This window comes from Uloborus diversus, chromosome 2 (assembly GCF_026930045.1).
Source record: "Uloborus diversus isolate 005 chromosome 2, Udiv.v.3.1, whole genome shotgun sequence".
NCBI classification, from domain to species: Eukaryota; Metazoa; Arthropoda; class Arachnida; order Araneae; family Uloboridae; genus Uloborus; species Uloborus diversus.
The window spans coordinates 89534071-89678249 of NC_072732.1; the positions used below are offsets into that span (position 1 = coordinate 89534071).

Below are 144179 nucleotides of genomic sequence, written 5' to 3' on the forward strand. Positions count from 1 at the left end.
CTTAATGGCAGAGTAGCGATTCCCAACATACTTGTCGCAGAGTGTTTCCATTATTTTGATAACTACCTGTATAACTCTGAAATTACTATTAGTAAGGAGATTACTTCCAAAACAGTTTCGAAAAGAAAATTAAAAGAAAAACGTAGAGGGAAAACTTTTCCTAGCTTCAATTTTGTATTATTGTCTGAGAAAAGGAACTAATTATCTCGAAGATATTAAATTTAGATTACCAAACAAGTGGTCCAAAAACAATTCATTTCTACAGACACTGTTGCTTACCTGCCTGCGGAAATATTTGCGTGCATATATTCTGTTGTTTTATTAATGTTATACAGTCGGACCCTGATTTAATGAACCTCTATTTAATGAATTTCGTGATTTTGCGAATTTTTCTTTTTGTGCCGGCAAAACCCCCTATTTACCGAATAATAAACCCCGAATTAACGAATTATTTTAACAGCCCCCCCCCCCCATTTTTTTTGGTAATTTGAGTGAGGAAATATTGGATTGTAGGGATCGACCGATGGCATTTTTTGGCCGATGGGCCGATGCCGATTGTTGGCCGATTGTTCAAAGAGGGCCGATGGCCGATGGCCGATTGTTTTTCTCCAAATGGCCGATTGCCGATGGCCGATGGCAAAAAAAAAAAAATCAAACAAATATATTGATAAGATGATCAGGGATTTAAAGGATCATTGATTCATTTCACTTTACTTAATTTCTACAAATAAGGAATCGTAATCACAAAAAAAAAAATCAGATTTCTACCTAAATTTCTATTTTACGCTCACCCAATCTAAACTTCACAAGTTTTTTCGGCACATCTTTACATGCATATGTACCTAAGAACATATAGATGACCGAAATATCCATTTTGAACGCCTCCTCAGTTAATTATCGCAAATTCTCTTGTAATGTCTTCATGCGCGTAAACTTGCGTCATTAAAAAAGGTTATGAAGTAGTAAGTTGAAAACTCATGTGTACGTAGTATGATTTGAAAGTTCGAGGTCAAGCAGTATAAAACCTTACCCTGAATAGTTCACATTACCGAAGCATATCTATCTACAAAATGGTCACCTCGGACGACTATGCACTTCTGTCAACGTTCGTATGGCTTTTAGATGCCCTCCTGGAAGACATTTTTCGCAACCTTCCATAAGGCCTCTTGCGCTGCTGCTTCAACTTCATCGTGGGGAAGAAGGCGACTTTCATGTTGAGGATGCACGGTTCGATTGGTCAATACTCTGATGCGTCAAACAAATAACATAATGTTTCGTCGGACTTACAGGGCCGATCCTAGCAGGTGTGCAGAGTGTGCACCGTACAAGGGCGGCCAAAGCAAGGGGCGGCCGCAGGCCGCATCATATAGTTCTTTTAATCAAGCGAAATTCCTCAAGAATTTCTCACAAGATAACATAATAAGTCGAATAAATATGCAGAATTTTAAATGTTCAGTTATCAAAGTAAGTGCAAATTTTCCAACAGCATAGCATATTAAGAAAAATGAAATGTTAGAGCACACTGTGTTGCTCCATTATCCATTAATATCAACTCTTTACTCACATGCTTCATTTGGTTGCTAAATTTGTGACAGAACTGGTAATCAAGCATGGATACAGGGGAAGGGCAATGACGGAAATACCCCCCTCCCCCCGAAGCATGAAAGAGTGCCTTCCAAAGGTCACTAATGCTCATCCCCAGCCTCCCAAGCTTTTATTGACCCTTAATAATGAAGACATATTTTATGTAAAAAAAAAAACTATGCTGATAGGATACTCTCACAAAGAGTATTTCAAACAACAAACTATGTTCAACAGTCGTAGATGCGTGGAGACTGGAGAGACAATGGAAAATTGCGACTCCCCTGAGAGTCAAACATATAATAATCAACGAACTAAAATTTTTAATTTTCCCCCTTTACAGCAATTTTTTTAAATTAAAATCACGAATGAACTGCCCGGTTTCAGATCAGGTAGGAGGGGGCCTTTGCACTGTTTTACAAATTTTAAGTGTAGCTCCAAAGCGAAGATCCAAAAGGATGCCTTGACGAGACTGAACAAAGCTTCAAACTGCGGTTTTAGGACTTTAATTCCGGAAAATTTCGCTGGTTGAACCATCGATTTTGAGGATCCAATTAAGTCTCTTATTCACCCTTTCTACCTTAATGTAATCAAACATAGCCTAAAAATGATGGATCCAAAATCCAAAATGTTTTTTCCGGGAACAGCCCTTCCTAACGTCATTAAAAATTGCTTAATGGTATTTTTCGAATTTCTTTTTTGAAATTTTTGCGGTAGAGGTCCCTGAAATTCATTCCCTAAGATTACTACCAAAGATGGTCTGAATTAGGGTCTCTAGAGAGGCCGCCTATCCTACCCCCTCTCACTTAACATATTAAAAAACAAACTAAAATTGCGTTTTTCAATCATCAGTTTCGAAGAACTTTGGGGGAAATACCGCGGATCCCACTTTTGTCCAACATAATCACTATAGCTCAAAATTTTGTTTTTAGATGGTTCCGTGAAGCTACCAAAACCTTCCTGCCTAAACTAGCCTGAAATTGACTTCAGTTTCAAAAAAACAGTTCTTGAGGACACACTGATAATATCGACTGATAATATCGAAAAATATTCAGAAAGATCCGCTGAAGCTTCTTGGTTTCCTTAACGTCACCAAAGATAGTACAAAATTGTTCATTTTATAGCCCTAAAACCCTTTCTTCACAAAAATAGCCTGAAATTGATTTTAATTCCGAAAAATATTTCCCATTTCCCCTATCTTACCCAAATCTAGCGATAAAAAATGTGTTTTTTGAAACAATGGTGCCGATAAATTACCAGAGGAAAGATGCCAGACCCTCTACCGTCACCAAAGACAGCCTAAATTTGAGTTTTAAACTTCAATTTTGAAAACTTTCGATAGGAGATGACCGAATCTCCCTCCCTCCATCAGCAACGTCAACAAAAATAACCCAAAATTGCTTGTTTAAAACTTCCGTTTCAGAAACTTTTCTGGAAGAGCGCCGATCCTTTCTAAACTGAGGTCACAAAAAATAGCTGCAATTAAACATCAATTTTTAAAGAACTTTAGGAAAGAACTCCAACATTACTTCCCCTCAAGTCTCGAAAAATTTCCTAAAATTGCAATTTTTGACGTCAATATTGAAAATTTCTCTATGGACCTTGAATGCTCAATACTCTTTTGTCCTTGCAACCAAACACAACCAAAGATTAATTACAGCTATTTTTCATACGCCAATTTCGAATATTTGCTGGGGGCGATCCCCCCCCCTTTTTTTCTTCCTCCGTCTTTTCTCTTATGTCACCAAAGACAGACTATAAAATGCATTTTTACGATTAGTAAATTTTTTGTACCTATTACTTTCTTCAAAGATATAAACTTTACCTAAGGAGTTTTTTCTAACTTTTTACATAATTTCATGATTCTTCTGTTTTTTTTTTTTTAAATTAGAACTTGATACAGAAATTTGAAGGAAGATTTATATGGGTGTTATAGTCAAAACATGCAAATTGCTCTTCAGGGGCGGCACATTAGTTCTTTGCACACGGGCGGCCGACACCCTAGGATCGGCCCTGCGGACTTAGCCCTGCGTGACTTTTACCTGCTCCCAACAAAAAAACGTTTGCATGGATGCTGCTTTTTTCCGCCAGGAAAAGATAAAGCTGCATCATATAAGGTAGCGAAAAATGGTTTCCAGGAATGATTCCAAAAGTTAACTGAACATTGTCAGAAGTACATAGTTCCCAAGGTGACCTTTTGAAGGTGGATGTGCTTCCGTAATGTGAACTATTCCGGGTAAGGTTTTATACAGCTTGTCTCCGAGATTTTGGATCGTACTACGTACAATCTGTATAGGGTGTAGTTATGTTTCTTTTTTGACTGTTGTATGAAGAAAGAGAAAGAAGAACAGCTCCCCTCCCCCGCCCAAAAAAAAGAAAGAAAAAAAAAAGAAAGAAAAACAAAGATACACATAACTAAGAAGATATAACTAAGATTTCAGTAATATTGTAATAATGTATGGATTTAGGTACACTAAACATAGTTTAAAAACATTAAATTATGTTGTTTAATCATTAAAAAAAAAGAATGAAACTATGAAACCGTCAACAAATTACACAATTAAATTGGAAAGATTGCACGTAGACATTTTTTGGTCATCAAATTAAACAAAAAAGGTAACAGATAAATTACAATATTAAATCATAATAGGAATATTTTTGTACTTATTTAAAATTTATAAATAGAAAAGTTTGGATTTTTCATAAAAGTTATAACATTAACATAAATTTTGCTGAAAAAAGAAATAGCCATTAAAAGAGCGAGGTTCTTAAAACGCAGCTACAATAAACAAACTCAATATTTACACCAAGTTAATAACTGAATATATATACTACTTGATCTGATGTTTGCACACATAATATTGAACAATTTGATTGTTTAATCTTTTATGAAGCTTTACAAACAAATTCAAATTAATTTTTTCAATGTAACAATAATTTTCTGAAATTTAAAAAAAATGCATTATAGAAAATCCTTGAAACATTTCTATAAAAAACGAAAATAACTTATTCATTAATTTTATACAAATACATAAAAATAATTACAACAGAAAAAAAAATTGATGCAAAATCGATCGATCTATTAATGATGCAAAAAAGATGGCGCATTACGAAATATAAGTGAAATAAGTATGAGAAATACGCAAAATGACATTTTTTGACCAAATATAAATATACGCTAAATATTTAAGAAATGCTTCAAACGACGAGGGAGGCTTGGGGGGGGGGGGATCGCCCTCTGATTTTGGAGTAACTCACACTTTGGCCCCAACTTTGGCCTCATTTTTTTAATACAAAACCGCTACCACCAACGCCTCGGAAGAGTTTCCAAATCTATTTCAGCACTTCCGAAGAAAAAATTCAAAAGTCCCTTTGATTTCCAAATTATGTCACCCATTCAAAACGTTTTTAATCAATGTCTTACATTAATTCTCTACATTCTTTCTTAACAATAGATAAAGCTTGAAAAAAAAATCTCTAATTTTATGAGTGGTGTTAGTTTTAAACAACTCAGATACGACTAAAGTTTAATTTCAGAAATTGAGAGAGTGAGAGGAGGGGCACGCAAGTGTTCTCGGAAATTCAAAAAATAGTCGTAAAAAATAGAGTTCAAAATAATCATAAACATGGAGTAGAAAAAACCTTTTAAAACTTGCACCCGAGTTTGTTTTGACGTGCAGTGGCGGATTTAAAATATAGCAAATGTTGCAATTGCGCGAGAGGCCCCATAACCATAGGGGAACCGTAAGAGATACAAAAATGCTTATGATAAATGTTTCACAACTTCTGTGATAGAGAAATAGGGCCAAAAAAAGGGATTTCGACGGGTCCCAAACTTGTAGCTCCGCCGAAGCGATACAGAAAAGACTGCATTACTGTGATTCATATTACAAATGTCGAAAAATTAAAAATTACCGTCGGTTCAACGGGAATATAAGAAAATGACACAAAAACCGGTTTCGCCATCTCATATTTGTTTCCATAGTCTCCAATTCAGCAATATATCATCAAATGATCGCCAGTCTGAGACGCTATATTAGTTTTGCATAGAAATAAGTAATTAATAGCCACACAAAAATGAGTAAACATGCTTTTCAGAACACCCGATCGAAAACAAAAAGGGAAGTGCACAACTGGAACATTCGAACACACCACATGCGAAAATTTAAACCTTCTACAGTTTACCATTTTTGAGTTATGACTTATGAGAGATAGATACGTGCATCCAGCTGCAAGAAACAGCGCACTAATTAACTTGTTTGGTACTTGAATGCCGTATTAAAAACTCTTTCAGGGGTGACTAAAATAGAAATTCATACTGAAATTTAAGTAAACAATTTTATATGAAAACAATAACTCCCTTTACTTTGTATTAAAAAGTAAAACAGCGAAGGTCTTTTTTTTTTTTTTTTTCAAAAACATCGGCCAATTCCATCGGCTTTTCGATGTATTTTAAGGCCGATGGGCCGATGTTTCCTGCAATTTAGCATCGGCCGCCGATGCCGATGCCGATGGCTAAATTGCTGAACCATCGGCGCCGATGCATCGGCCAGGCCGATGCATCGGTCGAGTCCTATTGGATTGTTTTCCAAATGATTTATCCATCTTGTCCAAAGCACAAAAAGACTTTTTTTGGAATCAGAAATTTTTGACTGGCGAGGGGTTAACCAACGAACATCGATTGTGATGCAGAAAGCGATAATGACACTCCCATTAAAAATGTTACTTTTTCAAATACTTTACATAGCATGGAAACTAAAAACATCTCATGCAGCAGACTGTAAATGAGACTGTTTTTTCTTCCCTCTATAGAGTCGAAAGAGAATTATTTCCAGTCAAGTATCACGGAAATTGTCAAACATCTATTACTCAGTACTTTAAAATTTCAAATTAACTAGTATGTAATGAGTCACGGAATGATGAATAAAAAGTGCGCACTTTCTAAATATGGATATTTCTGCGCAATTGCTTATTAGGAATTTCATATAAGGTAAGTGCAATTTTTTAAACACCTGGATATTTCGAATAACTCCGATTTAACGTATAACAGTTTCGGTCCCAATGAATTCCAATGGGCTATGTAGCGCGTAAAAAAGTAAGTGTAATTCGATGCCAAAGAATTAAATAAATGCCAGAACTCTAAAACATTGCAATGACGATAATTTATAGTGCTCTGAAATACAGAAGGAGTTAAAAAGTGTTAAAAAGACCAGACGGTCATTTTGGGCTGAATTTATAAAAGTGAATAAATGTAATTACTATCCCCAGGCGTTCCGGCGAACGATGTCAATATGTAGGATATGGCTACCTTAAAGAGCGATACAAGCTTCCCCACGTCATGTGATGCTTTACACAACATGATCCAGCAACTGTTGGGGCACTTTACCCCATTCTTCTGTCAGTCATGTATAAGGGTGTCCTTGCTTATTGGAGGGCGTTGTCGACCATCAACACTGCTCCCCAAAGCATCCCAAACATTTTCAATGTGATTCTGATCTATAGAACGTGCTGGCCATCTGATGGGTTGAATATTTTGAGTGAGCTAGACACTCCTGCACAGCGATTGTTAATGACATGCTACCTTGCCATCCATGAAAACGAATTTATAGCCCACAGAACACGTGAACATGAGGCAGTAGAACAACGTTAATGTATCATTAGCCGTTATAGTCTTGTTTGAAAGCACACGAGTGACGTACGGCTATTGATCATAATTCTACTCATACCATGACACAACTTGTAAGATACTAGTCCTTTTCTTTTATGTTTGCCGGCTTGTATGCTGTACCACTCTCATGCCAGGTTAGTTGTCGTCTACAATCAAACGGCAGAGTGAACCTGCCTTCATCTGAGAATAGTACACAAGCCCAGTCAACTTCTTTCCAAATGCGAGGCTGAAGACATCATTACAATCGAGCAAAACACTGACTTGTAGACAATGGGATGTACAAATCAAGCTGACGGGCGTATTGTCTTTCTGCATTAAAAAGTCTGGCTACAGCTTTCCGGGGTATTTGCTTGCTAGTAGCAGAAGGAAACTGCTTTGCTACCACAGTAGCTGTGTTGCACTGGTTCCTTTTTGTCGCTAGCACTAAAGTACCAATCTTCTGCTGACGTCGTATTGCGTACAGGACCTCCCTCGTGACATTTGCTACACATTCCATTTGATTTAAATGATTTCCAAACTCTAAAAACAACCTTGTGGCTTACGTTGAACTCTCTGGTAACATAGGAATGTTGGAAAGACATTCCGAAAAATGCAAGTTCATCAGTTGATTCTTTCCTGTAAAACTTTGCTTTTGAACAGCAATGGTCATCACGCTCCTAATCCTTTATATCGTTTATGAGCGCTATCACGTGACTAGCAATGTCATGAGTCTAAAAATTGCATACTCACAACACGTCTTACTGTGTCCCGAATTTATGCTGATTTCCATATTTTCTTTCCTTCCATCTTGTGGTTGCTAACGCTGCTATTGCTATCCGTCCTTAGCAATTGTCCACCAGTGTACTAGGTAAGCACTACGAATACTTCCATACTGTGTTCTGTCCTAGAAAAAAGTGAATGACTCGCCTGTTCTGATCTATTACAAAAGTTCTAGTCGACAGTTACTTTTCTGATGTGCCTTTGCAACTTTTATCCTTTCGGTGATGAGTAGATCTTTCAAAATGGAATCGAATTTTCAAAATATTTCCTTTCACACAAGCATTTCCCGTCACTTTGTTTTAATATTTGTGTTAATTTTTATTGCAGCATTAGCGTTCTTAGTATTTAAACCCTGAAGTAATTCTTTCCCAACAATTTTTACGGAATTGTCTAAACCGATGACTAAAATTGTTCTTCTTTAAAAAAAAAGTCATTTTTGAACCTCTGCGTCTATTTTTTGCTGGGCATATTCTGTGCTTAGAACCACGTCTTTTCACCCTATAGAATCTAAAAGAGTTGTATGCACCTCGTCCACTCAGGACTCAATTATACAATGTGAATTCCACTAACGACTCAATGTACAGCGTGAATGTTCTCCAAGGATTAGAGCTATACTGCCGTGCTAAACACAAAAGTCTTACCTGCATTTTTTTAAAATCAAAATTGAGTTACGGTCATCAGGTGATTCTTTGTCACATATTTCACCTAAATACAATGTTTTGTGGTCATATGCCAATGAGAAATATTTTTTGAAATTCTAAAAAAAAATCCATCTGAATCGAATACGCGGAGGCGCAAACTTTAAACGGCAATTTCTCATTTTGAACTCAGCTGCAGATACGACATTTGCTTTGTGTAAATGTATTAAGATAATAGTTCTGGTAATAAGGCTAAACATCATAAGGCTAAACATCTAATCACATGTTCTGAGAAAGGATCAACCACATCTCCCCCAGTTTCGCCTTAGGACTCAGCTATTTCTTATAGGCGCAGTCGGTTACTTTGCGAGTGCATCCCCAAACAAACATACATGCATATACGCTAACTCTTTTATGTGTATCGATATGAGGGGTCAATTTGTAAATTTTCTTGCACCGAAGAGTCAAAGAAACAGCCGAGTACTGGTTTACGTTTTTAACCATATTACCAATCTCAATACGTACGTTAATATAAACACAGACTGCCATGTGGAAGAACTTCTATGGACTCTTCTCTCAATCCAGGAGAAAAGTCTGATTTTGGCACTGAGTCCCGAGTGAAAGAACTTTTCGGTTTCAGATTAAGAAGCTTAGGCTAATACACGATACTTTTTTACCGTATTAGGAAGACACGGTTCTGATCTTAGGATATGTATCACGAAAAGCGTTCTTACAGATTGAAAACATTGTTTTCCCAAATGAAGAATGATCTTAGTGTCCAGTTTTTACCAGGCAATCCGATGAAAATTGTTGGACAAGTAGTACATGGAGAAATAAGAGTACTAACAATTCTTTGAAGGAAATTAATGCAAAAATTACCCTAGAACATACTTCATGTGAAAGAAAAATATTTTTCCAGAAAAATCAGTACCGGAGCTGCGTTTTGCCGTTTTCCGGTACAAATAAAATCAATAGATAAGTATATGAATTGTTAAACAGTAATAATATATCATACTTTCTTCAATGTTTCGTTTTCTTTTTGGACCTGCAAATAGCTTTTTTGCACTTGCAAAATTTTCTTTGTTTCTATTCTTGTGATTAAGTCTGTTTGGCTATAATTTAAAACCGTTTTTAGTTATAATAACGAAAAACACAGCAAATGTCATTCTAATTTAAGATTTCTTTCTTTTTTTTTTTTTTTTTTTTTTTTGAATTTCTTTTAAGTATTCGTTTTATCTACTCGGCATTGCAAAAAATCATATGCAACGATATTCTAATTATTTACATTACATAAGTTGCATAAAAATCTCCCTTTCCTTTCTTATGTATCAACTTAACTGAACGAAGCATTACGCATAAATTCATAAAGTGGCGTGCTATTGATCCTACAACGGCTATAAAAGTGTTTGTGGAAACAAAATTCAAAATTGCGAGAAATAACACCAACACGATTTAATTTATTGAGACTTTACATTCACAGTTGTAGGATAAAGAGAGAAGCATATAAAAATCTCATGATTAAAAATGAATTTGAGAATTGGACTGTTGAATTGAGAATAGCATCTGACTTGATCGCTGTCAGTCAAATATATAGTCAACATCTTTTCTATTATTTTCACCAAAATATTTAAAACTAGGTTCTTTGGGTTTGACTAACTGCATCAAAATGGGTGTTGATTTTGTGACAGTTTAAGGAAAATTAAAAATGAATTTGCTTAAGGAAAATTTACCCAATAGGACGGAAAGTCAAAGACCGAGGAAAAGACAGTTTGGTTGGAGAAATAAGATTGTCACGTTTATAGCAGCAAAACGGAGAACAATGGCAGACAACAGGTAATCGAAAGACTGCAATCACCAGAGAAATGATAACAGCAAATAATTTTTTCAAGACACTACAAAGAGGATGCATCCTAACTTTTTGTTCAGTAACTAAGCAACACTGTAGTATCCCAATTATTTTAATTTTGAGTATTTAATCTACTGAGGTACAGTACTCGAGTATCTAATTAAGGGAATATCATATACCTTTCAAATTACACCTTAGTTCGTTGTAAGCCCCGTTTTCTATCACATTTTTTAAAAGCTCCTTTGAAACAACTTAAGGTATTAAACTATCAACACATGTATGTTATCAAGCATGTAAGGAATTCATTACCAATATATCATAATAATTTCATTTTAAATAAAATTATTTAGTTTCTAAACGTTCAAGTTCGAAAATAATTGATTCATCTGACTGGGATCCAAGGAGCCGCCGCATTTCCAAAAGTTCCCCCAGAGAGAGCAGCATCGGAAATAAGACAATATCTCTTTCGTTTTCGGTTAGAGGCCGAATGACTGGTCTCTCTACCTGGGCCGAGCCACCGCTAGGGGGCGGCCTACTTTCGGACCACCGACTAATGAAAGCCAGGTAGTGAGATAGACTGCATGCACAAGTACAGGTGTGTCCGTTTCGAACGAACGGACATCAGTGCGAAACAACGCGTGCTGTGGACACTGGTCCATCCAGCCATTGTGCGTGGGTGGTTTTCCCTCAACGCAAGCCATGAGCGCTGACCCACGTGAACGTGCTAGCCCTTGGTGACTGAATCCCAAGAAGGAACGTTAAGGATATTAATCTTTCCTGCAATACCAAAACATACAGAACCGTTATCCATGGGGAGGGTTATAGTTTTTTGAGGTACAGTTTTGTTGGTACCACAATTTTTTTTCGGTGGAAGTGATGTCATCTAGTGGAACGGATTGTACAAGTTTGACACCTCTGGTAATGAACACTGGAGTATCGCTGAAACAACTCATGATGACAACGGATATGGCTGAATTCCAGGATGTAAGTACTTGTTGTTGTTTGATACATTGTCATCATTGCAATATTTCATTGATTTGATGGATTTATTAATTCACATCATTAGTTAATTCCCTTCCATTTAAATTTTCATACTAAGATAAACTTCGTTTTTTAACGAAAATTGAAACATCACATACAATAAATCTTGATATAGCTCGTTTAAAATCATAAGTTAACCATATGAGATAGTGAGAAGCAAAGGGATGCAAGTGGAAAAATTAAAAAAATTTCAGATAACCAGTACAAATTGTAGGTGAACACCTCCTCTGTCTTGGGATAAGAGATAGTACTAGTAGCCCTGGTAGGTGCTGCTGTACAGCATAATTTAGAAGAAAAAAATCAATGAAAGCCTACCTAGAACGCAATTTTTATACGCGCTTTGCTCAAAACTTGAATAGGTCCATTTATATCCCTTTGCTTCTCACTGCCTCATATGTTCATTTAATGCGCAATTATCAATATAAATCCTAACTACTTTGATTCAGTAACATGGAACATTCAAACTAATAAGTAGTTAAAATAACCTTTTTTCTTGTTCATTTGTAGATTTTCTTTCAATTATTCAATAATTACTTATTTATTGTTTATAACAATTTGATTCCGTATCTCTACAAGCAATCATTAAAAAAAATCATAATACTAATAATAAATAAATAAAAATAAACGCTATTCCAATCACGTTGAGTAAATTTCGAACATTTAAATTAGACAACTCATCAGCCCTTATTGATTTAATAATTCTTCGAAAATGCAAAAAATTACAAATCTTACTTTTCCAGATAGAACGAAAAAATATGTTAATATCTAAGTAATTTATTAATCAAGCGTAAATATTACTTTAAGTGATGATTTTAAACTTAAGCGAACTCAAGTGAGAAAGTGCATTATTTCGGTTGTTTGCTCATACTTTCCATTTTTTCTTCTCTCTACGTTTTACTTTCTTTCATAGTTTAAATCCTTAACTCCAAGGTTCATACATAACCCAACAAAAAAAGTATAAGACATCAAAAGTGAATTTAAAAAATGCCACATTAAATACAATATTAAAAAGGGAGTTTCTGTTTTTATCTTTTAAAATGTAACTGTTCTCGCCGTTAAAGTTTCCTTTTTTTTGAGTAAAAATAGTTCCCTTAAATTGCCATTTTTGTCAAAAGACATCATACTTGTTTTCACATCAGCAACTTATGGTTTTGTTTAAAAAATGTATCATATACTATTGATGTTGAAATTTTGTAATTTAATGCAAAACCGGTCAGCTCAATTTTCTAAAGCTGTATTCTCAATGAAAGAAAAAATAATAATTTGTTGCAAAAGAAAGATCAAAAACGGTTGCACGTTCTTTTTTTTTATTTGAGCATAGTTTTTACGAATAAAATGAAAATAATTTCTTTTACTATGTGTATGCAGTGTTCATATGCTTTTCATAATTTTCGGTTGGCTTAATTTATAAATCTTTAGTTCGATTTTGATATTATACAATACATTTTTTGATGAAAGATCCTTGCAACAATATAAATTTTGCCTGCAAAATAGTTTCAGTTTTCTGTAAAATAAAACAGATAAGTCCACTACCAAATTTTATTTTTAATAAGAAATAAAGTTAGTTACAAGTAATAGATTAATAAATTTTTTCAACATAACCATCATTGGTAAAAACAGCAGTTAGCCGCTATTGGTTTCGCATGTTTTGGGAGAAAATCGAATGAATGTGTGATAATTTAATAATTTGTAACATTAAATGAAGAAGAGAGAAGCCGTTTCCGACTGTGCTTCTTGTTCAGTAACATAGGTTGAAAGAAGTAGAAACATTGCTGGATACCTTTACAATAATTCATGGTATCAAGTTTTACCAGAAAGTTTAAGCTTTAAACACCAATAGTTCAATCATCTAACCGGGTGTTAAAGAATATCACTTCATTTGAAGCGTCTTGTTTGTTTTTTTTTTTAAATATTGGTTCGTTTTATTTTTACGAATTATGTAGAACAAATAAAAAACCTCATTAACGTAATAATTGTATCAATTAATTAGTTTCAAAGAAACTTGAGGCATGTCATTAATGAGGCAAAACAGGGCTTAATTTTGGCTCATGAGTGATCTAGCTTTGTTTCAGGTTTGTGTTAATCTTTACACATTCAGGTACCTTAAGCATGAAAGTAATATCTGAAGGTTGTAGGGTTCCTGCACTTCTTTAGTTAGAAATTAATATTTAAAAGCAGTTGTATTTGTAAATATAGTTTCAAAATGTAATCATAACCTCAAGGTTATATTTACTGAACTACTAAATACTTTCGAAAATAATTTTTTGTATTTTTCAGCTAACACATGTTAGTTAAACCATGTAAGTTAGTTAGAAACTACAGAAGCAGTTGAAAAAGAAAAACCTTTCTTGCTTGATTTCAACTTAAACATCAACGCATTAAATTTCCTACGTTACCCCATTTCCATTAATTTAGTCAATCAAATATTTTTTTTATTTTTCTCACGTGATATATAGACAAATTGTGGTGTGTGCAAATTATGCACCATAAGGAAAGCAAATGACCGAAATTAATTTCGATTATAGAAATTTTTGAATGTTGCAGGAAAAAAATCTTCCTTCGCTTTAAAAACATAATATACTTGAATTGAATTATTAAATATACATTTATATGCGTAGATTTCCTCATTTACTAGGCTTTCTATTAAATAACTATAGTCTAATACATTCCCTGTTATAGATTTGCTCTCAGAAGATTAAACACACACATTTTTCACCTACGTTTTAGTGATGGAACTTTGGTAGAAAACATTTGCTATTGCTATCTGTAGATTTTTGACTTAGTTATAATGCTTCCAACTCTTCGCATAAAGTCAAATAGTTTATTCGTAAAACTTGCTATGCCTTTTGGGGCAAAATCAAGAATAGGAACATAACAATTTCTTTAGCTTGATGTTACTTAAAAAAAAAAAAAGATAATTCGAACATGTAGCGCACGACTGCTCATTCTCACCCACACAATCAATTAACTGAGCCAGCAAAATTAGTTGAAGTTGTCAGTTGCATTGCTAAAAAATGTTTTTTTTTTTTTTTTAAAGCAAACTACTCCTGGTTATGAAAACATTTTATCTAAAATCTAAACTAAAAGTAAATATAGTAAAAAACTCTTATACAGGCAACTAAAAGTGATGAGAAAATAATGTTTTTTTGATAGGATGCGAATGACAAATGACAATTATGCTTTTGAATTACTCCAAGAAAAGAGTTTTTACTCTTGCGATATTGTATTAATAAATTAAAAGTAAAAAAAAAAAAAAATACATAGTGAAAGTAATTCCTTTTTTATAAACGTGACATTTATGTGATTTTAACGGCAATAAAATTTGTATGGAAAGAACATATTTATGTTGGTACGAAGAAAATAGGGAAAATATATACAAATTAATTCCAATGATCCACCGTGGGCAGTATCTGCAACTTTTTAATTTTTGATTTTTTACGTTTTTGTTATCTATTGCTCTTTGGCTTTATTAGTGCAAAATTGCTCATTTGGTTTCTTTTGAAATAAAGCACGAAATAAAAGTTCCAACATTTCACATTTATTAGTATGGATTTCAAAGCGCGTTTCTTCAAATTTTTCAAGAACTCATTTTTGCAGATACTGCGCCTAATCTTCCCATGGCTGTATTGTACAAGCTTATTTGGTTTCTGCGCGAAATCAAGCACGAAAAACATCTTATTCCAATATTTTACAACTGTTAGCAGGGAAATCCATAACGCGTTTCTTCAAATATCAATAGAATTCATTTCTGCAGATACTGCTTTTTATCTTTTTACGACAGTGTTTATGTGTGCGATTAACATAAAACAATTTTTTCTTAGTTTTTTGTTTTTTAAAAGGATTGTTACAGTTTAGGATTTTTTTCACGCGCTGTTGCAGTTATGTTTCGAGTTGTACAAGTGTAGACCAAACTACAGTAAAGGAAAACAGCAAAATGTCTGTGAATGCTATAATACCGACATCGCTGCGACTACTATATTTTATTTCAAGAAGAGATTGCTTATTTTCTACTGCCAAACTAATTAAAATTAAACTAAGTACCTACTAAATTTTTGATACGATAATTACAAAGCGTTTTAAACTTGCATTCCTTAAAAAAAATAACTTCTTTCTATTTTATCACTTCAGGATGTTCTCAACGCATAAATAAATAGTTATTTGAATTTTAAACTTTTGAATTATTCTCATTTAAGAGCGTGAAGAATTATATGATTGAGATAGTTCGTATAAAATTACATGCTTAAATTTATTTCTTCGTGTTCTTAAACTTGTCTTAAAATTGGTGTGTATTTTTTAAAATTATGTATTGTATCATGTTTGTAAAACTTTTATGATTATTCAATTCTTAAAACAATATTACTAGTTTAAGAATAAGTTGTAGTTCAAAAAACCCAAAAGCTTAAAAAGATTTTACTTGAAACTTTTATTTCTTTTATGATTGGTTTTTGAAAATGTACTTGTTGAAATGTCATAATTGTATATGTTTATGTCCATTTTTACAAGAATTCTTTCCTCTTTAATTCACCTAAAATAAATAATAAACATTGCTTTTGTTCGAACTTCAAAGCATCTACACAATTTCAACAGAATGAAATAAATCTGAATTTTTATCATCTCCCAAATAACATCACAAAGCAAAAGATTATTAAATGAAGAATAAAATTAATGAAAAAAAAAGTTTCACTGAATTTTTATCTCTGTAAAGAGTAGGTGAGAATAGTAAGGAAATATTTTAATTGGAAGACATCAGCATTGTAAATACATTCACACATTTGAGTTTTGCTTTCAATCAGTTTCTAATATTTATTTAAAACGGAATTAGTCGAGCTTTCTATTCATAAGCAGAAATAAAAATGCAATTATCAATAAGTATAGTGAATCACGCAAGCGCAGTCAGAACTTACCTACACGAGGAAGGGATGGGGAGAGAAAAGGTTTGGTCATAAAACTGTACTTTCATGTATAAAAATTATATAACATGCTAATAATATATTAACAGTGTAAATACATGTTAAAGTTAGGGGATTCTGGGAGATTAGAGCTCTGAAAATAAGTCGCTGTCGCTGTGCCTTGTTATATCGTTATTTTTTTTACATGCTGCTATTAATTACTATTAATGACACTGCGCGGCAAAAACAACCTTCAAAATGTTTCTGACATAAGTCTTAATGATTCTTCTGTAAAATGACACCCGGAATCCCAATATGACCACGGTTTTCCGTCTTCACGTGCCACTTTTTGGAATCAGCGCCCCCTTATTTTTTAATTTTTTTTTTCAGTTTACGGCAGTTTCAAAGCCTTTATTTTTATTTAGAGGGGGAGGGAGTTCTATGTTCGCCAGTAAAAATTTCTGGGCGGAGGGGGGGGGGGGGCTAGAGGGATGCTAAGTGCAAAAGTATGAACATATAGAGATTCATGGGGGCATTCTAACCTAAAATATTAAAAAAATTATCAAAATCGAACGTTTTTTTCCTTAGGGATTTGTTTTACAATTTCTTCACAAAACCAGAGTATAGGACTCACTCCTACGAGCCCCATGTCCAAAAAAATTTAAAGTTGTAAAATTTAAAAAAAATTAATTAAAATACATTGAAATCATCGCATTTTGCATAGTCAAAGTCCGATCGCAGATCTTCAGTAACGAACCTTCCCGTATTATTCAGCTTGCATTCCCAGACATAAATATCACTAAAAATGAAATTAGGTAAAATAAGGGAAAACATCGTAAAACAAACCACTAGGAAAAAAAGAACTATTTCGATGATTTTTGCAAAATTTTAGGAGGGAATACTCGTGAGTTTCCCGACTTGCTCTAAATATTCATGCTTTTGAACTAAGCACTCCTCTAGCACCTCAAAAGATTGCTATAATAATGGCTATAAAACTGTCAAAAACTGAAAAAGGGGGGGGGGCATTCCGAAAAGCGGGAAGTTATTGAGGGGGTATATTTTTGCCCCACACAGTGTTATTTAACTCTTCTTGAGTATATTATTCTCTCTCTCTCTCTCTCTCTCTCTCTCTCTCTCTCTCTCTATATATATATATATATATATATATATATATATATATATATATATATATATATATATATATATATATATATATATATATATATATTTATATATATATATATATATATATATATATATATATATATATATATATATATATATATATATATATATATATATATATATATTATATAAAGAGAGAAAGAGAGAGAGTCGCATGTGCAATGTGAATGCCAGTCTTTTATTTTGAATTCTCAAACAAACTTATACAAGTACTTACCTAAAACCTTTCAAAGAAATTCTTAACAGAATTTAGTGTTTGGAAATTCACGATTAAAAATGTGAATATTATTCAGAATCACGATTCATTAATCAACCATAAATGGGCAACCTTAGAAAGAAGATCATATAATTACTACTAGCATAACATGTGTTTTACGCATGAAGAATTTCAATTATGTAATTATTAGTAGTGGTTAATTTATCGCCTTGTCGAAGTTTTGAAAGTCATATTTTACACCTTCAACAAGAATATAATTCTTGATAGGATGTTTACACTATCAAATGTTCAAAAAAAAAAAAAAAAAAAAAACTGAGGAGAACAATTCACTTCTTTATATGACAATTAGTTGACCTTTTTAATGACTAAAAAACTGATTTTATTTTTTGTTGTGTTTTTATGTGAGCGCATCGGAAGTTAGAAGTAATACTTCTTAAATTAACCTTTTTAATGAAATTTTAGTTTCTTTATGATTTTTAGGCTCTTTTTTATACTTATTACGAAGTATAGTAAGTGCAGCGACTTTCTAATTTAATTAATGTTGCTGTTTTCTCCGTCGTCTAAGATGTGAAAGAGCAAAAAGAAAAACTATATGAATCGTGCAATCGGGAAAAATAATAATAGAAATAATTGTTAGAGTTTGCAGAAACAAATTACATATGAGGCAGTGAGAAGCAAAGAAATGTAAGCGAGTGCCAAGATTAAAATTTTCGAAATAACTTGTTCAATTAGTAGCAAAACCTCTCCTCTGTTCCGGTGCCAGAGACAGAACTTGTAACCCTGGTAGGTGATGCTTTATAACAGGATTTAGAAAAAAAGTGCAATGAAAGCCTACCTAGAATCTGAACTTCGAATGCGATCAAAGCTTTAAAAAGTCCAATTACATCCCTTTGCTTCTCACTGCCTCATGTATCCTAATTTTATTGCGAACCAACCTCGAAAATAATGCTTTTGTTTATTTCCATGTGAACAAAAATGACAATTGAGGCGTTTAGTATCAAAACCATCTCAATCCATGAACTTTCAAAAGTATTTTTTCTTCCATAATTTGAAATTTCTTTGTCGATATTGTCACGTCACTTGGATGAATCCCTCTCAATCGGGTCGAAAAACCACAGCGAAAACCGCTTTTCACTTCAAAACCAGCTCAATCCAAGCTTTTACCATATCGCCACTGTAAAAATGTACACCGCAAGAACATTATTACAATAAATTGCTTAATAACGCACATTTTTGACTAATGTAATTGGAATTTTAATGGTAAATTTAAAAAAAAGTGATAAAGAAAAAAAGAAGACCGATTCACTTCAAAACCAGCTCAATATAAGTTTTTTCTGTAAATAAGTGGACAACACTTACTAATACTGCTATTTTATAAAATGAAAAAAAAAAAAAATAGGTCTTTCACCGAAAAATGATTTTGCCGAAAACTTAAATGGGCAAAGCGTGAAATATTTTCTGTCTCTTCCGTAAAATTAAAAAAAAAAAATGTATTCGTTTGGATACTTATCTACAATTCAACATTGGTTCCATGGTAAATTCGAATTTCACTAGGCATCGACAATATCACTGAAGTGACGTTGTATACGGCTCATTTTTTAACTAACTTTGTGATGAAATCCACGACAAAAATATTAATAATATAGTAAGAAGTAGTCGCAGTTTTTGACGTTTTCAGCTTGCATTGAAATTAACATCGGTTTTTCACAAGCAAAAAGTTCTTTCGGAACAAGCAACTACCACCAAAAACACCAGTCTAGCATTTAGACCTTTTACATACTCGACACATGAAATTTCAGCGTTTTTGAGTTGTGTGAGGTATAAGATGTACTCATATTTACATGACAAACGAGAATATATGTTCTAATTAACCCAAGGTAAAGTCTAAATAGATATTTCGATTGCCCGTACGTTTGTAAGAAAAACGCATGCGCGAGAGACCCCAAAAAATACTCAACATTCATTCAGGAGTGTAAAATGAACATTTTGGCTTAAAATACATCGTTTGCATGATACAATGAATTATAAGTCATTTTAAATTTCTGTTGCTGTACGTGTGAATTTTATAGAAAAGCCCAAGTGGAGCATAGACCCGCACACAGGAAATTATCCAGTCCATAATCGTTTTCAAGTTATGCTAGATATAAGAAAAATGAGTCAGGGAAAAAAATTGGGAAGAAGAAAGACTTCCGAAATTTCTGGAAAACCTATGCACATTGTAAGTACTCAAAATTGAATAGTCCCCAAAACCTGCCGTCGGAATTTTCAAAAACAAACATTCGAATTATAAATTGTCAAATCTACCTCAAAACTAGTCCACCTCACTAGCTTTTGAATAATACCGCAGCAATTCACGCTGGGGTTCCACGTTCGATAGAAACTAAGCGTTTTGCTTGAAACATTGAAATTGGTGATTGTCAGAAAATGAGCCAAGTGAAGGTGTCACAGTCTTTTTATCCCAAAACCCCATTGCCATCTTGGATTTTACATGCGTTTTTTCAGTTTTCATTTAAAATCTGAAGTACTTTCTAACTTTCATTGTAATAAATTAAAGAGCATAAGATTACCTTTAAAAAGATGTTTTTATTTCTAGTGTAGCTATTGTAGGTGGGGAGATATTTAATCAAAAAGTTCGTGAATGATGGTTCAAAGTTCAAAATAAAGACAAAAATGAGTTGTAGGCCTTTCGTCGGGACCCAAAACGAAAACAAACACGAGAAATAGTCAATTTTTGAAAAAAAAAAATCACGAAATTTGAAATCAAATACATCTGCGCCTCTTACGGCTATAATTAAAAAAAAAATTTAAGGTTTTGAACTCTTTAATTTGTCAATGAAAAACTTAACTCCCAAGTAAATAGTTTTTCAAATGACACGGAAACTGAAAAAACACTATCCAAGATGGCGACTCGAGTTTTGCCTACTTCCGGGCATATTTTGATAGACAACAATTAAAAATGTATTTTTCTAATCATAACTTTGTATGAATATTGTGTTTTGTTCAAAAGATCAAAACACAGGGAGGCGGAAATTTGCAGTGGGATTTTGTACTAAAAGGACGGTGACGTTTTTACTAGTCTCCCTTTCTGACAAAAGTCAATTTCAATGTTTTAAGCAAAAAGTCTAGTCATTGCCGTACTTTAATCCCAGTCTGATTTTCAATGGTATCATTCGAAAGCTAGTGTGGTTTACTAGTTTCAGGTAGATTTTACCTGTTGCAGCTTAAACAGTTGCTGACTGTTGATTTTGGTGTCAATTTAAAGTTGAATGCTTCCAAAAATTCAAGCTTGCGAGCTTGTCGCTCGCTGTAAAATTCAGTTATTTTGATTGATAAAAATATGTCTCATTTTTTAGATTTTGTTTGTTCTTTTCAAATATGTACTTATTATGACTCGAACTTCAGAAATCGGTCTTTTTCTTAGTTTTTTTTTTTTTTTTTTTTTTTTCATTTTCCTTAATCCTACCATAACTCGAAAACGGTAAGAGATTGACGAGATCTTGGATGATTCTCTGATGTCTTTAGGTTTTTTTTTTTATCATCCCCTCTTTCATTTGGTATATTAGTTCTAATTCACCCTGTATATCGTCGCTTTAGATCATTAGTAAGATATCTAAGCCACAGAATAATAGTAAGAGTTAGTGTTGCTTTGTGATTCATTATGCATAAACTTTTCTCATTTTAAATTTATTTAACGGAAATTTTCTCACTGACAAAAAAAGAAAAATAATAATAACAATTGAGTACCTAACATAAAAACCATGACTTTTCAGATGAAAATTTTTTTCTCCAAGAATCAAATCTAAAATGCAATGAAATAATTATACTGCTAGCTGTGTTATTGCAAGCAATCATTCGTAGATTTTCTTTCTATAAATACGTGACGTCCGCTTTAAAGCAGAAATTAGTTGCCAGGAATAGTTCTAATAATCCCTCAATATCCATGAAAAGTCAAACAAAAGAAGTTCACGATGAAGAAAATAAAATATCCGTAATAAAAGCATGACAAAAAGGATCGACTTGGATGCATTTCCTGTACTGCAAACAAAAGGACAAAACTTGGTCGTGTGCGCGCCATCACTTAAGCGGCAGTGTGCCGATATGATTATCAAGAGTTGGCGTGCCATAAAAATAGCCCAAGCTTATATAATCACCACTGCTTTTCGTTTCCCCATTGTTATCTTCTTCCAATCTGAATTTCGGACCTACATTTTCATTTACATCTATCCAATCCAGTATGGATTCTCGGAAAGTTTTTTTTTTCGTATCTGATCAAGTCGTCGATTTTCCTCTTTTTCTGAGTGACCTCTGAGACATTTGCACTCTAGGTTACCATGAAAAAATCCCTGTTATTACAAAGTTAAGTGTTATCCTGGAGTTTTGGTCTGAAACAGGAAACTGAGTGGGCAGGAACGGAAAAAGTGTTATAAGCTTTCTTATTATTTTTCTCGAGTTTTACTCCGTATGTAGTGTTTGCTAGTATAATAAAACATCAGAAAAATAATGATTTACAATTCTTAACTTGCACAAACACTTACTCTTTCAGTCATTTTTCATTTTCCACTTTTACTTGGTGTACTTTTTTAAACTAGTAACCTTTTGAGCTTTCAACTTAACTGAGATTTTGCGTTTTCATAAATAACTTAACAAGGTTGACAGCTTTTACTACAAATATTCTTGCATTGTTTACTACTCAATTCATTATTTTTATGAATTCATTATTTTCACTGAAAATAATTTTTTTGCTTAGCTGTGCAGATCATTATACATTATTTATTTCATTTGATGTTGATTTAAAATTGATATTGTTCAGTTTGGCACAAATAACCTTTCATCCAGTTTTGTCACAAAAGCCGTATAAAGACATCTATCTACATAGTGTTGTAACTATGTACCAATGTTTCTCATCTCTACATAGTATAAAATGAAGTCTCCAAAAAAGCGTCTGTGTGTTTGACCCAGCCGATTTCGCTGAAATTTTCAGTTTGTTCCTTCAAGTCCTGAAAAGGTTTGCACACCAGTTTGAAAAAATTCGATGAATAGTTCCTTTTTTAATCTAATTTAGGCCCAATTTTCACATAAATTCCCGAATATGGGTGTGAAAAATTGCTTGCATATATTAATATTATATATCGTTGGAATGAGCAGAATTTTCTGCGTTCTACGCATTTTGTTAACCTTTTTATGGCGGGAGTTATTTGCTTTTTTATCTTGATTTTTTTAGGCTTAGCTGAAATTTAGGTACTACTTTCTTCATGAAATCTATCAATAAAAAGTGAAGGAATGGGCCCACTGTTTTATTTTTGACACCATTGGAAAAAAAGGCATTTTTTTACTCCAGATCTATCTCGACCAATGGTCGAAAAACTAAGCTTCTATCTCGAAAGGAATAAAAGTTACAAGTTTTTTTTTAATGAATTTCGAAAAATTTTATCTCCATTCAAGATGTTAACCCATTTACTTTCGTGTTTCCACGGTTTTCATTTCTTAATCTTATTTCATTTTGTGTTTCTGAGGTTATGCTTTTTAAATCCGTCTTTCTCAATTTAATTTGGGAAATTTTGCATGATGTTCTTTTTTTCTTTTATCGAAGCCTCATTGGTGAATATGCGTCAATTGACGCAATTTTTATTTTCAAGGTATACCGGGAAAAGCCGGGCAACGCAGCTAGTTTCATTATAACACATATTTATGATAGTTATTGAAGTAAAGCTGACTACTAGAGTCACCATTTATTGTAAAACTAGCTGCGTTGCTCGCCTTTGCACGGTCTACCTCGAAAATAAAATTTATGTTAAGTAACGCGTGTTCAACAATCGCAGGTTTGAAAAAAAAAATCTAAACATTAAAAAATCAGTAAAATTTTGTGGCAGATTGCGGAAAAGTAAATATTTTAAATCCTCAGGTTACAGGAAAAGCCTTTAAAACAAAATCCAGAGTTTCACTTGTTCATATTCGAGAAAAAATGGCAACAGATCTTTCGTCTCAGTGATTTTCTTCACGCTATAAATTTTAATAAAAGCAATGTTGCGGAAAGTTAAGATGAAGTACTGAATAATAATTCAAATGGAGGAAAACCTTCGAAAAATGGGGATTTTATGTCGAAATCTAAGGGTCATAATTAATGTAGTTTTAATTGATATCTCCGCTAATTATTATCGGAGGGTTATGTTAAATAGCCAAACATAAAGACAGAAAAAATACGAATCTATCGATGCCAAGTTCGATGGTCAGTTCACTGTCGTTTGGGAGAAGAAACTCGGGCATAGATACATAGGTACATACGCTCAGTTTTTAATTATATAAGATGTGCTATGGATGAAAAGACACCCGACAAAAGCTATCGGATGTCTTTTCATCCATAAGCTCATTTCTTTTGTGTTGAAAAAGGCATTCCTTTTAATGTTGAAACGCCTGTCTGCAATAATACGCAATTTGTGCAATTTGAAGTTGTTATTTCTTATTGTACTTATTTTACAAGCGTAATTGTTAAAGTTTTAACTTCTGCCGGCACTCCCGGAGTGTCTTTTTCTTTTTTGTGTTTGCATTTTATATCTCCACAGTAATAAAGCGAGCCAAAGTCATGTGCATCACATGCCTTCTTTTTACGCCAATATAATATTAAAAGTACCTTGAAGTGAGCAAAGAAACTTTAAATATTTTTACCCCAATTTTGTTGCGAACTGAAGCAAAATAATAATAATAATAAATAAATAAAACGTTTTATGCAGATTAATTTTCCTGATATTGGATATTTTAAAGTAATTCAATGGTTAACTCTCTAAATATCGCCAATAGTGGCCAAAATAAAAACCAGATTTAAAAAAAAAAAAAAAAAAAAAAAACGCCAAATTTGTCACCAAGTTGGAGAAAAAACTTAGCGACCAAAAGCTTGGCGATATATCGCCAAGTGTTTGCCAAATAATAACACCACTTGAGTTTGCATTGAAATTAACAATGCTTTCCCCCCAAAAAGGTGTAAAAGACCCCCTTTGGAGCATTCGAATGCAACAAAAGGGGAGGTGCACAACTACCTGTAGACACCAGTCTAAGTACCAAATTAACTTTCTAGAATTTACCGTTTTCGAATTATGCGAGATACATACGCACATACATACGTACATACAGACATCACGAGAAAACTTGTTGTAATTAATTCGGTGATCGTCAAAATGGATATTTCGGGTGTTTGTACGTTCTTAGGCATATATCCACGTGTGGTTGGGTTGAAAAAAAAAACAATATTTATTCGGGGGCGAGCAAAATGGAAATTAAGGCTGATTTTTGAGGGAAATTTTTTTCGTGAATTCAATACTTCCGTTACTTCGTAAAACGAAGTTTAAAAAAAAACGTAATTTCATATCTTACTTTATTTTTTAACATATTTTTGCTATCTGAAAAAATATACCCGGTTAATAGAGTAGCTGTTTATTATAAACTACGGGAAAGATAGTCTGAGATGAAACTCCGATAGTTTTCATTTCATTTTTAAACATAGTTATGACAATTAATGAAGTACTGTAACTGGTTACTTATATGTAGATGATTTTTACAAACAAACTGCAGTCTTACATGAAACTGTCCATTAAAACTTACGCATTTCTTGTTTGCTGTTTACTTCTGAACAATAATGTAATTTCTCTATACCTCTCAATTTATGTTTGAACATATTTAAGATAATTAATTAACGATAGCCGATCATTTATGCAGCTGTTTATTATAAACTAAGAAAACAAATTGTAGTCTTATATGAAAGGGCCAATAATTAATATTGCCTTTTTTGTTTATTAATGCAATGATATTTTCCGAACCATTAAAGGTTAAACTGTGACAAATTTATTGCTTCGAGTTTTGCATTTTATGCTCAGGAGTACTAATACGTTAAGAAAAAGTAAATACATTCAGTAAGCATCCTATGTCTTCGCTTCTTTGTAAAATTGATATAAATTGGCATTAATACCTTGCATATTATACTAATTTCTTTAAAAGCAATTCATCGTAGAATAATTTCTTAATCAAATGAAGAATGTTTTATGTTTCATTTGACATCAAAAGTAGGCTCATTTTCGTGAAGGTAAAATAGCATAAACAAATTAATTATTAAACGAATTAGAAATAATTTATCTTCCAATTTAGGTGTGTCTCGTCTATTTGCACTACGGTTTATCTCTTCTGTTGAAGACTTACAGGTTTTTTCTCGATAAACATTTTCTTCACTGTAACATTGCACAAAAAAGTACTTATTGTCAAGTTGTAATGTTTTGACTGAAACATAAAATTTACTTGAATGATTCTAAAAACGTTCATATTAATTTTTAATCTGGAAAAGATTAATTCCGGTGAAATTATAAAAATAATATTTATTATCTATTAATTGTTGCTTTATTTGAAACAAATGCAAGATTTAGTTATACCTCCTTATTTTCGTATCAGCTATTTTTATATCATATGATCTTTTTACCTTAATCTTGAAAAATTGTTAAAATGAGATGAGTTTACATCTCAAAAGGTGTAAATGCATCAAAATTCAAAATTCGATTATTTTTACAAATCCAGCACTTTTTCTATATATTAAATGTATATAGAAGAAAATAAAAAAAAGGAAAAAATTCGGCTTTTTGTTTTTTGAAGGATTCCGATCGGAAAATATTTAGTTCTTGTGCTTATGCATAATCAAGCAATTTACGTAATTTCTCAGCATTATGTTTATGAAAGCCCTCAATAGCGATTGAATAATGTTAATAAAAAGGTGCTAGACAAAACTGCAAAGCTTTCGTGCTTGCTTTTGATTTCTGAGCAAATTTACTGACATTTCCATGTTTATGAAAAACTTGCGAGCTATAGTAAAGTTATGCATGATGTGTTTGGTATCAAATTCAAATAAATCTAGTTTTAGAATTATTAAACGCCTTATACGAAAATACCCACTTACATAGTTCCACCTCTCCATCGCCAAAAAAATAGAGAAAAAACTCTCTCACCACCGTGAGATACGTTTTACCACTTTATTGAAAATTTACGCCGCAATACTTTTTTTTACATTTCATTCCGTTGTGATCTTTCAATGTTTCATTAAAACATTAGAATACGCTTCTATTTTCAATTAAGTTCAATAACTTTTTTTGTGCAAAAAAAGTTGAGTGTGCTTCAGAGAATATGATAGCGGTAATCAAATTTAGAAATAAAAGAGGAAGATAAAATAAAATGATGCTGAAGTTATGTAAATGGTAATGAAAGGAAACAGTTGATTACCTTTACAAATTGATTCGAAACTTTTTAAACAATTTGTTTCGGTTCGGTAATAAGTGCCACTTTGACATCAGTCAATTCTTTTATTGTCGACACAAAATTTGCGTGTTGTGTCCAGATTGATGCTAGTTATTCATCAATTTTCTGTGCTAGTTATTATTCAATAGTCATGGACTTCTTCGACTCCATATCAAATGATTAAATTTCAAAATCTTTAAAGTGAGAGAAAATTTTCTAACGATTTTTTTTTTTTTTTTTTTTTTTTTTTTTTGAGCGACAAAATAAACTTTGAGAGTTTAGGTTCGAATAGTTTGGTATAACCAACGTGATTTGGACGTTGTTTTTACTTATGGAGATAGTTGCTCATAAGTAAAGTAGATCACGTTAACTTAAACTACAGTCATACTATAGCCGCATTTTTCTCCCAAAATATATTCTAATAAGCAGGTATTTCATTGTCTGGGTTTCACGGGAACTAACTACAACGGTTTGTCCGTTGTAAAGTTATTACATCAAACGATATATTATTTTAACCAATATTTCATTAGGCGGGTTTGACTGTATGTGCTTTCTGACAAAGGTTTGAAATTTTTTCGCTTTGTTACGAAAAATTATTACACTTTTGCCAACTGCCGAAGGATATTCTCTCAATCTGATGTGCAATGTATTTTCGCTAAATGATCACTCATACGATGTCGTTTAAATGCTACTCTAAAATTATGCACAATATTTATTTAGCGAATTGAATAGTCATTCGTATGCATTTTTCCTTTTATAAAATCACGCTGATTTTTGAGAAGTATAATACATTTTATCGTCTGTTTTTTTTTTAATTTTATTTCAAGTTATTTATTTGTTTGATTTTTCTCAAAACATTTGAGGTCTCGTTGTGTATTCAGTTAGCACAATAGCGTTTTTCCATTCAAATAATTTTCAGATTTTAGATCAAAATAAAATGAAATTTATCAATTTTTTTTTGAATTTATTTCAAAATGCTTTTTCGACGCTTTTCCTACAACTAATAAACTATTACGTCAAGATTCTTTTTTTTGTGTGATGCTTCATTGTTTGTATTTTTGAAATGATGATTAATTAATTAAATAGTGAAATATTTACTTGAAAGAAGAAATATTTAAGCTTTGTGTTTAATTATTTTTTCTTATAAAGGTAATTTTACGTGATTAAAAAGAAAACACCTTAACAAGAAAAACAGTTTAAATATTTTTTCTGTAAATGATCTATGAAATAATTCAAAATCGATGCGCGAAAATTATTTCCTGAACTTCGATATTTTTCGGGTAACGTACTTTCTTTAAATACTCACAATTCAGTAACGTGAAATATACGGACAAAAAAGGGTAATTTTTGGTCACTAAGAATATTTGATTACATACTCAATGCAAAAATAACTGTAGATATATTTTGATATTTTAAGCAACGAGAAAATAATTTTGTCTGAAGAAAAACGTCATCTATTTGGAAATAACTAAATACTTTGATATTTTAAGCAGTGAAAAAGTGATTTTGTTTAAAGTTGAGGAAATCACAAACTTAAATTTTCAAAGTCAGCTGAAAATGAGGAACTAAAAGAATAAGTTTAAATTTTCGAAGAGATCACTATTTTTTGACAGCATTGTTATTTCAACCACCGTTTATACTTCTGCTAAAATAAATCAAGTAAACAAAACTGTTGTTGACGAAATCTTTTAGAAAAATTCAAAATAATTGCTATAAAATATAGCTAAATCATTATTTTCTCCCTTTAAGAGTAAATATTATCCAGATCAAATAATATGCATAAAAAAATAATTCATTTATTTTGAAGTTTTGATAGCACCATATGTTTTGAATTAATTGTTGCAAAAGCTATTGTTTATATGGTAAAGCTCCAATAAATAAACATTCCATTTTTGAAGGTCGTTACGGCTTTAATTATTCATTGTAGAAGTGTGTACATCATTAGTAACAATACATAAAACATCTGAGTTCAATTGCAAACAAATAGTCAAATGAGCATAAATAAACTTTAGGTAATGATTTCGATACTATTTTCGGGGAGCTATTTTTTACTCATATAAATCATGGTGTCTGTAAAATGGAACTAATAAGAATAGGGTGAATGATCTGTAACGCATTGTTTCAGACGACTACCTAAAAATTCAAAGTTCGAAAAAAATTATATTAATATTTTTTGAGCAAAACAAAATAGGTATAACCTTACATAATTAAAAACGGAGCGTATGTACCTATGTATGTACCTATGTATGTATCTATGTACGTATGTAGTATTCATCTATGTCCAAGTTACATCTCCCGAACGTCAATGATTTTTCCATCAAACCAGGTATCGATAGATTCGTATTTTCCCAGTCTTTATGATTGGCCATTTAACATAATCTTCCAAAAATAAGTAGCGGAGATATCAATTAAAAACTATATATTTTGATACTTAAATTTCGATATAAAATCCCTATTTTTTTGAAGGCTTTCCTCCATTCAAATTTTTATTCAGTGCTTCATCTCAACTTTCCGCAACAATGCTTTTATTAAAATTTGTAGCGTGAAGAAAATCATTGAGAAGAAAGATTTGTTGTCATTTTTTTCTCGAATATGAAGAAATAAAATTATGCCTTTGTTTTGAGTCTTTTCCTGTTCTCGGGGAATTTAAATTGTTTCCTTTTTGGTTATTTTTCCGCAATCTGCGGCAAAATTTTAATGTTTTTTCTTTTCTTTTTTTTTTCAAGCTTGAGTGTTGAACACGCGTCACTTGACATAACTTTTATTTTCGAGATGGACTGTGCAAAGCCGGGCGACCCAGCTAGTCCTAAATATTAGCGGAATTATTAAATTTTGCTAAATAAGAGAACATTATTGCTTTTCCTTTACATCGGCTTATCAAGTTCAAATGAATGACAAGGCATGAGATATATTTCAGCCATGAAAATGCATAATGGAAATAAAATAATGTATGTACATAAAAGGATGAATACTAAGCGGCATTTAAAGCGATAAGTTTACGTTTATTCACTTGTTTCGTAGATCGTTTTTTGCTCCGTAAAATTTAGTTCTGTTACGTAGAAGAGGATTCAAGTCCGTATCTTTGATTTAAAAATTATTGAAAAAAACTATGTTTCTTTTAACTGATAAACTTAATTGTTTGACGTACATATTTTCAAAAGAAATATTTTACGTAAAAATTCAATTTCAGCTGTTAATGTGTTTAAGGAACTGATGAACGATTAAAAAAAAAGAAAAAAAAAGAGAGCGTAAATCAATCAACGTATGCTTTAAAATTTGTTTCCTAACAGAATTAAATTTTGCATGGGAGCAATTGGGAGCTTAGCTGTTCTTAAGAGAATTTTTAAAACTCAGACGGTAAGCAATGGAGGTCAAATTGCGTACCGGAGCCCATCGGTACTTCGAAACCGAAACTGATGCTTAAACATCTTCTTTTTTAAAAAAAAAAAATACATATGTGATGTAACTTACAACAGAACTTAGAGCTTTTTTCTAAAGTCAAATAATTTTCTACGTCAGTGAAAACACAACGATGATTAATACCATAACTATTATAATACTTTTGCCTGATAAAATACAAAATCGAACTTTTTAAACTTGAAAATTTGAGCAATCTGCTATATACAGGGAACTACAGTAAAACTCCAATTTTCCGACTCAATCGGAACCGAACCCCATTCTGGTAATCCAAATTTCAGACAATTGGATCTTTTTTCGAACAAAAAGTTAATTTTAATTAATTACTGCATGCATGTTTAAAATGAGCAAAAAAAAAGAGTTTTTCAAAGAAAATGGGCTCTTAATCAATTAAATGAAATGCAATAAATTTACAAGTTAAGCATACTTTCTAGAGCCAATAATAGATTTGCACTGAGAGACAACGGCTCATCATCTTATGAATGTTCGTGTAGCACCTGTGCGCTTGCATACAACCACAGCAGCGTAGACAGAATCATTATTTTGTGAATCGCAGTACCTTTCCGATTAACTTTTTTCTCCTGAAATTCTGAAATTGGTTCGGTTAATCAGCGATTTGGATAGTCGGAGTTCAAATGCTTGGAGTTCTATTGTACATAGTTTTCTTTCAAACTGTGTATTCCTAGTTTATTGATTATTAAATTTATGTGGACATTTTAAAGGAAGAATTAGCAACATTTTTACCGAAAAAATTTCATTTAAAAAAATTTATAATGTATTTTTCAGAGTTGAAGCGGTTTTCTTTTTTTCTTTTGTTTGTGTGTTTGCGATTTAATAATGTGCGGTACATAAAATTTTCAACCAAATTGGAACTTAGATGACAAATTTATCTATAAAATGAGTGCGAGGTAATATCTTCAATTGACGAACGCGATTTTAAACCAGGTTACCGCTAGTAACTTCATGTATTGTTACCATACAAAGGATAATGGTTATACGTGGTGAAAAGTTTTGTGTGTGTAAAATAAGTGCATATGTAAATAAGATATTAAAAAAATTCAAAGTGCATATGTAATTAAAATATTTAAAAAAAAATGCGTATTTTCGAAATCATATTATAGAAGGTTTGACGAAATTCCAAGTTGCTATCGTGTATTGATTTCTTTTAATAAAGAAATTTCCTAATTATTTTGTAAGAGGTTTGGAGTTACTTTCTGCATGAGATTTTTTTTATGCTGTCCTGATTCACCGTATAAAAATATTTTTAAATTGCGTTGAGAAAATTACTTTTTATTGCTACTTGGGGAAATTTTTAGTGATTTTTTTTCTTCTTTGCTGTAATTTTATGCTGGCCCTGTCTCCTTAACTGAAACAGATTGGGGTGTAGTACATTTTTTCTGCTGATGAAACATTAACGGAACTTGAATTTTTACATAAAAGAAACTTAGTACTTCTAGAAAATAACTAAAATTCATTAATCATTGGATTATTAATTGTTTGAAAGATTAAGGGAACAGATGCAGCATTTAAAAAAAAAAAAAAAACATGCAAGATTACTTACAAGATTTCAGTAACGTTTCAACCAAAAAATCTTTTTCTGAGTAGAACAGAAACGTCTTTCCTCCTACACGCACTCCTACGCAGTCTACACGCAAATACTCTAATTCTTACCTTCTGAAATTTGTAGCTCCTAGTATTTGTATTTTGAGCGCAGGTTTTTCTTAAGAGAGTTCCTCTTAATGAGGCAATGCTGTATTTCATTTTTCAAGTAAATTTCTTTTTCTTTTAAACAATTCTTTGCACGTACTCTAATATTTGGATCGTTTCAAATATCTTTACTGAAATATATTGCATTCATTCGCATATTAAAACGGAAATATAGTAAAAAACCTTCAGTTGCAGATGCACCAAAGGACAGAAAATACAGTTTCTGATAAACAAACAACTTAATACAACTTAATACTGAAGTCTTATTGAAAGTACTTCATTTATATTTAGGTTGAGTACTTTCCGCAGAAACTAGGTGCTTGTCAACGGAGTGTAATTAAGATTATGCTTGTAGTTTTTTTTTCTCTACATTTTGATTCTTACCTCATCAAGTTATTTCACCGTTGGTACCATATATGATGAAGGAATGGAAATGACACTAACATCGAGATTTGAAAATGGCTTAAATGAAAGAAAAAAACTTCAGAAGTTATAAAAAAGATTTGGGGGGAGGGGGGATTGAGCGTCAACTCCCAAGATCTTTTAGTGGTAACTCCTATTGCTAATCCTAATATGACAATTTCTATCCATATATAACATCTCTTATGATCAAATCATCATCCACAGAAGGCGATGAGATTCTGTCTGCGATAAAGACAAGTGAGAAATTGAAAATTGTCCAATTTTTCGCAGAACTGGCGAAAGATTCACCCGCAGAAGTGTATTGACGTCTTGAAAAAATGCTTTAAGATGGGAATCAAAATAAAGTAAAGAATTATGTTTAATCTGAAATAGTATTTTTTTTTTAAAATGGCCTTTCAATATCTGTGCAAAACTTTATAAATACACTGTATAACCGAACACTTCTAAAACTTTAAGATTCGTTTATAATTTTTGTGAGACTTTTCCACTTTAAATCTAAATCGGAGAGATAAAATGCACTTAGTCGCAAGAAGTGTTAGCTAAGAGTTGAGTTTAATGTGCTTCTTTTGTGATAACTTGCATTACCTACTGAATTGTCGGTTATGGACTTATGAAATGAAATTTGTACATAAAAAAATTTCATCGCCTTACACTTTTTGTAAAGAGTATAAAAACAGGAGTGAGATTTCGGGACTTTTGCTTAAATCCCGACTTTGGAAAACAAATGGGTATAGTGCCCTTTACCTCCCAAGAACAGAAATATTATCAGTTCTTTTAACGATTGAAAACACATCTGCTCTTCCTGTTTATCTCCTCCATTTTTCCTCCAGCATTACAACAACCTCTCAAATTAAAAGAATTGAACAAAAGCAAGAAGCAAAATCATTATCGCGTGTTTTTCCCTTCTCGTAATGAAAGTGCAAACTTAAAACAAAACCTCCACAACTCAGCATCTTTAAAATCACAATAAAGCGGTTTTTATTTTTTCTCCTAATTTTGGGAAGGAGTGGCAATCAGATGATTACGGTTACAGATAATAGTTCGACCAAGACAGCAGTCTCAATTTGCATATCCTACGTTCATCCAGCTTGCATGGCTCTTCTCTAAGTGCAGTACAGTAATTGCATGCAGCAAGCCATTTTTTTTTCTTTCGACGGAATAAATAGGAAATGGAGATTGGAACAGCGATAGAAAACTCTCTATTGTAAAAGTAACAGCAAAAAAGGGCTGATGAAATGTATAGATGTAATTATTGAACATAACAATTTTAGACATTTTTCTTTAGTTAACCTTTTATGTTTTGAAATTGGTATCGCTCCGTGCGGAACTAAAGGATTTTTTCACACAATCTTTCGCAGTTATTAACCTTGAAATAAAGAGGGATTCTAGGGCAGAAATGCAAATATTCCATTGATAATTGTAATTTTAGCCCTTTGATTACATTTTATTCATCGCTATGGATTTCAAAGGACAATAAAAGTGGGTCAGATTCGCAAATCATTTTTCTGCTAAAAGAGTATTTTTTCACTTATTTGCATACCATTTACATTTACTTCAAATGAATTTTCTCGCATTTCGTCGAATATGGAGCATTTTGGTATTCGGAATCTTTGTCGATGACTTCACAATGTTCATGCAAGTTTTTAAAGTTATTAAAAGATGTCGGACTTCTTACAAACTGTTTTACTTGTGTAACAATAAAAGAAAAAGAGTTTTTTATATTTATTCGTTTGTAATTCAATATATATATATATATATATATATATATATATATATATATATATATATATTAAATTCTTAGCTCCTTTTGTGTACAAATATTCGAACTCCTTAACTCCTTTTGAAGCATACCTACCTATATTGGCTCCCAAAAGTGTTCGTACACTTTGAAATTTTTTAGTAATACCAAAATAACGCATAACTGAATTCGAATATGTAATCCAATATTTTTTCACATCATTCCTATGTCATTCCAAATAAAACCCTGTAGTTTTTTCAAAATATTAATGGATCTTCTTTTTGAAAAGGGTCAAAAAAACGAAGAGACAGAGAAATAATTAGCCACAAAAATCATTGTACACTCAAATATTTTCGAATAAATTCCTGACTAAAATTTTCATATGTCGTTTTTTAATTATTTTTGCATTGGGTTGACCCTTAAAAGCCATTTAGCTTTTTTTTTTGTTTTTAAATTTATTCCTTAATACTATGCTTATTATTTTTAAATGGCTGGTATTCGTAAAAAAAAAAAAAAAAAGTCGGCATTCGGAATTTGAATTTTTTCCTCACAGTAGTGGTAAATTGGTTTGAAATGTCTCTAAATTAGTTAATGTATTCCATTCTATCGTAAAGTGCTTCATAAAGTGCTTTAAAGAAAATAATCGGATCGAAAACGAGGTTAGAAAAGGTCAACCGACAAAATTGACAGAGCGTGATCGGAGATTTACAGTTAAAACATTTATTTAAAATACATATTTGAGTGCTGTAAAAGTTTTTGCAGAGTTAAATGGAAATTTTTAAATTTAATTTTCACCTAAAATTGTTCGCCAAGTTCTCTGATTAGTTGGATTAAATGGGACCTCTTCCCGCAGAAATTTTCTTGGCTGTGCGAAAAACAGAATGCTTACGCTTTTCGTCCCAAAATCAATAACAAATAAGCTTAAAACGTTTTGGAATTACGTCTTATAAAGAGATAAAACTTACAGATAAAAATGAATTCAACATTTGTGGTTAAATTGCTGTATAATTGTAAATAGAAGAAGAAATTAGGAACTTAATCTTAAGAACTTAGTTGAACCACTTAATCAGGACGGTGAAAGGTGTTCTTGTATGATGGTGCACATCAGTATCAGAACTTGGTAGCTTGGAATTTTTTGATGTAATAATGTATCATGCTGTTCATTTAAATATTTTAAATATTTTTTTTATCAAGATAACGATAAGAAGCACATGGTTTTCTACGTTTGAGTCTAGTGCCTCAAAAATTGTCCCAAAGTTTAGAAAATACCCTTTCAATCTCAAGATTTGAATATAATGTAATATATTTAGAGATATCTGGAGGTTAGATTACGAAAATACGACTTTGAAACGAAAATAGAACTAGAAACAGTAAAGCTCGAAGTGTGGTTGATCACTTACTCAGAAATTACGCGAAAAAAAGAAAGAGAGAAGAATGAAATCTATTCCCAGACGTTTAAAAGGTGTTGTTGATACTGCATGATATTCTACTAAATAATAACTTAATAAAAAGTTAGATTATTCAATAATATATAGACATTTTTTAAAGTGTACGAAGACTTCTGTGAGATGAAATTTCCGGCGCTTTTTGGTTTTTGATTTTTAAAAAAAATAAGTTTTAATGTTTTTTTTAAAAAATCACTTAGTTTTGTTGAAAATTTATCATAGATCTCATAATTAAATACCTATTCCAAGATACTAATCCTAACCAATGGATTGGGTCCTATTTCATTGAAAGTCGTAGGTGTACAAACGTTTTTGGGAGCCACTGTATATTTAATAGCATTATAACCCAGTATAGTGTTTATGTGTAATTTTGGATTAAGTTAAGTAAATTCTTTTTTTTTCACAAATTTTTGTTAAAAAATATTTTGATTGTTTTGATTTTAAAAGTTTTGCGTTTAGAACTTGCTGTATTTTTCACGGTGATTCTTATTTGCACTTCTCAACATACACTCTACACTATTGCGCATTCTTCTTTTTCTTCGAACATCCATTCTCTATATTTGATTACTTCAGCCTTAAGTTACAATTTTTCTTTCATGGAAGGATAACTTTTTTGCTCATACCAGATATCATACAAAAGTATAGTATCAAATCAATAAATCAATTAGGAACTTATGCAGTAAGAATTGTGCGCATTTGCTGTGCAGTGTTGCTGAAAAAAATGGATATATTTTTTTCAAAAAAGTATTTTTGTAATGCAGTCAAATCCAAAGAAAAAAATATATTATGCATAAGTTTTTTGAAATATTTGGCATAAGAAATACTAAAGTTAGATAGGATTTATAAAGTAACCATTTAATAATTACAGTATTTAAGCATTTAAAGTAAATCAATTTTTTGGAAACATACTTATATAAAAACAGGTACAAATAATATCCTGTTCGACAAAAAATATAGCAGTTGAAAAATTTCATTTATTTGCTTGTTTGTTAATTTGTTTTTTAAATTATTTTAACTATCATACGGTAATTTTTACAATAAATTACTATTATGTTGCACTAATTTTGCATTAAGATTATTATTTATGTTCCTTCTTTTGAAAAAAAAAGAGCAAGCATATATTACCGTGTACAAAAAAATAAAAAAGAAAAGAAGTGTTTAAAATATAAAGCAAATTGTTTAAAATACAGCATCCGAAAAAAAATGATTAAATACGAAAGAAGGAAATTGAATATTAAAGTACAGAATAGAGAGAAATATAATCGTGAAAGACTTATTATTTGCAAATATAAATAGATAAATAAATTATTTAATTGAAAACATATGCTGACGAATGTAGAAAAATAATCCACGTGAGCAAAATGTAGTGTCAAATTTTGAATTTTTTGATTGATTTGAGAAGCTGATGAAGTAAAAATTGGGTATTTTACAAAAAGATAATTTAGTTATAAACGGAAGTTTGCAAGTATTAGAAAATTAGTTAAAAAGAAGCCAGACAGTTATGAGTTACAAAACCCATTCGCTTAAACAGTCGGTACTTTCTGACGATACCAAGTCGTGATATAGCTCGCTAAAGTAAAAAGGATAACAGGTAACAAAAGTGACTGAATTGATGAGAATCGTTTCTTAAGAGATGCGTTTCACTTAAAAAGAAATTACTACAAGACTTTTGCCATTCGATTTGGATTTCAATGTATTCTCCCATGTGCACATTAGAATAACCCTGTTGGAAAAAAGAAAATGTGAAGTACATTTTATGCTTCAAATCTGAACTAATGGAAACTGTTTCCGCATTGAGAATTTCGGTTCCTTCAAGCTTAATTAAGGATAAATTTTTGTAACTTGATTTCTATTTCGATGTAAGGTAAAATACCAGTATTATCCAGTGCTTCAGAATGACCACTTCAAATTGCTTTTGTACTTTGAAGAAAGAAATGAACAATAATAATGTGATTTTTTGTTGGTACTTAATGTAACTATCATATGAAACCAATGTTATTCATCAGTTATTTGAATTTAAAGCTAGTAATGTAAATACTTCGGATGGGAGAAAGTCAGATGGCAATTCATGAAATTTTCATCTTTTGAAGTAGCCACTGCTGGATCAAATTTGCGGTTTGATTAAAAAAAAAAAAAAAAAAAATGAGCAGATTGAATGTCTGGCATTTGTATAAATTGGGAAGATTTAGAAAGCGTTGTACTATAAAACGCTCATTAAGTTTGAAGAGGGGCAATTAATATTGTAGACCCACAGTTTAAAAATGTACACTGTTATTACTACAGGTTGCGTTTGGCACCTTTCAGGGGTGAAAAGCTTGTTCACCAGCGACACCCAATATGGAGCCGAAATGGCACCTCTTATTTGGGTGAAAAACAGGCACCTTCTAAAATATAGGCAGCTGGGGTGGCCAGAAAGAGCCTTCTGAGAGAAAAATGGCACCCTTACTGATTTCTACTGTAGATCCTACTCCCCCCTCTTCCGTATTGTGTGTGTTTTTGAATACAGTTGTGTAGTTGTTCTTTTTTTTTACATATATCTAGTTTTGATTCATGATATTCTACGTTTTGGAAATTTTTCACATTGAATTATGCACTGGAAAAGATTAAAACTTGTAATTATAGCATTTGATCATATTTCAGAGTTTTCAACATAGTTAAGAAGCGTTGCTTTAATTCATCTGATCGTGCTCTAACTCAGTGTTTCTCATCCTCTTTTGACCCACGACAGGTAAAAGCAAATGAAAGGAATTACGGACCAGTGAAATTTTTATCCTTTTCTTTAAATTAATGAAATAAATAATAATAATGAAAATAACAACTCTAGGCCCGTTAAAAACGTGTCAAAAAATTCTGCGTATTGATGAGTTTTTTTTTTTTTTTTTTTTTTTTGAGTAATACCCCCTTTACTTGGTATCGAAGAGCTGTCACAAACATATTTAAATTTAAAGACTAGAAGTTTTTCGCCACTTTCAAAAACCTAAAGAAATTTCTATCTTCATTGTGGCTACTACTAGCGCGATTTAAACCTTGATGTGGCCACTACTGAAGAAGTGGCCATTAATGGTATTTACCTTACAATGCCACTTTTATTACTTCTAATGATCGGAACCGAATCTTCTTCATTCAATCTAAATTTCTGGACAACGAAGGAAATTACTGGCTGTTAAGAGACTTCATAAATTTACCTTACAATGCCACTTTTATTACTTCTAATGATCGGAACCGAATCTTCTTCATTCAATCGAAATTTCTGGACAACGAAGGAAATTACTGGCTGTTAAGAGACTTCATAAACTAAACTTATGGGTATTATTATTTACGTAATTTCAAAAACTAATAAAATGCGATATTTTTGACTACATTTAAGTTATTATGAAGAACAAATTTGTTGAAACCAGCAGAGTGGTGTAATGGTTAGATGCTGGTAGCTTACGCCCAAAGGCGCTGGTTGCAACCTCGCTCTAGTCGATGATCAAACTGCAGAAAGTTGACAGCGTCCATGTCGTACGCGATTGTGCGGCAATTAAAGTGGCCTCGAGTAATCTCTTGGTTTCGAGTGCTCTTGAAAAAAATAAATTCTTAGTGCAGGTTCGAGTGGATTAGACCCCATGGACCTACATCTGGTGGGGAAACTGAACGTCAAAATTATCGGGGTAATGGCATCCATCGATGGTGGAGCTACATGAAAGAATAGAATTGATATCGGGAGATTACTCTATGTATGAAAAAGGGTTTAAATCTTAGTCTACAGTGTATAGAAATTCCTTTTACGTTCTACTATATAGCACTAAAAATCTTTTTTCTGAGAGAAATATTTTTAAACCCATTTTGCATTAAATTAAATATTTTTGCGTTCTGAAATAATTATTAGTTATTTTATGAGTTATATGTATAAATGTTAAGGTATGTCGAAGCAATCCCATCACGATGTCCCCCCCCCCCCCCAAGTTCGTTACGATGACCTTTTGTTGCTTATAATTGACGATATTAAATATTTTGCAGGAAATAAATACCTTTACCTTATTCCTCATTTCCGCTAGCATAGCTACAATTTGAATAAATATATAAAGCTTTTTTAAAGTAGCAAGGCTATTCTGTCTTCTGTTATCGTCAGTCTACGGCGATGGAATTTCACAAAATCAAAGATCTAGGCGAAACGTACATCGACTTTAAAACCAATTATTCTTCCCTGAACTCAAATCCTGAAAAAAAAAACTAGAAGATACATTTTTGTTGTGATTGAAGTGACCTAGCATTCTCGTTGGTCTTTTAGCCTGAAGGCACATTGTAAATGTTGAAAACAACGTTAATTAAGTCGCAAAATATTTTACAGTAATATGTTGGAAAATCCGAAATACTTCTACTAGATGTGGAAAAAGCAGCACAAATGATTCTGTTAAAATAAATGTATCATGAAAAAAAGGTTAATTTGTCCTTGTGGGTTTTACCCATGCCACACCTTTGATTCCGTAGCATCTTCTGCACATCTAATTTCTCCAAGGTTGAACACGGATGAATTTTTATAGCTGCATAACGCAAGAGTAAGATTAAACTGATTTTGTAGCATTTATGGACTATTTCACAGTATTTTATTCAAATATAGAGTCCGCAGCATGATACGTTTTTAGCCATTTCTGTTTAATTTACTGCTTTATTAGCATTAGTTTTGTTTTTAGTTTGTGTTGGTAGGAAATACTCAAAATAAAATTTTGTGCTAATCAAACAGTACATTAAATAGTTATGGCAAAAAAATGTCACGTTGCCGACCCTGCATTTGGACAAAATATTGTGAAATGTCCCTTACACGATATTCCGTAAATATTTGGAATTTTTCACTACCTTGATTAAAGCAAACATTTGAAAAACATTGATTCGAAAGGATTTCATCAAAACTTTTGAAGATATGCTGAATTGTGACTAAAATAATAGTTTATAGTTTAGTGCGCAATAACGGAAGTTAATACTTATATCAACTTATATCAATGGCATGGGATTGCAATTGGAAACAGACCAGTTAATCGGCATAATTGAATAAGAGTGGTAAATTTGTTTGATTTGCATACTTCGAATTCTCAATAAACAAACTTAAAGTACAGTACAAAAATGTTGCTGTTTTCATAGAACTAATTTAAAGTATCGTAAAATATTAAATGGGGAGTGCAACTACGAAGTTTAAATGAAAAATTGTCCTAATGGTTTTGAAAACTTGAAATAAAGTTTAAAAAAGATGTTTGTTTTTTGGATGTTTATATAATGTTGTGGACTGCAAAATTTATACAATAAAAATTATTAAAATATTATCTTTAAAAAATGATGATATAATAAGAAATAATAATATAGTGTTATTTCATACAGAAATAAGAAATGCACACCATTTAAAATGTTATGCATGACTAACAAAAACATATGTATTGTTAGGAGTTAAATTTCAACTGTAGATTAATCGACAAGATAATTAAAACCTCCTTTTACGGTCCCTCAAGAGCAGAAGAATGTAAACAACACTTTAAAAAATGTAATATTTGAATAACAGCAGTACATCAATTTAACTGTGGATTTAGTTAAAAAAAAGTTGCAGTGTAAAAAATGCTGGACAGAAAAAATTATCGATGTAATTTCAGGATGAATTTTGTGCTCCAGGAAGTGTTTTTATCTAAAACTAGCTGACCCAGCCACGCGTTGCTGTGGCGAAGTAGTTGGATTAAAATATTTTATACTCAATATTTTTATAGAATATAATTAATATTTTTAGTAAAACTTAAAATAGTCTAGGCAATTTTAAAACAAATAAGATTGATAATGTACGCGTTAGGCTGAATTAAGTAATTTTTGAATTTAGCATGTACTAAATAAATTTTCAATGGTTAAAGCACTATACTTACGCTTAGTAAATTTTGCAAGTATAACTTCGGACAAAAATAAAAGCAAAATAACTTGGAAGTGATAATAAATATCGAAACTGATTGTAATATATCAAAACGTAGAAATTAAACATAAACCAACATACACTTTTAGAATGTGCACTAAAATTTTATTCATCTCAATTTATCTATAGTTTGTAATCAATAACTTTTTTACAAAATACATTAACTAGATAAAAACGTATAAAAATTAAATTTTATAAATGAGCTAGATAACATTGACTTCGATCTATTATTTCTATTATTTGAAAACTAAAAATTCTCTAAGCACTAAGTTGTGCATAATATTCTTGCTTAACCTGCTTTTTGCTAACACGAATAGGTATGATAACTTTCCCACTCGTGAGTAGGCAATTGGTACAGGGTGTCCTGAAAAAGACTGACTGTTTTCAAAAATTTATAACAGGAAAATGGTTAATGTTAAAAAAAAAAAATGCAGAAAATTCATGTGGTGGGCCGTTAGCTTCGTCCCCACAGAGCTCCAAAATTTAGTTCAAAAGGTTTTCAATAGATGGCACTGCAGATAGTAAGCCTCTAAGTATAAAATTATTTTTGGAATTCACCGATTTTTCCTCCAATTGCGACATGTGGATGCATCCCGCGGCAGGCATTTTGAAAATATTGTTGCGAAATTTTATTTATTAAAAACATTTTCCAAAAAACTATGATGTAATGTTCGGTCCTTCTTTAAATTACGGTCTTACATCTGCTGCACCATCTATTGGAAAATTCTTGAACTAAATTTTGGAACTTTGGGGGACGAAACTTACGGCCAACCACATGAATTTTCTGCATATTTTTTTTTTTTTATCATTAACCATTTTATTGTTATGAATTTTTGAACACAGTCATTTTCAGGACACCCTGTAGTTGCCCATGAGAGAAACATGTATTTTTCAAGTCCAAACCGAAAGTAGACATTGTTTGGTCTTGAGATCTCTTTATGGCCTTTTCAAAAGCTAAACAAATCGGAAATAGAAGCTTTTCAAATGTGTTTGAAAATTATGACGCTATTAATCACTTACGCGGAAAAACTAAAATTTCTCCTTTAAACTTTTCCGTCAAAATTGTTGAAATTTTGATGAAGAAACGTGTACCGTTGCATAATCTAGGTGGGTTTAAACTGTGAAAAAGAATAATTGATGAACGAATTTTCAACCGAAAATCGTCTAGTGGCAATCCTGGTATATCCAGAGAATTTAAAAAATCAGTTGGAATGTTTACGGCTTTGTTTTCTTAGACAACTGTATAGCCTTGTTCAGTATCAACGGTCAGCACAATCTGATTGTGATTTTTTTTTAAAGCTGTCAGTAATGGCTCATTATTCACAATAATTATAGCTAAGACAGCGTCATTGCACTGTTTTTTCTCGTTGCAAATCAGTGTCAACTAAGTCGGAGACCAATCGATCAGGTGATATCACACCATACAACAAATTTGAAATTGAAATGTATAAATATTCAATCAACACTAAAGCTTCATTATACATCTTTGGTGTTTAATCTAGATTTGGTAATCGGTGTGTTTGTTTATTTCTATGGAGTACATCTTCAAGCCTAAAATTTATATAGTTTCCCCCACAGAAATGATGATTGTGTTGGATATTATGTCGTCAAAATTGTTTTAAACATTTGACGAATACTGTTTCTCGTTAGGTAAAATCTGCATTAGAAAGTGTCAACTCCCAATGACTGTGTGCGACCAATAAAAACAATTTGCGACATGCATCGTGATATGTATTAAACATTTAAAAATTAACGGTCCGCAAAGATTCCTGTCTGTTCGAGAGTGTTTACCGAAAACAAATGCAAAAACAACATTCACTTTGTTTTGGATGCACAGTTTTGTTTTGGATGGAGTTTTGGTCCTAATGTCTTGGCTTCAATTTTTAATTATTCCCGAGATTGATGAATGTTGTGTTTTTTTGTTTGCGTGGCTTCCGTGATTTTTTTTTTTTTTTTTGATTTTATTCAACACTGTAAAAACGATTAAGAAACGTCCTGCAAAATAATGAGCAGCGAATACACCCAATTTCTGCCTGTAACATATCTTAGAAAAAATAGGAGCGTATCCCACAAAAAGTCAGAAACCTTCCTAAAATTATTCTGTAGTCTTTCTGAAGAATTTCGAAACCTCTCCGATTCAAAACAATCATTTCTCTGAAACTTTTAGAGAGAACCGAAGTAAGATTAAAAATAATAGCTTGGCACATTTTTCGACTCACCAAGAAATTACCAAAAGCATTATCGCAACCATAGCCACTGCTAAGAAGGACTTTCAAGCACGCATAAAGAATTCTACTTGCTTGTTACTCTTGGGAAGTTACGGAATCCAGAGACTCCCTTCCTCCCATTGGGACCATTGGGAGTTATGTCAATCTGTACGGATTACGACGACGGTAATGAAGTCAGTTAATGACTAAAATTAATTAATCTTCCTGAAATTATCTTGGAATCTTTGAAGAATTCAGTACTACCCCAGGCTAAAAGCCATTCGTGTCGCTGGACCTTCAGAAAAAACATTAGGTAAGTTTAATAGAAAGCATGGCACCTCTCTACTTTTCCAAGAGAGCTCCAACACTAATACTGCAAGCATGGCGAAAGGTACGACAGACCTGCAAGCAAGTATCATGGTCTGATTCGTCTGCGATTCCTGCAAAGCTACGGAGTCCAGAGGCTCATTCACTCTCATTGAGAGTAAGTAGACTGAGTCCATGTAGACTGAGAATAATCGAATTGAAGCCGATACACCTAATACATACGCTCAGTTAATCTTTAAACTGGAAATTAAAAAATTTTTGCAACAGTGAGAAGTCTGCATTCATGACCTTTGTAGTAACACAGGAAACTTTTTGAAGCAGATACTTGATTTCCAAATAAAATTGTTAAAGACCTGTGAAATCCCAAGATGTTCCACGGAAATAATTAGTGACATTTCGGATTTGTTTACAATGCATGTAAAATAGCGTGGCACATTGGTAAATAATTTTATATCTGAGAATCCGGACCAAACACATTAGGTTTTTGACAAATGTAAAAAAAAAAAAAAATCAGGGTCGTTTTTGGTGGTTCAAGTGTGCTTCGTAGAAAATATCTTCGGTAAAATTTACTCGTTGACCGTTTTCAAGATGTACTGTAAGATGCTGTACGGAAAGGTCTCTTTTATACATGGGGAAGCCAGATAGCTTCGTTGCTCTTTTTATGTCCACTCATCGCACAACGTGTTTTTTCGGCAATGTCGTCTATATCTTTTACTTCAAATGCTACCTAACAAAGACCTTTAATAACGTATTTGACGAAGTATTTAATGGATTTCACGGAACTGCAAAACTCGTCATTTATATGAGCCTCATACGTTTTTAAAAGCAGTGGTGAGTATGGAACTACCCGCTGTTTATCAATTTCAACTTGATTTGTAGAATTTGACATTTAGATTGAAAAGTGTGGCCTCTATACTCCTCCTTTCTGTGGCGATATTGTTGATAGCTATCAATATCCGTAACATAGTATCATTTGTAAATTTTAATTAACTTAAGAATAAAATTTTTGAGGATGAATCAACTTACAACGCCATCTCGTAAGAATTTACAGAACTAAACAATCAATACACATTATTAATGTATAATAAACATTTTATTTGCAATAAAAAATTATAAAAACCATCCTATCTTTTAAGTTGGACCAAATTACAGATACCTATGAAATTTGGTAAAAATCGGTTAAGTAGTTTCGGAGTTTACCCCGAACAAACATCGTGACACGAGATTTTTATATATATAGATTTTAGCCGCAGAGTGCCGGTCGTTAATCCCGGTGTTCGTAATGCAAACGTTTGAAAGTAGGGCGGCGTTTGGGTATAGCAAAATAATACAGTCGCTTGAAGTAAATTTTTATTAACATTTTATGTCATGATGTGTCTACATACGCACTTCAAGAGCTTATCCAGATGCGTACTTAGTGAAAAACGGAAAATCATATTGACTCCGTTCGAACGTTAATGCGGTTCTTTTGCATCAGGTTTTTTCGTTTCTATTATTTTTTTTTAAATCCATTCAAGCCATATTCGCTATCCTGCTAACAAGAATAAATAACGCTGACAAACTCTGTTCTGTCCAATAACTAACACTTGCAATAATAGTTTATCGATAGATATCAACAGCTGAGCATTAGTGACTTGGCATTCGCAAACATAACAGCTTTTTTACAAGAAATTGAGAGACATGTTCAGCAAGTAACGTTGGAAGCATCCGCATGTGTAGCTTCTCATTTATTCTTTTAACGTTTGGGATCTCTTAGCTCGTAACAAATAACATAAAATGCCACGATGGTTAAATTTGAAAAACATTCAAAAACATTTGAAAAGGATGGAATAGTAGCGTGATATGCATTGAAGTGACGAACGTCTTTTGAACAATAATTTCAAACCCAAATTAGTGTTATTCATGTTACTGTATTATGTAAGCGATTGCGAAAATGTGGGGTAAAATGGTTTCTCAAAGTTATTTTTCAAATAAGCACTTTTTCTTTTTTTTAAAAAAAAGTCAATAACATGAACATGCACCTTTTCATTTCAGTTTTTTTAAACAAAACACTTACTGTAATTATCAGCAACATAGGTATCTTCAGGATTTAATGTTCTTGACGCTTGTTCTTATCATATCCATTTTACTGAACGGTGCAGGTAACAGTTGAAAACAAGCAAAAGTTGATTGAACTGTTCTTTATTTTATTACCACAGACTTTTAATGATAAGTTAATATTTATATTTAAAATTAACAACGTTTTGCAATGGTATGAAATTCTTTAATACTGTAGCGATTGAAATGTCGGTGCGGCAACAGTCTGACTACATTTTTTGCATAAATTATTAATTTTTAAATTTGTATTTCATGAACAGGTTTACCACGACATCCGCATTAGCTCTGTCAGTAATCTTTCACACCAATTTTTATAGCGCTTTCTCTCAGTGCTCTAGAATTTAGTATTTGATAAGAAGTGTAAAAACTGAAGTTGAGACATCTTGTAAAGAAATGAATTTAATAGAATTCAGTGGAATAACAGATTGCGCAGAGAATCTTTCTAAGTTCAATTTCGGCGTTTTTATTCCTGCAACAATTATCAAACAAAAATGGCAAAATTAAACGATGCCACCATGTGATAAAAACGATTAGTGTTAGTTTTAAGCAATAAACTTATAATTACATCATAAAGTAAAGTAATTACAAAGATCAACAAAGATATAAAATTGCATATAACTGTTTCAATGTTACCCCTTCTTCAGCCAAAAAATAATAACAGTAAAGAAAGAATGGAAGTGGAAAGAATGCATGTGGAGTTTCCGACGCTAACGGCTGCTTTACCTTAAAGGATTCCCAAAAGGTTGTGTATTTGTTTCAAAATGTCTGGAAAGGAGCTTTTTTAAACTTAAACGACATTTCATTAATTTCATCCTTTATTAAACTGCTAATAGACCAATGGCAGAAATGACATAGCTGGAGTTGAATCAAAGAAGCATAAACAATACTTCAATTTAACAACTAAGCATGCTTTTGATATTTCAGTCAATATCGGACAACTGTTGGTATAATTTTTATGTGTCTTACCTCAGAATTAGAATGGACACTAAAAAACATCTGCTTAGAAATAAAAACATTTATATTCCCATTTTTTTCGAGCAGTTTTGACTTAGAAATAAGTAAATGTCAAATTTAAATTCGACTATGCAGACCATCTTAAAAATAACGCATGCGTAGAAAAGAAAGCGGGAGTTGAATTTCTCAATGTTTCTCACGGCAGACTTCTCACTGTTGCGAAAAATATTTTTAGCTCCTAGTTTAAAGATTAATTGAGCGTATTTATAAAGTGAATCGGCTTCAGTTCGATTGACGGTCTGTCCACACCGTTTAAGCTCCCAAAGGGAGCGCATAAGTCCATGGACTACTAAGCTTTGCAAGAATTACAGGCGAGAAAAATACTCACGAAAGGTACAACATGTGCTTATTTTTGAGACATTCGAATTCTCAAACCAATTTGGCATGTTCTCATTTTTGAAGCAGTCCTATTTTCAGAAATGATACATCTGCTTAATCCTGAGTAGAGCGGTATTTCAAAAATGAGAACATGGTGAATCGTTTTTGAGAAGAGAGAGTATTTCAAAAGCAAGAACTGTTGTTTTTCAATGCTAAGTCAAGTTGTCTCGGAGTCATTTTGGGTAATTGATGTTCTCAAAAATAAACGAATTTGTCTCAAATTTAAGAAATCTGTTTTAACAGTGGATAGTAAAAGAGTATGATATTTATATCATAATATAAACCAGCCATAAACCATTATAAAATATTGCATTCGTTCTGACGAAAATGTTTGAAATTTTTTTACGGTAGTTTCTTCTACTTTCATTTAAAAAATAAACTGTTTAATTGCTGGGTCTTTGGATAAAGAAGACTTTAAATCATAACTCCATATCATAATTATGATTACCGCAAAGCCAATTTCACATTCAGAAACAACAGGCAAAAATGAAAGATCACACCAAAGCCAAAGCCAAAAAAAAGCAACATTAATTAAAGATAAATATTACTAATGCATTCTGATTATCAATCTAATTTTGTGATGTAAAATATGGGCCTACGTGCTGTTTATACGGATTAGAATTCATTAGCTGGGTGTATTGCGGCGTATAATATCCTGCGTGTACAAATATCAATCTGACGCAAGAGGTTTGACACGAAACATGACACTTAAAAATGAAAAGAAAACCCAAAATGAGAGTGAGAAAGTCTTTAACAAATGGGCCGCTCTATCTTAATCCCCTTAACGAGTTATTTGCAACGTTAATGATTTACGAACCTGAGCATCACAGAAAAAGCACGCAATTACTTGTTATGTATTTGTCCCAGTTATGGCAGAAAAAATACGGAAAATAAAGAAAAATATAAAGAAATCCCTCCTGATTTCCCTTTGCTCTACATAATGAAAGATGGCCAGCCAAATGCGAGGCCTGGGGGGACATTGCTTGTTGATCCTACTGGTTCAGTTTCCACCAAAGCTCTGAGACATGTCCGCGAGCGATGGTAATTATACACATCGGAATGATTTTTTCCAATTTTTCTTTTTAATCTCTTTATGCCTTGACGATATTGGTTGGTTTTTGCGGACTCTTGACCACAAGAGATTTCGCTTTTAAGTACTACATTATAAACTCTTCAGGGGATTTGGTCACTGGTATGGTCCTTCTGCGGTCGTCTATCTACTCGTGCAGTTCGGAATGTGGACAATGCATGTCTTCGAGGTGATGATTTAGTTTTCAGAATTTATTTCTTTAATAATCAGTTAAACTAGCAATAATAAGTACTTTGATTTCTTTTCGTTGAATTTGCATTTTTTTCCAATTTGTCTTGGCACACAGCACATGCGAATCATGTCTAATTGCGACTGTTAAAACGCTTAATGTTTTGAATTATCATAGATATTTTGATGACGTGGTATTAGATATAGAATTGACGACATCTCTCATAATAAAATATGAATGATTTCACCGAAAGATTTTCGGGTAGCCATCGGCTACCATACATTTTATTGTACAATGCAATTATTACGATAACCTTATTTACAAAATGTAACTCATTAAAGTTTTGATATGAATGCGTTTTTATCACATTGTCACTAAAATATCTATTTTACTTTCATGATGAAATCCTGGATATTATCACAGGAGATTAAGTTCGGACTAACGGTTCTCTTCTTTATTCCATTAGGATTTGAGTCCTGGAGTCAATTATAATGGGAGTTATGAATATAAGATTAGTCTAAAATGAGAGTTAAAATTATACAGTCGTCACGAAAAGTTGCTAAATGTTTTAACAAAATAGTTAATGAAAAATAAACAAAGAAGAAAAGCAAATCGAAGCATGAATAAAAAAACACGTGCGTTAAAATATTTTACGGATACTCTATAAAATGAACGAAATGAATTTTAAACCATGACGCATCTCTAGAGGAAATTATGCTTCTTGGTAAGAGTTTTTGATCCGAAGCTGTTATAGGACCTACACTAAGACCTACACCTAGAGACGTAAAAATGATTATGCAGTTTATTTCATTTCATTTTTTCAATCACAAACTGTTTCAAAAAACAAAGGAGGAAGTTTCACTGAAAATCACTACACTGCTTTTGATTTTCATTACAATTTTTCGTAATTTCGCCCTTCGAAAGGAAATCAAATTCAAAATTTCAGCTTGTGAAAAATTTTAGTTCTAGAAGTGTAGCTAATACTTTGCAGACATAATAGCAACGGCGACAAAGAACTTCGGTTTATATATGCTACCGCGAAAGCTTGAAATTGGAGGACTTTGACTGTCAGCTTTGGATATGTAAAAATGTAACAATTAAATCAAGATGCTCTTCGAAAGTAGTAAATGCTGTAAAACAGTGAAGGAAAATTTGCCTTTCAAACATATATTTTTTTTAAGTCTTAATGCTTTAAATATCTTTGACCGCTTACTTCATGTTTATATTTTGTGTTGACTTTGTATATTCACTTCTTTGATGGGCAACAAAAATCGTTTGTGCTTTTATCGACAAAACCTTACAGAAAGTCCGTTTATAAGGCACCTTTCAGTTAACGCGCTTAAGTCGGAAGTCTTCTCATAAATACTCTACCCTTTGCCAACTAAGAGCAATTTTAAATAGCTGAATAAGCATTAAATACAATATTAAAACACAGATAATTCAATTTCATTATATATTATGCTATCCATTCCCAAAATAATTACCGTAAACACTTTTCTATGCGTCTGCATCAGTGAGCTATAACTATAGAAATGATTAGATAATGTAAAAATGTGAAATAATTACTTATTGGTATTTTTATTGATTTCCTACACTGTAAAAAAATATATGCAACCTTACTCCATAAAATCGGAGGCAGCTTTGCGGCCTTCACTGCTCTGGAGTAACTTAACTGATATAACTGGTGTAAAGTTACACATCACTTGTGGAAGGTTACACCATGGTAATGTAACTTTAGCGTAACGTCTCATTAAGGTTACAGCATAATTTTCGAGTGCACCTTCAATGTGTTTAATGTAATTGATCAGAACCTTCCTGTGTTTCTAAGAAAGCTCCGGAGTCGTCAATGCAACCATTGCCAAAGCTAAAACCGAATTTCCTGCAATTCTGCAGTTATTCAACGGCTTATTTGGTCTCATTGGAAACTTAATCAACGTGGACGGGCTCAATCTAACGAAAGTCGATTTCTTATTAAACACGCTCAGTCAATCTTTAAACCCGGTAGCTACATCCCCCCCCCCCCAAGACTGTGAAAAGTCTGCAGTCGGGCAACTTGTCCATTCAGGAAACCTTTTTTGCGAATATACTTGATTTTACGGGTAAATAGATGAAAACCTCGAACATTTCCACGGAAATACACAAAGCAAGAATTATTTTTGCTTGCCCACAAAGGCCGGTTTTCGTTTCGCTATTTATTTATTTACCATTCGCTATTTATTTATTTCGCTATTTATTTATTTACTAATTAACTTTCTTGTTCATTCTTACGCATTCATTCATCGTGTATTTATTCACTTATTAAAAAATCCTTCAGTAACTTTTTCGCACATTTATTCAATCATTCATTCATTTTTCCATTCATTCATTCATTAATTACGTCATGTATTTATTCTTTTTTGTAGCTTTTTCATTCATTTGTTTTAGTCCTTTAATTAAAATATTTTCAATATTCAAATTAAAAACTTTTTGTTCACACAGCATTTTAATTTGTTGTTGGCGAAAACAAAGAGCGGAGAGAGAGAGAGAACGGGAATAGGTTGGTTTTTTAAAACAACAAATTGCTCCATGCATGGGACAAAATAATAAATTTCCACTTTTATTTGAAGATAAAAGTCTGTTTCCAAAAGTGTGGAGTAATATTTTACGCATGTTTAACTGTAAAATACAAAGTTTGATCTGAATGCACTGTATTTTTCAAAATAATCTTCCGTTTTCTTTATTTTTGAAAATAAATTATCTGAACTACTACACTTTGTCCTACATTTTCCAAATATGCATTTTATTAATTCTCCATGCTTTTGTACTAAAGAATTTTTTACTAGATTTTTCGTGTTAACGTATTTAAATATTAAATTTCTTAAACATATTACTAGTTTGTTCGAATAATTACAGAGTCTGCATTTGTGTTTACTGAAGAAAGTTGTGTTTTAACACAAATCACTTGTTTAGAAATTAAGAAATATTTTACCCGTTATTTTGCTTGCTGAATATCTTTCAAATTAACGTTTTTGGAAAAAAAAATCACTGTATAACTTATCACTGTTACAACTATTAACATATGACTGCGAGTTGTTTTCCTTGCAATCTAACTCTCTCTCTCTCTCAAAAAAAAAAAAAAAAAAAAAAAAAAAAAAAACGATATTAGCAATAACATACGATCACAGTGTTATTTCAACCGTAAAGATTTTAACACAGTTGGGAGAGTTCGAATGACGAAAAAAGGTAATACATAATTGACAAATTTTAGTGCATACCAATTAATACCACAATGCTCTCAAATACAAGGTTAAATCAACGTTAATACAGAGTGTATTAAAAAAACCACAAATCCCGCGCAATGGATAAGAAAGAAGAAGAAAAAATATTCCGCTCGATCCAATTTCTAAACCGATCTTTTGTTTTTCTCTAAGCGAGTTCAAGGCTAAGAGCCTGAGGCTGGGGATTTCAAGGACAAATGAAAATGTTAACTGCCGTTAAGATCACGTCTGGAGATATTTCTGTTGTTAAAGTTACAACTATGAAGTAGATTAGAAGCAGATAAACATTAGATCTATCATCGTGGTGGAAACTTTCATGGTTATGTTTTCACCATAGTATTACACAATAGGTACAAGAGAAATACAATAATTGCTCTCGATAATCTAAACATAAATTCTAAGTAGATTATATCGATATACTCGTATACCCATAACCAAAACCCTCAACAAAAGTACTTTTAAGGCTTTTTAAAAATGTTGCGTTAGAAAATGGGAATATGTTGTTCGGCTGTAGAGAGTTTCTTTCACACATTTCCAAAAGGAAACAATTAGGAAATGCTGTGTTTGTCTACTGGTTGGAGGGTGTTTATTCACTGGGTTGAAATGTTTCAAATATTTTTCAGATATTATAGCGATGAAGGAAAACTGGATTTCAATACCATGGAAGCTTAAAATCAGAGAATGTTGACTGTCACCGGTAAATTTGGATTAAGCAGATTCAAAAGCAGCAAATGTTGCTAAACAATGAATAAAATTTTCTTTTTTTTTCATCTATTAATGTATATTTTAAAGTCTTAATGCTTTAAAAACCTTTGATGGCTTACTTCTTGTTCATATTTATGGATTGACTTCATACATTTACTTTTTTCATGGGCACCAAAATATAAAAAAATAAAAAAGGTTTGGACAGAACGTAATGGGAAGTCTACTGGGAAGACAACTTTGAGCAAGAGTCAAATCTAAATTTATGCCAGATAATGCGCTGAAATCAAAAGTCTTCTCATGAATCTTCCATCCTTTGCCAACTTAGGGAAATTTTAAACAGCTAATGAACGTGCCCGTTTTTTCATATGAACTCCTCAAAAAACCTGTCGTACGACCATAAAAATTCTCTGATTTTTTAATGCTAACTACGTACATAAATTCAAAAACGTTTTTCTGTCATTTTAGAAATGTTACAGCGTTAACGATGGAAAGACTTTTTGAAAATGAAACTGCGCTTAATTGTTTTCACTAATCGACGTATTTTATCACCTTTTAAAAAGTTAAATATTTTGAGCTTCTGTTCAATTTCACGGCAACAGATATATATCACTGTACAAAACCTCTATAAAGATGACTAATCTTATAAGATTCTTGATTCATTGCATAAACAATGAACAACAGGTCAGATGGTTTTCTGCCATTTTCGAAATGTTACAGCTTTTAACGATGTTATGACTTTTTAAAAATTAAACTTCGAATAAGTGCTCTCTCACTGGTTGATCTACCGTAATCACGTTGAAGTGTACTGATTTTTAACTTTTATGGATATTGGTATTTAATTTTATAGTTCTCTTAATGTTTTTAAATTCTGTTTAGTATAAAGGTCTCTCCAAGTGCTGTATATTTTATTCGGCCACTCTATATGTCTTTCGAGAGTTGTGAGCTGATTAAGCTACTCAGATACAATCAGAACTTAGGGGCAAGTGTCAAAGTGGAGTCATGTGATCAGGACGAGTTTAGGAAATTAATTTATGATTCGGAGAGTAGTCAATAAGTTAAGCGGCATTTTCACTCGAAGTAAAAATACAGAATTTTCTGAGTACCACGCAGTTTTATAAAAACAACTTCCAATTACTCACTGCTAAATTTGGTAACAATTTATTAAATTTCAGATATTTTCCAAAGTTTACTGACATTATAGAATCAAACTAAATCCAATGCCTCATGTGCCCAATCCATTCTCACTTTTTAATATTTTGGTTTTGATTCTTGCTATTTCTTCCTCGCCAAAAAAGGCAATTATAGTTTTCCAAAATTGTTTTCGCCCCACAATTGGTCGAAATGCTTTATTGATGTTCACAAAGTATATGAAAATAGCTAAATAATTTTTAACGACGTGTATTGTATGTCACTGGAATATGCGCAAAAAATAATTCTCTTGTACATTGTTTTATGTATTTATTTATTTATTTATTTTTGTTTGGTGCTTTGATGTTTCTTCGAGAGGAAATAGATACCTGAGCTTGAGAGGCATTAAGTCAGATAAATGAAGTTAGCCAGGAGATAAGTTTTAAGTTTTTCTTTTGTAATGATTTGTATTATCCACTGGTTTGTCACTTATGATATTATAAAAATTTGCTGTTGTTTTTTGAAATTAAAACCTTTGTCCTTAATTACTCTGAAGAGAATAAAAAAAAGAGTAAGCTGGTACTTAAATTCCGATGAAAATAAAACGGACATAGTTCTCTTTACCTACCAGGTGCAACTATAGACATAAATAAAAGGAATTTTCAGGTATCGCTGATCTTTAGATTCAAATTATTATTAGTATCGGGGGAGTTTAGAGATTAGTTTAGCGGAAATTCAACAAAAGGAGACTTTTGTGTTTTCGATTTTTTCCCCGAATGCAACGGTTTTTTTCTCTCTTACTCTTTTTTACCTTCTTTCTTTCTCTCTCTCTCTCTCTCTCTTTTTTCCAAGTTACTACGCTGTTGAAATTTTATTTGATGTCAAATACTGAGTTCAAGACATTCAAAAGCTTTCTTGCACGATAAAATGCGATGGCCTAACGTCTTGTGTCTTGTGGCCTTGTTGCCGATGGCCTTAAGAACGGTGAAGACTAGGAAGTCAAAAGCGTTTTTTCCTAGTTTCATCAGTGTTGAACTTTAATTAACACAAAAGCAATTAATATAATTTTGTCCATTTGGAGAGGAAAAAAATTCCCGCAGTATTCATAGCACCTGAAACTCCTCATTTTTCTGTGTCAGCGGACATTTTTCGTAGCTCCTAAAGTTAATTTGAACAAGAATAACGATTTCTGTTAGTACAACAGTTGAGGCTTCGCCACTAGCTCACGATTTTAAATTAATTAACCCTTCTCGCTCATTAACTGTCACTTACTCCCTGCAAATAATCGATGAAGGTTTGAGAATGTAAACCTTATACGGAACTTAAGGAACTGTTGATGAGGTTCTAACTAATGACGATTTTTAAGATTGTTTTGCCCTCATTATAATGTGAAGTTTCAGGGTTCGTTTTCTTTATTCTATGGGAATTTTAGAATGTGTGTTACCTCATTATGATGGTAACTTTAGTTAGTCATTATTTTAGTGGCAATATTTTACTTTTTATATTTGCAATTTTACATGACATTTTGTAATTTAGGAATTGTCCTTAACCTGGTGAGGATTTTTGTTTTTAAGCTCGTACGATCATTTTTAATAATGATTTAAAGAGACAGCTCTTTCCTTTTTGAAATTTTGTCTTATCTCTAATGGGAATTTTTACAGACAGCATTATTTTTTTAAGGAGAACTTTTTAAAATGTGAATCTTATTTTAATGGAAATTTTATGTGACTCCTGATTTAGGAATCGTTGTCCTTATTTCACAGAAAATGTTTTTTATATTTCGTACTTCAAAAAAAAAAAATGATAATTTTCTGCATTTTGTAGCAAAACAATAAATATAAGGCTATATGGGAATGTTATGAACTGTGTATATGAATATAAGGGGACTACAATGTCACTGAAAGCATTTTTTCAAATGATTAATATGCTTCTATTTTCACTCAAGATTTCCCTTTTTAAGTTATATTTCATCAAGCTCTTTCTACTTCGGTGAACATTCTTAAAGTTAGAGTCTCCCAAAGTTTTTTAATTGTATGTGCTTACAGTGGATAAATTGTTGTACAAATAAACTTTCAAAAAGTTTCTCATCCTAATTAAAACCTAAATACGCACTAAACCATAAATAGTTTTACTTATAACATTATTCTCTTAGTCAAGGGAACGATAAAAAGTGAATTGAGAAACATATTATGCATTCATTAGCTGCCAAAAATCTATAATGAATTCTTATTCTGGTGTTTTCCTTGCTGAAAACACTTCGTATCGTAATGATTCATATTCGACAACGTAAAATAAAAAGTCATTGTACCAAAATGCTTTTAGTATTGTCATACATTTCCTCTCATACACATTTTACAAAATGTAAATTTAAAATTAAGAAAAACGTAGTACTGAATATTATAACGGAATGAAATACATACACTGCAGTAATATTACAGAATATATTTTACGCATAATCTATATGTATTCTCGCAATATGTTCTGTAATGTCATTGAATAAAAACATATTTTGCTATTTTATAAATTTCTACTAAATGTTCTTCATTTTCCAAGTTAATCCTCTTGTGAACCCAAGCGGTTCAATCATCGTCTATTGGTCGGCACAATAGAACACTGGAGTGGGAATGAGAATACAACGACAAAATGTATCAAATAGTTATCTAAATAGCTTCTTTTATTTTAAAAAAAAATGCTTTTTTACATCTGAAAACCTGCAACCCTCCATTGAACTAAATTTGTAATTGCCTCTTTCAAAATTAACTGCTCATCGTGTTAAGCATTGAGTCCAACACCAACTTTTACTGCCTATTCTCCAAGCGGTAAATATTCATGATAGGCCATGAATGCACAGACTAACGTTCGTTAACGTCGAAATAATTGTTCCCTATCATGTTCTTATTGCCATAAAATTTGACATTTACACTCCACGTTAATACGAAAGAATACGTGTCAATAATGCGATAGTATAGATATATATAGCTACCGAATAAAAAAGATAATAGACACAGGAAATATTAAGAAACCAGTCTAACCACTGGCTGTAAATTCTTGGCCTTCGATAGATTCTTGTAACCCTGAGTAGCCTGATCATTCTATAGAGAGCTCACTGCAGTCGAAGATGGAGATCTTGGAGCTGTTGTCCAAGGACAACAGCTCTTTTTGAAGAGTAAATTTTTTCGCAAAATGCAGATTAGCCAGCATACCTCGCTTAAGTGCTTCATTAGCTTAGCTAATATGCTGTTGAAATCTATTGGAACATTCTTTTGTTAAAGATGGTTGGAAAGACTGCTGCCATTACTTTGTTTTCCTCGACACAAATTAATTAGGTAGTGTTGTTGTGTTTTACAATTAGGGTTTCCGTAAGCCTCAAACGCATCGGGAGGTTAAGACTAATGTTTACTAATTTTGATTTATCAAAGCTTAATATTTTTGTAATAATATGAAATGGAAATATTACACAAGTACTACGATGGTTTTAAGCTCAAACCCAAACGATTTATGTATTAAATGCTTATTTTTGTGCGATAAATATCAAACAAAATTGTTATTCTTTAGCTCAAAATTTACATTAAAAGCTAAAAATATTACTTGTGATCCTGAAACATGTGTAAGCAATTTTATTTGCCATTTATGCAATTTTTATGCGGATTATTTTTGTTTCTTTTTTTTTAAATAACTTTCACATTAAAAAGATTCAAAGACTTGTGATTAGTGATAAATTTTAAAGTATCAAAGAGTTAAAGTTCCTGATTTACTTGAATTTCATGTGGCTAACATTTTTATTTACGAAATAGTGATAAAACGCACAAGATCAATGTGTGAAATTAAATTAATGGTGAACCACATGCATTTCTAAGAACGATAAAACATTTTTAAACACGTACGAAGTAGACAAGACCTTTTACACCTCGTATCATCAATGTAGTTATGGAAATTAATAATAAATTCCAAATTTCAAACAGCATTCTAGACCAATGGAAATTTTCAGTTGAAAAAAAAATAAAATAAAACACGTATGTGATGATTTTTCGGACGATATTGATATTTCTACTTCAACCTGTAATGTACAGCGGAAGTTCAAAAATTAATATTGCTCATGTATGTATGTATCTCTAATGGCATTTCTTCCTAAAAAAATAATAATCTTCGACGTAAAATTCTTCAATTTTATTTTTATACTTTTTCTTATAACACATGATGATCTTTGGACACCCTTATTTTGTTATTTAACTTTAAATGCTTAGATACGGTAATTATGAACAATTATTCTTTAAAGCATATTTAACGTAACAGTTGATTATACTAAGGGTATTTGAATAAATTCATTTAGATTATGTTTTTCATTTTTATTTTGTCTCATTTAAAACAAATACTCGTTATAATATTTACTTATTTTTAAATATTGCCTTTTTAAAAAGTATTTTTTATCTAATAGTACAATTTCAGACATTTCTTTCTGAAAAAATAATTGATTTTTTATGACTGCTTCATATATCATATTAAAAATAAACTATTTCTGAAATGTATGCAAAGTTATAACTTTTACAAAGAAGCAGTTAAAGGTTTTTGTTTTTGATTTATAAAAAGTGAATTTGTCAGAAGCGAATCCATGCAAATTATCTCTTTATTTTGAATGCGGTATTGAAACCTTTTAGCTGTACATACTCTGGCACGATACGAAAATCATTTGTGCGTATTTTTATTATTTTTCATAAAGTGCTAAACTTTTTCTTTTTTTTTTTTGGTCTTTAGTAATATTTTTTTTATCTGAATCTTGATCATAAAAAGAGAGGTCGAGATAGGTCTGGAGTAAAAAATATCGCTTTTTCTAATGATGTCAAAAAGAAAACTTTGGGACAGTTCTATCACTTTTTATTGGTGTATTTAATGAAGAAAGTAGTGCCAATATTTCAGCTAAGCCTAAAAAAAAATTAGCTAAAAACGCATATAACTCCCGGCGTAATTAAGTTAGAGCATTGAAACAAATTGCGTAGAACGCGGTACCCTTTCCAACGATATGTAATATAAATATTTGGTACTAATATTTCACCCCCCATATTTGGGAATTTATGTGAAAATTGGGCCTAAATTGGAATAAAAAAGAACTACTCATCGATTCTTTTTTTTTTTGAACCGGCCTGCAAACCTTTCCGGTACTGAAAGAAAGATACTGTGAAAATTTCAGTGAAATCGGCAGGATAGTTCTCGAGTTTTGCGCGTTTAAACGAACAGACAAGGAATAATTATTGCTAGCTTTTGGGAGACTTCATTTTATACTATGTAGAGATCATTTCTTTTTCAAACCACACTTTTTCTATGAACTTTAATTTGATATTATTGTTATTTCTTAAATTCCACAGAAATTTTCCAAAACTCCAGAATAATATTTCAATCTTCTTATCTATTCTTATCTTTCTTCTCTGTACCTTAAAACTGAAGAAATAGAAAAATTTTCGGAACATTGTTTCCTTTTTATGCTTTACTTAATTTAAATCAAATTATTTAAAACAGCAACGCGAGGGTTACATTGTTCTAGATGATTTGTTTGTTTCTGTCTGTACTTAAGTGCCACGTAAGCCATTTATACATTTTAGCTTCATACTCACATTTTACTCGGAACTGTATAGAAATCATTTTCAGCGCTTGAAAAGTGAATTTTTCTGTAATTTGTTTTGCTTTAATATTATGAACAAATGTATATTATATTTATTTTATACACTCGTTTGTTCAGAATAACATTACACAAACTGTTTCTAGAATAATAAGTAATGTATAATATTTTACGTTTTATTGTTCAGCTTTATTAATTTATTATTCAGAAAGCTTAAAAACTTAATTCTACTTCCATTTTTTCCCGTACGGCGGTATATAAAGATATTCTATGGGTTCAACATTTTCTTTAATTCAGATCAAGATTGAATAGGTGAAATATTTAAACACCGTAAGAAAAACTCCATCACTTTATTTTTATTTGTATAATATCTTAGGCTTAATCTTAACGTTATTCACTTTTTTTAATTTAGTGTTTGAAAATTTTTAACTCTTGATTCTAGTTTCTCTTTTGCATAATTCAACACCGTGCTCTAAGCATTATTAAACTTTTTTTCTCACTGCAGAGACGTTTTTTTCATATGCATAGTTTACTTAACCAGGCGAAAAATTTCGTAACTGTAGCTCGGTTTAGGGCTGCCGAGAGCCGAGACGGGCCCCTTGTCAGTTTGCCCCATAGTTTCCGACTAGGCTGAGGTGGCCTCTCGTAGGCCCAGATTTGGTTTCTGAACATTCTGCTTTATGGGTTCAATTTTCCTTGATTTAATTCAGGATTAAGAAAGAGACAAATTTAAACACTTCAAAAAAAGGCGCCTCAATTTAGTTTCATTTCCATATCACCCACTGTGAACAACATAAAACTGTATGAAAAATTATAAGAGCAATTGCACTAAATTTTTCCCGTAGTTTTCTTTTGGCATCTTTTAAATACAGGAAACGTTTTTACAGTGATAGAAAAGTTGACGCACTTTACATTTTACCTTTATATTTTCCTCCTCTCTAACAACTTGGAATTTAGCTTCTCTATTTTAAGCAATAGAAAATAGCTCGAAATTGAACCATTTCATCGTATTTCATCCTTATTTTCATTTCTACTCCTGAATTTATTTCTTCGAGAGTCAAGAAAAAGAATCATTTAAAAGTTTGTCTACTAACTACTTTTTTTTTCTATCTATTTCAACTTGAAACATATACTAGACTAGCAATAATTATTCCTTTTAAACGACAACTTCTTTTCGAATAATTCTTAAATAAAAGGATCACTTAGTTTGACACGTTTCGTATATATTTCAGTCAGAAATGCTTTTGTAGTTTGTGAAACAATGAAAACATTTTGTGACGAACGTTTTACCATCCTTTTTTCTATTTTACGCATTACAAAAATACATTCACAAAGAACGAGGCCTTTATCTGTGCAGCAGTTAACTTTTTGTAGAAGGAAACCGAAACAATTTGTGAAAAGGAAGTTTTAGAAAGTGACTTTAAAACAAAGAATCTCTTTTAAACCTAGAAAAATATAAAATGAAAAGTAGATTGCGAAATTATTGTATCCTGGTCCATTTAAGAGATCTAAAAAAAGTGCCTGGATTTTTTTTTAAAGGCAATTCTGTTAAAATGGAGCAGTTAATTGCCCTAATAACATGTTTAAAAAAAATTACAAAAAAAAATAAATAAATAAATAAATCAAAAAACGCTTTAGCAGTTTTTGGTTCAAACTTTGACGGAGAACTTCACAAACTGAAAGTTGTACATAAATTAAAAGAAAAAGAATTAAAACTACGTAGTCACGAAGAGTATTATAGAATGGAAAGACATACAATGAGAACATTTTCTTTGAAATACACTGCATTCATATATATTCTGGTAAAAATAACAATATTTTTCTACATGTGGTAAAAAGCACTTGTAATGATAACAAATATGGTTGTTCAGCATAATGACTTGCCTTTAATAATCTTTGTTACCTGCACGATCGGCATTTTTTAAATTTGTAATTAAATTGTATAACATTCATAAGTTATATTTATCCCAAATACACTGTGCTTGTTTACGCAAGTTATTAATTTTAATCCATTTATCAGAAGCATATTCGATTGAGTATTTTCAAACACTTAGCTATCAAATCAAGTAATCACAACTAGAGGAACACCTAATGCAAATTATTTTATACCAGATCGAACTATTATCAATCAATTTTTAACATAGGTATCAAAGTTTTTTCTTCATGAAAACATAAATTAACATATTTAAAGTAATTTTTCAGAATGATTTCTGTTTTACGCATTTTCCCTTTTGAATCTATTGTCAGTTGATGCCTTTCATTGGATTGAACAGTAATTTTTTATGCTATCAGATCGAAAGACTTTTGGTCCTTAGTTTAGATCTTTTTTAAAAGAAAAATAAATGAAGACTTCTCATAAAATAGGAAAAAAAAGGAACAGCAAAGGAATGTCGAGCGATATATGAAAAATAATATTATGATCACAGGTTCTACATTTTATTTAAATATATTGCGTTCTAAAAAAAGCAACTAAAATATTTTAATACAAAAGCAATATTTGTACTTCTTTTTGCACCTCACGTTACCTTGAAACTTGTTTATTTGTCCTGTGTCAACTTTTGCGCTTGACTAAACTGTTTCTGCCCTCCATAATCATTCGTTCCTTTCCTCATAGATACTAACGACATGTTTTGATATACTGTCCAAAATATATGTCAGAAAGTAACGAATACTGTAATCAATGTCAAAAAGAGTACTTATTTAAACCTAAAGTAAAACAAGATCAAGTCCTCGGGTTATACCAATGAAACAGTTTGCATCTGCCTTGACTAGACTTGAAAAGGTGAATTTGTATGCTTTGACGTAATGTTTTGACGTTTTTGAGAATAGATAGAATTTAAAATGTTATGATGAAAAACAACAAATAACTACATGAAGCTGCTCAAAGTACTACCTATGCAGGTTCAGTTTTTTTCTTATCGGTTAACAGCCTGTTAGCGTTTGCCACGGGTGTTTACAGATCCAGTTGTAATAGTTTTCGTTCCAAACAAGCTTTTAAACTCTCATTGAAGGTTAACAATAAGAATAAAATAATCTAAGGGCTTGTTTACAAATGTCAGAAGCAGAGTAAAGTACAATTAATAAATATTGCTGAAAAAAGTATTTTAACACTTGTTCCCATCGCGGATATTTCTTTTTCAATGTTACGTGTGATAATTCCTCTAAAAATCCTTTGATGTTGACATTCAGTGGCATTGAGCTTGTTATATTTTTTAAAGTAAAAAAAACTAAACTCTGTCCTCTTGCCACGAAAAAAATAATATCAAGTTTCCGTGTCATTCAGTTTTTTTAAAACTATTAAGTCTCATTGATACAGACACAGTGACGGTTAAAATGTGACATTTTGATTAACTGGTTCTTCTAATTCGGTGCATTTGTTTCCGGCAAAGTTTGAAATCTGGCATTCCATAAAATGCCTAGGATTGTGTTAAAGCAAAAAAAAAAAAAAAAAAAAATCTGCAAAATTTAAAACGGTTCATATTTCACACATTTCCTAGACATTTTTTTGAATTCCAAATGAGGAAACGGCAGGATATGAAATACATCGCGGATTTATAAATTTAACATAGTACTCACCTTTAAATTAAAGGTCATTCAAGCTTACCATGTTACAACAAGTAAGGTTAACTTCTTTTTTCTACATATGCGTTAAATTAAATATGTTTATGAAAATTTTGTTTTACCTTGAAAGGGAAGCATAAACTTCCGTTTTGCTCAAATTTTAATTTTTGTTTGTATTTTGAAAGAGTTTATTGTAATGGAACCCTCATTAATTTTTATAAAAATGTCTTTATTTGTATAGGAATGCAAGTCATTTACATAATATTATTTTTAGGACGTGTTTTCACACTTTGCCTAAACAGTATTTGTCCTTTTATGAAGGCCTAGGTTTTATACATAATGCCTAGGTAAAGTTTGTAATGATTCTCATATTTCATACCTTACCTAAAAACGTCTGTCATTACAAAAAATCTGTAGAATGACGTTTTTTTTTTTTTTTGTACTTTGCAGGTAACAAAGTCACTAAATAACTAAAAATGGTTTTCCGATAGCGTTCTTTCCTTTCTGAAATTCACTTTACTTTGACATAAGATATATCGGAAAAAAATCAGCTAAAAATAATCAAAATACTATTTTTCAATCATTTTTAAATGTTTTAAGGCTATGTTTAACACACTTAATGCATTATGAGTACCTTTAAATCTATCATCGGGTAAATCAACTCAAAGCTTTTTGCTTCAAATTAAAAAAGAGTGAGACAAAAAAAAAGTACTGAATGGCATAAATGCCTAAAAATATGCAATTTCCCCAAACAAAAAAAAAACTCATTCGTTGAAAAATGATTATCTCCTTCACACATTTAAACGTCAATCACAGTATGTAAAGCATTGTGCCTTATTGTTTGAATCGAAATCATTCAACAGCAATGAAGGCTGTGTTACAAAAAAAATGTGTAGTAATTTTGCAGAAAGTGACAAAAACCTATTACTCTAAAGAGAGCGAAATGGATGGATCTAAATCTATTCAACGGAACACATTTATAGCATACAAAAAGCTTTTTCATAGCAATTTTTTTTTTCTTTTTTACCCTAAAATTTAAGAAGCATTTGTGCATGCTTCTCAAATATTAATTATTAAGTTAACGGGTGCCCCAATGTTTAAAAAAATTAAATCTATTTAAATGCTTGTTTACTTGGTCAATAGCAATTATTAGAAATAATGCAACAATTGTGTCGTTATATTTCATACTAAATTTTTTTAGACTTAGTATCAGCAATAATTTACTTTGAAATAAAAAAGATATATTATATTGATGATGCTAAACCTTATAGGACTATTTCAAAATTTCTATCTACAGCTATTTGAAGCAATTATTTTTTCGCATAAAAATATAATTTAATTGTACAATTTAACAGGAAAAAAGTTGGAAGTACGCTTATTTGTCTGGCGCCCTGAAAACAGTATTCACGCACAATAAAAGTTGTTAAAAATCAAAAACCAAATTTTCAATATACTTTCTTTACGTTTTTCTCATGTTCAAGAAGGATTTTTTTTTCTGCTACTTATTTAATTATTGGATGACTGTTCGGAAAAATGTGCCGATAACGATATGAGGAATACTAAAGAGTAAAAATGTAAGGTATAGAAAAGTTAAAACGAAGAAAAAAGGAGAAAAGTGAAATTCGTTGAAGGGTGTTAAGAGGGAAGTATAAAGTTCTTGTTATAACTGTTTGAATTTGAATTTCTCTTTGATAGTTTAAAACTAAGCAGGGTTACTCGAAGTAGGTTTAGACTATTCTGCTTTTTTTCTAGCGAAACAATCTTTGAGTCGCATACTCTTTATTGAACCCTTTGTTATGAAAATGAAATAAAAAACGATAAATCGGTTTTTAAATTTTACTAAGTAAATGGTTTTTGCTTTACATTTCTTTCCGAAGTAGGACAAATAAATTGTTTCGTTAGTCACAAGTAAACTAGAAGATTTATTTGAGTGAGTAGTTTTGTAAAATGTGAGCTTTATGAATAAAAAATAACTGTCAAATTAAATGATAACTGAATTAATATAATTTAGAAAAAAGGAGTTTGAAATAATTGCATCATTCTAAGAAGGGAAATATATATTATAAAATGTCTTTTCATAATTTATACATCAACTAGATTGATTGTATAGGAAGAAATCAGCTATTTACATCCTTACCTTAACCAGTCTTTCTATTTTTATCATCATACAATTTATGTCTCCTCTCACCCCTCCAGAAAAAAAAAAACTGAACACAAAGTACAATCCTGATACATATAGAGCAACTGAATATTTTATAGTGAATTTAACGTGTTTCATAAATTATAAAGATCTAGATTCAAAAGTTTGTCGTCTCGACATTCTCGTCTCGAATGTATTTCCCGACTTTTGCGTTCTATCGCACACCCATCATGTTTTTTGTCTCATGACTTATGTACAGGGCAAAGAAATAATTATACGTAATGGAGGCAGGATAATTTTTATTTGAAACTCGCAATGGAAAGCCGAACGTTTACTCATAGCGCTGCTTTACAAAAGTCACACTATATTAGAGTATATACTTTAAACTAACATATATTTCTGCGGAAAAGTACATCATTACTTTTATACCTGGAATGAGTAAAAGTGTATCAATATTTCCTGTATGTATTTCGCGATTTCAGTTTTATATTGCACATCCATCATGCTGATTGTCTCTGAACTTATGTACAAGACAGCGAAATCAAGTACACATAGTGGAGGTCAGATAATTTTTATTTAATGTTTACAATGCGAAACGGAACATTTACACATTGTGCTTCTTCACAGATATCATATAAAAGAATATATACTACTTCTGACGAACATATTATATTTCTGCAAAATAGTCTATCATTACGTTTATACCTATAATGAGTAAAAGTGTATCATTACGCCCTGTATGTATTTCCCGATTCATGTGTTGTATTCCACATCCAGCACGACTCTGTATATATGTATCGGACAAAGAAATAAATTATTTATACTAATATTATAAAGATAGAGGGCGGATTTTTGTGTGTTTATATGTTCGAAGTAATCTCCGGAACCACTGCACCTATTTGAAAAATTCCTTCACTATATAAAAGGTGCTTTCTTACTGAGTGACTAGGCTATAATTCGAAAAAATCCGATAAATAGTTCTTTTTTATTCCAATTTAGGGCCAAATTTCACATAAATTCCCGAATATGGGAGTGAAAAATTACTTGCACATATTAATATGCTACACATTTCTATACTCTAATTTAATTACGGCGGGAGAAATTTGCGTTTTTAGCTCGAACTTTTTTACACTTAGCTAAAATTTAACATTTAGGCACTACATTCTTCATTAAATCTATCAATAAAAAGTGAAGGAATTGTCTCACAGTTTTATTTTTGTCACCAGTGGAAAAAGTAACATTTTTTACTGCAGATCTCTCTTGACCCATGGTCGAAAAAATTAGCTTCTATCTTCAAAGGGAAAAAAGTTACAAGCGCTTTTAAATCAATTTCGAAATATGTCATTTTGATTCAAGTTGTAACCATTTTATTTTCGCGTTTCCACGGTTACGCTTTTTGAATCCATTGTTTCTTTCCTTATTTTGCATTTAATTTCTTAAACTTATTTTATTTCGTGTTTCCATAGATACGCTTTGAAAATCCATCTTTCGCATTTTAATTTCTTAAAAGTATTTTAATATCTGTCGTCATTGTTTGGAAGGGTAATTTTACATGGTGTTTTTTTTTTCTTTTATTTAAGCCTGATTGTTGAATATATGTCACTTGACATACTCTACTGCTTCACAGAAGTCAGACATGAGAATATATGCTGCTGAAGAACATATTATATTTCTGCGAAAAGACACATCGCCTTTATACCTGTGGAATAGTAAATATCTATTTTGTGTTGTTCCCCAATGCTTCTCGCTACGAGGAAATATTTTCTTTTAAACCAAAGTGAGAGTCAAATCCCTCCTCAATCTACAAACTGCCACGCGGCGATGAACAATAATAATCCTCCAAAAAAAGAAATAAACAAATAGAAAGCTGAAATCTAAGATTATGATGACCATCTTTCAACGGTCCCGTTCTGAAGAGGCTAGACGACGCTGGTCGGTCGTAAGTAGAGCACATTTCGATGAGATTCCATTGTGTTATTGTTCGCCACGATGGAAGTTATCGATATTGATTGCAAGTGCTCTTTATTTTTTTTCTTCTTGTTGAGTCTTGACCGGTTCTGCTTTGTAGGAAAGTCATTGATATGCAGATGGCGTTCGTTTGGAAGGTTTTGAAAGGAAAAACGAGGCTTCGAAAAATCGGAATCGTTGCGTACACAGTGATCCGGTTTCTTTATTGTCGATGGACAGACGACCGATGAAAAAAGAAGTGCCAGGTGTTTCCAAGGAAGCAGATGATTTTAAACGCTTTTCTTCAATTAGATTTACTTGCGTTCTTTTATAGGCGTGAAAATTTAGCTTGTTGGAGATCCGTGCAATCGATCTACACTTCTGCGAATTTTTGTTTGCAAAATTGTTTCAATATATAAGTGTGTCAAAAATTATGAGATCTTTTTATGGAACATCCATCTTTTAAATGTTATGTTTAGAAATGTTGTACGAGGAAGAACTGGAAACGACCAACATTTTTTTGGTGGTGACTTCATACTTAAAAGAAACAAAGGATTAACTTATGATAGCTTTGAGATTTCTTTATTTTTTTTTCCATTGCAAATGCTTTGAAACACTAACTGCGTCACAATTAGTGGCAGGCGATCTAGCCGAAGAAGACATGTAGATATCTCACTTGATGATGTTCGAACAGCAATGATAAAGACAGGGATGCCCACCAAGCATGGTGCAGACGCCATTGAAATTTTCAGAAAGGGGAGCGGGGGGTTGCAGGGATCTTTTCCTCTTTTTAGTAAGGGCTCTCGATCTTTGGGAGGGTCGCCGTGCTATTTATTGGAGGGGAGGGGGTGTGACATTATTCTTGATGGGGATGGGCTGAGCACACTTGACAAAGACAGTTTGTTTACTGAAAGGAAACATGCAATGAAATACAGTTTGTATGAGCGGACAACTTGTTCATTTTTTTGATTTAATATCGACTTTTTTTTTTTGTTTTTTTTGTTTTAGATCAGTTAACGGTGAATGTGTGCGTGTGTTTGTGCTGTTAGGCTATACTTTGAAGGGGTTTTTTTATTCAAGCGGGAAAAGGGGAGAAAAAAATGCCATTTCCACAACAGGAGCGTAATTTTTTGGTATAGCTTTTTTATTGTAACAAGTACTGTTGGTTTTTCATGTTTAGGAGGCTAAGTTACCAAAATAAGTGTTAATATCATATTGAAGGATTTAATAACGTATTTATGGATTGCATTCATAAACTTGTATGTTTCAAATTCCTGTTATATTAATGCTAACTCATTGATAATTAGGCTTAAGCCTTCCATAAAAGTTTAGCAATACGTTGCATGCTTGAATTAAATATCAATAGATTTTTTCCATATGAAGGCCTTTTCCCAGATTAATGGTTTTTGCTGGTTCAGTGAGCAATTTTAGATTAATTACTAATTAGTATATTATATACTATTACTTTTTGCTTTGAATAAATTAAAGGTGAAGCAAAGTATCCTTCATTTGAGAACCCATTTGTATCTGCTTCAAAACGCGTCTTTAATGCAACAACTGCGAATCCAGCCTTCAAAATTTGTGCAATAAAAACTTTATTGACGTAAAAAGATGTCATCTTTGCTCTGTGGGATGCGGACAGAATTCTAACCAAGTTGTAAATCAGTTTCAAATTCAATTAACGTGCTAATTTCTTCTTTTTTCTTATCAAATGTCTTTATTTTAACAGACTACTTACAAGCTATATGTACACCGTTAAATACATCTGTTTTCTTGCAGAATATATCCATTTTAACTGAACAACAAAAAAATTATTCTAGAAAATTTTTATAACACAGTAAATTAACGGAAGTAGGCGACGTCTCAAGAAGCAACTAATAGTTAACTGACCTTGATAACAGCTGCTATAAGGAAATTGAATTGCAAATCAACTTTTTTCTGTAATTTGTCGAACTAAACTCTTATTAGTACCCTACCGTAATTATAGGTTTTGTAAACGATTGTTAATATATTGACGTTTTGTGTCATATTTTTTCTAATTACATCAATATGTATTCTAAAAACATTTACCGTTGCATTACCAATTGTTCTGCGAATTTAATTAAAACTCATACGTAAAGATAAAATCATTGAAGGTCAAAAACAAATTTTTTATGCACTATTTTGAGCTTTTATTTTGTGAAATCATGAAAATTACGAATTGTAATGGACTAGAGTGAATAAAATGTTTATAATTCTCATCAACTTGCCAGACGCTATGATAGTGTTTGAATAAAGAAAAATAAAGAAAAAAAACTGAGTAGTAAAATTTTTGAATTGAGGTTTAAAAAAATGTTAATCACCAAAAGAAAAATCGTTCCTTATGACATATTCATTCGTGATCGCAATCAGTTCTCATGAAGACCAGTGCCGGGTCTAGGACGGGGGAAGCTGGGGTCCTTGCCGGGGGGCTTTTCTGGGGGGCGGCGATTTTCAATCAATTTCTATGTTTTTTTTTTCGTTAAAACTAGATATTGAAACTTGAAGGAAGATGAAAAAGAGGCAGCAGTCTAAAGTTTTTGCCACGGTTGAGAGAAATCGTAAACTCGGCACTGGAAAACTTAAAAGTAGTCACGAAGCAGGGAAGACGTCTTAAAATATATCTAGCGGAAAAAAAAAAATCAGCCTTCAAAAATTGCTTCATTCGAAACATTTAGAAGCAAAAAGTCTAGATGCCAAAATTAAAATTCTGAAAATTACTATTACAAGTGATAGACAAAACTCTCATCTGTTTTTTGAGCAAGAGATGGGACTAGTCAAGAGATGGTTAAGTGCTTTATACAGCTTTATTTAGAAAAACATTTTAATGAAAGCCTTCCTAAGGTTTTAACCTTAAAGCAGGAGTTAGTAACTGAAATGGGCAAGTCATATCATAGGCTTATGAAGAGCTAAAGCAAAGATCGCAAGTCACGTGATTCAACTTCAACGAATGCTTGACACGTTTTTAGTGAAACTAATCGAAGGAACATGATTTCTTTCATTTCTTTACTTCGAATGATATCATGTGACTTGGGACCTTTGCTTCAAGAATAGGAAGGTTTTCTTTTCTACCTTTTATGTCTTCTCAATAGTTTGCACGCGTTTTACTCAAAACATCAAAACGCTCACTGATATCCCTTTGCTTGATACTTCACTTTTGCAACTAACTAACGTTTTCTTGGGAAAACTATAGCTCATAATACTTTAACATAAACGAGTAGAGATACGAATTTTAAATTACTTTTGAGCTTTTTTTTCATATGTTTAAAAACTTTTTTTTAATTTTTTTTTAAAGAATTCAAAATTTATTTCATTTTAAGTTCCTCTTGTTAAATAGGGACGTTTGTTTGACAGCTTTCTTTTCACATTTATTTGTTTTGTTTTATTTAAAGTCGACTCCATTATTTCATAAAACTGAAGATGCATTTGGAACTTTAAAATTTAGTTCGAAATAAATTGCTCTGAAATTTTTTCAGTGCGGATATTTTTTTTAAGCAACACAGAAAAGATTAGTGAGAAACGAAGTATATATTTGAAACGTTCATTTAAAATAAACTGAGCATAAATTGAATCCTCTAAGTATACATACAGAACACTATGTGAAATATTTTCATATTTTACATTGTAGAAAGAAAAAGAGCATAATATATTTGAGTACCGAAAAAAATATTTTCTGAAGTATTTTAAGTGGTTGCCAAATGTGTATCATGCAATGCCGAAAAGAATTAATAAAAAAATATCTTAGAATTTTCTACCTCTAACAGGGATTTTATATATTTTTTAATTGCTTCGTGGAAGGGTATTAGTGTGTTGCATGGTTTTCTAAAATCATAAGACAACTTGGAAGCTTTTCTCTCTGGAAAAAAAATATATATATGCTAATTAATGCACAATATTTACAATCAAAAATGTTGATTATGGTACACTTTCGTTTTCAATACCTTCTACGTAATTTATAAAGAAAAATGTAATTTTCAAATACAAAATTAAGGACATCGCAATCATACAATTTCATCGCTTTTTACTTTTTAATAATTATGGGTTTCATTGAATGTGGGTTTTAGACAAGGGAAACAAAATATCTAGTACAGAAATTGTGGTTTCTCATCACTTCCACTAAGTGGCGCCGACTCCATGGGGCCTGAGGGGGCCCGAGCCCCCTCAAAAATATTTTGGAGGGGGCAGAGCCCCTCCAATAAGTCAAGAAAATTATTAGTTACGTTACTTTTGGGAATTGTTTTTAAAAGCAAAACTTTCACAAAATGATCATCATTCGCTTCCTCGGAATCGACGTATACCAAAGAGGTATGAAAACAATGAAGCCAGCTTACTGCACACTTTAAAAATTCCAAAGGAGTACTACAAGGCACTTTACATTGAGGTTTGTGAAATGGCGCAATCTTGCATAATTGGGCGGTTTACATCAACTGGACTCACACAGTTCATTGCGGTTGAACAAGAGTGCTTGCTTTTATTAAACACAGGTGAAATAAATTTTGAAAAATCAACTGAGTTTTTCAAAAATGACCTAGAGATTGAGAGACTGCGTTTACACTTGAATATGTTAGTCGATATCACTAATGAAAAAACAATTAGTCTTAAAAAACATGCGTAAATTAAATATCCTTCACGAAAATACTGTGCGTGTTTGTATTTATTTTTTCCTTTTTTTCAAAGCCAAAAAATGTGTCAAGCTTGTCGAGTTTTCGGAGTTCTAATGTTGATTGTATGACTTTAAAATACTTAAAAAAAATTTAAAACTACTTTTTTTTCATCTCAAATTCAGAAAATTTCCCGCGGCAAGACCTCCCTGTATGTCCCCTCCCCCCCCCCCCCCAATTTTTTTTTTTAAGTCGGCGTCTCTGGGAGTGCCCTTCCATGCAAGTCAAGTGCTCTACCATATATCAATGCCTAGCTACGGGACTGTATGGCTCCCTATAAAACAGAACAAAAGAATGTCTTTTACTAAGACAAGTGACATGATCTAGTTGAACTAGAAAATTTGTATACCAATTTTTAGATTGTTTTACTTCGAAAACGCCATGTCACATACTGTTTGTTTAAATTATACACACCAGAGAATATGGCATTTTCAAAGTACACAAATCTGACCTTTATTTGGGGGGGGGGCTCCGTTGGATTACGTAACCCTTAAACCCCCAGTGATGTCTGCCCCTCCCCAATAAGTTTTGCAAGAGATAAGATTTTTTAAAAAATGCTATGAGCTTTAAAATTTGTAATTAGAAAGACTTGAAAAAGGAAAAGATTACATTAAAAATGGATTTATTTCTATCCCGCAACACCTGAAAAACAAAAAAAAAAAAACAAAAAAATGGAGAATGTCATTATTTAATAGTTAAGATATTTTGCATCAGTGTTTTCTTTTTTTTTTTTAATACTGTAGAACAGATGTGTAGGAAATAAGTTTCATGTAATTGTCATAGTTTTTGTATTTCTTTAGCACGTTTACCTTGATAAACTATTTTAACAAAGTTACAGGATTTTTTTTCTTTTTAATTACACAGGGGTATATTACTAGTGACATTTTATAAACAGCTGCACATATCAATAACACTTCGAAAAATAAAGCAGGTGCGTTTCCAACTATTTATTTTTTAGTATTTTTTATTAAATTATGAACAATTTCAATAGAAACAATAATATTGAATCGTATAAAGTCTGACATACAACAATTGCACGTAACGAAACATAGGTAAACAATAACTTTTTTCGTGGGAATTTTTAGCAAATTTAAGTAGCTCTACCTGAGGGAATTCAGAAAATATTCATAAAAACTGAAGTTTATTCTTATTTCATAGATCCTCTTTTATATTATCATCGTTTAACTGTATCACAAAAGCTATTTTTTTTTTTTTTTACTTTCAAAAGACTTTGTTTTTGCCGAAAAATGGAAATTCTCCATTCTTTCAAATATTCAGGCTCGTTGTGCAATTGGATGTTATTATTCCATTCCAATATTTTTCTTGTTCTTATTTCTGTTTTTTAAGTCTTCAACAATCGCAACTTTTCCGACCATAAAGACCCGAAAATAAAAATGTTATTTTTTTCGCACCAACCTATTGGGTATTTGTTTCCGGTGGATGCATCTAGCCCGGGCCAAAAGTTTTCTAGTTGGTTTCACATGAAAGTCGTTTTTATCTTAGAGATATACACAAGTTGAGGTCATCAAAACTCAATAATTTATCATTCCGTTTTTGTTTCATTCTGTTTTACGTAGTATTTTAAAATGGTATCTTTATTGTAAGTCAATAAATGTTTTCGCCATTTGAAAAACTGAAAAGTGCAATAAAGCGTGTTTAAATACTATAATATACTTCTACACAATTAACGTCAGTACGAAATTCCCTCCAGTCCGTACCCGAAAGACTGAACGAAAACAAGAGAAGGGGCAAGGGCTGAAGAACAACTTGAATGCGTCGACTCATTCCAAGTTAACAAAGGATGTTACTTGACAAAAGGTAGCATGACGAAAAACTAATCTTGTTAGTAACGTTCCTTAAAAATACAAAATAAAGTAGTAATTTAGTTGAATGATTATGTCTTCATGTTTCTTCGTTCTAGAATTATTTTAAAATTTTTAAGCGGAAAGTTTTTAAAAGAGCTGCTAATGATTAATAAAGCAACTATTTCTGTGCGGCAAAAGCATTCTGGTCTAAACGTATTGAACCCTGAAAAGTTAGTCTTGCTTCAACAATCAACATTGTTTTCTATGCTACTTATCACATAAAAATATTGTTCGCTTTTAAGTAAATCTTTGTCTTCAATTAGAAATGTTTTCTTAAAATTTCCTCCTTTTCTTATATTTATTACGTGAATTAAAATCAGTTTTATAAGAAGAATTTTTTTTATCTAATGCATTTATGTAATTTCCATGTGCTGGACGTAATACTTTTGATCATAAGACCTCAATATATCCGCATTCCGCACCGTAAACAATGCGATTAAATAGCCGTTAACGTTTTCTTATGACAAGATAGATACATTACATAGTATCAACATCTACTTAGCACTTAAAGTTACAAGCATGTGCACTGGAAAGGGGAAGTTAAAAAAGGAAAAGTTTAGTTAAATGTTATAATTTAATTAAATACCTACTTATTTGCTCAAACTTTTCAATTGAAAAAGAAGCAGCATATTTTTTGAAGTGTACGATTTCTGACAATCATAGTTTGGAGTTAAATCGGAAGTGACGTGATTGTGTAAAATTTGCAATGCTTTCTGCACTGAAGACTTGTTTACTTAATTGGTTGAATTTTCAGATTTCACAGGTTACAGTTGTCGATGTGCCCTATTCAGCTGTGATCTATGGTCAAAGTAATCCTCTCAAATAAAGTGATTAATTGCTTCTTCAAATCAACAACGTAAATATTAAAGTCTGAAATTTACCACTCTTCTATCATTTTACTGTATTCTTTACTAAGACGTCCTCTGAATGATTTCGTACATTTTAATATTATTAACTTTTGTTTTGAATTAAATCCAAATGTTACAGGGTTTTTGACGTTTGCTTTGTGACGTACTACATAGAATATATTTTTATCTCCGCATTTAAAACATTTTTGGTCACTTAGCTCTGTTTTACTAAATACTAGGAGTTTGTCTTAAATTAATTTACTTATTTATTTTTAATTTGCTTCATTACTTATTGTGTTACTCGTGGTTTTAGAAATACACTTTTTTTTGAATTCGCTTGCTGTTAGAGTAATAACTCATCACTCTACCGTTGGTCATTTTGCTAATCATCAGCTCTCCCAAAGTAACTGGTTGCCCCGGATTTAAATACAGCGGCAATCAGTAGCAAATGTGTAGACTGGACCTGCACGATTTCGCCGTAGTACTGAAGAAAATGGAAATTCTTTTGTATCCTGAACCCATGGTTAGCAGCCAAACATAGGACTTTCAGGCTCACGAATTTTTACTAGCACGTACTGCGCATATATTCCATGATGGGTATTTGGCCGCGTCGCACTCCGCAATCGAACCCCTCCGATTTCGAGCCCATAGCCTCATCCACTGGGCGAACTATAGCTCAATTTACCGCTTCAAAATCTAGTTATATTAAAGCAAGAATTAAGAGGATGGTCATGAGTTGCAACGGGATGACCGATTACCGAGTGAATGATTAGAACTGCGAAAAATAACGGATTCACGCAATTTACGCGTTCTAGAGAAGCGTGAAACTGATTTTTTTGGATCTAATATGAGGCAGTGAGAAGCAAAGGAATGTAAGTTAACTTTATGTAGTTTTGAGTAAAGCGCGTTTTAAGTTCAGATCCTAGGTAGACTTCCATTGATTTTTTTTTTCTAAATCTTGCTGTATAGCAGCACTTACCGTAGCTACTTGTACCATTGTTTGACCCATAACAGAGAAGAGGTTCTCCTAACATTTGCACTAGTTGTTTTAAAATTTTTAGTTTTGTCACTTACATACCTTTGCTTCTCACTGCCTCATATATTTATGAATATTCTTGAGGAAGCGAGCTAAGGAAGAGATATTCCAAAATAAATAATTTTGATACATTCCTCTTTTTTACTCATTAATAATTTTAACCAACTTCTCGGGTAAAAAAAAATAATAAACTTCAATGCAACTAGAAAATCTCAAGAAAACTGGGCTTTCAAAATGGTTTCTAGTGACAAAGTGACGAAACAGATTTTTTCTTAAGTTACGGTGTAAATGTTTTTTAAGAACAGGCCCGTCATTTCAAATTTTTCCAGGGGGGGGGAGGGGTTAAAGAGTATCTTCTCAATGAATGTTATATTGAAAAATCGCAAAAAAACACACCCACATGCACGGAAATACTTCGATTTCTCGAAGTCAAGTGGAGTCAATTGCCCCCTCCTGACCCCCTAAATGAACTAGAAACCTTTATGAAAATCCGGTTTCTGGGGTTATCTAGCAATACTGCAGCTTTTTTTTTTTTTTTTTTTTTACATTTTAGTGATATTTCCGGTTCTATATTTTGTGATCTAAGATATACGGTGTTGCATCATTCGCATTTTTATTTTCATGAAAATGGCAAAATATCTTTTCATTAAAAATAAAATACAAAACATAAACACAGAAAACGTTTCTTTGATAATCATTCCTGTAATAGAAACTTTTAAACATTCACTAATTTTTCTATTTTTAAATTCTATTAATTTCACGTTGTAAAATATAATAAAAGATAAAATCATGCTATATAATTATCAATATTTCTTTCGGCTCAAATTGAAGGGACTCTACATTTCTGAAAGCTAACGCTGATGTTTGGCTCTCATTATTTATTATCAATTGAGATAATTTAGTATCATTTGCTATTTTATATTCCACTCCGATGTGTGTAACAAGTAACAGTTTATTGCATTACAGCACCCATGCATGTTGTAGTTTCTATTAATGACATATAAAACATGCCGATATCGTTTCAATAGAAATCTCTAACTTCTTAAAGAAATTTCTTGTTAACATTCACATCAATCCAATTAACCAGCACACAAGACCCAATTTTATGGCATGCATAGCTAAATCGCCAACTATTACTGAAATGTACGCTCTCAACAAATTAAAGGAATTGCATAGCAACGAAAACATAAACAAGCGCAGACCCCGAGGCTTCTCGATGTTACTTAATTTACTCTGATGATAGCTATGTTGTCAAGATAATTGCTACTAGTTTTGAGGTTTCGCTATTACAAGAGCAGAAATCATCGAGTTTATTAATTACATTTTTACTCCTGCAGAATTCTAAAATGCCAAAAGATCAAGATGTTAGCCCGTTTAGTAGGAGTTCTGCAATTTTTGCGTAATGAGAGTCCAAATTTCCTGCATCAAACTATTGTCGAGCCTATTCAATTATAGAATGAAAGAGGGAAATAAAGAGGGTATATTTTGTAACGAGTTTAATACAAGAAGGAATCAACATTTTATAGAGCTTCTGATGATATGGAAACTTTTTGGAAAACAGAAATTTTAATTCAAATTCAGGAGAGCAGATTTAGTTTAGTAGTGTAATGAGACAAAATAATGTAATTTGAAATGACTCAATTGTTACGGTATGCCTGTTAGTTTTAATTCGTGTTTTTACACTCATTGCCGTTTTTCTTTAGTTTTCAAGTTATGTGTATGGCACTTCCTACAGTATACTTTTAAAAGGGGGAAGTTTTGCTTCAAAATGTCAATAGGGAAGTTGCAACCTATTAAATGTTCATATTTTGACTATTGGATATTGTTGATTGACCCTCAAAACTAAAAAATTCACCGTCGCCAAATTTTAAAACACCGTGATTGATTTTTAATGAATTTTTAAAAATCCACGCGCAAAAGTGCGCTCTTCTGAAACGTCACGAGCTTACGTCACAGGGCACTAATGGGCAGCCTTCCGCCGAAGATCCCTTGTTTTCGCTACGGACATTTTGAGCGCGTTGACATTTTTATTTTTTAGAAATTCAATAATCCTTTTGAACACACTATGGAGGCCGGATTCGTTAAAGCACAATCTAAATAATCTTCCTCAAGCAACATCAGTGATGATATTCGAATATTTCCGAGAGGATGAGAGATTTAATGTTCCTTAAATGCGAGGAGATAAGTCTTTTAAGTTTCGCCTTCGAAGCCAACTGCATGCCCTTCGGCTTCTCCCGTATCGGAAGAGCGCATGACGTCACTTCCTATGCCGTTTGACGTCACAAGCGCTTGAACTTTAAAAATTAATTTAAAAAAAACTACCTATCGTATCGCTAAAAATTTTTCACCTATGATGTTCATACATGTTACTCTATCATATAAAAATAAAATTGTAAAATCGAAAACTTCCCTATTTTAACAATAATATTGTTTTAAATATAATGGACAACGACAGCATTTTTTGTTTTTAATATTAATACAATCAGAATGACCTAAAAACGACAGAAAACATTCTTTGTCTCATCTCAGAGCGATATTTTAAAAGATATTCACAACTAAAAATAGATTAGTTTCGTTTTCCGCTGAAACGGGGAGTCAAGGGACTCTCCAAGAAGTGACGTGGGATGTGTCTTTCGCTTCACAGTTGCTTAACGTCTTTCTTCGATGTCCGTGTGCTTTAGTAGGGTGCTTTAGGTATCTCTGTGCTTAGTTTGGGCATTTATTTAGGTAATTTTTGTATTTATTTTTCTGTCGAATATATGGTTTGTTTTGATCATTGCATGGTTGAATGTTATCAGTTTCCAAACCACATCTTAACTTCCAAAAAAAAGAAAAGAAACCACCTACTGTATATTCAGAAGTAACTGTTCCATTCTTTCCCTACGCTTGCTTGCGCTCATTTCGACATTTTCGAGAGCTCTCCCAATTTACCCTAGGGAAGCTGAGAATGTACAGATTAAAGGGGAATGACACTTTCCAGAAATTTTGAGAGATCGCACACCTGCAGGTGGTCAATGGTCACTTGAGACGTTTGTTTTAGATGAACAGAAGGCATCACATAAACATGAAACATGAACCAAAGAATTAATCTTAATATATCCTTGAAGCATAAATATTTCCTTGAATCATTATACTCAAGGAATTGATGCTGCTTTGAAAGGATATTAATGCGGACAGAAATTCAATTAATTTCATACATCAAGTATAGAAGTTATTTCAAAGGTTATGAAAAGTGATTTACCATTTTTTTTATGCTCAAAAATACGAAAGAACTATGGCTCTCTTAGGAAAAAAAAAGACTTGTTCATGCTTAATTTCGCTTAAACATTGATTTAAATGAAAAATTATTTTTTTTTTATATGTCCCTCACGGACATTTTTTAAGAGCAGGTTCACATTAAAAGTAATGTTTAAATTTATGTGTTTCAATAACATCTTCATTATTAACAGGTAGCTTTTAACACGTTTTGTTATGTGACCTTCCTTAATGATTTGGAGCTTTTACGACTATGTTTACGGTCAGAAGCTTTAACAAGAGATCAGTCGTTATCGTTTCTAAAGAAGCCAAAAGACTCGTTGAAACGACCTCACGTAATGAATAAAAATATGAAATTAAAGTTGGAAAAAAAGAAAAAATAAATAGGCGGTGACTTGCTGCCAATTTCACGCTTTGGCGGCGAGCGCAGTAGGAATTCGTCTTGCGTTGATAGGTAATTTTGGAGTTTTTCAACTGTTATTTTCTTTCGTTACGTGAAACAATACCATTGTGACTTTTTCTTTTATTGAAAAAGCATGCAATTTACGTAGGGTGCTAAAACTGCGTAACTGCAACCGTAGGCTGCTACTTAGCAGCTGTACCTTAGAACACAAGTTTTAGAAGTTTTTTTCTTCTTGCTTCCAGATTTATAAAATAGATGAATCCATTAAAAGGTAAACAATTGATTTCTTTAGAGTTGTTGCCAATATATTCCACATTATCCATGCCACATTTTTTTTTTTTTTTTCTGAATTCAGGCAGTTTTTGGAATCAAACATATTCCTGCAAAAACAAAAAATCTTGAAATGCAATTTACGTAAAGAATGTTGTTTCCTTTAGTCAAAAGTACTACTTTTAGCCACTGAAATTGATAGAATAAGCAAAAAAAAAACATAGAGCGAGAAAAAACTTTCATACTTTCATTTTCCCAACGCTCAATTTTTATTCATTTTTTATGATGTGCGATTTTTAAAATAAGGCGTGATCTTTATGACGTCATAAATGATGTACTTTGGTGCATCTGTCTACCTTGTTTCCACATTATGATAATCAAGAAGCGAATTTAGTATTGCTCTCTACGATTGCCATCAACCATGTCGTTGCTAACACATGTGAGTAAAGAAGGGAATAAAATATTGTGCTCTGTAAATCTCATTTCATCTTTAGTGATGTTATCGGCAGAAGCATGAACATTGAAAGCGCACAGATGGAAATTTTTTTTTTTAAATATTAAACTTTCAATTTACTTAAAAAATTGTCAGATCCTATGTTTTTAAGCATGATCTTTCAGAAAAAAATAATTTTAAAAGTTTGGAAACGACCTCCTTGTGATTCTGAGTATTTGTTGACATTAAAATGTTTTCTTTTAATCAAGTGAATTTTTGAATGTTTCAAAAAAATTTTTTTTTTGCTTGATAAAATTCTCTTGCTCAAAATTTTCTAACTGACATTATTTGCCCAGTTCTAGCTAGTAGTACTAAGGTATTTAAAAATTTATTTTTTTTTTTTCCCTTTCACTAAAAATTTGGTCACACTTCTGTTTCAAAAACTCCGTTATCCGATTTAATTTTATGATAAGTTGTTCTTTAAAACACCAAATAGAAAAATCTGGAGTTTTCAGGGAAGTTAGTTACAGAAATCGCGATATTTTCTTACCAGTGCTGAAACTGCGATGCAAATCCGTTGGGAAAAAAAAAGGGCTCGAAAGTATTTCCCACGTGGATCAAAGCGGTACAGAGTAATATCCAGCAATAATGAACAGAAAAGAAAAAGAGAGAAATTGGGATGGAACAGATGGCTGGGCCTTTTGTTATCATGACTTTCACCGAGAACCAAGGATTTTCTCTAGTCTGCGAAAATAATGGTTTGAGCTTCAATAGTCAAGTAGGTCTGGGTTTCCTTGATAGCCATCGAACGTCACAAAGCTCCCTTCAGACATTTGATAACCTTTTAGTATATTTTGGAAATCTTATAGATCGCGGCGTTGAAAACTTCATCAGGTTAATGTCCGTGTAAATGCCATGCATGGAAAAAGCTTATTAAATTTGAAAAGAATTAAAGTTTCCGACCTCCAGCACCTAGCCTAAATGAAATCTCTATACAGTCTTTTGTGTTGCCGAGTTTTTGAAAATATAGTTGACAATGCTCCTCTAATTTCAGTAGAAAATGTTTGACTTGATATCGGACAAAAATCATCATCCAGGAAGTTTTTTTTATTCGGAAATATTTATGAGTTGATGAAAATAATTCGATTTTTTCCATTGTCTTTGGCATTTTTAAATGTTTCTGCTTTCTTTTGTGCTTATGATTTTATTTGAGTGTTACCATATTCGTATTTAGCTTTTTTAATTGCTGCTTTGGGCATTATTCATTTAGTTAAAAGACGTTAATTTTTTTCTTCTGTTTTTGTTTTATCTAAATATATGCGTGTAAAACATATGTATATCGTCGCCTCAGAGTAACAGTAGGATATCTTAGTGTTATTCCTGGGATTAGATGTCTTACTGTTGCTCTGAGGCGACAATATGTACTCGTCATATGTTCCACACAATTAATTGCATTAATTAAGCAGGCTGCTAAATAAACATTTGCCCTAGACTAAATCAAAACTACAAAACAAATGAATATATGAACAAAACATTTGCCTCAGAACGTTGCCAACGTTCTTGCCTAAGAACAGAACATTTGTGTTCAATCCGTCAAAACGGGGGAAAAAAAAAAAAAAAAACTTTTTGCCAATGACAACACGGTTTGAAAAATGTTTTTTTTTTTTTTTTTTTTCTAAAAAAAATACCTGTATGCTCTCGAACGACTTTCCCCGTGTTCGGAGTGAAAAAGGCATTGATTTTTTCCCCATCCCCACATAACTTCACCTGTTCTACCCCAACCTGCAGAGGTGGGGAAGACATATGAACGGTACTTAATTGTTCTGAAACACCACATTCTTCACGCAAGGCACGCTCCAACACCATGTCGGCGAACAAAGCCTCCATCCAGTGTTGCCGGAGCTGAATCAGCCAAAAGGCAAGGTACTTTACAATACAAGTCAAAAGGGCTCTTTTATTGGCGTCGAGAGTAAACACGCCGCTTTAATATGTTTGCCGGAGAGCTAGGCATACAAGGGGATTTAACAAAGGACGTTTTACAAAGAATATCCGCGGGGTTGAGGTTCGCTTTCTAGTTAAGCTTTTTAAATAAGGGGTTGTTTGCAAACTTGGGAGAAGGTGTTCTTTATTGTATAGGTAAATTTGTAGGCATGATTTCTCCTTCTTTAGTTCTTTCAAACAATCACTATTTTTTAAAGCTAAAAGATTTTTTTTTACATATTTTGCTGAGATATCTACTAGATTTTGCCTGTCCAATTTGATTGTTATAAATAGAGTCAGAAGTTTTCTTCACTATGCAGCCGTTCTATACGCTTTATAGTGTACAGAACTGCCGAACAATTAAAAAAAAAAAACATTTAACTTGAATTAAAAAAAAAATTTTAAGTAGTTTCATTTCAAGTTTTGATCTTGTTTTTTTTTTTTTTTCCTTTCTTTTTTTTTTTTTTTTTTTTGCACTTCTTTGTAAGTGTTCTATGCAGTGTACCAGAGGCTTCGGCTTCCAATGCAACTAGATCGCCAGTCTGATCTAAAACTTCTGATCTTCATCTTCTTCGCATCCTATGTGACATTGTCAGTCTATCTTTTCCTGGGTCTTCATTTTTCTCGATTGCGGAGCATTTTACCCATGGTTACATTTTTCATACTGTTTGCTCTATCACTGCCCTGAACGTAAGGGGGCAGATTAGTAATGCAGATGTGCTTATCTTCAAAAATTTAATTTAGATCCGTTATTTTTCCTAACATAAATTACTTCACCAAGCAATCAAACCCAAACTTTCAGAACGCATATACCGTTGCATTTTTACTTATGGAACAGAGGACACCCATGGAAAATTAGTTCAGAGAAATTCATTACGATGCATTAAGCAGGGAGATTTGTCAATCGTTTAAAATGAATTTACTGAATTATCAAGATGTTTCTAAGAAAGTAAACGCATGCGTATAATTCGTCAAAAAGGCTTAAGTTTGCAATATGTGACTACGATGATTTTGAATTTACTATTTGTTGTCTCCCAATTGGATGAAGCTTATTAAAAGTTGGACTATAAGTTGAATTTCATATTTATGTTTTATTTTAGTACTTTGTTTTAAATAATTTTACGCGGGACATTTTTTATTTATGATGCTGGAAAATAATTAATGATGAAAAATGTAATATGGAGTTCCAGAGCTATGAAGTGTTATAAATTTACGATAATTATAGTGTGTCCACAATGACTAAGCATTTTCTTTAAAATTAGAATGTAATGGACTACTGAAATTATTTAATAAATAGGCTGAAGATATCTAAAAAAATTTTAATGCAATTATTGATGAAGCCAATTTGATGATATGCTATGATTATATATGCTTATAACTACAAAAAACCTACACCTTGAGATACATGCAGCAGTTTTAAACATGCTGATTGGAAGAATGTATACATAATTTGCTATTCATATTTATGTACCTAATGAAAAGTCAAGCACAGTTTTTATTTTTTTTTTCTAAAATCGCATTTTTTTTCAAAAGCTCTATACAGCACCTAAAGCAGCAAAATGATATAATTTTATTCTTAAAAGGAAGAATATTAAATATTTTGTGTTTCATTTTTGGATAGCATAATATTGTGTCCTCCAACTAAAATTCAGTAAAATGAAATATGATTCAATCCTTTTCTTTGCGTTTATTTGTTTTAAATTTAAACTTTTCTTTTTACACCTTTTTACACCTGTGTCTCAACTCATTGTATATAGTTAGTAGTAGCTACACTTTTTGATGTTGTTGTTGTTGTTTGGGTATTTTAAAGTTAAATATAGAAAAAAAATGTAGTATTAAGCTACGGAAAACTACTTTAGCTTTGCAGCATGGATTTCACGCAATTAAACTGAAACAACTGATGAATTAAATCCCACGGAAACAAGAGTATTAGCAAATTTTGAAACTAATTGAAGACCTCAGGTATAAACTCATATTTGCAATTATAAATTTAAAAGTTTATGCTCATTTCAATTCAAAGGAAACTCTTTAACAAAACTTAAGAAATCTTATTTTAGGGTACATTATTTTTTTTAAGTTGACAAACTGCATTTACGTCTAGTGTAGAAAGTTTTAAAATGAGGTGAAATAGGCACTGTTTTGGGGTTTTTCTACAAGACTTGGGAAACATTTTACTCTTCTATCCTTGTTCAGAAAGTGACCAGTTATTACTTTTAAATAAACGTTGTTCAGAAAATAACGATTTTGATCGGCTTAGTTTGGTAAAATGGAAAATATTTTTAAATATGTATGGGTGATTCTCCCAACTCTTAATAGTAATATGTCCCAGTAACCTCACACAAAAAACATTAAACTCAGAAAGTGTTTTCATTTTTTCTTTTAATCGTTAGAAAAAACTTATCTGATGTTATTTAACTCTTATTAAAACAATAACTCATTTACTTTTTCTATAAAAACTTTTACATAACCAGAAAATCGCACTTTTGGCGTGTCCCCATAAAGACTTAAATTATTTAAATCATCAAAATACATCGTTTTAAACTTTGTCCCCAGGTTTTCATGTCATTCTCCTGTCCTAGGAATTAGTTCAATTATTATAGATTAAAAAAAAGAATTTTTAATCTGCTGTACTATGAAACCGTTTATTCTCACCATTTTGTTGGATTCCTTGAGTATTTTGTTAATACTATTTGTCTGCTGTTCTCATTAGCATTTTGAAGTTCAAGAATATAATATGAAACATTTTCACTGTCATTCTCCTGGATAATATTTCTGTTTTAAATAAACGAAAAGTGTTAATTGTACTCATAGTGTGTGGTTGAATAAAGAGGTTATAATATAAAAATAACATTATTTACCTCAATTTTAATCCTGCGTCTACGCAACAGGCAACTTGTATGGAAAATGTCATACTCCTGTCCTAAAAAAAGTGTCATACTCCTGTCCTAAAAGAAATCTCTCCTAGCATATTTCTCAAGCACTGATAATGCATACCGTATAATAGAAGGATTTACTTCCAATACATTAGTTGAAAAATAAGATTGATTGAAAAAAAGAAAGTTAAATTTGGCATACGATAAATAAAAAATGTATCAGTGGAATAATTCATATTATTTAATATTTTTTTGTTGTTGTTCAGACGAATCGTTTCAAAGAGATTTACTGGTTAGACATTTGTTTATCAAAATGTTGCTCGATTAGGTAGTGAAGTTGCAATAAATTTCGTAGTTCCTTTAAATTAAAAGTAAAATATATGTTGTTAATATTGCTGATTCCCCTTTTGTTTTATGTTTGTATTTTCTGAACTATAAAACAATTCGCAGGTAATGAAAAGGTAGTTTTTCTTTTTGTAAATTTTATCATACTGTGTATGGCTAACTTAAAGAAAGTTTTAAAGTAGCAATCGATTTTTTCCCCGTTGAAATGAATGTCCGTTATTCGAAGTGTAAGTTGTTCAGAGTGAAAAATATGGAAAAACATATATGGGACTTGTACTCGAAGAAATTGAGGGTGTCCGTTAAGGGAGGTTTTGCATAAATTTTGTTTTCTTATTTAATAACCATACTTTTTGATTTAGGCTTCAGCTATTTCTTTATTACTATAGTTAAACTTTAGATAACCCATGAAGAAATTAATTTTTTAACTCGCCTGGTGCTGCTTGTTAGTCTCTTGTTCTATGAAAATTTGATACCCTCTTTTGAGGGTGTAACGTAGCTAAAGTGAGTTCCCTCTATTTTTTTCTTAATAAGTTCCTTACAAAGAGTAAGTATAATTTTTTTCAGATTTTTTTCATCAGCATTTTTATTTGAAAACAAAATGCGATTGAAAAATGTCATGTTTTTGGAGAATCACCCATATGTCGTTTATCACTGCTCCAAAATATAAACCAGGTATTAAAATGCATTGAAAAAAAAAGACCGTAGTTATCAAGATCTAATATTTTAATCAAGTTTTTAAAAAAAATTCAAAAACTATATATTTTTGTTAAATGTTAAAGCATAATTTCTTGTAGCTTTTTGATAAGCATCAGAAAAGACAATGCTACCTATTATAACATCTAGTAGATTAAAATTCATTTATTGCTACTTTCTATAACATATCTCTGACCGGTGAAAAATTAAAAGCCAATCTCAAAAGTTTTCAAAAAATTGAAAAGTATTGATTCTAAATCTAACTCTAATGCTCTTTCTTAACTCAAAACTTGCACAAATTTAGTTTACATAATTGGTGCGTGGTGGCATATCTATACTAATAATTTAAAACTGTAGAGTTTATTTAAACGCGCTAATCTCAGAAACTATTTCTGTGCTGAATAGTCCATTCATTGAGGAAGGCTACACGCTATGTTACATCAGGCTATGACTATTAGGAGTGGAGCAGCAATAAAAAATGTTATAAAAACGGGAAAATGTATACTAAAATATAAAATGTTTAGAACACAGAATATGCGTAACCACGGTTTCTCGATCTGAAAGTTAGGGCTTCGCGATACAGTGGGCATAGTGTCGAGTCAGCCATGAGGCAAATCTCGAGGGTACTTTTCAGAAAAAATCCTAAACGATGCTAAAAATTATTCGCAAAAAAAAAATAAAATATATATATACGTATCATTGTTTTATTTTTCTTATTAACTAATAATATAAAGTTGAAGAGTGTTTGTTTGAACGGGCTAATCTCAGGAACTAATGGTTCGAATTGAAAAATTCTTTTTGTGTTGAATAGTCCATTTATTGAGGAAGGCTATAGGCTATTTAGCTAAATCAGATTGACCAAAATTTATGTAAAACAAATTTTTTAATGCGTTTTATTTGTTCGATGTTCAGGTGCATAATTTGATTTTGTGGGGTTTTTCTGTTGGGTTTTGTTTTTCTTATTTCTTCAACGTTTGTTTTTGTTCTTATAGCTGAAGATAGTTACTTATCTAAGTAAATTTGTCGTCTTATTCAATTGTGATTGTTCTCTATAACGTTTTTATTATAGCATTGTTTATTTGGCGAAACAGGGGAAAAAATCTGCTTCGCTCACTAAAGGGCAAGATTACGGTAGCGTGGTTACTTGGCGCGTAAAGCGATGAACTATGTAGTTGAACAATTATTTTGAGTTTTAAAGCTACTGTTAACATTTTTATGTGTTTTGGCAATTAGTTTTAAATTCCAAAGAGACTCGAATAGGTCTTTTGAAAAGGTGTGTGCGCATTTAAGTTGAATAAAAATGATCATTTCACATAAGAAAGGGGGGCGGGGGACGGAGGTGTTTTTTTGTTTTTTTGTTTTTTTTTTTGTTTTTTTTTTTTTTTTGTTCAACGGGCCTCCAAGTTTTGCCGAATGGTAATATTTTTTCTGAGCGGAAATCCAAATTTCGCCAAATAATGATAATTTTGCCGAGCAAAACTCCAAATTTTGCAGAATAATGTTAGTTTTGATGAACAGAACTCCACATTTTGCCAATTAATGTGAGTTTTGCCAAATATTGAGACAAATTTTACCGAAAAAAGACATTTTTGGAAGCTCAGTCACTCCCGTGACCTCCCACCGTGGGGCCCTTGAATCGATAGTGAATATCATTGCAATTGCCGTAGTTTAGATTAGAAGATCAATTTTCAAGCTTGAATTGTACATTATTAATTTAGACTGCAAACAGTAACCAGTAAACGTAACATCAAAATTGCAAAACAATCATTTCCACGTATTGAAGCATTTGAGAACAAATCCACTAAAATTGGTATCGCAGTAAAACCTTGAATTTCTGAAATGCTGTTTTTTTTTTTTTTCAATTACTATTTTGTTTTTGTTCGAGGTGTGCCACATTTTTTGACGGTAAGCGATTTGTTAATGCGTTGCCGTTTTTTAGAATTTGCATTCACTTATCTCTTGTTTCTTTCTACAAAAGCATCACAGTTTTCAAAGTTAGCGCCAGAATAAAAATGTCAAAATGCACGCTGGAACAATAAATTTAGTCACAAGTCTGGATGTAAAGAAGAAGAAAAAATATATTAAAAAAAACGCTGTAGTGAAAGTCTAAAACACATCATTTAACGTTGTATGGCGAAGAGATTATTAGGAAGTCCCATGCTCTTCGGCGAGAGTGAGTCTTTTGAGACAGGACATAGTTTTTCATGACAATATAAAGTTTAAGCAAATATTATAACACCGGCACAAATTATATACAAATGCGTGATGGAACTTTGAGTATATTTATAAGCAGGGGCAGATAATCCGACTACCATTTTAGGGGGGTGCTGCTTTAGAATGCTGTCTCTCCCCCCCCCCTCCTCCACTTTCGTTACGAACGACCTACACTTTTGCGCTCGAAAAATTTCTAAAACAGCTTAGGTGTCAATAGAAATCACCAAATTTACTTGAAATAATTCACTTTATCGGCCATAAACATTACACATTAATTTTGTTAGCAATGAAAGAAAGTATTATTTCCAACATTTATTTTAAATATAGTTATTGAACTGCAAATATTACTGCAATGGTTTACATTTTATTCATAAAGACTTAGAACCCAGTGTGGATGGATAATATTGCCGACGGTTTTGGAGGGGGCCATGACCCACATGACCCTCTCCTTGTAGCCATCCCTGGTTACAAGTCAGGAAATCAGTAAGAAAAAAACAACCGCAAGGAAAGTGTAAAGAACATCATTTAACGTTGTATGGTGAGGACATATTAGGAAGTTCCATGCTCTTCGGCGAATGTGAGCTTGATTAGGTGCAGCGTGTCTTTTGAAACATGATATAGTTTTTTCTTTAAATAAAATTTTTTAGGAAATATTGTAGTACCTGCACAAAAAATATACAACTGCGTGCTCGAACAGTAAATATAGCCACAAGTCTGCAAATGAATAAGAAAAAAAAACCGCAGTGTGAAAGTGCAAAGCCAATCATTTAACGTTGCATGGTGAGGAGTGACCACATATTAGAAAGTCCAATGCTCTTCGGAGAGTATGAGCTTGATTCGGTGTAGCGTGTAATTTGAAACAGGAATACATTTTCTTTAAAATATAAAATTTAAGCAACTATTAAGCACCAGTACAAAAAATATATACAAAAATATATAAACCTTATTTAGTTACAAATCGGAAAATAAATAAGAAAGAAAAAAAGCCGCAGTGAAAGTGTAAAGCACATCAATTAACGTTGTATGGTGAGGACATATTAGGAAGTTCCATGCTCTTCGGCGAGCGTGAGCTTGATTTTGGTGAGCGTGTCTTTTGAGACAGGTTCTAGGTCACGCTTCCGCCGTTGGTCTTAATACAGTCGTATTACAAAACGAGACACAACAGATCATTTGGAAATTGTCATTAGTGGTGTTAATTGCTTTCTGAAATGGGATCTCGATTGGTAAATATGAGAACAAATATACTTCGAAAGGGCATTTCAGTCCTCATGCTTTCATTGAGGGGTTGAATGAGCTAGAGGTAAACATCAACAAGTTGCTTTGTTGCTTTATTTATTGATATCTTACATTTTTTCAGACAGTGTCAGCTTGGGGGAATTTGAGCAAATGATTTGTAATATGATGTCTTTTGTTTGCTCCCCTGATCACTTTATTTCGGAAACAAAAACGAGCAGATTTCTGAATCGTGAGTTCACTTATAAACATGACTCGATTTTTACTTCGGCAGGCTTTTTGGCGAGGAAAACCTTTTTGACCGCATATATATAGTATAACACATAACATAGCATAATACAACATTTGGCTTTTTACTATTGCCCTTACTCTCCATGAACCACGACGTTAAAAAAGGGATGCGGAATTACTTTTCCTGTGTTATAAATAAAAAAATTGTTATATTATATTGAAACCAAGTGCCTCTCTAGAAGAAGGATCTCACAGACTTATGTCCATTTAGCCAGGAAACTACACGATAGTGTAACAATGAATAAAATCAAAAAGTATCAATCGAAAAGCACAGTAAAACATGAATCTAGACGCATAAATTATTTACCCTTGCGTCCCCGTTATCGGTAGATAAAAGTCTTTAAATCGACCAAAACTTTAAAGAAAAGTTGCAACAATTAGCGACTTTTTGTGAGTAATTGAGCAGATATTTCCCACGATTTGCAGATACATGTCCTACCACGTGCAGTGGAGTCGAGTGGTACTTTCTTACTCATATTTTATAAGATTTGGTGAACTTTATGAATCGATTCCTCGATAGTGGGGGACGAGAGTAAATAATTTTTGCGTCAAAAAAGTCTCAAAATGCTCTTTTGAATTCTACCTATTTAATTTTTTACATTATTACATTTTTCGTTTTATTCTGCGATAAGATTTATTTAGGCACAACGGCGGACACTTCAAAGCGTACATTTATGAGAAATACAACGAGACCTCCCTAAATCTCTATGATTCGCACACTGCTGTTATTTTATTTATTTTTCAACGGGTGATAGACTAACACCGTGATATTTTTTAATAAGTTTAATAAAGGAAGACTTAAAATACGCAAATATGTTCTCTGAAATTTTAGCATAGAGGAAGTATTTAAACAGTATGACAGTGATTAATGAATAGAATTTAAAAAAAAAAAAAAAACTTCACAGATAGATAGCAATGTGAGATCTATCAGATATGTTCATATTTTGAAACAAATGTACACCAAATTGTGGAACAGTATTCAAACACAGCGCAAAAACTGCCTTTAACAGGGTATAGACCCCCAGACAGCAGGGGCCCTTGGTCATGTGTCTCATTGAGTTTGTGGAAATCAGATCTGTTTTTACACTCTGGTACAGATTAACCTCGGTAATCATTGTTTGTTCACGTGGAAATTGAGGATTACCAATAATCGACTACCGACCGAGTAAACAATGAACAAGTATAAAACTTGAAAAATAGAAATAATCTTTTTCTCCGTATTCCGTAAGGGATACGCATATTACTCTCCGTATACGATCACTGGTTACTTCCTGGAAGGAGAAATTGTCATTTATTTTTCTCCCTCTGCGATGACAATATAATTCACAATTTAACGAGTATATGTGTTTGTAAACGATTTTACTAAATGCTCCTAGAAAATTCTTAGTTTCCAAAAATTCTTATAGTTCATTAATTTAACTATTCTCTCTTTGGAACTAGATACATGGAAACAATTGCAATATGTTTTTTTTTTTTTTTTGAATGGACGCTTTGTTGCATGCAAGAAAAACAATAAATTAAACTAAAACTAAAAATCTGGATGATGAAAATATTTCTTATTTGCAGAAGCAATCCTCAAACTATCCCTGGCAAAAGAATAGTGGTTTTTTGAGAACAAGTCAACCTCAAAATTCAGAGTCAATATATCGATGTGAAAGTATAATAAATTTATTTTTAATAAATTAATTGATTTTACTGACGTGAGAAAGTCTATTCACTCGTCACGTACTGTGATAACCGGTCAAACCTTATGTTGTTTCAAAACACCGTCAGACTTCAATCGCTAATAATTACTAGACTAATAATGCTTTAATAACGGTTGAGGTCACAATGGACAGCGCATGTTGTGCGGTATTTACTTTGCGACATTATCGAAGTAGTACGCTCGATTGTTGCTGTATAGCGATGTATAAAGTTATAAATTAGTGTAGCGTGTCAAAGCATTTAGTTAAGACGTTGGTTTAGGTGCCGTTGTAAAGATCTAGAGACGAGTTGCAAAGACTGTTAAGTGCAACATTAAGCTATTCATTGGAATGTATGACAATAGTAAACAACTTAAATTTTGCCTGAAAATATTAAGGTGTCGTCACATATGAGTCGAAAATATTCTCGGAATTTTCGAAAACGCAAAACAGAGGAAAGCTTGTATCCAAAAGAATTCAAAACACCTAAACAGTACAGTGCTGCGCAAATGCGAGAAATATGTCCGCGGCGCAAAAAAAAAAAAAAAAAAAAAAAATGTGTATTTCAAGGAAAATTTACGGCGCAGACCCTGACTGCGCTATTTGGCCTTCTCTCTCTTTTCTTTTTTTTTTTTTTTGTTATATTTCATATGTTTTATAGAGCTCAGAATATAAATATTCCTGTTTACTCGTGTATATAGCCGTACATTTTTTCCAATATTTAATACGTAACTCCAGCTTCGACTAATGTACGGAATATAGGTTCGTACAGAAAACTTCCCATAGTATAACTGGAGTTTATGAGTTGGTATCATACCACGTGCTCGGGAGAAAAAGACACACACACACACTTTTAGTGTTAGTTCGAAAAAAAGAGGTTGGGGAAGCTCTATTCCTCTGCACGGAAAATGTATTTTATTGCAAAGATCAAAGATATTTCTGAGCTCAAATACTAATAAAATTACACCCAATTCACTCATCATAATAAGTCAACAACAAAGAGCATCGCTTTAAAAAGCATTTTCAGCATCTGAGACGTTACATAAAACTTCATACTTAGACCAAAACGTTGGAAATGTCATGTTTTAATCTTTTAAAATGAGAGATAAAAGATATTCTAAAAGATGAGGTTTCTAAAATCCGGGGCTGGATGTGCTAATTTGCTACTGACAATGCTTTATTTGTGTTCATCCACTATTCAATCTTTGAGCAGGTATACGAGACCAACCTGCGCAAGACATTTGCTCTTTTGTGCCTTCGTTTTGAGTTGAAAATATACCTTGTAACTTGTAACACAATAAACCAGCTGTTCCCAAACTTTTTAGGCCACGGCACACTTAGCATTTTCTTTTACTTAAAGGAACTCCATTTTTGTTGATGACTAAAAGAAGAAATAGTAACGATCTAGGAGTCAAATGATACAGATGAAAAATGATCATAATTCCATTACTTTCTTCTGCATAGAAAAAACTATTGATTATGTGAGAATTTTCGTATTTTGACTGATTGACGCGTATTAAGGTGCGCAGAACCTAACTTAATAATTTTAGGGTTAGTTCAGTTCACCAAAAACGTCGACAAAATATTTATCAGCGGGATGAAGAATATTGAAACCAGTTGAAAATGTTGATGCTTTTTACTAAAGGGGAAAAATCCACATATCATTTGGAAATTCATAGAATCTTTTCCAAACCTTTTTTTCTTTAATAGCCAGCAGATTTCACGTGGAAAGGTAGTGATTTGTGCTGCGTACCCATGTCTTCATAAATCTTGCTAAAGCGTCTTGACTGGAGAAATTGAGATTTGGAAAAAAAAACGACTTCTGATGTTTCATAAAGAACTTTCCCCAAGTTAGATGGTATTTACTTGATCATGCTGGCGTGACACTGTACAACCAGGGCTGTGAAGTCAGAGTCAGAATCGGAGTCGGAGTCGGCCTGATTTTTGGGGTAAAGGAGTCGGAGTCGTTTGAAAATATGTCGACTCTGACTTCAACTCCGGGTTCCTTTTTTTTCTTTAATTTTCAGACTCTCCTAGCATTTTTTAAAAAACTGACTACCAATAAATTTGATTACATGCATAAAGGCCTACTAATAAGAAAATAACTGTCATTGTGACAACCAGCTGGTTTGATGGTTTATCAAACTTTCTGTAACAGTTACCTACGCCGTGTCCTAGTTTGCTTATTTTCTAACTTTATATATAACTAATAGCAACTGTCATCAAACAGTTTTGTTGCGTAATCACTTTCAAATAAAGACAATAATATATTTTTTTCCTCGGTCTAATAATGCAAAATAGTAAAGTTGTGCTTGCAGTCGAGAAACTTCTGAGGGTGCTTGATAAATTCAAATAAGTGTTGGTACGAAAGCGCAAATCCAAAAGATCCATCAAAATATAAATGTTTTTTTTTTTTGAATTTAAAGACTTTATCTAAGAAAGCTTGGTTATCAATGAAAAGTACAAAATAAAATAAATACATGATTCATTGGTTACAACAATCAATAATTGTAATTAATCCAAAAATCTTCCTATTAAAGTTAATTCTGAAGTCGCCAATAAAATTAAAATTATAAATTGAGCCAAGAAAGGTAGGGATAGTAAAAGCTATTCGTACAAAGCTGTATACCGCCGCATTTTGTGTAAAATAATTGTTGTGTAATGTACCCGACCTCTCTCCGCAATACAGTGCAACATTTCTGTTAAAATTTTTAAGATAAAATTTAAGATTTGTTATTGGGGAAATGTTTCAGAATTAAATTTCAATTTTTATAAACTCTAAAATTAAGTTGAGGTGTCACCCATCAGATGGGCGTCACACGGGGAGGAGAGAGGGGACCGGCCTCTCTCAAGAAAAGTTTTTTGATTTAGCAAAAAAGTTTTTTATACTCAAAACTTTTTCTCCCACTCTTCTCTGTGCTTTCAAAAATTGAAAGCACAAGATTTGATCAACATCTATTTGTTAAACATTAAAGGGAAGCAAGTTAATCCTTTTCAATTCTTTTAAAAATGGGATTTTTAAGTAATCTCACCTAAGAAATCGCAACTATTGCACAATTTGATTTTCAAAATAAAGTTCTAACGTTGTATGCATCTTAGAATTACAATAAAATACAACGCGAAAATTTCATAAAGAGGAATTAGTATTGTAATCTCTGTTTGGGGAGTTTTCCTCCTTTTTTTTCATGTAGAGGGGGGGGGAGGGATTGGAAAAAAATAAATAAAAATAAATAAAAAAACCGGAGTCGGAGTCGGCAATTTTCTTCCGACTCCGCAGCCCTGTGTACAACAATACAAAACACTGCAATGGCTAATATTTCTAGAGTGACATTTTAGATTCTTGATAATGTTTATTTCATTTTTCTCGACACTAGGGGAAAATAAATTTATGAAACGGTTGACTCATGACGGAACCCTTCATATACTTTGGCGGAACCCAAAGGTTCCGCGTAACACATGTTGCAATAAACAAATATTTTTCAAAGTATCATAAACTTGGTGAGTTTCCTGTGAGTTACGATAATGTAGTCGACTCAACGACACTAGAGATAAACTACGGCATTGCAGGACTGTTTTACCTTTTTATGAACTTTTTTCAGTTATTAATTTTCTTTTCAAATACTTTTCGCGAACAAAATTTTTGAACATCCACCACAATCACGTTACCATTACTCTAAAGCTTGACTCCGGAGATGTTGTGGGTGAAGCGGAAATGAAAACATACCGCTTTATTTAACAACTAGTGGTACCCGCACGGCTTTGCCCGTAGTAGAAAATTAAAAGGTCATTTGGTTCGCCTGTATATTTACAAATAATGTATGACGAATTTCTCGCCAATTAGCTATGTTCATTCGCTCTCCCATTCCACGTCATGATAATTCCGTAATTTACTCATCCATCTTATGATAATTTTGCTCCGGAATATGTTTTTGAAATTGAAATAGAAAAAGAAGAAAATCGAATTTTCGAAAAATCGCTTCGAGTTGCACACCCCCATTCTACAAACTAATTGTGTGCCAAATTTCGTGAAAATCGGCCGAACGGTCTACGCGCTATGCGCGTCACAGAGATCCAGACATCCTGACAGAGAGATTTTGAGCTTTATTATTAGTAAAGATAAAGATAGGTTCACTCAAAGAGAACGCGAAAGCTATAAAGTCTCTTAATCTCGCACATCCTATCCATTATAAAATAAAGTGGTCTGTTTCCGCTTCGAGTTCATGCGCCATCTCTCCGTGGTCAGCCTTTACACAAGTTTCCTAATAATTCTTCCCAAAACCGAAAGCTACCCTTTCCGTTCTAGGGATAAGTTTCAATTTCTTTGCTGCATTTCACCCAAAATCGCACATTTTTTGAAGTATAAAGCAACAGCAAACGTTTCACAAAAATATCTTTTGTAAAACGTTTACCTTTTCTGAAAAAAAAAAAACAAGCAATTATAGCAGAGAATAATGTATGCACAGGTGCTTCGGGGTCAGAAGGAACCAATTTATGAAACGTTTAATTTACAGAACGTACACAATTTTCACTCCATTTACTTCGTTCCAATATTTATGATAAAGTATGCACGTCAAATAGACTTTTCACTGTGCATTTGCGAAAGGTAGCAGTTTATAACATTTTGCAGCCAAATGTATCGGTTAACTTAAAATAAAAATTAGATTCGCTTGGTCGTGAAATAATAAGCATTAGATGAACAATGAATGAACCACTTTTTTAACATTTTGATTTAATCAGTGGAGTTTCTTGCACTTGTTTATTATCAATCCGTGACTAGAGCTATACTATATTGTCTAAAAATATATAAATGATATTCTTCATCTTGCCCCGGCTTCCCGTACAGATTTGTGAACAATCCCTCACCATTCATTGCTCTTAAGGTCTAGTCATTTAATAAAACTTAAAAAGTAAGAAAACGAATTCTGTATCAAAACGGAAATGATTATATTTTCAAATATTATAAGAATTGCCGTGTGTATCCGCTATTTCAATACAAAATTCCTAAAACTAATAATCTATTTGCATTGTTAGTTTTGAAAGCCACACATGAGTATTAATTGTATCCTTTCGGAAAACCAATATTAAATTATTTAAAATTACATTGACTAATGGAATAAAAACAAGTTCTGCGGTCAAGCAGCGGAAACGAAAATGCCAATTCATTTCCTGAGGTTATTTTGTTTTATATCTTTTCCCAAGTTTACTTTCATGGTGGTACTTCGTCTGATTGCTCCTACGCAGAAATCGTTTTCATTAATGAGAAAATTATTTTTGTCATTCTTGAAAACTCAATCATGTATAACATAGGAAAATTACTAAGTAGCGTTATTTAAATACAAGTTTTTAGAAACTTTAATTGCTTCCCATGCTCAAAAATTTTTTTCAATTTATCAGTTTGCGGTCAAGGGCGTGAGAACACAAACGGAAGATTTTCCAATATCTTTATAAAATGGCAATTAGATTTAAAAAAGTTATCTGGTCTAGAACTTTACTGTAGTACTAGCCGCTTTTGTTTGCCATTTTGTACTCCATTTTCGGTCACAAATATCAATTTTGTAAAAGGATCAGTAGCTGTTTTACGGGAGGGTTTAAGTAATAGAATCAAGATTTTTAATGAAACGAAACTATATTTTGGACTTATTTTTTGCAAAGTACTTTAAAGGAATGAAAAAAAGGTTTCACGTCTCATAAAAATAAGGCTAAGGACAAATATATGCCATCAAAAAATGATTTCATTATAAATTGAACAATGCAAAACTTGATGGCAAATTTACTCTCCCTGTTTAATGATTTTTCTTTGAAACGTTCCGTTCGAAAGCAATTGTTTTTGTTATGCAAGCTCCTGGCCTAGCCTTTTATTGGAACAACGTTTCCTTGAATTTTAAAGAATTATAAAAATGTCACAGTTATAGCCTACGTATAAATTTGAAACCTACATAAATCTTTGTAAAATAGGTAGACTGTCTTGGACCAAACTTTAGTGAAATGCATTTTATTGTAGGAATGGGTAAAAAAGAAATATTTGATTTGATATTTTAATGTTTTCTTTCAATTCGAATTTTTCTAAACATTAGTGCGCATGGGAAGAATGCAACCCCCTTTCTTGAAATTATGGGGAAATTATACTTATTTTTTAGTAGTAAAATATTGAAGCAAACCTGGAACACGTTTACTTCAGAACCGTCCTTGCCAAGCGGTTACTATAGAGCTGCAATAAACGCGTTAAACTAAACTGTTCAATTTGTACATTAATAAAAATAACCGGAAAATATTGTTAACTTATTGAGGGGGAATAAAATTTTGGAAACTTTTATCTTATGAAGAAATATTGTAGTTCTCGAATCATCCGTAATTATATTAACGTTTTATAATTGAATAAATGAGAAAATTTTTGCCATAAGAAATACCAACAAAAGGAATTGGTGCCTTATTTTCACGTCCTCTGCAATCAATCGACAAACAGCTAACAGCATTCCCAACCTATGGTGAATTATAATATAAGCTAAAAATAAATTAAAGCACACGTACAAAAATTTTCTGTTGTAAATCAAAACAAATTTTTGTTATTACAAAATGATAAATTTTCTGCTATTAATGTTTTCAATATTAATTGAAACCTACTAATAATCGGTGCAGTATTTTTTTAATTGATATATTAAATCTATTTTAAATCTTTTATGTAATTACTCAAGTGGGGGGGGGGAGGGGCAAAGTAAAATAGTTCATTTTGTTTACTCATTCAATCATTTGTTAAATCTCTTACTTAATCATTTATTTATTAATTAATTTAAATTCCTTCATTTAATAACTCATTTATTTATTCATTCATTCACTTATTTTATATTTTTCATTCGCTATTTTATTCACTTATTTTTTTCTTATAATAATTCAATTATTTATTTTTTTATCCGTTTATTGTTTCATTATCTCTTCATTTATTCATTCACTTATATTTACTTACTCAATCATTTAATGAAAAATGTTTTAATTACTTAAATAAAAAATATTTCATTAGAAAAATCTTCTATTTTTCACTTCCTCTATGAAAAAAAAAGTAAATGTTTTATGTATTTATTTTTTTCAGGCAAAAATTTACTGTAAAAGATAAAAAGTAATGTGTCAATGCAAGTTTTATCATAAAATACAATGTTCTTTGTGTACCGCAATTTTCAATTTGTTTATTCTAAAAACGTAAGCTATCATAACCATTTCAGTTTGCCCCACATTCCTCGTCTTTTTAAATTAACTAACAATAAAACTATAAATGTAATATAAAAAGTAATAATTATAAGTGTTTTTTCATAAGTATCAAAAATAATAGTTATAAGTGTTTACTACTTTTTTTACTATTCATAAAACCCTTTACTAACATTAATATTAAGAAACGTTTTTTCTTCAAATTAATTTCGTAAAACATATCATGATTACATATTCTCCTTTCTTACCTGCATTAATTCAAAAAAGTGAAAACGTACTAATTCAAAAATTGGATTTTATTTCGCTTTAAAATAAGAAGGCTATGCTTTCGGACCCTGTGGCATATTTTCAATAGTTTACTAAATTATCGGTGGTGCGATTATCAGTGGTTCGGATTATCAGCGGGTCTTTTGACACTTTTTTTTAACGGTGATGACTTACAACAAACCATATAGTCATTATATGTTTTTTAAACTTATGATGTGTTATGGTTCGTTTTTAGCTATTACGTATATGTTTTATATTCAATGTAGCTATTATTTAAATGTATGTGTGAATGTTATTCATTAGTATCGTTCCATATCTATTTAAATGTATATATATATATATATATATATATATATATATATATATATATATATATATATATGTATGTATGTATGTATGTATGATGTATGTATGTATGTATACAGTAAGATCAGGTGGGGAGGAATGGGTAGTTTATTTAATCTTTGAGTGACAGGGGAAAAAAACATTAAAAAAAATAATAAATAAAAACACTAATGTTATCTACAGTAGTTAGGTTTTATTGTGGTTCAAGAAAAAACTGAATGGAAAGAGTCAGTTTAGTGGCAGTCTCCTTGAAAGTTACATTGCAAAAATCAAAACTAACTGACATCTTTGTTTTCAGGATTTTGATTGAATTTAGATAGCATTCTATTACTGTTATTTTCATTTAAGGAAGTCTCCTTTTTCAACTGAAAAAAATCAGAAAAGAAAAATTCCATACATTTTAAGAAATATGTTAAAAAATGTTAAGTGCGGTGGAATGTGTATAAATGGCACAATGACATAAGTTGTATAATTATCATTTTTTCTCATTAAAAGTTTTTCTCTGAAGTAAGTTGTTCATTTTATCGAAGATTTTATATTCTGAAATCCTTATGGTATGGAGTTGTTTATGGTTGCACTAAATCTGGTTGGATGGAAGACACAATCTTTGAAGAATGGTTCAAACTTTTGGCAAGGCATCTGAAAAGATATGCAAGCCATCTGACGTATGAAACTGTAAAGCATGCTATCTATAAAGAAATTATCATTTGCCTACCACCTAATACGAGTCATGCTCAGCAACCACTAGACAAAGACAGAGCTGACTAAATAAATTGAAAACCGGTCTGATCAAACTTCAATTCCACTGAGTTTATGTACAATATCTACAGGCGATTGGGTGTTAGTTATAAAACATACATTGCTACTAACATTGCTAAGAAATTTAAAAAATATTTTATTGATCAAGTTCTAGTACCTTTAGATACTTGTGCTTATGCTGTAAAAATTCTTAAGTCTTTTTTGGAAACTTTTTCACCTTCCTCAATAATGCGAAAATGGAGATTGAAGAAGAACAGATCATCAAAAAACTAAGTCAGTCAGTCCTCAATAATCGTGGACATTATACCTTTAATTCAAGTGAAATTACAGACTATATTGTTCAATTGATTTCTATCCTTATACAGTCGACTGCCGCTACAACGCGATCCGACTTACGCGAAATGGCGATGACGCGAGTTTTTCAGGAGTAACGAATTTTATAGCAAAAGCGATTTTCTCGCTCTCAATACTAAACATTGACTTCGTGAATGTACTTTCATCCTTTCAACATCACTGACTGCGCAAATTTCGACACACCGCACTATGAACATAACTTTATTAGTGCATTACCACTGCTCATTTTTTCATTTATTTATTCTAAATATGAAATGTGATGAAATATACTGGCATCTAGACACGTTGTTTCATCTAAAGTTTGAAGATGGAAACAAAAAGCGAAAGTTTGTGACAATTTAAGAAAATGTAAAGATTCTTGATACGCTTCAACAACTAGAAAGTGGGTCGAAGGCACGACAATTAGGGATGAGTGAATCTTTCATACGTATAAATCAAAAGTCAAGAGAAGGCAATCCGTGTAAGTTCAGAGCTTAAGTTGTAATATGAAGCTCGCAGAGTAGTGTTTAAGCAAAATGTAAACAATATGAAATTGGAATCTGCTCTTGTATTGTATATTATAAAGACCCTGAAAGAGGGGTGTTACCATAGATGTAAGTCTTATAAAAGTAAATGCGAAGCTACTGTTTTTAAAAATATATTAGAATAACTTTCAGATTGCTCAGCATAAATCATCCTCTTCAATTTTTAAGTTATAAATGGAACTTATTGTACCTACTGCATAGTACTCTTACAGTGCTGTGCTTTATTATTACTTCATACTGTACGTACCGTACTGTTTTATTCTTATGTCTCTCATTGATCATTGATTTTGTGCATCGTAACAGTATTTTATGTTGAATAATGCAGCTTTAAAAAAAAAAAACGGTAAAAATTCATCTCTTTATGTAAGAAGCGTTAATATATTGTTACAAAATGGTCTAAAATAATTTTAAAAGTTCTTAAAAATGTCTAAAATGATTGGGTATGTTTATAAAAAAAATCATATACACAACACTTTTCTACAACGCGAAATTTCGACCCACCCGAGAAGTCTTGGAACGCATCCCTCGTGTAAGTCGAGATCCGACTGTATTAATATATTTTTGTGAAAAAATAGTAAATAAATTCATGTTTTTACTCTGAAATTTAATTTAAAATAGAACTACCCATTTCACCACACCCCATGGGATGAAATGGGTATAAAAACAGACTTTGAAATAACAGTTTTTTCACTAAACAATGAAATTATTTCAGCAATAATAACTATGGATATGTGAAGTGTATTGTTGAAATGTAAAAACTCAGTTGTGGTTTTTTAATTGTTGGATATTAGATTTGAATAGCTGGACAATCATTTCAAAAATACCTCTTTTTATACCCATTCCACCCCACCGGACCCTATGAATATAAGTACACATAAAGTGTCTAAAAACCTGCTCACTGAATGAACTCCCTGAACACCCTTTGCATTCTTTCACTTAATCTCGCTCTCTTTCTCTTAATCTTTTCATCAAATAAAAGCAAACTAAGAAACGAATCTAAGACCAAGTTGTTTACGAAAAATAACTTACGCATGTAGAAGTTTTAATAATTATTTATTTTAAGAATTTCTCTTTTACAAACTTGTCGCTGAAATTCAACTGCGTATTTTCTAAAAAAAATGCTATATTTATCTTGACCAACTTTCAAGGCAAATAAAATAGTACTTATGTAACTCTTAATGGGGTCATGATGCAAATGTGTTTTTCTTTCTATCAGATTCTTCAAAAAAAGAATCAAAATCAAACTATCAATGCGAATGAATTTGTAAATTCTCTGATTGTTTATGACTTTCTCATTTCCAGGAAACGTTGCAAGTATTTAAATAACTCAAAAACATAAACCCGATTTCAATTACTCAAATTGGTTATTAGAGGTCAATTTAATCATTTGGAGCATTTATGAAAGAAAGACGGTATTGCAAATTTCATTTCGCATTTCCTTTTCTTTTGACTTTCACTTACTGACAACGAACTTTTCGTGGGAACTTTACATTGAAAAGAAATATAACTGGGACAACTGGTTATTAGTAGATAAAATGAATTATCTCTCGGTTGAATTTTTCAATTGAACTTATGAGTCATCATATCCTGTAAACGCTTTTCATTCCGATGTAAAAAATACTTCTTGTCGCTAAATGTGTTTATTGGATACTAGCGGTAACCGCACGGCTTTGCCCGTAGTAGAAAATTAAAAGTTCATTTGGTTCCCTGTATATTTACTAATATTGTATGATGAATTTTTCGCCAATATGCTATGTTAATTTGCTCGTCCAAGTAATGATAATTTGCTCGTCCATGTAATGGTAATTTACTCGTCCATGCTATGGTAATTCGCTCAGTAAAATAGTCTTAAAATTGGAATATATAAAGAACAAAATCGAATTTTTAAAAAATCGCTTCAAGTTGCTCACCTTTATGCTACGAACCAATTTTGTGTCAAATTTCATGAAAATCTGCCCAACGGTCTAGGCGCTATGTATGTAATAGATAGAGATCCAGACATATAGACTTTCAGCTTTAATATTAGAAAAGATAAAGAATACGCAATTGTGTTTAACTGGTTGTCTTTATCGACATTTTCCATTATTTATTTTCAAAAATCCAGATCCAAATTAATTTTATTTTTGGTGAACGTAAAGCAAAATCATATTTACTAGAACGTCTTTTGCACTTCGAAAATATAAGATTTAAATATAATATTGTTTTGCTAGCTCTTCAAAAGTATTAGAGCTGTGCAAAATACTTTTTACGTATATTTCCAACATCGCTAGATGTGTAGCTAAGAAATAACAGTAAAGTTCGATAACTAAATCGAAATTGTGAGATACTTTGTATTTGAAAAGTCGAAAGCGTTTTGAACTGTGTTTTGAAGTTTTAGATTTTGCACATTTGGTACTTTTGAAGAATGGTATAAAGATTTTTGATGCTGCCAAAGTGTAATTGATAGGGTTAACATAGACCTGACATCTACGGAGAACTTCAGATGCATGTCTTCAAGTCGACCTAAACAATTGGGTGGTTTCCTTCAGTCAAAAGTAGTACTTTTAGTCAATGAAATGGATAGAATTAGCAAAAAAAAAAAAAAAAACATGGACCCAGAAAATACTTTGATTTTCCCAACTCATTTTTTTTAATTAATTTTTTTAAATGTCCGATTTTTCAAACAAGGCGTGGTCTTTAAGCCGTCACAAATGATGCAATTTCACGAATCTTTCCACTACGTTTCCACGTTATGATAATCAAGCAGCGAATTAAAAGTGCGCTCTACGCTTGCTATCAACCATATCGTTGCCAATACACGTGAGTAAAGATGCGAATTAAATATTTTGTTCTGTGAATAGCAACATTGAATGGCATTTCATCATTTGTGATGTCACACGACCGAAGTGTAAACAATGAAAGCGCTATGATTCTATGTTTTTAAGCATGCTGTTTCAGAAAAAAATACTTTTAAAATTTTCGAAACGATCCCATTGCCTGAGCTGCAGTTGTGATGGTTATTATAGACTTTTACTTGAGTCACAACTCGGATTTTTTATCTATAAAGTGCTACAGTAATGAAGTAGCACACGTTCTTATACATCGAAATTTTTTTCTCTTTATGTTATGATTTCTTCTGCCTGTACAATAATTAAGCTCTTTTTCAGAATTCATTATTTTTTAAGCATAATATGTGTAATAGATAGTGAAAATCAAGAAAAAGCGCGCAATATGGGATAGCGCGCAGTATAGCTTAAGAAACGTAATACTTGACAAAAGAAGTTACTTTTCCTTCAGAAAAGAAACGACTACGAACTTTTCACTCGCTGCAAAAAAATCAAAAAGTTTCACTCTATTGTACAAATTGTGCGTTAACACGAAACTTGATTTTTATAAAATGAGAAAGGGGCCATTCATTAATTACGTAATGGTCTCAAAGTGGGGGATGAGTGGGTTACAAGAATCTCTATATATCCTTACTTTGGGGGAAGGGAGGTGTCAAATCCATTCTTACGTAATATTTTCCAAGTCGACATTTTATATTAGAAATTGAGCGGTCAATGAAAGAGATCATATTTCATTAGGATTGTGGAAGGTAAAAAACGTATTAGGAAGAGTTTTTTTTACTTGTTTTACAAAGAATGAATATTGTAAAATCTAATTGAAGAATCGCACTATTCATGGCATGTTTTAATTTTAATTAGTATCGCATCTTATAATGTATTTGAAAAATAAAAATCTTTGATTTACGTGAAACTGAGAGTATTAGTGTAAATGATCCTTTTCTGACAACATTTAATTCTTTTGAAAAATTAAACACTTCGCATGGGGGGAGGAGGGGTTAAAAATTGCGAAAATCATCCTTACGTAATTAATGAATTTCCCCAAAGGTTTTAGAGGTTTCCCCAAAGGGTTAGTGCTTTGCTAAAATGCATTATCAGTTTCAATTGCAAAGTTTTTTAACGGGCTTCTTTTTTTATTACCAAAAGCAAAGAAATAGTTATCTATGTACTTCACGTTCGTAATAAAGAATATTTTCTTCATAAAACTAATTTCTCATAAAATTGACATGCTTGTGATAAAATACACAACAATTTAATGCGAAAAATTTTAATATTTATAGTTAGAACTGAATACTAAGAACTACGTTTGGAAACACTTGACGTTCAGAGGGTTTATCACAGCAGCGTTTGCCTCATAATCTTATTGTTAATGCTCTCAGACTGTTAAAACAAAACTGTAAAAAAAAAAAAAAAGTTTTCATAAGGTTCTTAAGTTTGTTACTTTGTAAAAGGGGAGAATTTAATCAGTAATTTCGTACACACAATGACTGCTCTTTATTTCATCATGATTTTTTCATTAACCACACACAGATAACGAAAGATCTGGAGAGAAGTTTCCATTAAGGCATCATTAAAAGAAATTAGTCTTCCAATTATGTTCCACACTAATTCGAATTCGCATTGATACATTGAAACTTTAATCCAAGTTGCGCATGATTTATTACCATTTTGGTTTTACTTTTCCCCGGAGTTATGGAACGTTAGCAGAGAAAAAGAAAGCATAAAGTTAAATATTTACTTTAATGAAAAAAATATGCTAATACAGCATCTTTTGTGGTTCACTGTATTTAATCTATACAGTGAACCACAAGCAGACTGCCACCACAAACCGCAAATACAGAACGAAAAACTATATTAGCTAAATTGTTATGCAAATTTTACGGATTTTTGACATCAGATTTGAAAAAGAATAATTGTATTCAATTAGTATACAATAAATAAAACGTCAAATTAGTTCAAGGCAAGTGGAGAAATAAGTAAACGTTGCTTAGTTTCCGTGAACGGGAATACTTGTTTTCAGTTTTCGACCTTTTTTGTGGCAGAACAATACAAAAGGAATTGTTTTCAATATTTAATTTTAGCGCTTGTGTTATTTTTTTGTTTCTTTTGAAGGTAATCACTTGCATTGAAACTATACGACAAACAAGAGCTGCCAAATGAAGCATTAAGTTGTAATTACTTCTCTTTATCTCGAAATTCAACAGGCTAATTAAAGATTAATAATTGCTATACTAACATAATTCAATCACAACGCTCAAGTGCTTCACTATTTTTTGTATTTGTTTTAATAATAAAATCAAGAAAGAAAAAGAACGATTCTTTGAAAGACTGAAGCGAAGAAAAACATGATTTCGTTTTAAAAACTTTATTTTAAACGCTCGTATAAATTGTTTTATTTAACTTCGCTGTGATTCATATTTGTTTTAATGAGTTTCCCCGATATGAAGCCCCTGTTTTTGTTTTCCAAAAAATGTTTTAAAGGTTAATCATTTCATTGAAATTTTGTTTGAAATTAAAACATACCAAGAGCATCCCCCCCCCCTTTTTTTTTTCAAGGCTTTAAATTATTCCTTGAATTTTTGAGGAATGAAATTAAATAGTTAAATATACAAAAACATACAAGGATCAGCAGTCCTTTTTCATAGTTTTACTGACTGAAAATTCGTTAAAGCTACTAGCACACAATCACCGTTCTTGTAAAAGTGCTCACTAATTGCACCACTGTTATTGCAGTGCATTAACTCTTAAGTCATGAACAGTAATTAGTTAGAAAACATTAGTAAAAGTTAATTAAAATGTGCAACTTAGTTTGTAACAAATTTTAATCACGATTTTCACATTTATTTTTATTTTTACAGATGTGGCAGGATATCGAAAGTGTTCTTTTAGGAGACATCCACATTCCTGAGCATCAGATGAAAATTCCAGTGTCTGCATGTTCCACAAAGTACCACTCTCTACAACCTCCATCAGCTCCTGATAGTGTTGCAAAAAGGTTGATGGCACCGCCTCTGAACACACAGCTGTCAACCGAAGAAATTTCCACACCTAACAGGTACGAAGATATTGGTGCCTATATGGACTTTGTTTTGAGCAGTTCCTCTAGTGGTAATGCCCATTCGACTGTGATCTATTCCGATGATGTTAGTTTCGATGATCGTGGGAAGTCAGGTGGTTGTCCTGATAATAACGGAGCAAATAATTCCTTAGAAGTTTCTGACGGTAGCATGTCGCCCATAACTGCCGCCGAGTACGGAAAAGAGAGGTTTACGCAACTAAGCAACTGTGTTCAACAACAACAACCTAATACCCACGTTATGCCTACTCCGTATACTACAACGTTATCTCAGAACATGTGGGTGACGTATAACGCGAATGCCAATGCCGTAATTGCAAACCAGATGTCTCCACCTGCTTCCCCAGAAAGGACAGGTCAACTAGCCATGAAGGCATCTGGGGGTCTTTTAGTAGATGGTTTCGTGCCTCCCCATATTTTACCAGCATCCCAATTCCCTGTTGTTCCACATGCTGGGCAGCCCCAGCCAGCGCAACAGCATCAGCAACAGCCTCCTCACTTGAGGATGGTGACTCCTCCTTCTTCACCACATCTCGCCGAGCTACTCAGCAACAATCGTGCCACTAACAGCTTCACTACATCTCATCAAACTGTTTTTACTAGTCTACCAGAGATAGTTGAACAGCAGCAGCAACCGCCATCACAGCAACAGCAAGCGTCTGCTATCGTGGGCAAACCGAAAAGAGGGCGGCGGAGTTTTGGAAGGAAAAAAATAACGACGCATACCTGCTCTCACCCCGGTTGTTCTAAAACGTACACGAAGAGTTCTCACTTAAAGGCCCATCTCAGGACCCACACGGGGGAAAAGCCATACCAATGTAACTGGAAAGGTTGCGGCTGGAAATTCGCCCGATCTGATGAACTAACTCGCCACTACAGGAAACACACTGGTGACAGACCATTTCAATGCAGACTATGTGAACGAGCCTTTTCAAGGTCCGATCACCTTTCGTTACACATGAAAAGGCACACAGCTGTTTAAATGGAATTAACCTTGCTATATTTCTCCAATTCTTAACTTTATAACATGCTATGTTCATCAAAATGGTTTCACACAGATACTTTTCAACTTGAAAATTAAATCACTATTATAAAGTTTCGTTTAATATAACTTTAAATGGTTTGAAAGATATGATGACATCAGAACCCAATGTAAGTTTCTCTGTTGAATAACAGGAGTGCAAAACTGGGTATGCAATCATAAAGGTGACGTTGAACTTCTTATTTTTACTTGCATTTCATAATTTAATTAATTTTTCGCCTATTTTTCAGTTTGCATCGACATTATTTCTCTCTTTTTTGAAATAAAAAGTTATCATAGCTGATGCACAAGCTGGGGAAAATACGTAATTTAAATTAAAGTTCTACTAAAACGGGCAAAATGATCTTATAGTATAAGATCATTTTCCTCATAATCTATATATGTAATTTAGCTTGAAAGTTAGAAGAGCAAAAAAAACATGAATCTTTTTTTGCACTCCTCTGCAGCATATATATTTTAAGAACTGTTATTCAATCTAAATAATTAAACCAACATGAATGCCTATGCTGAAACGCAAGACAAGGGGGTTTCAAAATAAACATACCATTGATCATTTAAAAGCGCAACATAATTATAATATATTTTTGGTTTTGATCAACATCTCTTGAACACGATTGCTCGCTTCAATAAGTGTAAATAGCGTGTTCTCAAAATATTTCCAAGATTTAATTTTTCTACAAAATTGAAACAGTTTTGGAATTTTATCCTTAACAAAGCGTAACATTACAGTTTGAGCAATTAATTCACTACATATTAAAATCAGAAAATATTTTTAAATCAAAGTATTTATCGTTGAAACCATGTCGTGTCTGTGAAAATCATTTTCGATTGCAGCTTTATTTGGATTTGAAAATAATTTTAAAATTTTTTTTTCTGTACTTGAAAGAAAAAGAACTAAAAAATATTTTAACGGAGAAAAAGAAAATAATTCTTGAAAATTAACTAATTTAGAATGTATAAGTTTTGAAAATTTCTATCCGGCAATAATTTGTGGGAAACATTTAAAAATCAAATCCAAGTCATTATCCAAAGTCAATTTTGAGAATTGAAACTTTTAAACATGAGTTCAAATCTCTTATGTATAAAATGTACTTCATGTTTACGAACAAAACAAAATTGTAATGCGAACAACTTGTATAATTTATTTTTGTTTCAATTTATTTAGCGTTTTGAGCTACAATTGACAAACGAATTTATTTGTTTATATATCTGCTGTCTAGTCTTGTAAGTGGTACATTCCTACAAAATATCAGAGATTTATCAAAGAAAATATACGAATATAATTATTATCTTGAAACAGATGTTGTAATTCAATATTTTTATACTTTGTCAAAGTTGAATATTTTTCAGATTTTATAAATGTACATTTTATTTATGTTTTTAAAATTTTAATTTAATATTTTAGAAATGATTTATGTATTTTTGTCGAGTATATATGAATTGTGTTTTATTGGAAAATTGTAACTGAAATGATTTAAACATCGATTTTACGCATGTTTAGCTGTTTTAAAAGTGATAACTTATCAGACATTTTAAACTTTATTTTTTCTGTAAACTGCAGTAAAATAATAGATAATTGTTCGTTAGAAGAACCTTGCTTATTTAATTGCTTATATCACAATAGAATTATATACGCCATAGTAAAAGTGCTACTTAATCTGTCAATGTCCGGTATTTACAGATGTTGTGAAACGAAGTTTTAACTTAAACATCTAGCATAGATTTTCCTTTAATTGTATTTTTGCAAATGTGCTTCACTGTTAATAATGCAAAATTTTATATTTAACGTTAATGAGTTTGTAAGTAAAAGAAAAAACTTGTGAGAGCTATTTTAGGGTGAAATCAGAGCTTTAGTGATAGATACATAATTGAAGAAACAGCGCTCATATTCAATGCCCAATGACAGGTTTGCTCATATCGCTTAAAGCTGTAGTTCATGTTTTTGTCTTTCATTGTTGTCATAAATGTCTCTGAAATTAATAAAACAAGAATTAAATTGATGAACATACATTTTATCAGGAATTTCTTTTATAAGTACAGTGATACTAGTGCTATATTAAATGCTGTTCATTTTATGTGCACACTACAACCTCAATTGACCGAAATCAAATGTGACTGGAACAACTTCGGTTAATCAAAAGATTCCATATTAAAGAGAATACATGAAAATGACAATAAAAAGACTAATGTATTTTAACTCTGGATTTAAACTTGTCCATATTTCCAAAATACCTTTCAATGTGATTTTTTTAATGTATGTTTATTTTGTTATAAACAATGGGTTTGTTTAAAAAATGTCATATAAAACAGAAAATGATACCACCTAGTGGATAGTATGACGGAGTCTGAAAATAATATTGTTTTCTTTCTTTCAAACAAGTACATTTTGATGAAGCTTTAACTTGCAATCAGTCATGCAAATATCCTCATTATTAAAAGATTTTTACTGTCTTGTAAGAAAATTTTCAGTCCCTGATCGATAAAAATCACGTGGTCTTGGAATGTTTGAAGGAGTCATTTTGGATGTCAGAAAATTTTTAAGCTATTTGTTACATAGGCAACGGAATAAAGGAAAATCAGTTGGTACAATGGTGTAATGTGAGGTGAGTATAGCGGTGGTGGCAGCTTCCAGGAGTTCATTAATTTTTTCCAAGACTTCGTTTTGAGCAGTGTGCTCTTGCGTAATAGTGTTTCACAATCACGCTTTTTCTATCGACAATTGCTGTTATAGAGTCGTCTGCCATTGAGCCATCTGATTTCCTTTTGTTTCAATCGACTTACAACAATAATCTTAAAAATTTGGTTGATATCCGAAATGCGATCTTCGGATTTTTCGATTAAAATCTATTTGATTTTCTCCGATTCCGGATTCAAAATTTGCTCATTGGAAAGAGTTTGTCAAAAGAGGGTACTTAAACTGTTGATTAAAAATAGAAATTTGTTAAAGGTTTAGGGTATGGAAAAAACTGACATGATTTTCCGTTCCCACCAATAATTTTACATGAAAAGACGTAAAACTTTAACTTGTGCAAAACTTTAAAGTTTTCACAGTACTCACATCCATTTCACGTCCATCATATTCATTTTTAGTTAGTTTGACCCATTTAGGACAAATCGTCGCAGTTGTGTTATAAAACGCAACTTTGCAATATGTTTACGGAGTGGACGTACTTGCTAGAGATATGACAGTAAAAGTTTGACCATTTTCTAAAATCTGTAATCAGAGTTTTTATAATTAAAACTTTTCTTTATCGCACAGGATATTTTGTTCAAATTTAAATTATAAAGTAATAGTGATGATAATAATAATAACACTTATTATTATTATAAATAGTGAAATATAGAAAATAAAGCAAAAAAAAAAGAGAAAACCCGTTTTGCGGATTAAAACTACATTATCAACCATTAAGTAGTTCTCAATACTCGTGATATATTGTGATAACGATATTTCGATATTGGAGATCAAACAGATAAAAGTATACACGGTCACGATCGTAAAAATATGCAACTAATTTTAATACTACATACAGGGCCGAATTTAGCTCCATGCCGCCCAAGATAGATTTGAAATCTGACGCCCCCTCCCCCCTAAAATAAGCAAAACTTCCTTGACTCTAAAACACGAAAAAAAGGGTTCTCGAAATTTAAACTATCAAGCTTATGGAAATATTATGACGTTTCACATTTAGGGGCAAGGGAAGGTCACAGTGATCTATCCAAAAATTCCTTATTCCGCAAATTTTGCTGACGGTTCAGCAAATTTGGAGATAATATTGCAACATAGAAATGGGTAAAGTTAGAATTTTCCTCTACCCAAAAATTATTTTTCGACGAGCCTCTGTTTACATTATTTAATTTTGTACATCGTCCATGGCTCAAGTATTGTTCTCTGGCAGGTTATCAAACAATTCATATAAAAACAATTTCAATAATATTTACAACATGTATAGTTATTTACAATCATGGTTATTATTTTTCCATGGCCCTATAGTTTCATAAAACATGTTTTCTTTCATTTTTTAAAGTTTTAAAACATTTCCTTATAATGGCAACGCAGATGAATTACTAAAAAATGATATACACATGAATTAGACCTATAAAGGAAAATATAATGATAGAAAATGGGGAAGTAAACAGAAACCGAGATTTGTCTCTAATGCTAAGCATGCTTGGGTGTTTAACATAAGACAGCATCTTTATTTTCATAATTAATTAACTAACTTCTTTGTTGTTTTATTATTTGTCATCGTTTGCTCAAATAGACTTTTTGATTTTAGATGGAAAAAAAAAACGGGGAAAAAAAGATTGCATTCCGAATAATTCTGTTTTTTTTTTTTTTTTTATTTTTTTTGTTTTTTTTTTTTAAAGGTTACTTATTAGTGCTCTTTTGATCAAAACTGTGTTTTGAAATCGAAACTTTAGCTTAGTTTTAACATCGATATAGCTGAATCTTTGATGAGCACTGAACTTTAATGTATTGTGCGTTAACCATTTTATCAGTTCTTATCTTTATTTATAACAGCATCTTTATCCTGTTATTTTTTTTCATCTCCAAATAAACGATTTGAATAATTTCCTGTGTTATTACGTTCGCTCAGTGGTGTTCTTAACACTCCTCACTGTTCGATGGTATTTCATTAGTAATTGTAACTGGATTACATTGCAAAGAGTCCAAAGTTTCCGCTTTTGAAAACTGTTCATTTGAAAAAAAATAAACACCATTTAAAAATTGAAAAAAAAAAATGATTTTTATAAGGTGTGTGAAAGTAATTATTATTGAATTTCAAGAAAAGTGGTCTCTGTAGAAATTTTGCCGCCTTAGGCAGCTGCCTACTCTGTCCATTGGGAAATTAGGCCCTGACAATATAGTAACCTTACACTCATAGTACAGTACCTAGAAAGAGTAGTGTGCCGATCGACGGACGAAAAGTGAGGTCAGAGCAACGGAAAATGCAGATGGCGTTGCGTCCAGGGAGCACGCTATGTTTCTCAATCAGACTCTAAAAATGGGCAATTACATGCTAATTTCGCTGCTTAAAAGCCCCGTTTTTCGGATTGAACTTATTTCAACGTTGAAGATAGATTCTTGAGCAAGTTCAATACGTGCCAGGATTGTTTATTTATTTTTCGAAACCGCTCAAATATTATATGACTCCTCTTTAATGAATATAGTACACTATAAGCTTTTAAAGCAATTTTTTTTAATAAATTATTGAAACTTTAACACTAGTTTGTTAGCAATAATGGGTATATATTTTAATTTATTTCGTCAGATATTTCATCACAGCAATTGGCGTGACCTTTCATCGTTCCTGGAAAGAAAAAAGGAAACAGGATAGTGAAATTTGTGAAAGGAAGATTTTTGAAGAACTGCGTGTCTTTTATTTCCTTATTAAAACTGCTTCTGAAATATTTCAGCGAATTAAAATATCATTGAATTTTAAAATTTGATATAAAATGGAGAAGTTAGTAAATTTAGAATTTATTTTACGATTTAAAAAAAAGAATAGTTTAGAAGTTTTTAAAGGATTTTTTTTTTTCGTCTCATTATGAGGGTCGCGTTTTGGGGGGTGTTTGCTAAAATTGCAGGGGGGAGTAGGAGCATGACTTTTGGGAGTGGGAGCCTCTTGCTCAAGTTTCTGCATTTTACTCGGTGAATTAATATTGCAGTAATTTATTCAAAAAATAATTGCTAAAGTATGGTTGCCATCAGGGGAAGAGGAAGTGGATGGAGGGCTCATGATGGAGACTACACTAGCGAAAATTTCAAAACAAGGCATAAAAAAAGAATTTCAGGTTCAATTGTAGGAAACCATGAAGGGTTGGGGCTCTAAAATTTTGAGAGAGGACGCTATCGCCCTTGGGACGAGCTTTCCTAACTGAAGTTTTTGCATACAACAGCCAGTGGTCATTTTGTTACTTAAATGTTTCAGTATTTTTCCTAATAATTATAGCTAAAGCAAGGGTACCGACACTGGCCGGGGGGGGGGGGGGGGTTGATGACTCATGGTGGAGGCTACACTATTGAAATTTTTATGGAAGATGCTTCAAAATGATTTTAGACTCAATATCGGGAAAAAGTTATACTGCGGGAACGTCGAGAAAAATGGGGGGGGGGAGTATTTTGCGCCATCACTCTTGGGAAACACATCCATAGAGTAACTTTCAGCATATTTGTTTCTGTTATGTAGAAAATCAGTCGGACATCTCGGTAAGTAAACAATTCGGCAATTTAATTCTAATTATTTTACTAATGCGGGGGGAAGGAGGTTATGGCTCTGTTTATGCCCTTCAAATTTTTACAGAGAGTGCTTTAAAAAGATTAAAGTCTCATTTTGGGGGGATAACATTTCTGAGACGTGGGGTGCTTCGTAAAATTTGGGGATGGGGATCGGCTGCGCGTTCACTTTAGAGGGGGGGGGCACCCATAGCGAAACCATTTGCAATTTTCAAAATCTAGCGGCCATCTCGGAAAGTAAATGTTCCAGTAATTAATTTTAATAACTGCAACTAAAGCTAAAACAGGGATGCCAAGGGGAGGGTGAAGATTAAACAAACAAAACTTTTAGAAGTGTTTAAAAACTATTTAAGTGTCATTGGGAATTTTTGTTAAGTGCGGAGGGGCTTCGTAAAATTTGAGAGGAAGGGGGAGTGCTCTGTTGTTCTTGGAGGGAGGGGGGCAGACATAGCTAAATCTGTATTTTTAGATCTGCAATAAAAAAAGCTATAGATTAGCAAGCAATTATATTAGAAACGCAATTTACCTTTATCTGCCAAGGGTACCGAGGAGAGGGGGAGAGGAGTTATGGCGCAGACTACACCATTGAAATTTTCAGAAGAAATCAAAGAGTTTCATTTCTTAAGTTTCTCCTCATCTTCGGGAACTTTGAAAAGCGAAAGGTTTTCTTTGCCTGATCCGTAACCACTTTTGCACGCTGGGATAAAACAAGATGTAGCTTTTTATGTACTTTTATTATACTTGGCCTGATTGTCACGGAGAAATCTGAGGCCTGGTTTTGCTTATATCTCTGCAACTAGACCACAGAGACTTCGGGATTTCACTAAATGATTTACTTAATCTTAAGGTTCAACTAGCGCTGAAAAATTAAAATCCTAAAATAAAATTATTATTTCAGTTAGGATGGAAAACAGCAAGTTTCATTTAATTTCCTTGTTAAATGTTTAAATATAAAACCCACTGTTACAAATTTTGTTGCCTTACAACAGTAATGTTAAAAGCAGTCATAATGAAAATTTTGTATGAAATCTTCTCTGAAGCAAGCATGAAATTAGCAAGCATAAATTCTAGAGAGAAACTAGGATTAAATTATAGTGCCAACTGCTTAAAGTTTTAGACACGTATATAGTTTTTTTTACCTTTTAGTACCGAGCATTTATATGAAAAAATAGGGTGAAGTTTCGTGAGGTAAAACTATTCTATTTCTGAAACACATTTACACTATAAAGAATAAAATAACAGATTTAAAAAAAAAAATACCAAGCACTTTTAATAATGCACTCAAAAGGACAAAATAACTTTTCTGAGTCAGAAAGGACAATTTAAAATTCCTATAGTTTTGGAAAATTCCGAAAAAATGACACCACAAACGAAGAAAAGTGTGGTTCTAGTCATTTCAAACCAAACTTTCCCAATAAGAAAAGTATGCATGCTTCAACATTCAAAGTAATGATTGAAAGCTATGATAATGATAATAAATTTTTTCTCTTCATAACTTGAGCCGCACTTTTCTTCATTTGTGGTGTCATTTTCTTGGAATTTTCGAAAACTACAGGAATTCTTAAATTATACTTTCTGACCCAGAAAAGTTATTTCGTCCTTTTGAGTGCATTATAAAAAGTGCTTGGTATTTTTTTTTTTTTAAATCTGTTATTTTCTCTTAAGAGTCGACTTTGATGTATCAATTAAAATATTTTTTAACTCTTCCCTAATTTTTTTACGAAATGTGGAAAAACAACACAAACGCAAAACCGAATTATGCGGGATATAACTGAAATCCCGCATTAACTAATGTAAACACCGCCAAAAGTAGCGTGCTCCCTAACCGCACTGCCGTCTAGCGGATTGCCGAAAGTTCGTTTTCAAGCATCGCGGGGAAAACAGCGGCGATCAGCGCACTACTCTTTCTAGGCACTATACCCATAGTTAACCTTACTGTAACCTTATAACTTAGCGAACCTTATACGCATGGTATTAAATTCTTCATCTGTTTTAAAGACATTGTTATATACTCGCTTGCTAAGTTAAAATTAATGGTTCAAACTTCCTAAAAAAACGTATAATTCTTCTTGCTTAAAATCAAATTTCGTTTGTGCTTTTTGTTCTTGTTTATAAATTTCAGAGCCAAATGACGCTTATGATTACTAGTGAGTGATTTTTATTTTCCACTTGATGACAACGCTATGCCTCAAGTGTCAAATAAATAGTATTATATGTGTGAACAAAGTCTAAAATATAAACCAACTGAATTATTTGTGTGAAAATCATATGTGTTCAATGTATGTACGTTTATAAAAAAAATTATTCATGCAACAAATGTATATTAAAATTAACGTTATTTTATTCCAATGCATTACGACATTGCTTTGGTTTGTACATATAATAGATATTACGTGTTTTGAATTGATATAATATTGTAACTGATTATATATGTGTAAGTATATAAATATATATGAATCTATAAATAAATGCATGTTTGTGCAAGTTTTAGATTTATTTAGTAACTACACTTTTTCATGTTTCCTTGTAATACCAAAATATTGAAAACAATTATCGAACACCGAAAAATAATATTGAATTCACACCATATATTGCTCACCTATGACAATAATAACACTTCTCAAAATTTTGAAGAAGAAAAAAGAGAGTAATAATTACTTATTATTTATTAAAATCTGAATTCAATTTAATTTTTTGTCACAATTTTAGTTCTAGTTTCTGCAACTTTCTCCTGCAACCACACTTAAAATAATAGTATTTTTGTCATTACCTAGAATAATTTTCTCGTGATGAGATTAGTGATTACGTAACATATATCAACATTATACTGTAAACTTCCGATTATCCGGTGGCATGAGTGTCGCGGATAATAATAATAATAATAATAATAATAATAATAATAATAATAATTATATATATATATATATATATATATATATATATATATATATATATATATATATATATATATATATATATATATATATATATATATATATATATATATATATATATATATATATATATATATATTAGGGTGGTCCTTATTTATATAGGAAAAAAAAATTTCGGAATTCAACAAGTGACGCCCCCTAGTTTTATGACACTATAATAAAAAGTAATCGGTGCAAAATTTGAACTCGATCGGTCAATAATAACACGTGCCCCTAGGACGTTGAACTTTAACACTTTTGATAATTTTCCCACAAATCTTCGAGTTTTTACTTCTGACCCCGTACATCGTTTCTCCCATGTTTGCAAAATATTTTTACAACGAGGTAGCACTAAAATGAATCTTTTTAATTACTTCATATCGTCTAAAGATTTTACATTGAATAAGAATGAAATAGTGCTTTAGAAACTTTACCTTAATCGTACGCTTTTCTCGATGTATCTCAATCGTGTGCATTTTTTTCCCCCGATAGTCTTGGACTGTCTTTAAAATACTAAATTGCTTTTGTGACTCATATTTGGTAAATTGATTGTGAAATTCTTCGATTAATTGTGCTCTTCTTTCAGTTGTATCATTCACAACTTTCAGCACTTTAACGATATCTCTTCCCTTTAAATAGCTTCCTTCATTTTGCCATGAATCAGGATCAAATAGGAAAACATCTTTTGGTGTTTGTAACTAATCAAACAGTTTTATTGACTTGTAATTGATTCTATAAAGAGGAAGCTCTTTACTAAGAAAGTATTCCAAATCATCTTCTGTTATCTGAAATTTTTTATACAGTCATCGGACACGTCTTCCTATTCAGCAAGCATTCTTTTGAAGTAGTCTTTTCTTATCTTCAAAGTTAACTCTTTCATCCAATACGGACAAAGCTACTAGTTCATCACCTAAGTACCATAAGTGATTTATGAATTTTTCAATCACTGCTTCTGCTGCATGTTTGTCACCATTTTGTGTGCTGCAGGTTTTTTAGACACTAGACTTTATTTTAATTTAAAAGGCCTTGAATGGGTTGCTGCGAAAAGTTAAATCTTCATACAACATTTAACTGTAAAACAGCATTTACGGGCATTCTCTTCTTGTAAGGTCAATTTAAATTGTTTCCTAAATATATAAACATTCAAACAATAAATTCCTTTTGCCACCCATCTGGCTCACAGATAAGCTCCAGGTTGGCGAGTACGTATCCCTGTAGGAGGGTGGACTTCACCAAGAAATATTATTACACGTTATGAGAATTCTCTGTAATAATTCTTAATTGCGCTTTCTACGAACAATAATATGTCATCAAATTCTTCTCTTAGAATTTCAGTGGTATGTGTACTTTTTTGAATTTTGAAGCACTTAAATAATGGATTATCGAGTCTAGAACTAAGGAAGGCTAGAACTTCTTTAAAGACACTCTGCAGTACGATTTCAAGTGCATGATGATAGCAATACAAATGCAATATATCACCGTTCAGCTTTAGCTCTAAAAAATTATACACAATTTATATTACTACAGCTTGAACAGTTAGCAATAAAGAGCAATCATTTAAGATATCATATACAACTGAAGAAATATCTCAGAAATTCTGAGTAGCTGTTCAATATTGGGACCTGAAGCTATCATGGTAAGCCTATCGGCGTTTTTTTTCCAGTTACATCTGGATGTAGCTTTGTATCCCAGGGAATAATTAAAAAATCTAAATTTAAATTCATGAGATCTGATTTTGTCTCTCGAAGATTTTCTCTTGCTTTCTTAAGGGATGTACGATTGATTATAAGGTTATTTGAATTTAAATTTACTGCATCTACATAGCCCATTAATAAATGAGCAGCATCTTTGTCCCTAATATGGCATTTGTCTAACATTGATGAAATGCGAGCAGATATCAGTAGTTGTCAAGCTTTTTTGCGTTGTGGTAGACCAGATATAGAAAAAAGGTTCAACAGGTTAGGATACATATCCATTTCGGTTTCTAAATCTTGTGAATTGCAAGAGGAATTTGATGATAATAAAGGACTATGTACTGAAAAAGAAGAAAGTTTAAAGTATAGTTTTTACATTATTCCGATCTGGAATTTTTTTTAAATTTATATTTTAGATATGGAACATAGAGTTTATTTTTATGGTAGGGTAATCGAGGATTTTTCAAAATTTAAATTATAGGAATGCATAAACATTTAAGTATATAACGAAAGAACAGCGAATTAAAATACAATTGTTATTACTTATATTTATAGCATGGAAACCTAGTGACCCTATTTGCCAGACCTATTACATATGCAGAAAATTTTCTAAATCAACACCCCCAAAGCCTGGAGGAGGCAATTTGTTGTTGTCGAAAATCATTCAGTAATGGCCTAGACCATTCAGTAATGGCCTTTAGAATCCCTTGTGTCCATCTTGGTGGAAAGAAATGTTCCCCTGCCGCTTGGTTTGAAACGAGCGCGAATAGCGGTATGCCTGTCCCAAGGCCATTGGTGTACATTAGGGTGGAGCTTATTTGCACTGAAAAAATAAAGTTTTAATTTTTGTAGGTCTTACCCTCTTAATTTGTTCCTTTTGATGAAAAACCACTAAATATGAAGTTTGAATGAAAAATTTTGATATTTAGAGGTAGCTCAATGAACTTGAAGTTTGTTACATAGAGAAAATTTCGACAAAAAGTGATAGTTACCATTTATTTATATTGCACTTGTAAATCAGTTGAAACATGAAAGAAGGTGGTTTCTGGGTTATAAAATGCACCTGGCATTATTCTGGAAACAAGTTATTGTTTTGAAACAGTCCCAGATAAAGTCACTTTCCTGCTGTCAGGGTATATTCTGCGGTGTTCCTCGATGACTTGCACCCGAGACACATGTACCTGAGTTACTGCCAGTGTTTTGAACTGGTTGTATCAAAATACATAGCACGTATGTTGTTTTATATTCCCCAGCTTTCAATAGCTTTAAATACTGCTGTAGCCTGTGCCTCACCTGTCCCAGATGGAAGCTTGGGGTGAATTCCTTTCCCAGTTACTAGTACAGGCAGGCGATCTACTTTATCTTTTGCAACTAAATCAGGAATTAATTTGTTGTCCCAATGGATAACTAGAGGGACGTTAGGTTGAAACTTAGCCTTTATGTCTGCATATTTTTGAGCTCTTTCCTTCCTTCTTTGACGGCAAATTGAGTCCTTATTTAAAGAAAATTCATCGATATATAATCCTAAGCTTTTTGCAGTTTCTGCTATGACATAGAAAGGCCTTTCGGTCTGACACTTTTGTTCTGTCCAAAGCTGCAGCAAGTTGGGGAGTAACTATAGTTTTTCTCCCTCGCTTCCTTTTCTGTCTTTTTGATGCTTGTTCTGTGATATCCATTTTCTTACCTTCTTCCGTTGAGCTTAAGTTGCTATCAGTTTCAGTAGATGATTCAAGTTCCACTATAGAATCTTTTAATATAGTAAATCCACTAATAGAATCTGTTGCTGTATTCGGGGCATTTGCTTTTGCTTCTCGTTCAAGAGCTTTTTTCACTTTTATGTCAAGCTTTTTATCAACTCCTAACATTGATCCACACCAACCTTTCTTCCTTTGTGCTATTAAAAATCTTTGTCTTCTTGTAAGACTGCTTAACCGGTTAAAACATCAGCATGAGCAACATCAAAAAGATCTAGTTTAGAGAGAAAAGTTGATTCCTTAGCTTGCTGTGTTGATGAACATCGAGCTTTATTTTTCTTCAAAAGCTGCCACTCTTTATACAACTTTTCAAGCTTCATTTGACAATTTTGGTTGTCTTGCATAGGAATTCTAGCATTTTGCCAAAACTTGGCAATTTCTGTGATGGTCAGAGTTGAAGCTTGTCTTACGGTTTTCTTCAATTCAAGATGATGATGCAAAAAATGTCCCAGAGCCATACGCTAGGATGGCAATTTTCCACCTTTTAATTCTGGAACTGACCCACCAAGAAGATACAAGTCACTTTGAGATCTTGTGGCTTTTGCAGTCATTTTGCTATCAAAACTGAAGCAAAAATAAAATACTGAAAACAAACTAAGTGCTAAAATTACCAAATGTGTTTTGTGCAGCTAAAGATGTCACATCCTAAAACAAAATGGCTAAATCAGAGCTAGCATGGCTTTTAAGTATTTGTGGTCTGCCTAGTGGTGCTATCAAGTAAGTTATATGTGAAGTTAAAATAAGTCCAAGGTATATTTATAAAATAATGGAAAAGTAAACAATCTTTGCTTTTCGAAAAAAAAAAAAGATCCCGCAATGTTAAAATTTTCGCAGTTGTTGAGCTACCTCTAAACAATCTTTAAATGTGCTAATATTTGGCCTGAATTTTTTTTTCATACAAAGGAACAAAATTAGAGGGTAAGAGGTTAATATTTTCATAGTTGAAAAATAAGCTCCACCCTAGTGTACATATACCCTATGTAATATGTAAAATTTTACAGAATGAAAGTGAGAGAATGGTTGGTCTGGAAGTAGCAACATCTGTTGAGGTTCAAAATTACTTTAAATATGGACCCTAGGAATATTTTTACATAAAAATAAGAAAATCCGTAATTTTTTCTTCGAAACTCAAAAAAGGGGGCCCTAGGGGCACGTGTTAATATTTATGGATTGACTTGAAATTTTGCATGGATCATTTATTTGTATAATGGAACAAATTGAGGAGGCGTCGCGTAAAATACCTACAACTTCAAAAATAAGGACCACCCTAATATATATATATATATATATATATATATATATATATATATATATATATATATATATATATATATATATATATATATATATATATATATATATATAATATATATATTATATATATATATATATATATATATATATATATATATATATATATATATATATATATATATATATATATATATATATATATATATATATATATATATATATATATATATATATATATATATATATATATATATATATATATAATATATATATATATATAATATATATATATATATATATATATTATATATATATATATATATATATATATATATATATATATATATATATATATATATATATATATATATATATATATATATATATATATATATATATATATATATATATATATATGTTGGATCAAGCGACGAGTTCATCTTATAATGTAACCCCTAACAAGAAGAGAAGCGAAATAAGTTGAGCGAAGGAGAAAAATCTGGTGCTGCATAAATTGCAAACACGACATACATTTCAAACACGAGTTACAAAGAATACTAACCATAAAAAACTAATTTAATTCCATAACTTTTAACTTACTTCTTAAATACGAAATAGTTTTAAGTTGTGAGGCGAAGCAGCAGTCGCAGTAAAACGTAATTGAAATTTGCTTCTCGTAGCTCAAAACTATTTTACATTGAAGTAACTCTTTGTCTCTCTCCAAAAACACGTAGTAATACAAGCTCTTTCTCAGCCATAGCTTACGCACTAATACAAGCGATGAAAAACAAGTTGGTTGTAGGGAAATGACCGAAACAATTTTACATGTAACATAACTCTTAAAGTTTAAAAACATGAGTTTTATTATGCACTAGCTGTACCCGCACGGCTTTGTCCGTAGTAGAAAAGTAAAAGGTCCTTCTGGTTCGACTGTATATTTACAAATAATGGATGATGAGTTTCTCGCCAATTTGGCTATGTTAAATGACTCGCCCATGTTACGGTTAAATGTAGTGATAATTTGGTAATTTAGTCGTCCACGTTATGATAATATGCTCGGTAAAATTTCTTAAAATTGGAATAGAAAAAGAACAAATTGAATTTTCAAAAAATCGCTTCGAGGTGCTCATCTCTATGCCACGAACTAATTCTGTGCCAAATTTCATGAAAATCGGTCGAATGGTCGAGGCGTTATGAGCGTAACAGGCATCCAGACATTCAGACATCCAGAGACACAGACATCGAGGCATCCAGAGACACAGACTTTAAGCTTTACTATTAGTAAAGATTATAATACAGGAAAACACTGGAAAAAAATCACTAATTATACTGCACAACAAATTTAAGCTCTTTTTTCTGTGCTTTAAATGAAACTATAAAATTTTGTACACGCCAAAAGTGCTTGTTTCATAAATCAAAATCAAAATCATCCTTCACGTACCATTTTCGTCGGAAACCCACTTCTTATTTGAGGCAGTGAAAAACAATGTCATGTGAGTTTGCGTTTTGAAGTTTTAAGTAAAACGAGTTCAAAGTTCAAATCTTAGGTAGGCTTTTATTAAAAAACAAGTTCATGAATAATGCTGTACAGCAGCACTGTCATAGGGTTCTAGTGCTCTCTCTTACTTCAAAACAGAGGAGTACAGGTTGTGCTCCTCTGATTTAGTTTCCTATCGTTTGTATTGTTTGTTCTATTTTGTTAACTCCAAATTTTTAATTTTTACATTTACATTCCTTTGCTTCTCACTGCCTCTCATGACAAGTTCATCCTAATTGAAATACCAGCCAGAGATCTTTTCTACTTTTTTGTCAGTTCATTTTCAAAATCTTCATCATTAAAGACTGCTTTAGCTTACTGGCCAATAAAATCCTGTTCTTTTATCTCTGTTTCACTTAAAAATTTGAATTCGTTTCTTGAGATGCAAGGAGGTCACTCCTTCACTATCTGTAACTTTAATAAATAATTTCGCATACCGAATTTAAAGGGCATAAGTGGAAAAAAGGCAAACTGTGTTCACCATTAGTTCATGAGATATGTTTTAGGTCTGTCAATGATGTTTTTCTTGGAAGTCATTGTTTGAAGAACGCTAAAATGAATAAAAAATACATAAAACATAGATTTTAAAGAAAAAGTTGAGAAGTGCGCACAATTTAATTAAATATCCGTTATTTTAACTCACAAATATGCAACTAACGCATATTCTCAATGAGAAAATGATTTCTCATCCACAGGATAACTTTCGTGTTGTGAAGTGTTGTTATAAAAAGCATTTCGATTGCTACTTCAACCAACAATTAAAGCGTAACAAATCCAGTGACCATCGACTTTAACTTTTTTCATTTTTACTTCGTCATAACTTGGCATCTATGGCTCCTGGAGTATCAAAGTACCTTCATTCAATTACGAAACTTTTCATTCATTTTACGATGACTATAAAGAAACATATCCGGAAAATGAGTTAATGAATCTCATTCAAGTCATAGCAACCATCTCATTCCCTGAATAATATACCTCCGCAAATTCATTACAAACCACGGGTGTCCCGTATATCAGTGCCAGCTATGAATGACATTCTCTCAGATTTACAAACACAGAGAAATGCAATCATGTAATTATAAAGTCATTTCGAATGCAATACACACTCCATTAACACTCAGTCAACGATGATAAGAGTCTATATCGCTGAAAAGACTTCAAGATTCAATGGATCTTTAGATGAAGCAACAGACAGACATCCTCATAGAATCCCCGTCCTCGTTTGCAATACCCGTCCAAAGGCATCGTCATAATATAATGCAACCGGCTCGACCCCACAACCACTGCTGGCCCTTTGAATTTCAGGTCACGTGCTCCAATCAAACGCGATTTCAAATTCCTAGCACATTGCTGTGTCAAGAAGCTGTCACCAACTTGACAGAAATTTCTTCGTGAAAGACTGTTGTTGGTGCTCTTATACACACGGAGACATCATTCGTCACGATCTTAGGGGGGAAGACGGGGGGATCGCCATTGATGTGCGTTGATTCAGTTCATTAATCATTCCTTCATAATCGGTTTACTTCGAATTGACAAAATTCAGTCACACTTGCTGTGTGGCCAGAACCTTTTAAAATCCTATCTTTAACAAGCATCATGAGAATAAATGTAGTTCAACCACATATTTGCGATAAACTACCTAATTAATTGATCCAAAAAAATATTATCTTGTTATTTATTGATTTCTATACTTGAATGTAACTAAAACTAAAGTTTGAAAAGCTTTGATTTGATAATGCGGCTCTTATCACCGTTGATTACTTTAAATAATCCTTAAAAAATATTTAATAAATAATGCCTTAATTGAGGAAAAATTGTTGAATTAGTATTTTATATGAAGATTCTTCATATACTGTCAACTTACAAGTTAAACTCATCTCTTTCATTCTTTGAAGTCACATCACGTGAAGTCTCATAGTGTGACTTCCAGGGTTGTTTTAATTCCGTGAAGTGACACTATAACTCACTTGAAAAGTTAATTTCTCAAATTATTTATTATTATTTATAAAATAACTTATCCAATCGCATACTATTATACCATATTCAATTAAACATAAATTGAATTATGCTACTACATTTTTACTCCCGAAAATAGAAGTCTAACCAATTCAACTTACAAAATTTAATCTCACACCTGTACACTTTTTTTATGATTCCTTGACAGTATTTGTTGCAGATTACGCGCACTTTTCACTTTGTTAAGCCCATAGCTCCTAGTTAGAATCAGCATTTTCTCTCATATAATATAAATAGTATAGGCATTTTTTTTTATTATAGTCGAGATTGATTTTCCTTCAAATATTAAGCACTAAATTAATACAAACCTTTTTGTCCTTTAACACTAAATTAAATTCATCAGTGAATAACATTATGATTAGTACTTAACGTTTTGTTATAAATTACTTTTAATGCTATTCTTTTTCCTAAGCATCTCGAAAAATTACTTGTAACTTCAGAAAAGGTCTCCTAAATAACTTGTCCCAGGACAATATGGGCTATGACTGCTCATCGTGACAAGTACTTGAAAATAGTAGTAACGGAATCCTCGTTTACCTTTTTTTTTTCATTTTGTTAACAAGCTGGTTGGTGGCGTGATGGTTAGGTACTAGCCTTCTACGCCTCTGGATGCTGGTTCTGACCTGGGGTGGCCAGTCGGTGGATTTTCGAGATGCAGAAAATCATCAGCGCCCATGTCGTATAATTAAACGGCATATAAAAGATCCCTTGGGTATTCGTTTGGCTTTAAAGTCCCTCTGCAAAATTAAATTCCTAGTGCAATTTCGCATCGAAAGGGATCCCAGCAGATGCCTCTATCCGGTGAAAACTGAGCGTCCAAATTATCCGTGCCATTGACACCCGCGCCTTAATGGTGGCACATGAAAGACGGATGCCGTATCAGGGAATCTCACTAGGTCTACTAAAAGGCTAGATAGCCTAAAAACGCAGTCCCCCATCAGCGAACAAAAAATTGCCAACAACTCTGTATCTTTTGCCATGAAGCAGTATGATTGCCTTTCTGCACGGGAAAAGTTGTAGGACTCACTGCAGTCTGGCTTCACATTAGCAACATTAATAAATATATAGTAGGAATTAATTCAACCTCCACTGCAAAAACACGTACAACCAAATCCTCTAACTAATTTCATCTTCCACTCATCTGCAGATCTTAATAAATCGGGCATTCAGAGATAATTTTTTTCTTATTTTGAAGCAGTAAATTATTCAGGCAGTTTCAAAAGAATAAATGGTATGTATAAAGATATTTTGTAAAACAAATACACAGGCTAATAGTGCAGAGTTCATATCGAAATTAGGAATTTAAAAATTCAAAACTGGAATTACGGCGGTCTTCGCATACCTAGAAATACGGGGGGTCATTTTGACCCTCTGAGAAGAAATCTGCATAGTTCCCAACAGATTGTTATACATGTATTTGTAAAAAGTAGTTTAAAATAAACATTATTTGCGACAATACAGTTCGTTTAAAGGATGCAGATTTGCAGAATTTTTAGGGATATAAATAATGATTTTTTTTTTTAATTAGAATACCCTTAAAATAACCAAAGCTGTTTCAGTTGCATTAAGTTGCAATTCCAGCGGCTAATTTTCCCTTTTATGTAAATAAACATTAGGATAGCTTCAAGTTCTTGCAATTATATGTTTCAAGAGGCATAAGCAGGCATAAGGATGCAGGATTTTTAAGGACATAAATAATGAAGTATTAAAAAAAAAATTAAACACCTTTAAAATAACCAAAGCTGTTTCAGTTGTATTAAGTTGCATTTCTATTGGCTAATTTTCCCTTTCATGCAAAAAAACATTATGATAGCTTCAAGTTCTTGCAATTATATTTTTGAAGAAGCATAAGCAGGCATAAGGATGCAGAATTTTTAAGGATGTAAATAATGAAGTATTTTTAAAAAAATAGAATACCCTTAAAATAACCAAAGCTGTTTCATTTGCATTAAGTTGAATTTCTAGTGGCTAATTTTTCCTTTTATGTAAAAAAATAACATCAGGAGAGCTTCAAGTTCTTGCAATTATATGTTCCAAGAGGCATTTTCGAGCATTAAAAAAATTTGTTTGTATTTTTTTTTCTCAAACTGGTCAAAAGGACACCTATTCATACTTCTGGGTGGTTACCTTTCCTTTGACCGTTAAAAAGAAAAGAAAAAGAACAATTTACTTGAATCATCATATTATTACACAGCACGATGATTTAGGATAAGTCAAGGAATAATTAAGCTTTTCAAGAAAATATAGATTAGCAGTTAGCAAAAAAAGTTTACTAGGGGACAAAATGACGCTTCCCACAATTCTAGTAGTAAATTTTCTTGCCATTTTTAGTATAGGCATGAAATGATGAAATATTAATTGCATAGAAAATAAATAATGCAGCAGTTGTTTCATAATTCTTAAGAATAATTAAGATTGCATCTGGAAGAAACAAAATGTTATTATTTACAAAAAATTGAAATGACTCAATGTGTTTGATGATTTAATTAAAATAAATACAAAGACATTATAATAAAATAAAAAGTGAGTGGTATGAATCTTTAAATAATCTGCAGATTCAGCAACAATGATTTGCTTAAAGAAACTAAGTACAAATGTAGTCTACAAAAAAGAAGAAGAAAGGAAAAATTGAGATCAACAAACAAAAGAAAAAGAGAGAGAAAAAAAAACGAGCGAAATTACTTCTATATAAACGTTTTCAATCTCCTCAGAGCCAACGCGCGAACTTTCTTTTTAGAATATTATACGATCTTAAGGGACACGTGCAAAGGTGTCCAGAAAAAAAATGACCCCAAACAACGCCGGAGAAGAGTTAAGACGTCGAAAAGACGGACTAAAGAAGAAAAACGCATCGAAAACGTCGTCAGGGGGAAATTATTTCTTCGCTCTGATTCCCAATATTCTTTTCTATTTTTCTTTAATTTTCCATTTGTTTAATGCCAGAGAAAAAATACCTTTTTTTGTTATCATTTTCTATAGCGATGTTGCATTTGAATGCATGAAACAGATAAAAGAATAGGATAACAAAAAAAATCATTCGTGAAAATTGAGACTTCGAAACGGAAAGGAAGTAATAAACATTATTTTTCCTCCTTATTTTCGAGATAATTTCAGCTTTAAAAATGTCTTTTAAGCTCTACTCTACTATTCTTTAGAAAGCAAGTAGATCCAGAAAAATGATTGCAAATTTGCCCTCTTTAAAAATATTTAGAAAAAAAAAAACTTTAGCTATTATTAAATAATAATAATTTAAAAAAGGTAATTAGTCAGTTACATGCTCATGGCTGATTAGACCATTAAACCATGTAACATTTCTTGAACTAAACACATTTAGTTTAACAAATGTAACGTGGAAATGTATATGATTCTTCAATGCAAGGTTTATTTTCTACAATTCTACAGTAACTGAGTAAGTATGTTAGATTCTTGTTTAATTGCAAGAACTTGATGAAGGAAGGACATGGACTCACATGCACTTCATGTAGTGCAATTTAACTTTGAAGATTTCCATAAATAATATTTAAATAATTATGCTCAGCAGCAGTCGTATCTATACATTATTTTTCTTTTTGTTTAAAGTAAACTATTCAATTTGTTTTTGTTTTTAAACACATTTAGTTCTAGAAATGTCACATGAAAAGAAGTTTTACTGTTAAAACCCGAGGCTTCTTTTGTTTTTCCTTTTAAGGTATTGTCTATTCAATTATTCCTTACACCATGAAAGAAGCTTCTGAAACACATTTGCGATCTTCATTACTTTTATGCTTTTTAATGGATTTCATGTTATCAGTTTTATTTAGTATTCAATTGAGGTATGTGTTGTAGTGACACGGGAATGAGTAATTTGTGCCCTCATGACCATATGCTTTCCGATGTACAAGATTATTAGCTTCTAAAAGAGTTACATAACAGAGCTGTAAAAATAGAAAATTTTAGTGTTTTTTAAGTGTACTTCATCATATTTATTTTTTGTCAAGAAGTTAGTTCTTATTTAAAAATTTCTACATATTCCCTTTCTATGCACTTTATCTTTCAAAACGCAACATTAAAACTAAAATCGAATTATGTACTTTGATTAAAAAAATTTTTAAAAATCATAAATAAACGAATACGAATCTAGTCCAATTGCTGAATTTTTCTCAGTTTTACTATTTTTAGGACATTAGTGTATCCAGAATCCCCAAAGGATTACAAGGAAAATACAAGGAAAGTACAAGGATTGACAATACGGCATAAAGCCTGAGCTCTTGTCGGTTTAACACTCACCCGCTGAGTGTCTGTCCCAACAAATTTCAAGATGTTTTTACTAATGTTGCAACTATGTAAAAAGCAATAAACTTGGACAGAAACAAACTTGGCAAGTTAGTAACACGTCGGAGTTTTAGCATAGGATTTTAAAAACCCAGTACTTGCATAGTTTAGGACAAAGAGTCACAAAAACAAATTTTACCAAGGAAATGAGTTTCAAGTTTTTGCATTGTGATAATATGTATACCTCGATTGTTATTTATAGGCTTTAAAATGAAAATTTGTTGAAGATGGTGCTTGGATTTTGACTTTGAAAAACAAAAATAAACAGTGTCCTTTAGCTACCAGATACTGAAATAAAACATAATAAATCAATTTTACTAACAACAACCTAAATTTACCAAAAATGTACAAAACATTTAATCTGTTCTTACATGTATATTAATATTAATGCCCGAGAGAGAGGAACAGAATCCAAGAATACCTCCTAGGTACTGATCCCAATTAGAAGGAAAACGAACTAAATGGAAGCAGAAAAATATTCTCATAGTAGCCAGCCGGCACGTGGATGTAGACACGCATTTAACCAGCGGCACGCATCAGTTGGCACCCTTGGTGTTGGGCACTCCGCAAAAACCATCTACCTTTTTCGGATGAGCTCCCTCCACGCCCCACTTAAGCCTTTCCAAAGGGAAATATTTTTCTCCGAAAACGACTCCCATTATTTGACTAACAAAGGTTCCAAAACTCCATTTCATTCCACTCGGAAGAAGAAATAAAATGGCCTGTCTTTCTATTTTGCTCGTTTCTTTTTCGTCTTGGAGGATTTCATGATCTTCTGAACTTGTCGCTTCGCCTGAGGACATTGACGTGACTTCGGCTTTTGTTTACTGAATATCATTTCTCCCGGCTGAAAGGAAACACTCTAGAAATTTGACCCTAAATACATTTTTTAGCCTTGGAAGCAGAAAGAAACGTATAATTTACGGTGGTGATTTCTTCCTGCTGGACGTCAAATCTTGATCGAGTATTGGCGTCTGCTTTAAAAATCATTCAAAGGGGAAAATGAAATCATCAGAGTATCAATGTGTCTCGAAATATTAAAATATTTTACTACTGAAAAAATTTCGTATTGAAGTAAAACATACCACAACATTAAAGCCTTGCCGTGAAGAAAATCTACAAAGCTGTTAATAACGATCACGGACATGATAAAAAATACTAGTTCTTGCAACTGGCGTATAAAGAGGAATAATTTAATATTTCATCCAGATGTTTTGTAATTAAAAACAGATGTTATACGTGTTTTTTGTTTAGAGCTCTTACTGGATTGGTGAAATGCAAAAACTTTTCCAGTTTCTTCTCTTTTTCTAAATGGTTTGCTATCAAAGAGAGGATTATAAATATTAAAGGATATTTATCTCTCATACAAAGCAGCATGTGAACTTAATCAATTTCTTGAAACATCTGGTTTGTATTTTTCATTTCCATTTTCAGCATCATTTTTTGAAAAGGTAGTGCTCATTGCGGCAAGAATTATCACCACGTCTTCACAATATCTGTTTTAGGAAACTTATTTTATTTGAAGCTGATCTTCAACCCTTTAGTCTTCGTGGCAAATACTATACCTTGGCTAAATAATTTGCCAAGCTCTTAAGTTATGATGACCAACACAGAACCTTCCATTATGTGATTGGAACAATAATCATCGCTTCAAGAGAGAAAGCCAGCTTGGTTATGCTGAAAGTGAGAATCGGCTGCGGAATGAAGTTGAATCGGTCACTCTGGCATGTAGTACGGACGTTGTTGATTCGTTCCAAGGATGTTTTCGTTTTTGTTTTTTCTGGACAAATTTATGTTCATACAACATCAAGGGTAAGTAGTATGCAGAGTTATCTTAGACAGCTCGCTCAGGAGATTATCCACAAATTCCATACAATGTACTGAAAACTGTAGATCTATAATGATGGTAGTAAAGTTGATGGCGCTATCTCAGGTAGTTGAGTTTATATAAAATGGAGTTACGACAACAGCATCTGTAAAAGAAACCCAGACTACTGCTCGGTTTTTTCGGTCAGAGCTTCTGGCTATTAAGGTGGCTTTGAACTTTTGCATTACTGAGAATGTTGGGATTGATGTCTGGATATTTTGATTGACAGCCGAAACTATATTCAGCATTTGTTTGAATGTCGCAAGCACGGCGATTGTACGACAAGGAACATTACACACCTTCTTAACTGCCTGTGTTATCAATAATATCTACTTTCAGTGGTCACCATCGCACTGAAATTTTTATGGAATGAAATCGTAGATGGCCTGCACAGGAGGGTAGCCACCAGGTTCGTCTCGGAGTGGATTCCTTAATTATCCCTAATTTGCTTCCCTGGAAAAACAGGATATTAGTAAGCTGCTTTGCCTGGGACTGGTAGTAAGTGGGACCGAACGTGCCTTGCTTGGCTTCGTAGAGGACACACTCGAACTCAGAGGCATGCGTCTGGAGAGAAAGTTTATTCTCTTTGTCCAAAAATATGACTCCAGCTGCTCCTGTTCACTTGCATTGGCGTCCAGAAGAGACAAAAATTCTCCTATATGCTCAGGTTCTTCAGGGTTTGATGGAGCACTAACTCATGGACTTGATTTGATGTTACTGTCTTAAGCTGGAATAAGGTGGAATAACAACTCATTATTTTTTCTTTTAACAAAAAAAAAATATTATTTTAAGTCATTCCTAAAGATACATGTTTCAATAAACATAACGTTTAGCGATTTTTTCCTGTTTATATTTTTCTTGTGGCTGCTTCCAAATGTTTCAAGAAATTTTAGTTAATGATGCGCATAAGTTTTATATGTATCAGTATTTATATTTCAAAAAGAAAGATTTATATCATTGTCTTAAATGATTCAAAATAAAAATGACATTTATTAATCATTCAATCAAATGAAATCAATTACATAAGTGGAGGGTTTTTTTGGCCAACATTGTGTCGATTTAAATAAGAACAATAAATAAAATCTCTAAAAATAATTTATAATCACTACTTGGGCTAGCTAGAAAAAAAAACAGTTGGAAGAGAAAAAATTAAACAATATGTAGAAACCGAAATGCACTGCTAAATAACTACATTTTAACGGCACGTTATAAGTGAGAAAAAAAATCAAAGAAAGTTTAACGAAAAAAAATCTGTTGTTGCCAAAACGAAATGCACTGTTAAGGGGGAAAAAATGGTCACAACACTGTAACTATTATAACTATCTGGTATTATCTTTTTTAATGATAACTTTCTACTGATATACAATAAAATATTTATATTTTTAACGATATAGCATGTATTTTTCAATTTCGTGATTTGTTGTCATATTATCAGCATTTCTCGATAATAACAAATAAAATAAGCGTTTGGTCTGTGTTTTCAAAATAATAACTTAAAAACATGGCTGGGTAACATTACGACTATCTGCTTTTAAAATCCAACTATGAATTACTGTTATATATAAATAATAGAGCCAGATTTAAATAAAAAAAAGAACAAACGCACAAAAGAAAAGTGTCAGAGTTCTCTGCACTTTTAGAAGCAGTAAACAAATACTTCATTTTTTTTTCTTAATTTTATCTATTGGTCTTGTTGGAATCGCATCCTTTTAGTTCTCGGACCATCAATTCTGATTTCTTTTGTTACGGCAGACGATCAGATTTCCCCACTTTCGATCGTTTTCTTTTTCACTCTTTGCGCTTTGTTTTCTTTGAGTTTTATTCATAAATTATTTTCCCCTGAAGACATCTGGAGAAGCAAAATCAACAAAGGCGCATCAAGGACTTCGGCTGCTGAATTATAAAGATGTTTACTCAGAAACCCATTATTTGTTAAATTGTGTTTGTTTAATCTGGTGTCATAATATGATTTGTTTTAATTTTATGTGGGAACTGTTAGATTTCTTTTAACCATATGATGAGTAAATGCTGATTTTAACTTATCTATCCTTTTCTTATTGTCTTTAATGAATGTGATAGAACATTGGAATGTAATATATAAAAGTATTGCAAGGAATCCACAGATTAATTTAAAATGAGATACCTAATAAGCTTAGTAATGAGATAATAGGAGAAAGAAACAAAATTCAGATCAAAACTATATTCAAAAAGTGACTCGATTCTGATGTATTAATGGGTCTTCCTTTGCATGAGATTTATTTAAAAATACTTTAATTTTCGTCGGCCTAGTTTTCTTCTATTGAATATTAGAAATTAATTTGCAGTTTAATACTGTTTTTAATGTAAAATAAATTAACTCTCTGGAAATGTTCATGGTTTGAAAAAAATGATCTGCATTCTATGAAGGGGAGTTCTGCTCCCAGTATTGTGGTTAAATTTGTTTGGTTCAAATGAGGCTTGGTTTCATTCAGTTGTCTTGTCTAACATATTTAGTTAAGAGTACTCAGTTCTTTTCCTTTTTATTACATGAAAGAAACACGATTTCGGATGAGAAGAAGTTTGAATTGACTCATCAGAAATTGTGTTTTATAGCATTATTTGGCAAATCACGTGTGATAGAAAATGAATAATATCTGCACCTCAGAGTCAGAAGGAAGTAATTGCTATTGTGATAAGTTTGTAGGAGAAAGGAAAAGCTTTTTTCTGGCGCATGCAATGGATGGGAAGCGCTCTTTTAACTCTGGCAAAAAAAATTGAACAGGATTTTTTTTTTGGTTGAGGGGGATTACGTTCACATGGCTCAGTGCGGAATAAGCTTCTATACATACAATGTACTAATTGACGAAAAATTGCAATTTTTGGACTTGCGTCCGTCTGACTCTGAGGATTTAATTTAATATACAACTTTCTGCTCAAGGATTTTTTTCGTTTCTGTTATTATAATACTACTATTTCATGTAAATATTTTGCTTAATATTGTGTTTCATTTGATAGACTGCATTTGCTACGACATTCTTTTTCCGAGTAGGCTGACTCTCTTTTAATTTCTACAGAGGGTTTCATATTGTGATAATCAAGCACTGCAGCTCAATTTGAATTTTTATTTGTCAGAAAAATAATCTTCTACCATATAATTCACGATCATTTGACGTCGAAGTAAATAATTCTAATCTTTAGCCATCAACTTTTAACCGTTTAAAGCCCCACTACTACGAAAAAGATGAAAACAGAAAATTTACGTAGAATTTTGTCCGTTTGGAAGCACGCAATTTCCCTAACTCCCTTAGCGAAGAAGGAAAAAAACAGGAAAACGGGAACATCCAATAACAGGATCTCTTTCTGGGAAAGATTTCCAATCTCGTGTCTCGCTTCATGTGAGTGGTCGGCGTCTTTGATGCAGATGCGGTTGGCGAATCAGGAGAACACTTGGCGACGGTAGTGGTAGAAACGGTTCATTGCATTATCGATTTGGCTGTTCAAGCAGACCACTGAACATTCTCATCCATGTTTATCATACTGAAGTCGGCGCATGCGTGCGTTTCTTTGTGGTAACTATGGCGAGGGAGCTTTAATCTTCCTATCGATTGACTTTCAGAAATCAATAGAGTTTGCCCTCATAAAGGAAATTCCATTGCACTGTGTTGCTATTCCTCCAAATATCAATGTTCCATTTTCCTTTTTTTTCCTCTGAAAATTGCGCTTAAGGAACTCAAAAAAATCAAACTAGCTGATGTATATGGAATAATAAAAAAACGATTAAACTCTCACTGTTTTGTTAGATTAAAAGACAGATGAAACGTTTTGTATCTAAACCAGCTCAACTCATTTTTAAGAATTTTACAAGAGAAAAAGAGATCACAAGTATCTTACTCTCTGCCCTCTTAATTTTTTCAAAAAAATTAATTTTCGTTTCAATGATCTTCTGTGCAAGATTTCATTTTTGTTTTCTTATTCAAATGTGCAGTGTAGTTCAATTGCTTCCAGATAAAAATAATTTGAATTGCTCTGGTTTGAAAGTAAACAGGCCTTTTATTTTCGTTCTAATTACGGATTCCTATTAAATTCATGTGTAATTTCAATTTTATGCAATAGCCCGTCAAAGTCAAAATGTGATTTGATAAGCAAATCACATTTTGGAGTAGGTGCGTTTTTCCCATAGCCGTTCAGAGGAAGCGTGGATTCAGGTGGCTTTAATGCTAATGCCCCCAGAAAAAGATAGACACCCACTCCCCCCCCCCCCAAAAAAAAAAAAGTTTTATGTGAATCTCTAAAGATGCAAAAAAGAAGAGACAACTTTAGAATTACAGAGGTCTTCACATACCTAGAAATACGGCGGGGGTTATCCCTGAGAATAAATCTAAATAGTTCCCTACATGTTTGAGTATATTTGTAAAAATTAGTTTAAAATAAACATACTTATAATAAATACAGTTTATTTAAAGGATGCAGATATTTTAGGGATGTATAACGTAGTACTTAAAAAACGTTTAAAATGTCCAGCGCTATTTCAAGTGCATTTCAGACTAGCGCCTAATGCTCTCTTTTATGTATAAAAACATTATGAATACTCCAAGTTCTTGCAATGCTACGGTGTGGCATTTTTGAGTTTCTGCTCATTTTTCAATATCAATTAATTTACTTCCTTTTTTTACATCGAAGGAGCCAAATTGACATCTGAAACACTTCCAGGCTCTTCAATTCGAATTTAAAAAAAAAAAAATCTGGACTTTATATTATTGCACAGCACTATGATTTAGGAAAAGTCAAAGAAGGTTTAAGCTTTACATACAAAAATATGAAATACAAAGTAGAATTTAAAAAAAGTTTGCTTGGGGTCAAAATGACGCCTTCCATAACTCTAGTGTTAGGGTTATAGACTGTCAGTCTATAAGAACACGCAATTTCCAAATTAGTTTCACAATTTGAACCAATAAAAATCATTACACAAAGCTAATACAAGTTTTTTAACAGGTTGTAACAAAATGCGTTCTCTATTCATTGACTAACATGGCTTAAAATACGACCTTATAAGATGCCTTGAGGATATTGTTCTTGTGTTTTCATATTCACATCAACAATGTGTCTTTGGCAAAAAGTCGTGCACTTTGTCACGATATTCCTTATCAAAGACGATGCATAACAATGGAGGAAAGAAACGAGTCCGAATTTTCCACCAGAAAATGAAGAAATAAGAAAAATATCTTTATTAATGCAATTTATCATTAATCCTCATTCCATTAAAATTTGTATTCATAAGCAGTTTTTACAGGCTATGTTTTTTCATCATTATAACAATAGGCTTAATTTTTCAACCTTTTTTAGCAGAAAAATTCGGAAAAAAATTTTTTTTCTTGTTTTTCTGTTTGAAAACATTCCTCTGCAACTTTCATCTTCTGAGAAATGTTGATCAGCATCTGATAGGTTTTTTGATCGATTTAAAAGAATACAGAATAAAAAGGAAGTAGCACAATTTATTTTCACTTAATCTATTGGAAAATCAACAACGGTTCCCTTCCTTTTTACAAAATTTATGAACATCGATGGGCATAACATGCTAGATGCTTATAACTTGTTGTGTTATTATAATAAATGGAGGTGTGATACCATCTAGACTTTCCTCCGGGAGAATCTTTGGCTTCCTTGTTTCATGTAAAAACTCGCGTTCCATACTGCTTTTGCTGATATCATTTGTTAAAACTTGCTGCATTATTCAGACGGGAGAGGAAAAACGGTAAGTGCCTGATAGCTATGAATGAATAACTGTGGAAATCCTAAAAAGAAAACCTCATCCCATGTATTGAAACAAAAGTAAAATGAAACTTTCATGTTGAAGAGTTTTCAGGCTTTTTAAGAACATAGTTTAAACAAGATAAACATTTAAAATGAAATAAAAATTATTTTTTCTTCTTGCATTAAGGTACACACGCCAAGTAATGGCCAGTGCTTCAGTAGTGAACACTTCAAGGTTTACATTTGAAAAAATAGAATTATAGGTTTCCCAAAATATTCAAACATGCAGGAGGTAATTACCTCCTGCACGTTTGATGTACTTTTAAATCTATTTTTTCTAACGGACTCCTTTTTTCTTTCAAATATAAAACTTGAAGTGGCTACTACTGAATAACTTAGGTTTACCTTATATCAAAAACTTTTATAACCAAACTTGACTTTCTTATTTAAATATTGAACAAAGTATCGCTTCTCATATCAATTTTTCAACAAAATTATTAGCTTTGAATATTTTATATTTCCCAGAAAATGTATAACACCTTCTTTTCAATAATTGGTGGTTTGATAACGTGCTGGTATTAATATATGATTATGTGCGAGGATGTAAAAGCAATAACAGGAGAAGAGAAAAATAAAAATATCTAAAATAAAGTAACGGCTCTGTACCATTTTAGAGCTTCTGTGGGTGGATCCAACTCAACGGAATGTAAAAACCAATCGGATATAAAAGATTTAACACAAAAAAAAATACATTTTTTTTTTGTTAAAGTTGTTTTCTATTATTTTTTTTCCTTGAAATAAATTTAAGTTTTCATGTTCACAACGCAAAGCATAAAATACGACTATAAATGGAAGTAGGAAAACTATGATTGGTTATGTTTTCTTTCGACAACTACGATGCTTGATTTGCTTGATAAGTGCAGAATTTGTGCAAAATTATAATTTTGCCTCTTGTACTTCAAAATTAGGGTATAAACACGAAAATTAATTAGGTTATTAGTTATTAGTTAAAAATCTCTAATGTAAAAATTTTAAAGGTGCAGACTATTTCTAGAAAATTAAAATAATGATTTTTGTCCAAAGGTAATTTTTTCATAAAGCCAAATCTGCTATCTTTTTTCTTTAATTTTAGGGTAAATCCATACAGGTTCGACGGATGGGTGCGCTCGATCATTTTTAATTTTTTTTTTTTTTTTTTTTGAAACTCATCTTCGTAAGAGCTGTATATGAAAGATGTTTAAAACCATTTTCATTGTTTCTCTAAACTGGACCTTTGATTTTTTTAGACGTCATGAAAAGTGATTTTCGTAGTCAAAAATGGGACTTTGAGACCTTTGCATTTTGGTCAAAATCTTTTTGAATTACATTTATGACAGTTAATTTCATGCTTTGATGTTAAAGTGCATAATATGATAGTTTTACATCCTGAGTTACGTAGTTGTAACTTAATAATTAAAACAATGGCAACAGATTAAAGTACAATGTCAAATGTAAAAATTTTACTAATTTCAATGTTGGATAACTCGAATAGGGGACGGAAACAGAAAATGAAATACGGCAAAAACTAATCACTGGAACCATGCTAATAAGAATATTTAGCTACTGCTGTGTGTTTGTGTACCCTTTATAGATTACAGCCCCTCAAAAATCGGAAAAAAATGACAAAAATGACATTTTTGGATCCCTGTAAACCAAAAGGGGATGGAATTAAAAATAAAATTTCTTGGCCAATTGAATATTACATTCAAGTTCTATACATGTTATATTTATATTGTTTTGTGTATTAAGATACAGGTCTTGGAAATTGAGCAATTTTGCTAGTTAATTCAAACACTAAAACATAAATGAAAGTGTGAAAACTTCATTGCACTTTCTTAACTTACTTATATTGTGCTCTATGTAATATGTTATGCTGAAAAAACATACTGTAAGTATAAAAATAGTTATTTTAATTTGATAACTTAGAAATATTTGGACATGAATGAGTAGTTCATACTTGATTGACGCGCGCTTTCCCCTATGCGATTTATCCACTTTTCAAATGAGTAAAATTTTTACATTTGACCTTGAACTTTAATCTGTTGCCATTATTTTAATTATTAAGTTATAGCTACGTAACTGAGCATGTAAGACTATCATCTTATGCACTTTAACATTAAAGTGTTAAATAAATTATTTTCAAATAGAAAAGAACCGACTTCAAAAAACAAAGATGAAATAAAAAGTAAAAAATAATTGGTCATACGATTTCCTATCCAAACGTATAAATCAAATTTTTTTTACAGTTCCAGTACAAAAATCAACTAAACTAAACAGCCAATTATAAAATAAACACTGATTTTAATTACTATACGATGAATTATTTTACTACTTAACTAATTATATACGATCTCTTAATTTTTAATAACCATTTGAAGTCAGGGCCTCCAATAAACTACTACCTAACGTAATTGATAACCCAAAAAATCCTGAGTTTAACACTAATTTAACAAAACACGAAAGTCTTTAAAACTAAACCTACTCAGTTACGTTAGGTAGTAGTTTACAGGAAACTCCGATTTCAAATGGTTGTTAAAAATTAAGAGATCGTATATAATTAGTTAGGTATTAAATAATTCATCGTATAGTAATTAAAATCATTGTTTATTTTATAATTGGGTGTTTAGTTTAGTTGATTTTTGTACTGGAACTGTAAAAAATTTTGATTTGTACCTTGGGGTAGGAAATCGTATGTAAGTATGACCAATTGTTTTTTTACTTTTTAGTTCATCTTTGTTTTTTCGAAGTCGGTTCTTTTTTTTATTTGAAAATAATTTATTTTTTGCTTTTTAGTGGTGTAAATATAAAGTAAGTACGTAGGGTAAAGTATGTGGTACACTCCTTACCTACATCTCGAGTGATAAAGCGTCGAGCACACGAGTCTGAAAACAATTGAGATGAGCAAAATAGAGAAACAAATAGAACACAGCGTCTCGAACTCTTTCGAAGAATGTGCAGAAAGGCTTTTTCAAATGCGCAATTATTTACAAAGAAAATTGTCTTCATCATCAGTTTGACTTTATCAAAGTATGCTTTCCGAAAAAAATTCACGAGTCACTAACAGAAATCGCTTTATTTGCCCATAACACTTGAAGAGTTTTCTTGATATTTCAAAGATCACATCTTCAGATACTGACCTGATGACCATGGGATCACTTGGGAAGTATATATCTTTCCAAACAAGAAAAAAAATAATTTTCCAAATTGGTCTGTACGTGTTCGAGTTCACAGGGGACAAACATAAAAAGATTTTCACAAATTAAGAACGTTTTTTTGAAGTTGGTTAAAAAAAGAAAACATTTTAATGCGCATAACATTTTATACGACTGGCACAAAACACTGATCTTTGTTCCACTCCCGGATTTATTTGAGCGCTAATTTAATTAGAACCATTTAAATATCAATGGTTTTCCTAACTATTTTATATTTCACAATAATCCATGTCACGTAACTGGCCACATTTCTCTTTAATTGGCTCCGCTATAGATCAACACCACACTAGAAACATAGTATCTAGTGATGAAGCTCATAATACTACTAGAGCAATGGTACTAAAGGAATTTCACGCAATGAATCCCACAACGCAACCATCTGAAAACTAAACTGATAAATTTTTTAGGCTTAAAAATAGGGTCCTACAATTTTTAGACTCATTGAGTGTAAGATATGCACTGATAAAGAACATTTTAAAAATAAGAAAACTATTTCTGATTTCAACATAAGTATTCGTTAATTTGATCCTAATATTAAAAAAAATATTTTTCCTTATTTAGTTAATATATTATTAATTCTACGTGTGCACCTTTCGTAGTTTTGGGAAGATTAGGCGATTTTCAACATCAAGCCAGGCACTAGCGCTGTCAGATTTTACCTTCAGTCGCCATTTTCAGTTTTCGATGCCAGCGTCACGTACATGTCTTTCAAAAATGGTGTACTAAAGCATGCTGCGCCAGGACCACCTAGGGGGGAGTCATGGCGCAGATTGTACCTTTGAATTTTTAGGGGGGAGAATTAAAGTGTGATATTTTTCTATTTCGGGGGGGGGGCGATTTAAACTGTCATAGTATTTTTTGGGGAGGTGCGCCGTTGCTCATCGGGGGGGGGGGCACCCCTGCAAAAAGGCGAAAAAATTTCTGAGATGGGGATCAAAATAAAAAAAAGAATCATACATACATATTAAAAAGCATATTTTTAATAAACTGTCTCCGTCATTGCAGGACTTAATAAACACCCAGCTTTAGTTGTCTTTTCACTCATTTACTCAACGAAACGTTTCCCTTTCGCAATTTCAGCTCAGCATTGTGTAATATTTCTTCACACTTCCCTTCCCCGGATTGAATCCCGGTGCGAGAATTCATCAGACCGAAAAAGAATGTGTGGTTTCTGTGTAATGTGATGAACGAGTTGACTATTCAATTATTAATCCCAACATGACGCGAGCTCCTGAATTATAGATTCTCGAGCGATAATGAATCACTCGCAGGTAACGGGATGTTTCGTGTGTGCGAGATGGAATCATCCGATTGTAGGCTTTGTTAATGCGTCGGGGAATGGTTTCCACGAAACGGGGGGTGGGGGGGGGGTCGTGAGTTTGGTGGAGAAATTCATTTTGATAATCTGGAAATGAATGTCTGCAATGTTTCAAATATTCATCGTCATCTGAATACGGACGTCGAAATTGTTGTTAATTTACTACGAATTCAGTAGGATGGAAGGCTAAAAAGGAGCCCCTTAAATGTTTACACTGATCAAACCTATACTCTATATGGCCTTGGTGATCGAATGGTCGGAGTAACTATGGTACAATCGAGGAAAAGTGTCACCTAGCCTCTGAGATGTCATTGCGTTTTACGAAAATATACGTTTACATTCAATTAATGAGGTATTTAAAAACATTTTTAAAACTCAAAATCTGTTCGTATCGAATAACATCAATCCTTTCGAAGTCATGATTTCGTAAGTTTTATTTTCGTGTTAAGATGAAAGGATAAATTTCAGAGGAAAAAGGTTTGTACTTTGTACAAGCTAAACTTGCGAAAGCTAACAGAAGTCCGTATAGGTGTGATAAGGATGGCCCTTTTCCATTACAAGTGTGTCACGGCTCAGTTTCAAAATATTTCGTCAAAGTGGTCAAAACAACAAAGAGTATTTTTGCTCGTCAAAAGCTGGCAAAATCAATATTGTTGAAATTTATCATTTAATGTTTAATTTTGAAACAAAATCTTACATTAAATAGACTAATAAATATATTGAAATAAAAAAATCTCTAAATAAATAAATCAAACCATTAAGTAAAAATATTTGGATGTGTAGGTAAGTCTCTGTAACTGTTGAATCTGTATTTTACCCTTGAGGTGTATTTGATTCCATCTCTTTGACGCATTTTTTTCTAATGACTAACAAGATCTGTTGCTGCCTTATTAAAATTTATTTCTCAAATTACTTTTGAAAACAGATTGGCAACAGCAATTTCAGCGAAACATTCAAACCCAATATCATATAAAAGCAACACGTGGAAGTTAAAACAAAATATCAAAGAAAAAAATCATTTTAATGTGCGCTGTCGTCAGACTTATGCCCTCTAGTATCAAGGTGATCGAGTCGTCTGAGAGACAAGTGTGGCAAATGAGGTGATAAATGGCTGCATCCACCATAGCCTCGAATGTATTCCAGTGTTCTCAAAAAAAAAAAAAGAGAGAGAGAGAATCTGCTGAAAAAAGCAACGTATTACAGTCTATTAAATTTATTGTGTGTCGTTCTGGCTATTATTATAATTAGAATAATCATGGTACACGAAACCAAAATAAAAAACTAGGCAAAAATATCCTTCAAAAGCGTATTAAATTTGTTCAGAGATAGATGTTAAGTACCATGAATAAATGTCTTTAAAGATCGTTTTCCCTGTATTGAAAGATTTTCAAAATTCTTGATTTCAAATAATAGTACAGTCAATAAACTTAATCATTCGTACCTTAAAAGATTTTCATTTTAAATACCAGAGGAGGAATGTCATTATGGTTACCATACTGGCGAAGGAAATATGAGACATGAAGATAAACTTCAATTTACTCAAAATAAAGTATTTTGTAAACGGTAAAGGAATAAATAAGAGTGACACATTTCTGAAAAACAATATTTGATTCCGAGTTCTGTAAATAAAAAAATAGCCACTGAAAAATACGCAGGAAAATAAAGTTTATTCCACTTTCTAGGCTTACAAAACATATACAGTAAAACTCCTCTAATGCGGACACTAACGCAACAAATTTTTTTGTCCTTAATAGAGGGATGTCCGCAGGACAGGGGTTTAAAAATGTTATTTGCCTTGAAATCGAGGAATTAAAAATTGTCCGCATAACAGGGCTGTCTGCAGTTGAGAGGTGTCCGTTAGGAGGGATTTTACTCTATTTAAAATATAATCAAAATTTTCCTTTTTTTTTTTTTTTTTAATGATTGCTCTTCTTAATTTAAAACACATCGTTCTGAAAAACATAAGTAGTTCAGTTCTAAAAATTTAATAAAATGAAGGGATTGTTTTTAACTGTCCTAATAACCTCCTTATTTTTGTGCTTTTAGTATTTAACAGAGAAAAAATAACAATAAAGTTCTATCTATAAAAGGCACTTCATCACAAAAACTTTCGATACAAACGTTAATTGATAAAGATTGATGATTAAAAAATTTCTTCATTAACAAACTAGGACACGTGCCAGTAGATTGGTTAAAAAGTAAGGCACCTATTATTCCGAAATTAACAGGGTGACGCCAAGATCTCTATGTAAGGTGCATTTGCATCACACTCTACACCAATCGATCATGTAACATACAATTAATCAACTTTTGCCGAGATCTATCGAAAAATGATTGAAAGGTGGCCACAATCCTCAATTTGCTAGCTGCCCTACCCATCACCCAGGTGAAAAATTGCCCGAAGGATACGTAGTA

At 32.0% G+C, this 144179-nt stretch overlaps 1 protein-coding gene across 1 annotated transcript; it reads left to right on the plus strand.

Annotated features, from left to right (window-relative positions):
* The first annotated feature begins 11368 nt into the window (after positions 1-11368).
* On the plus strand, positions 11369-107801 carry LOC129216412 (Krueppel-like factor 5). Its single transcript, XM_054850627.1, has 2 exons — positions 11369-11476; positions 106602-107801. Exons 1-2 carry the CDS (start codon positions 11369-11371, stop codon positions 107799-107801), a joined length of 1308 nt encoding a protein of 435 aa, XP_054706602.1.
* Positions 107802-144179: the final 36378 nt, after the last annotated feature.

Excerpts from the sequence above, each read along its gene's own strand:
- LOC129216412 (XM_054850627.1), top strand. The coding sequence starts at position 11,369 with ATGTCATCTAGTGGAACGGATTGTACAAGTTTGACACCTCTGGTAATG. Across the intron at positions 11,477-106,601 it reads ATATGGCTGAATTCCAGGAT|ATGTGGCAGGATATCGAAAG; the intron begins GTAAGTACTTGT and ends TTATTTTTACAG.